This window comes from Myxocyprinus asiaticus, chromosome 23 (genome assembly GCF_019703515.2).
Source record: "Myxocyprinus asiaticus isolate MX2 ecotype Aquarium Trade chromosome 23, UBuf_Myxa_2, whole genome shotgun sequence".
Classification (NCBI taxonomy): domain Eukaryota; kingdom Metazoa; phylum Chordata; class Actinopteri; order Cypriniformes; family Catostomidae; genus Myxocyprinus; species Myxocyprinus asiaticus.
This window is the reverse complement of record NC_059366.1, coordinates 28,968,398-29,112,576: the sequence shown is the minus strand read 5'-3', so window position 1 is coordinate 29,112,576 and position 144,179 is coordinate 28,968,398. Positions and strand designations below refer to the sequence as shown.

At 39.1% G+C, this 144,179-nt stretch overlaps 2 protein-coding genes across 10 annotated transcripts; both read right to left on the bottom strand.

Annotated features, from left to right (window-relative positions):
- Positions 1–58,192: 58,192 nt before the first annotated feature.
- On the bottom strand, positions 58,193–63,972 carry LOC127414109 (prostate stem cell antigen-like). The gene is made up of 3 exons (XM_051651864.1): positions 63,787–63,972; positions 59,839–59,955; positions 58,193–59,518 (listed from the first exon to the last, which is right to left on the bottom strand). Exons 1-3 carry the CDS (start codon positions 63,845–63,847, stop codon positions 59,322–59,324), a joined length of 375 nt encoding a protein of 124 aa, XP_051507824.1. The 5' UTR covers positions 63,848–63,972; the 3' UTR covers positions 58,193–59,321.
- A 1,871-nt stretch (positions 63,973–65,843) lies between these two features.
- LOC127414107 (transforming acidic coiled-coil-containing protein 2-like) lies at positions 65,844–143,042 on the bottom strand. 9 transcript variants are annotated; one of them, XM_051651853.1, is made up of 21 exons: positions 142,893–143,042; positions 128,785–129,017; positions 113,964–114,095; positions 108,140–108,412; positions 85,664–85,791; positions 83,280–84,726; positions 81,324–81,384; positions 80,925–81,183; positions 80,217–80,266; positions 79,997–80,106; positions 79,021–79,159; positions 78,476–78,658; positions 75,665–75,727; positions 74,736–74,801; positions 72,661–72,795; positions 71,977–72,053; positions 70,209–70,252; positions 68,612–68,772; positions 67,848–67,954; positions 67,241–67,361; positions 65,844–66,800 (listed from the first exon to the last, which is right to left on the bottom strand). In XM_051651853.1, the coding sequence occupies exons 1-21, from the start codon at positions 143,001–143,003 to the stop codon at positions 66,735–66,737; spliced, it is 3,966 nt and encodes a 1,321-aa protein (XP_051507813.1). In that variant the 5' UTR covers positions 143,004–143,042; the 3' UTR covers positions 65,844–66,734. The 9 variants fall into 9 exon arrangements, with proteins under 9 accessions (XP_051507813.1, XP_051507814.1, XP_051507815.1 ...); XM_051651854.1 differs by lacking the exon at positions 75,665–75,727 and adding an exon at positions 76,852–76,944 and having other exon boundaries at positions 78,476–78,610; XM_051651855.1 differs by lacking the exons at positions 74,736–74,801; positions 75,665–75,727 and adding an exon at positions 76,852–76,944.
- Between the last annotated feature and the right edge of the window lie 1,137 nt (positions 143,043–144,179).

The following is a 144,179-nucleotide window of genomic DNA, read 5'->3' as shown; positions in this document are numbered from 1 at the left end:
TGTGTGTGTGTGTGTGTGTGTGGGTGTGTGTGGGTGGGTGTGTGGTTAGTACGAGAGAGAGAGGGAGAAAGAGAGATGATTAAGTGACAGCCCTAAAGCCGATTTCGCGATAGTGGGAGAGAAAGCAGCTGTGTCCATCACTCAGAAACACGGTGGATGGCTCGTAAAAGTCCCGCGTTATTTGACTCTTTAATGGATGAACTCATTTGCTGTCTCACCCGCGATGGCGAAATTGCACAACAATCCAATTTGGTTGGACCACAATACAGCAAAACAAATTTGTGATAATTAATACCCTGAGTATTAATAATGAGCGGACATAGCGGTCCGTAAACTTTACAAGGAAAAAATCCTTGAAACACAAGAATAACACACTATAATATTCTATCTCTGCCCAGACGTAAACCTCTTACTTGAATCGCATGAGGACAGAATGTGTGTTCATCCGTCCTTTAACTCTGACCCAGTTCCTTGAGGCTCGGGTGATGACGGGAGGCCGTTTCCTCGCTCTGTTAGCGGGCGGTACAGCTGTTGATTCTTGGCGGGCTGGCGGAGAACTCAGAAATGTCGACTTGATTGAAGATGGAAGAGAAATCTTTAATCTCTTCACTTCTGTAGGCAAACGGATGAAGATGCGAATTGCTCGGCGGTCTCCTTTGGATCCGTTAGAGTGTTCGGTTGAACACAGAGTAATCTCAACTTGTCCAGCGAGATGGAGATTGTATGGCCACAGTTTCAAGTCGGACGTTACTTCCTTGTGCCACGAGGTTGCACATGAGAGCAGCATTGAACTGCGTCCACACACTGGAAGCAAAGTCGCTGGAAGCAAATCCCGGAAGCATTTCAGTGGTATTTCAACTACTGATGATGTCATATTTGAGGGACGTTCTGTTGTGTGCCTCATCCAATAGGAGTTGAGAGTTCGATCCTTTAGTGAGCAAGGCTTCATGGGTTTGTAGTCTGTTTTGGACTCCCTTTGTTTGATTTTGGCACGATTTTATCAGTAAGATTTACGACTTGGAAGGTGGGGGCTTGAGTTAGGTTTTTACGACTGTATTAGGCCTGCCTTTGTCTTCTATCTGAATACATGAGGCCCAACAGTTATAATGATTGAACCTACTGTCCCATGGGAAGTGGGACTGGAGGCAGCCTATGAGAGGAAGAAGCTCAAATATGCTGATCTGGCTGCCGAGTGCAGGGAAAATGGTTGGAGGGCTGCCACTTACCCTGTGGAGGTCGGATATCGAGGGTTTATTGGAAAATCAATGCAGCGCCTGTTGAAAAACATTGGTATCTTTGGATCAGCATTGAAGAATCTCTGAAGGAAATGGCAGAAGAAGCAGAAAAAGGGAGCTTCTGGCTATGGATAAGAAGGAAGGATGAAAAGTTGGATGTGCAGAAGTGAGAAAGTAGGAATAGGGAACAGTTGTGATATGTGGTGAGGTAGCATGAAGAAGAGGAAAGGGGTGGGGAGAAATTATTTCCACTGACCCACTCGGTACTTATCCTGAGGTTTCTGAAGAGGGATTGAGTGGTGGAGCAAAACCAGGCCAAGCTAAGCATTGGAAAGGCGGATGATGCAGTCTCACGGCTCGCCTTTCACATCACTCTCCTACGTAATCTGTTGGAGGATTGGTTTAAGGATAGGCACTGGACGGGTGGTTGGCTGAGAATGATATGTGTTTTTTGTATATGTGCAGTGTTTTTTAACAGAGAAGAGGCCTTGGATGTAGGGTAGGGTGGGGGGGTGGTGTACTGTTTGTATTGTTTGTCTCAATGAGAAAGGAGGAATGCCTTGATGGGAAAGCAGGAATGAAAAGCAATCAAAAGGATCTGGTGTCCAGCTGTGGGGGGTGGCAAGGAGACGTCCCTGACCGCCGCCCCACCACCAGGAGATGTTCCGGGATTAATGGGGCGAAACATCTGTGATAGGTGGATCCTGGCTGATGACGCCATAGTTTGACAATTTAAGGCACCGACGGAGGTGCAGCAGGCAGTAATGCCCAGCAGGCTGAGACATCTTCCTGTGCATCTGAGTAAAACAAAAATTAGCAGTAAATTGTACTGTAAGTTATACGTTGGAGAGAAACAACTCTCTAGCATATCAAACAGCACAATCACTCTGTCAATGTACCTGACGCAGCAACCGCTCCACATTAAACTGTATGCTTTGTAGGGTCCACCTACTGGTCCGGTGCTGGATTACAATAGAATGGCCGAAGGCTTTTGCATGTTCGTCTTTCCAGCACGCATGTGGTTTTGGTGTCTTAAACTGTTTGGTTAGTTTAGACGATATGTTTATATCTGACTCCAATTATAGTAGACCACAAATTTGGGTTATGGTTTTAATCCATTTCTGATCTTCATATTAGATATAATGATAATTTGATGTCTTTGATTATTCGGTTCTCATTATCGGTTCATTCTGGTGGCAATAATATGGAATAGTAGTAATATGGAATCTTACGGACACGAGGGTGAACAGTTCATTCTAAATCCAGAGGTTGCAAGGATTTACTAATATCATTAGATTAGGTTTCCTCGCTGAATCAAATGATAGTTTTGCTTAGTCACATACCTACAACTTAATTTAGATGAGCGATTAGTCAGTGACTGACAGTACTAGAGTGTTTACTCGCACTCATGGCCCGCAGTAATAATCAAATCCTGATCAAGTGCACTCACGGTAATGTCCTATGCCCAAAAATTACTAGTCATAATGAGTCCAGACGGAATCCTGAATAAATCATAGTTTAATAATTTATTTGTCAGGTAAATATGTATCAAGCCAATTATTTAATTAATCAATTCAGAAATAATCAATACAAAACATCTAATGCGCAGATGCAAAGTATGTATTGTAAGCACCATGGGGGATTCTGGCTACAGAAAATTCCAATGAACAATGTGTTACATTTCCTTAAATACCCAAACCAGAGAAAACATAAACAGAAGGAATTTGGGAGTGGTTAGGTTTGGAAGTCCTGGGGTCATACTTCATCTGCACACAGTAGGTAATTTAGATGAAAGACCAAGGAGGAAAGTGCACCCCCAAGCAGTGGTCAGAATTTCTCTACATTCTTAAAACTGTGTTACTAGATATTCTACTGTTGTTGGGATGAGACCATAGTACCAGTCGCACTGAGACCTTTTAAATGATACTTAGTTACATTATTTGTATACATCTGATATTATATTTTGTTACATACAGATCTTAGGTGAGTTTGAGGTGATTCTGAGCTAAAGGGGAACAAAGGAGGATGAGGAGGGGGAGGGAATGGGACAGATGTGGAAGAGCAACAATGAGGAATGAATTTGCAATCTTCGCTCAGTGGGGTGTGATGCCTCAGGAAGAGATGCTAATTTTGAAAAAGTTAATATGTTGATTTTTTCAAAAGTCCTTTGTTGTCTCAGTCAGCAGTGCTCACTGAATCCAGACAACTTGGCACTGCCTTACACTTATTATGATCTTATTTGAAGTGTTCATAAAGTGCTCTCATGCGCTGGACAAATTGGGTCGTGTTTTTTCTGCTTCAAAAAGTTGTTTTCAAATGAGTTTCATAATGCAACACATTTTTCACTGGGATGAAAAGTGACATCACTGATGGGGCTTCTCTGTGCTTACCGCAAATAACCAACTAATCGATAATTAAATTCATTGTCAATGATTTCCATTATCGATAATTATCGATTTTATCAATTAGTTTTTGCAGCCCTATTAAACACACTCCAGAGGAAATATTTCTGCAATGGTCTTTGTGTCAAGGTTTGCAGTCATGGTCACACCAGCACATAAGCACATTGCTCATGCTCAAGTTTGGTCCCTTATTGTCTATAAGAAAATATCCCTGCTGGCACAGTTTCTAATGACTCTTGTTCTAAATTGCTCCTTTCCCCGTAGCCTCTTGCTCTGTCTCTTCTCCCACTCTCTTTCTCAATCCTCTTGTTCCCCATTACCTTTCTAGGATGACAAGACTGCACAGGGCCTACATGCTCTTTTCATAAGAAGTACATTTTCATTGACATTCATGTTTAGCTTTTGTGTCGTTCTGTGGCTCTGTGATCAGGCTATTACATGCACAGTGTCATCCATAAGTCCTTTAAGGACATTGTCATGTCTGCTGCTTTGCATTAGTTAAATTCAATTGTTTTGCAAAAGGCATTTATCTCAGACTAAATTTGGCCAAAATATACATGTACAATCTACAGTATGTGCCAAAATCTAAAGAGCTGCATTGCTGTCCTCTATCTACCTAGCTACTTTCTAAGGCAGCAGCCAAACTGAAATGGAACAAAATAAGGGACTGATTTGGAATGCTCTTCAAGCTAACAACACAATAATAGGCATAAAGAATACACAGCACACACACGTTCATGAGCACAATGAGAGAAGCTTGTCCATAGAGGCTTGTGTTCATGCGAGAAATAGCTTTGTTTAGCATGCCACAGTGAACAAGACTTCATCAAAACATATTTTATACCCTCAAAAGGCGTAGAATATGATGCAAAATCACATGGACAAGTTTTTTCATTTTTTTATTTTTTATTTTTTTTAAGCTTATGGACACTTTTTTAAGCTTTAAAGTGAGACACTATCTACCAGGGACACCTGCAAGATTTCATCTCGGGGTATGCACAGAAACCTGACCAAGTATTGTCTGGAGACATGGTCCCCTGTGGGAATTTTTGGCAAAAACATCAAAGTGTTCAATTCTGGTGACATTGAGAGATTTGTTTGTTTGTATGTGTAGCATTCATGTAACTATTGGCTAAAGCATTTCGAAAAGACTCTACTGTGAACAACCACTTATTCACATGACACAGCACTGTTGAAGTTTCTCAAAGTTACCTCTTAAAAACGTAGCCTTTTGTTTCAATTGATTGTAGGTATCTACTTTACCCAATGCTCCAAATGAGCAGTCTGAATGAATCAAACTGAATCGCAAATCTATTCAGACCGTTTCTCTAACCCAGAGATGCTCAAACCATGGCTCACCGACCAAAGTTGGCCCGTGATGACCTTTGATTTGGCCCGCCTTGCCATATTTGACAAGAGGAAAATCTATTTAAAAAAAATATGCCATTGATGCAGCTCTTCATTGCATTAGTTAAGCAGATTGCAGAGTAATGTTTTATATATACAGTATATACAGTGCATCCGGAAAGTATTCACAGCGCTTCACTTTTTCCACATTTTGTTATGTTACAGCCTTATTCCAAAATGGATTAAATTCATTATTTTCCTCAAAATTCTACAAACAATACCCCATAATGACAACATGAAAGAAGTTTGTTTGAAATCTTTGCAAATTTATTAAAAATAAAAAACGAAAAAAAAAACAACGTACATAAGTATTCACAGCCTTTGCTCAATACTTGGTTGAAGCACCTTTGGCACCAATTACAGCCTCAAGTCTTTTTGAGTATGATGCTACAAGCTTGGCACACCTATTTTTGGGCAGTTTCTCCCATTTTTCTTTGCAGGACCTCTCAAGCTCCATCAGGTTGGATGGGGAGCGTCGGTGCGCAGCCATTTTCAGATCTCTCCCGAGATGTTCAATCGGGTTCAAGTCTGGGCTCTGGCTGGGCCACTCAAGGACATTCACAGAGTTGTCCTGTAGCCACTCCTTTGTTATCTTGGCTGTGTGCTTAGGGTCGTTGTCCTGTTGGAAGATGAACCTTCACCCCAGTCTGAGGTCCAGAGCGTTCTGGAGCAGGTTTTCATCAAGGATGTCTCTGTACATTACTGCATTCATCTTTCCCTCGATCCTGACAAGTCTCCCAGTTCCTGCAGCTGAAAAACATCCCCACAGCATGATGCTGCCACCACCATGCTTCACTGTAGGGATGGTATTGGCCAGGTGATGAGCGGTACCTGGTTTTCTCCAGACATGACGCTTGCCATTCAGGCCAAAGAGTTCAATCTTTGTTTCTCATGGTCTGAGAGTCCTTCAGGTGCCTTTTGGCAAACTCCAGGCAGGCTGTCATGTGCCTTTTACTGAGGAGTGGCTTCCGTCTGGCCACTCTACCATATAGGCCTGATTGGTGGAGTGCTGCAGAGATGGTTGTTCTTCTGGAAGGTTCTCCTCTCTCCACAGAGAAATGCTGGAGCTCTGTCAGAGTGACCATCAGGTTATTGGTCACCTCGCTGACTAAGGCCCTTCTCCCTCGATCACTCAGTTTGGCCGGGCGGCCAGCTCTAGGAAGAGTACTGGTGGTTCCAAACTTCTTCCATTTACGGATGGAGGCCACTGTGCTCATTGGGACCTTCAATGCTGCAGAAATTTTTCTGTACACTTCCCCAGATCTGTGCCTCGATACAATCCTGTCTCAGAGGTCTACAGACAATTCCTTGGACTTCATGGCTTGGTTTGTGCTCTGACATGCACTGTTAACTGTGGGACCTTATATAGACAGGTGTGTGCCTTTCCAAATCATGTCCAATCAACTGAATTTACCACAGGTGGACTCCAATCAAGTTGTAGAAACATCTCAAGGATGATCAGTGGAAACAGAATGCACCTGAGCTCAATTTTGAGTGTCATGGCAAAGGCTGTGAATATTTATGTACATGTGATTTTTTTCTTTTCGTTTTTTTTATTTTAATAAATTTGCAAAGATTTCAAACAAACTTCTTTCACGTTGTCATTATGGGGTATTGTTTGTAGAATTTTGAGGAAAATAATGAATTTAATCCATTTTGGAATAAGGCTGTATCATAACAAAATGTGGAAAAAGTGAAGCGCTGTGAATACTTTCCGGATGCACTGTATTATGAACTCATAAAGAAGAGAACCAGGGCAACTTCTATATTTTAATATAATACAGTTTGATGCAACGTTTAGTTCCGGCCCACGGCCCTCAATCAAGTTTTATTTTTGGCACTTCATAGGAAAAAGTTTGGGCACCTATTCTCTAACCTATCCAGCAAATTCACAGAAAAGAACCGACTCAAAACTATGACTCATTCATGAATTGGGTATTGCTAGTTCTGATTCTACAAAACCAACAGAAATATGGTACACACATTATGATTGGTGAAATTTTGTCATATTGTCAGTGAAAATGTTTTTCAGTTCAATTGGAGTGCTCATGGGATGCACAGTGCACAGAGTTGTACAGCTGCATATGTAGCCGGTCCTGCTCGACCCGCTCTGAACGGGACTCCAGCCGGCTTTGCCGACATGGGAGGCGGGTGTGCTAATGAGGAGGCTAAAGGCTATAGCCACTAGCATCAGTCACTAGTGCACCTCTTGAGGCCAGGGGAGTGAGGTTTACACACACTGCACAGCACGTACCAGCTAACCACTTTACACTCACCCCCTGAAACCTCACACCCATCTGGATCATGGCACCACTGTAGCTGGTCCTGCTTGACCCGCTCCAAACGGGTCTCGAACCTGTGTCGCCGGCATGGGAGGCTACAGCCTCTAGTGTCAGTCACTCTTGGGCCTCTTGAGGCCAGGGGAGTGAGGTTTACACACACTGCACAGCACGTACCAGCTGGCCACCGTTATACAGGTGCCACTTGTATCTACTGCCATTTTATTGAAAAGATAGACTGAGATATTTATTAAAACATCCCTATTTGTGTTCTGCAAAAAAAAGAAAAAAGAAAAAAAGAAAGCCATATGGGTTGGTTCAACATGAGGGTGAGCAAATTTTGACAGAATTAAATATTTGGGTGAACTTTTTTATTTTACCTGCCTACCTTTTGGAACAGCCTTCATGTCAGGAATGTGCCTATATGATGCCTTAAAATTATGTGTATGTAGGATGCTCACTAGGTTTAAGAACAATTTGTGCTTAATTGTTCTTAAATTTTTAGATACAAAGTAGGCCTATTATTTTTCATACAAAATAACTGTGTTGGAGCCTTTGATTGGGTGGTAAATTACTTGGAAACTGATCTCTGAATCTTTACCTGACAGTGCTGGTTGTTTTGTTAGTTTGAGCATTTTTGACAATAATATGATAACACTTTTTTTAAAACAAACTTAGTGAGAGCTCTAAATTGTCAGTTTGATAGGGGACATCACACGAACATTTGTCTCACCACAATTTCACATCATAACTTTTTTATTATTCCAAAATATGCAGGTTTCATGAGTTTAGAGAATTATTCATGTCTCTTCGGGGCTCCTGTTTTATCAAACAAAGAAAAACTATCTTTAGCTTGTGTGGAAGATACACAAATTAGCTTAAAAAATACACACACAGCTTGATTTATTTAAGAAGATTCAAGGACTATTTATACAGTATGTCTAGTAGAATGGACTTAACTGTATTTCTTTTTCTTTTTTCTTTTTTTAAACTAAAAAATAATTATTGAAAACTGTGAATGTATCATTGAAACCAATTGCTCTGGTAAAGACAGCACTGGCACAATAGAACTAAAGGTGACTGGAGAAAGAATACAAACATCACATAATTCACACAAATGGAGCTTTTGGCAAAGCATGTTTCATTCAATCTTTTAATTCAACTTTATTTATGTTGCTTCTGCTACATTTGCTCAAAATAAATGTCTTAAACCTGAGTTCACATGAAAAACAGTATAAAGAGCCTCTCAGCTATGACCAGTAATGGAATCAGCTTTGTGATTGTTTTATTCCATTTTCTGACATTTGTAGTTATACTCCGTCAGTTTCCGCACAAACCATAAAACCAATGGTAAGAATTTGCACAGACATCAAAGGAAACTTCCTTGCTCAGTGTTGTGCAATGTAAGCATAATTTTCAATAGACCTTAGTCTTTCAAGCTCTCAGGTTAACAATCCTAGTTTTTGACCAGTTATGTGCAGTTTGTTTGTCCCTCACAAAAAGCTACCAAATGGCTTTTGAAGACTTGGAAAATATGGACTACTTTTATACTACTTTTATGTCCTTTTTGGAGCCGGAGATGCCAGATCGAGAGAGAAAGACGCATGCAGCCGACGAACATGTGCATTTTGCATTGGGCTGGGAAGGCCAACAGTGTGAGTGACACACGGAGCTCTGTGTGTGGGTGCCGGTGAGTGTGTGCTGAAAAGCAGTTTTATATTCTGTCCAAGTGAAAATGTGTCTAATTAAAGTCTTCCATGAACTAGTCACCCGGCTTCCGCTTCCTCCTCCTTAGGGAAGGCAGAGATCTACCACAGTAGATATTTCCCTTTAAATAAAATAATGTTCCATTTCCACATACAGAATTGTGACATAGCCATTAGCAGAGGTTGGACCATTGTTTTACAAGTCACAAGTAAGTCTCCAGTCTTTGTATTCAAGTCTCAAGTCAAGTCCTAAGTCAAGATAGGCAAATCCAAGTCAAGTCACAAGTCCTCAACTTTAAGCTTCAAGTCTTAAACAAGTCATTAGTGCTCTTTACACAAATTAGTGTCCAAGTGTTAATTACTACAGTAAATTCACAGCCTATGATAGTGATTACGGGTTGTGGTGGTAATGACGACACCTACAATTCCAGCAATCCAATTCTGCCTCTATTCTGAGAAATACCCATGTATTATTTGAGTTGTAAAGTTGTTTAAATCATCTTTTTTTATAGTAATTTAGGGTTTGTTGACATTGCAACATCACGGCAAAGTTGTAAAATTGGCTATAACTATGCATAGAAAAGGTTAGTAAGTGATTGTATCACACTAAAATCATGTGTACATGCATATTGTTTATATCTTGTGGCTATACTTTTGAAAAAGTGAGTATTTTAACATTCAGTAATTGGCCCCCATTCACTTCCATTATAAGTTCCTCACTGTAAACCAGATTATGGTAAGTCTTGTCAAGTCAGAGTGCTCGAGTCCTAGTCAAGTCGCAAGTCATTGTTGTCTAAGTCGAGTCGCAAGTCTTCTACGATTATATCGATTCGAGTCACCAAATTTGTGACTCGTTCCAAGTCAAGTCCAAGTAATGCGACTCAAGTCCACAACTCTGGTCATTAATGATTTCCAAGTTCAGAAATCTTGTTAGCCATGAGAATAGTAAATGTAACTCATAGTATAGATTGGCAAACATGTTTGTTTGTGCCTCATCAGTTTGTTCAAATGTTTCATCAGGTTTCCTGTATTATACTAAAGATCAATTATCCCAATATAGAACTCATCAGGTACTGTATGTCTTGTGCCTCATTAATTTACACCTGTCTGAGGTGTGTGAGAGATTTTAGAACTGAACCTCTAGGCCCAAGTTCATGGTTTGACGAAGTCAAACAAACTAACTGCAATCTGCTGTCACCCAAGTGTAGGTGGAAATTATATTTTCATAAGGAACAGTTAATGAGCAGCACTAAGATAACACAAAGGTTGCATGGCTGATTAGCATGTTAATTACACTAGTTATTAGACCAGTTCCACACCCAGAGTACCTCTGTGTTGATTAAGAGTAAAAACTTATGAAATCAATGATGAAAAAACAACTGGACTGTGTTTAAAGTAGTATTATGCAAATCATAATTATGATATTCAGAGAAGTAGATGAGTGAAAATGTTAAAAAAAAAAATTCCCATCAGAGACTTAGAGCATAAAAAGGCTAAAAAATGTCACCTTTTTAGGATGAATCATTCAAATGCAATTCATATTGTAAATTAACCTTTTAAAAATCACATATTTTATCATCAAGATGGCACCGCGGATGGCCGCCTCGGTGTGTAGCTCTTCAGTTCTTTTGTTGTTTTTGTTTGTTTGTCCTGTCTTTAGTAATATTTTTCCAGTCAGTTTTACCAGGGACGAACTGCTGAACATTCGGCAGCATATACCAGACAACCTTTTCCCGGTTTTTGAATATTTGGACGTTTTGCTGGACATTTTAGTCGGAGGCCCAGCTGTGTTGTTTAAACGTGCTATGAGATGCAGGCATGCTGGTCAGGCTCCATCGGCGCGGCTTTCGAACAACGTTGCCGAGCATTCATCTAGCGAATCTCCGCTCTCTTCCTAACAAAACGGACGGACTACATCTCCTCACCCGTACAAACAAGGACTTTTCAAACTCTGCTGCCTTGTGCTTCACAGAAACCTGGCTGAGTGAAGCCATTCTGGACAGCGCGTTACATCTGTCGGGCTTTCAGCTGTTCAGAGCGGATCGCATCGCATCGCGGAGTTAACGGGGAAAATGAGAGGTGGTGGAACATGCTTTTACATCAATGAAAGTTGGTGTACAGATGTAACAATGTTAAAGAGGATATCCTGTCCTAATTTGGAAGTGCTCTTTATTAACTGTAAGCCGTACACTCGCCGCGGGACATTTCCTTGTTTATTCTGCTGAGTGTGTATATCGTGCCAAACGTGTGTGTGAACACAGCGCTGCAACAGCTGACTGATCAAATCACAGACACAGAACAACAATGCCTGGACTCAGTTATTATTATTCTTGGGGATTTTAACAAAGCAAATCTCACACATGAACTGCCCAAATACAAACAGCACATTACATGCCCCACTAGAGACAGGAACATACTGGATCATTGTTACACAACAATAAAGGATGCATATCGCTCTGTCCCTAGAGCAGCTTTGGGACTCTCTGATCACTGTCTGGTTCATCTTCTTCCAACCTACAGGCAGAAATTAAAATCAACCAAGCCAGTAGTAAGGACTGTAAAGAGATGGACCAGTGAAGCAGAGCGGGAACTACAAGCCTGCTTCGATTGCATGGATTGGAGTGTTTTTGAGGCTGCAGCCACATACCTGGATGAGCTCACAGATACTGTTACATCATATATCAGTTTCTGTGAGGATATGTGCATTCCTACTAGGACTTATGTAAAGTTCAACAACGACAAAACATGGTTTACAGCAGAGCTCGGGCAGCTTTGTCAGGCCAAAGAGGATGCTCACAGGGGCGGGGATAAAGTCTTGTATAGTCAGGCCAGGAACACACTGAACAAGGAAATCAGAGTGGCTAAAAGAAGATACTCTGAGAAGCTGAAAAACAAGTTTTCAGCTAACGACCCTGCATCAGTGTGGAGTTGCATGAAACAACTCACAAATTACAGGACTCCTACCCCCAGCCCTGTGGTGGACCAACAACTGGCTGACGACCTGAATGTGTTCTACTGCAGATTTGAAAGGCCCAATCTCACACCCCACACCCACTCTGACCTTCACTTCACACAAACACCAACACCTCCTGCAACCCCCCTCCTGCTACTCAAACTGCACTTAAGATCTGTGAAGATGATGTAGCCAGTCTTTCGGAAACAAAAGACGAGGAAAGCTTCAGGCCCAGATGGCGTCTCACTAGCGTGTCTTTGATCCTGTGCTAACCAGCTGGCCCCCATCTTCACACAGATCTTCAGTAGATCACTGGAGCAGTGTGAAATCCCATGCTGCTTCAAATGCTTAATCATTATTCCTGTCCCAAAGAAACCAAAAATCACAGGACTTAATGACTACAGACCTGTCGCCCTGACGTCTGTGGTCATGAAATCATTTGAGAGACTGGTGTTGGCCCACCTCAAGAACATCACTGGAACCTTCTAGATCCCCTTCAATTTGCTTATCGAGCAAACAGGTCTGTGGATGATGCAGTCAACATGGGATTGCATCATATCCTGCAACATCTGGACAGACCAGGGACATATGCAAGGATCCTTTTTGTGGACTTCAGTTCGGCTTTAAACACCATCATCCCAGCTATACTCCAGAATAAATTACACCAACTCTCTGTTCCCATGTCTATCTGTCAGTGGATTACCAGCTTTCTGACGGACAGGCAGCAGCTTGTGAGACAGGGGAAACTCACTTCCAGCACCTATACAATCAGCACTGGTGCCCCCCAGGGATGTGTGCTCTCCCCACTTCTCTTCTCCCTCTACACCAATGACTGCATCACTAAGGACCCCTCTGTCAAGCTCCTGAAGTTTGCAGACGACACCACTGTCATTGGCCTCATCCGAGATGACGATGAGTCTGCATACAGAAGGGAGGTTAAACAGCTGGCTGTCTGGTGTAGTCAAAACAAGCTTGAGCTGAACACACTCAAAACAGTGGGGATGATTGTGGACTTTAGGAGGAACACCCCAACACTGACCCCCCTCACCATTCTAAACAGCACTGTGACAGCAGTGGAGTCATTCAGGTTCCTGGGCACTACCATCTCACAGGACCTGAAGTGGGAGACACACATTGACTCCATTGTGAAAAAGGCCCAGCAGAGGTTGAACTTCCTTTGCCAGCTGAGGAAGTTCAACCTGCCACAGGCGCTGCTGATACAGTTCTACTCAGCAGTCATTGAGTTTGTCCTCTGCACTTCAATAACTGTCTGGTTTGGTTCAGCTACGAAATCAGACATCAGAAGACTACAAAGGACAGTTCGGACTGCTGAGAGGATTACTGGTTGTGTGTCTGTGTGTGTATGTACGTATGTGTATAATTATTTTTCATTTTATATTATTATCTATGTCTTGCTGCTGTTTTTGTATTGTTTTTGTATTGTTGTACACTGGAAGCTCCTGTCACCAAGACATATTCCTTGTATGTGTAAGCATACTTGGCAATAAAGCTGATTCTGATTTCCATATTTCCCAGATGTTTTTCCCCTTATTTTTAGCTATGGGCATCCAAACCAGTGCCATACCTTCATGGTTAATAGAAACACATGACAAAATGTGCTGACTTCAAATAACTTTCTTGAGAGCAGTTTTATGAAAATCTGAATTATCATGCCAAAGAAACCTATATTTACAAAATTCAAACTATAATTAACTATAACTGTTATATTCTTGAAAATATATACAATACATAAATAAATACAAATAAAAATGGCAAACAACACTTTACTGAATAAAATAGCTTGACAGTCTTTCCTAAGTGAATTGCTCATTAATAATTTGTGATCATTCATTCAGACTAAAAGGCCTGATAAAGAATTCCCTCTCATTTGGTCTCTGGAAGATGACCTGAAAGATTTATTAAAATATGCTATAAAAAGCATGTGAGTAAAAATACCTGACACTGATATCAGTATTTCTCACTCAACCTGACTGCGGACCACCTCAGAGATCTACGATGTTGCTGATAAAGAGGGAGTGGGGTGGGGTGGGGTTGGTAGTATTCATGTGTAAAATTGGGGTTGGCATTATCAGGATTAATTTTATATGTATTTATTATGAAATTTAAATAATACCCACACTGTAATAAAAATGTTATTTAATATAAATTATTTATATTTTTCCAAAACTTATAATGTTTCCCAGTAAATAATATATTGCCTTAAAGCCATTCAGATAATATAAACAGAGTGTGCTGAATAAACTTTGAAATTTCAAAATAATTTGGAAAAATACCAAACACAAACTAATAACACCATTTAATTCCAAAAAAATAAATAAAATAATAAAGGTTAATAAATGATTGTGGCAGGAGAGGGGCCAGATTATTGTGTATTAGTAAATCAAATGAAGCAGCATTATGGGAAATATTTAAATCAACACCAAGGAATGATATAAGAACAATTTGCTTATGCTTTGATAATATTATTATTACCATGGCAACACCATGAAGTCTGGGCCTAAATGTATTTGCAATTTTTTGCACTATGATATATATATATATATATATATATATATATATATATATATATATATATATATATATATATATATATATATCAGAATATATTATTAAAAGATGATTCTCAGAAATAGCATTTTACATTAAATTAGGACTATGACAAAAGTTTTCAAGCAATTTAAATCTGTTTAAAAAAAATTCTCCTATCCCAATTTAATATGCAGAGACCACTACAAGTCAGCCATTTATAGGTTGATTTACTACAGTAAACACTGTGCCCCTGTGGCACTAACATTGCTCTGTGTGCGTGAGCATACCGACCATCCCGACACAGCAACACTGGCTCAACCAATGGTGTGAGTTTGATGGGGTGTGTTCGGGGAACCAGTTTAAAAATAGTCATTATTTTTTGCATAAAAAATCATATACTTTTAAGAACTTAAAAATCCAAGCCTGGATAACAAATAAACAAGCTACTTGTAATAATTAACCCTTTAAAAATGTTTCACCTAAAGGCCACCGACCCTTAAAAGTGTGGAATAAGGGTATAGGAAAGGCAGACTTTTCTTTATATAATGTAGAAGGGGCAGCTGCTGTGTATGTGCGCGCATGCAAGAACAGCACCTGTGACTCATGATTGCAGCTGTGTGTGTGTGAACGGTCAAAATGCCTGTCTTGGTAAGATATTGGAAAATGTGTTGAGCTCTTCCATCCAGATGCAGTAAGTTAAAAAATGTAGATATATAACCCTGAAAATAAAGAGTAATATACAGATGTGCTCAAGGAATTTGCAAACTTTTAGTCACGAGCCAGGACGTTTGCGTTTTTGCAAAACTTCTTTATTAAGAGACAATACCATGAACCTAGCAAACTTTGGCAAAACTAGCAACTATTTTTTCCTCATAAGCACCTATTTTAGCCTATTTACAGTACAGCCTGCTGTCTGCTAAACTAACTTAAAGCACCTGACGAATCAATAATTAAAGTTAATTGTAAACAATGTGTGTTGAACTATGGAAATCGCGTTTTAAAGTACATAGTTTTAAAAGCAAGCAAATTCTGAGTTTTAGCATATCTAAGGCTGAGACAAAAGTTAGTGGGACCAGTAATATTTAAATATTTACTATATAAATGACACCTCACAGATGTATCATTTAACCTTTTATTATAAAGTGTATTATATTCAGGTATTTCATCAAAGTAGGGATGTTCCGATACCATTTCTTTTCTTTTTTTTAGAACGAGTACCGATACTTTTTTTTAGTACTTGCCGATACCGTGTCCAATACCTGTGTTGTTGTTTTTTTTTTGTTGTTGTTGTTGTTGTTGTTTTTTCTGAACTCAATATCAGCAGTTTATCTCAATTTTATCCTCAAAATTGTTTTTAAATAAATAAATGAATTACAACTTTAATCAAATGAAAGTATAACAATTCATTTTCAACATAAAATTGTATTATTTTTATCAAATGAAGTGATTTTATACAGAACCTCACAGCACAATCCTAAATACAACACAGGAGTTATATTTTGTCAAATAAAGTGCTGCATAATAGAGCATCACAGATGTGAGATTTTGCTTAAATATAATACAGTTACTATTGATTTATTATTATTATTACTACTAGTAGTAGTAGTAGTAGTAGTAGTATAACAGTGAATATTACATAACTATGCAGTAGTGATTTATTTCTGTTATATTTTTTCATTTAAATTGAGCTTTTATTTTGGCGGAGCTTTTATTTTAAAGTGTTTCTGTGTTGTTAGACCAAGGAGCTCTGACGTAATCACAGCATATTCACAATCTGGAAAAGCCGGTCGCTATGTGAATCACAATAATTATTAATAATTAATAATTATTAAACTGCAAAAGGCTGCTATTTAAATAAATATGTAGTCCGTATATGACTCGTGCTAAAAAGTGAATTAGCGCTCTGCCTGCTGTCATCTGCTACAAACAGAACATGCGATGCTCATAATAGTGTTTTTTGTGTATGAGCCAAGGATCTCTAAAGGTATGAGCAGTTTGTGTCTCTATGCCTGCACAACACCGGCTCCACACATTCACAAGCACTCACATTTAAAATGCTGCACGTGCAAACTATCTACTTATCTCATTAAATCTCGGCTTTTGCTGTTAAATAATCTCACTAGGACATGACGTGATTTTAATCTGTGCGCTGAATGTTTACGTAATGACATTCGTACGTCAGATGGTATCGGTTTTTGGTATCGGAGCATTTTTACGAGTACGAGTACAAGTACATGAGTGCAGTGTCGGACCCGATTTCGATACCAATATTGGTGCAACCCTACATCAAAGGATGGTCCCATTCATATCCACAAAGGCTGTGAGCCCTGAATATTCACTCACCCCTATAGGGCTTTGGGGTATTTTTCATATTAATAATTAAAACATTTATAGAAAAAGCAGGTAGTCTAATAATAATCCATGTTGATGCCAGTTCCACTATTAAGAGAGAAAGATAAAAAAATTAAATAAAAAAATTGGCAACACTTTACAATAAGGTTCCATTTGTTAACATTAGTTAACAACATTACTTACCATTAACTAACTATAAACAATACTTGTTGTAGCTTTTGTGCAAAGTGCTACTGTTTATTTTTATTTTTTTTTTCATAAGTCATTGTGATTGCTTGGCTCACAAAAGTCCTCAGATAGTTCGAAAAAATTAAATGAGTCCCATCATAGATCAAGAAGTTCCCGTCGAGATGTTGTAGTAATACTGAGAACACAGAAGGTCATGGTGTACAAACTGATGATGGTAAGACTTGTCATAATGGTAATATGAGTTGAGAAAGGGAGACACCTCGACTAATTTGTTCAAAACCATGGGGATTTCAAGCTCGCTTTGCAAGCTAATGATTTGAAAAAGGCTCAATTAGTGAAACCTGACAGGCAGGAGACTTTTTGAGGTTAGATATTTCAAAAGTTATTTTGAAAATGTCATTTGATGTCCAGACAAGGGTGTAATTTTATCTCCCATACTAATCAACTTTTTTTTTTTTTTTTACTATATTTATAGTCTATACATTTGCATTTTCATAGAAATTATTTGTATTAGACATAGAGAAGATAGAGTGTCATTGGCGAAAAAGTAACCCATCAATTTGACTTATTTTAGCAAATTTAACACGAGTGTGCTTTGCATGTCAAAAGAGAATATGACACATTAGTAGACAAAGTTTCTCTGTCTGGGCCTTTCCTTAAAGCATTCAGTGAATGTGTCAGTCAGTGTCATTGAGTGACACAGTGATATACTGGGCACAGTAAACACACTAAAGCCTCACAAAAGTCTAACTCAGTATCTTACTCATACTTAGTAAGTTTTGCATTACCATCGATATTTCATAACAATTAATCATCTAAAATCCAATGCAGTGCATGAAATGAAAAGTATGACACTGGAGTGATGTGGCATTTAGTTTAGAAAAATCCATGAGCCATCATTGTTGTGATGCAAGGCATGTACATTAGTCCTTCAGATGGATCGTTCCACTATTTAAGGGATAGTTCATCAAAACTGAAAATTTGGTCATCATTTACTCACCCTCATATCATTCCAAACCTGTATCACTTTCTTCCATGAAACACAAAAGAATGTTTAATATGAAGGTCTGACAGCATTAGTCAGTGTTAACTACCATTGCTAATTTATAGGGCTGTGAATCTAATAATTTTTTCTTTAACTAATTAAATCACAATTTTCTGTTAAAATGTGTTTACTCTTTATATTAACACACAGTATATATTAAAAACGACAAACAGAATGAAGATTTAATGTATTCATATATTATTATATAAGAATAACAAGTAAGGCCTAAGTATTTTAAAAGTACATATGTGATGTCGTTTCTGTGACAGCCCCAGAGCTCCGACACTCGGTGAATATGTCAGTGTCCGAATTCACTCACTCATTTCGTTCAATCACTGCTGAGATATAGTGCACTAACTGCCATTCACTGTATAGGAAATAGTGATTAAGTGAACGATTTCAGACACAGCCACTCTCTTCGCCATATGACCGCCTCACGCCCCTTGCTGTGCATGCGCAAAAATGCTGTCTGTTCGCGCTCCAGGTGTCATCACACAAATGGCAGAGCAAAAGGCATTTACACTTAATTTGGATGTTTACATGGATTTATACAGTTAATCCGCCCGAAGTAGCTGCAATAGTTTCCAGTAAATGTGTAAATACTGCTCATGACATGCATGACGTGAGACAAAGCACACTGATATATTGCTGCAGATTTTAAAATGTACACTTAAAAACTGATGTCATTAGAGCCCAGTTACTTTATCACCCTGAAACATTACATTACACAGAAAAGCTCACGTTAGCTTTAGAGCCAAAACTTACCTCAACATGCTGCCTCAAGTTATTTTAATCTTGAAATATCAGCTTGTCTTGGTGTTAAATGAAGGCATTGCATGACGAAACTATTCTTTTCTTCACTGTGCGGAGCGAAGAAAGTGTTACACATTGAAGAGTTTGATGCTGCAGAAGTTACGACTTGAGTGACAGTCTGTGACAGCACGCAGCTGTGAACTTCCACTCTTGTAAAAGTCCCATTCAATAATCTCTCAATAAATTACACATTAAAATTAAACCCAGTAATGTAACGAGAAACGCCGCCCATTGTAAAGAAGTAAATTTCATTAGAAATGTACTTGAATGAGAGTAAAAAGTACCCAATATTTAACCTACTCTAAAAGTAAAAAATATTTTCAAAATGTTACTCAAGTAAATGTAACGGAGCAAATGTAGCGCATTACTACCCACCTCTGTAGGGCAATTTACCATTGTTAGAGTGCATTGTGGGTAAGAATGTGTGAACTAAAGTAGGGAATGAGTGGCTCACTCAGAATTCAGTCTTACACTCCTACAAAATGGCGGACACTCAAAATAGTGCACTATATAGTGGATGGGGCGGTTTCAGACACAGCGAGTGTTCCATGACCGGGGTTGGTGCGCTACGCACTAGGCTGCGTACTCTGCATTTAGAGAGCGATGGTACTGCTGAACAGAACTAATGATCTAAATTCTTTCGACACTGAAAACTGTAACTACACTGAAATAAGAATCCACGCAGGACTTTAAAAGCTATGAAATAGCAAAAGTAGGCATTAATAAAGCATGATCTTGCTTTGGTTTATATTTCAGCATTATATATAATGTCCTTGAAGGATTTTTTCACATTTTCACTGTAATAATTACTAGAAATGTTTCCAAACCTCTCTTCTTATTTACAAATTCATCCAGATCTAACAAGAGCCCTTAAAGGGATAGTTCACCCAAAAATTTAAATTCTCATTATTTACTCACCCTCATGCCACCCCAGATGTGTATGACTTTCTTTCATCTGCTGAAGATTTTTAGAAGAACTTCTCAGCTCTGTAGGTCCATACAATGCAAGTGAATGGGTGGCAATATTTTAAAGCTAAACAAAATCATATAAGTCAGCATAAAAGTAATCCATAAGACTCCAGTGGTTATATCAGTATCTTCAGAAGTGATGCGATAGGTGTGGATGAGAAACAGTGAAATAGATCACCTTCACATTCTTCTTCTTGTGTTTTTGGTGATTCACATTCTTCAAAAAATGACAAATATTGATCAGTTTCTCACCCACACCTATCATATCACTTCTGAAGATATAGATTTAACTACTGGTGTCTTATGGATTTCTTTCATTCTGCCTTTATGTGCTTTTTGGAGCATCAAAATTTTGGCCTACAGAGCTAAAATATTCTTCTAAAAATCTTAATTTGTGCAGAAGAAAGGAAGTCATACACATCTGGGATGGCATGAGGGTGAGTAAATGATGAGAGAATTTTCATTTTTGGGTGAACTATCCCTTTAAAGTGATAGCTCAGCCATAATTTAATATTCTGTCATCATTTCCCTACCCTGGGTTTGTTCCTGGCAGGCAGTAGATCCACCTGAATCGGAGCCTGTAAGGCTGAGTAGCCTGCCAGGAACAATTCAGGATACCTTTCTTGTATCGCATGCAGTAAAAAAAAAAAAAAAAAAAAAAAAAAAAAAAAACAGGATTCTGCATGAATTGCATTTTTGTATTTTTTTTTTTTTTACACGTTAAACAAAAAATATTAATCGCAGAAATGAATGCGTTAAATTTCACAGCCCTACTAATTTTTAACGAGGCTAACCTTCTGCCTAACATCTCCTTTTGTGTTTCATGGAAGAAAGAAGGTCATGAGGGTTTAAAATGACATGAGTGTTAGTAAATTATGACAGAATCCCCCATCTATTTAAGTGCTCAGTGAATTCTGGTAACACTTTACATTAAAGTTCCCTCTGTAAAGGGTTTGTAAAGGGGTTTATTATTGACTAATAACTCATTATAACTCAGTTATAACAACATGAATAAAAAGGGTGAAGTTCATGCAATACCTGCCAAATAGTGAGCCAGTTTTTAATAAATGCTTAATAAAGATACTGTACCTATTCATACTTATTTTAATCAAAATCTTGAAATGTCATAATTCATTATTTATGTCATGATACAGCAAAAATAGACTATAATAGGCAGAAAAAAGGTGTTGTTAATACAGTATATGCATTACTCTAATGTCTTGACTCATGTCACTTTGCTTGTCAAGTTGGTGACAAAAGAATGCCGCTACTCAGAGTGGTAATCTGCGTATCAAAGTTGAAATGTCTCAGCCAAGCACCTTTCAGGGCTTCATGCTCATCCACAGCAATACCTGTAACATTCACTCATTTATCAAAACTATATCTATATTATTAACTTCTCTTCATTTTAGGGGTAATTTATTAATTAACAATATATACACTTTCTGGTAAAAGTCTTAATTTAAGGTGGATTACAAGTTATTTAGCAACCTCAAAAAAGGTATGCAAGCTGAATGACCATGGCTAATTTATTGAGTTATCCATGAACCATTCACTGTATTAATGACTTACCAACATTTGTAAGCTAGGGAAAGTGTACCTTAATGTAAAGTGAACACCTGTGAACCATTTACCAATGACTTACCAACATTATTAAGCTATAAACGTGTGCCTTAATGTAAAGTGAACACCTGTGAACCATTCATTAATGACTTACTAACATTAATAAGCTATGAAGTGTACCTTAATGTAAAGTGGACAACAGTGAACCATTTTGCAATGAGCTACCAATATTAGCAACCTATAAAGTGTTTCCAACTTAGAGTTTCTGAACACATTTCAATAAAGGCATAATTTATCTAAAATATAATTAACAAACACAATTTTATTTTATAGGATAGATTATACGTAAATAAATAAATAAAACACCCCAAGTTGTTTCTGTGAATTACCTGCTCTTTCCCCAAAGAGCAAGTTGCCCTATCTATACTTTAGCATTAGCATTGCTCTTTCCAGTGCAGCAGATCCGTTTGCACACATCATTGTGTTTTCGATCTTTTCACAAACTGAGCACTGCCATTGCAGAATGTTTATTTTAATAAATATTTAATTTCACCAAGTTTCACCATGCATACGTGTCTTTCCTGACATTTTTCATGCTTCACACTCCAGTTCCAGACTCCTGCATGTCCCTTACCTGTGTCCTGCCTCCTTGCCAATCAAAGCTTTGAAAAGTCACATGATTCTCCAGTAACCAGCCGTGTTTCCTGTACAATTTTTGCAAGCATGTTTGGTAGTAGCCAATGTAGCCAATGAGCTCCCAGCAGTTTGATTTAAACAATCTAAACATATATATAAGCATTTTTTTAAATACTATTTTGATAAAATTTATATTATGTTATGATTTAAATAATTGATTGTGACATTTTATTTTGTTTAAGTTGTGCATCATTTAAAACGTGGAGCTGATTGGTTAGACTTTCCAACTTAGAGTTTCCAACTTCTGCAGTTCATTTATTAAAAATTTAGTAGCTTACTAACGTTCATAACTCATTAATAAATGGTTCACAGGTGTTCACTTTATATTAATGTACACTTTTATAGCTTACTAACATTCATAACTCATTAATAAATGGTTCACATGTGTTCGCTTTACATTAAGGTACACTTTCATAGCTTACTAACATTTGTAACTCATTAATAATTTGTTCACAGGTATTCACTTTACATTAAGGTACATATTTTGAGCTTAATAACATTCATAACTCATTAATAAATGTTTCACAGGTGTTCACATTACATTAAGGTACACTTTCATAGCTTATTAATGTTGGGAACTCAATATTTGGTTCACAGGGGTCCACTTTAAGGTAAATGTTCATAGACTGATAATGTGGATAATAAATGGTTCATGGTTAACTTATGATTACACAACATGGGTGTCCATTTTGCATTAAGGTATACATTTTTAGGTTACGAAGGTTGATAAATTCATCTTAAAGCTTTATGATGTACGAATAAAGTTTAAATATCCTATAAAATGAAAGTTTTGTTAACAACCTTTTGATAAACAATATAGAAATAAGAACTTTTAAACAATTTACTGTGTGAGCATGAAGACCCACAGAGGAATGGGTAAGACATCCCTCGGAGTAGCACCATTTTTGTTACATTAAAATTACCAGGAAAGTGACATAAGTCAAGCATTACAGTAATGAATATAGACACAACACCTTTTAAGCTCTATACTAGTCAGTTTTTGCTGGATCATGACATAAATCATGAATTTTGACATTTCATGATTTTGATTAAAATACATATGAATAAGTGCCTTTATTAAGCATTTATAACATATGAGTTATAATGTGGCTCACTATTTGGCAGGCATTGCATGAAATTCACCCTTTTTATTAATGTTGTTATAACTTCACATAAATTATTAATAATGCACTTGTAGATGTGTTATTAGTCATTAATAAATTCCTTTATAAACCCTTTACAAAAGGAACCTTAATATAAGTGTTACCTTAATTCCTTTGTATAAAAGTTTCACCTGAATAACTACTTACTTCTGTTATATCCTGTTTGCATGTTCTTCCAGATCTTTCAGTTTAGGTTAAACAGGGACTGCTCAAACAGCTGCTGTAGCCAGGGAGGTCAAAGAACCTAAAGCATGGGGTTTTGGTCTGTGTGTCAGTGTTAACACAAACAGCATTTGTGATAGCTCAGATTAAGTTGGAGCAAAGGATTTTCAAACAGAGGATGATAATGAAAGTAACCTCCAGACTGCTGTCTCTGTTAACCCCTAAATTGGCCACTATCTCGGCTTGCCAAGCAAGCTTACATGCTCAGTACTACTTCAGGGGATGCCTGCTTCTCTGGCACTGCAAAGTGAAGTGGATACAAGTTTGAGGAAATAGGATGACTCTGTATTTCCTAAGATAGAAAGAAAATAACATTTCAGAAAGTTGGGAGAAATGAATTTGTTTATTGGGTAAAGGACCTGCTGCTAGTGCCATACAAGGTTACCAGAACCAGTAGCCAGATTTGCACAACCAAACAGAACACAGCAGTGATGCAGCAGACCTCAAAATGATATGAATCCAGAGAGACAAAGGAATAGAGAAACATCCAGTCATTTTTCAGATGGCTCATTATGATGGCAGCTAACACTAGGGAGAGAGCAGGGTCAGAGCATTGTGGAGAGAGAGCCAGACCCTTCCCAAGGTCAGTCTTGCTCAATACATCACACCAACTCACCCTGTGGCCTCCACAAGCCGACACACCATGGCCATGTACACGCATTAAAAAACACTTCTTGCCAAAACAAATCACTCGGGGGCACCCCAACCAGATCATTTCTTTCAGCTCAAGCTCTTCATTTGATCATCTCTCAGCTATGCAAACAACTGTTCTCAAGTTCTAAAGAGTTGGAAAGGTGACTTGCAAATATCACATTGATGGATACTGAACTTGATGGATGGTGAATAAACAGAGGGATCTATAGACCTTCAGCCGATGATAATGGACTTCAAGGGAGGAGCTACAATGACCAACATACCTTTTCGATGGAAGTTGCTCCATGACTGCATTCTTTCTCAGACCAGTCTGTCCCTATTTCTAAAATAAACTTTTGCATGATTTAATAAAATTGCTCATTAGAGTTGACCTACTAATCCTAAAAGAAGATATTCTGTTTGTCTAACTCCACAATTTTTTTTTAACACAAATAAAATATAAAAAATGGTGGCAGTGATCATCTGTAATCATGATAATAGACATTATTCACGCTAGAGCCATTTTTGATTTTTAATGGGAATGACAATGAGGCTGTGAGGAATACACTTACAGTCTCTTTAGTGGGCTGTCCTACAGTTTAAAGTGTTTTGGGTCATTTCACATTCAAAACATTGATAAAATATTTGTCTAAGAACATACAGTATACAAAGAACTCCAGACAACATGAGTTGTGGAAAATCAGATGTGATCTGGAGCTTTATAAAGCTTTATACTTTCGTGCCAATGAAGAGATGGTAAGTCTATCCCTCATAGCCTCGTTGTCATTGCCATTAAAAATCAAAGATGGCGCTAGCGTGAATAAGGTCTATAATGCCACAGTCACCACAAAAACACATTCAGTGCCACGCAGGTGTTCTGTAGAGGTGATTAATGTTCACTATAAGGTCACATCAAAAGATAGTTTTAGCGGTGGCACCTTTTTCCAGGAAAATCTGTTTTATTTCAGTAGTCCAAGCTTCCCGGCATCCACCTCAGCAGTTTACAAGCGTCCACTCTTCAGATTTCGAGTAGAAACCCAATGTGGAGTCAGTTTCCTTAGAGACGTCTAACAGCTTTTTGCATTAGGACAGAGGGGTGACCACAAATGCCACATACTGTCACTGACACCATTATGAAACTCAGTCCCTAATACATGATGTAATACACACATATAGGCCATCAAGCACACAAGCACACTTCTTTCAGTCCCACACAAACATATCTGACACACGACCTTCCCAAACCCAAGCCATTTATTATTAATACAAGAAATCATTAAAGCATCGTAATTGGTGATGCTCTCGCAGAGTCTCCGAGGTGTGTGGGGGGCTGTCAGAGTTGATCTCCAGTCTTCCAGTCGTTTGATAAGATAGCAGGACATCATGCTTTCATCTACTCCTCCTGTTGACTGCAAAAAATGCAGTTTAAATATTCCTTTCCTTCTCCTCCCCATTCCAGGCTGATTAGCACAGCCAGCTCCCAGACTGGCAGATGCTAATTCTGGAGCCCTTGTCTGGGGAGCTCTGCCATTAGCGGCAGGTAACGTGCTGATGCAAGATATGAAAACCTCCAGACGACACAACCCAGTTGTCAATCACAGAAATTATGTCAGTAGTTCAGCATGGCTATTGATCCCTCACCAAAGCGAGGGAGAGAAGACAGGGGCAGAGGGAGACCAGGAGATAAAACTACAGGAAAAGGGAAGAAAAAGTAGAAAGAGTGGAAAAATTATAGAGCAGTTCAACATGTGTGTGAAGACGTGATCGGACAAGCACTTATATCAGGGTGACCAGTATTACTTTGGTCTGTGGCTTAGTCTGTTTAGTCTCTACTGCTTTCTGGACACTTATTGACAGTCTGTGCCCAGAGCAAGAGACCAGGGTGCTGTAAGACAACTTTTACTGTCTAATTTTGCTCTCATTTTTGTTAGAATCTCAAGAATGTCCTTGCCAATCCAAACTGACCTCAACTAATGGTTTTATATATATATATATATATATATATATATACACACACACTACCATTCAAAAGTTTGGGGTCACTTGCCTGAAATGTTTCTCATGATCTTAAAAACCTTTTGATCTGAAGGCGTATGCTTAAATGTTTGAAATGAGTATTGTAGACAAAAATATAATTGTGCCAACAAATAAATTTATTTAATTACAAAACTAAAATTTTATTAAAAATAAAAAAGTTTTTGAAATGGATGACTTGGACCAAATAATTAAGAAAACCAGCCACTAAGTGCCCAGCATATAGATGGGAACTCCTTCTATACTGTTTAAAAATCATCCCAGGGTGATACCTCAAGAAGTTGGTTGAGAAAATGCCAAGAGTACATTTCTGCAAAATCTAGGCAAAGTGTGGCCACTTTGAAGATGCTAAAATATAACATAGTTTTGATATATTTTGGATTTTTTTAATCACAACATAATTACCATATTTCCATTTCTATTATTCCATAGTTGTGATGACTTTACTATTATTCTAAAATGTGAAAAAAATAAAAAATAAAGAATAAGTGACCATAAACTTTTGAACAGTAGTGTGTGTATACACACACACACACACACACATATATATATATATATATATATATATATATATATATATATATATATATATAAATATATATTACGTCTTTCCAGCCTAAAGGGTCAAGATTTGGCTGAATAGCATGGTTCAGTTAGTCCCTGCCGGTAGATGCCATACCTACACCATCTGGATGCAAAAAGCATATTTTTCATTAATTGCCATTCAAAAGTGCCCATGTTTTCTGACAAAAAAAAAATCAATATCATTATAGTATAGGAGAACTTTTGCCAGTGACTGTTTTTTTTTTTTTTTTTTTTGAGTGCTCTTAAAGGGATAGTTCACCCAAAAAATTCTGTTGTGTACTCTCTCACCTCACAAAACTTCATGTCACAAACCACAAAATGAATTTCATGGGCCGTCTTTTCAATACAATATCAGTGGATAATGGCTCACTTTAAAGCTTAAAAAAGGACCCAAAAGTATCATAAAAGTAGTCCATGCAACTCCTGCGTCACATTTCAAATCTTCTGAAGGCATCCTATAGGAATTGGTGAAAAAACAACTCGCAAATTGGCTAATATTGCAGTGAAAAACATCTGTTGCACATTCATGGCCGCTATGAGAGAAGCTTGTTCATAGTAACTCATGTGTTTACGAGCTTGCATTGTTTTTAGCTCTAAACAAGTTTTTGCGTGTACAAGCGAGGCACTGTGAACAAGTAAATTATGACAGAATTGACATTTCTGGGTGAACTGTTCATTTAAAACCATGAAATTGGCATATATTTATCCCTGTCTGCTGCCTTTCACATCACAACTTAGCTTTTACTGTGAGTACCCAGATGATGAATTACTTATAAAGGAGTATTGAATATTAGACACTTCACGCACTCAACGGCCGCACTTACCCTACGTAGCGGAAGTGGTGGGGTTACCTGGTCACAATGCTGGCTTGACAAAACAATTGTAAAAAATGGTAAATGTGGCAACTAGCAAAACTTCTGTGTAGACAGCAAACTTAAATGCTTTACCGTTCATAAAAACACACACACACCACAGCAAAATTTTGTAAGGTGCTGAGTCAAAAAGTACTATCAAAAAACAGAGAAAAACTTTCACACTTGAATGTGACTTTAATAAATAACCATTCTGTTAACGTTTCAACCCATGTAAGAGACTCTTACATGGGTCGAAACATTAACAGTATGGAGCAGTAAGTGCAAGTTTTTCTCTGTTTTAAATGCTATACCATCACACCACGCTGTGTGAATATCTGCAGTATTTGAAGTGTTGAACTGAGTTTAGCTATATGCACTAAAGGTGGCAACACATCATGTGCAGTTGAAATGTCATTTCCATCGGCTAGAAAGTGGCGAATGCTTCTGTGTTGTAAGATTTTGTGTTCCTCTTGGGATGATACCCCTTACAAAAAAATCAAGAGTTCTGGCAAACTTGCCGCAAATTCACTACTCATTATTTTCATGTGCAAATGAGCTTGCTATTCACTGCAAATGTTTGCCAGAAGACTGCAGTTCTTCACCAGTAGTGGTGAACCTGCAGCAAACATTAACAACAAAGAGTTTACTACAAAGCTTATTTGCATGTGAATATTTGCAAATTTGCAGCAAGTCTGCAGCAAGTTTGTGGTAACTTTAGATTTTTTGTAAGGGCCTTTCAAAAAATGCATAAACTACATGGCTGAATGCATAGTGTATAGTGTGTGTAGTGTATACTGTCATTTCAATGAAAGACTTGGGGCAGTGCATTCTTGTGTTGCCATCAGAGTTGTCATGACATCACTGTCCTGTAGTTTTAGAGTGATTAGTCACATGGCATTTGTGGCTCAGGTGACTGGTTTAAAGAAAATATGGGGGCAGACCTTATTTCAAATCACAACAGATAGCTTTCTCCAGGTATTACAGACTTTCTTGGTCCCACCAGCCCCCAACCACCTGTAAATACAGGCTAACAAATACATTTGACTGTACAAAATCATCAGTGATCATATTGTCAACCTGTCAGACAACACAGGCACAGTGAGATTTGAATGAGCTTTTCATTATCCAGGAATCTTAGCAATGTCTGGTTTGACAAAAGCAATCATGGTGACAGCCCATAACACAGTCTGACAGTGCTCTCCACAAACCCAAAGTGTGACTGAACCAGTCGGACACTGATTATGCAGGCTTAGCACTGCTGTCAGCACCTGTCAAACCAACTGTCTGCTGTCTAAAGGTAAATAAGAGCCTCTGGACATTTAACCCACTATTACGATTAAATAAGGCTGCACTCCCAGCTATTCACATTCAGCCATTTTACTGCTGGATGACCTGCTTGCAACTGCACCAATTCAAAGCCAGTTCAATACATCGGAGACTCATCATCATCTTCTGCCGCTGCTTCTTGCTGCTCTCCCATAGGTAAAAGCTATTTAAATGAGTCCCATTGGTAACTTGTTAAAAATGGGGTTCCTGAGGCCCAGTTGTACATGACTGATGGCAAACAGAAGTAGCGTAGCTGGTGTGTATGTATGTGCGTATCAGCGTATAATAGGAGTTTGTCCATCTCCAAAGTCTCTTTAAGGCAAGTCAGATCACTCTGCCACCTTGGCCCTTGGCAGCTTTTTTTCTATATAGGCAATAAGCATACAATGACCATAAGTCATCTCTTTCTCTGATATTTCCTCTTTTTCTGACCTATATGTTGGGATTTTAGAATTGCCCAGAATGTCCAGGATTTGTCTTTGTCTTCATATTTATGTGCTCTCTGCAGTTAGTAACGTGTCCTTACATGATTTTTCTGTTGCTATTCACATCCTATTCATAATAAATATATTGTGACAAGCACAAAACGTCAGCCAAAAGAGAGTTTTTTTTTTTTTTGTGATCTTCAGGGAAGTACACATGGGCACAGCAGGAGGACTGAAAAAGAGTGAAGCAGTAACGAAACACTTTTTCTAATGGCAACTGATCATTTATGTTGTTATTTTATGTTATTATATGTGCATTCTAGAGTTAACAAATTCTATACAAAAAAAAAAAAAATAGGCAATAGGCTCTTTAAACTGAAAGGAAGGACTTTCATTCCTATTGTTGTCATATTGGGTGTTAAAATTTCTCTCACTCCTATACTGTCTTTGCCATCTCGCACATGGCTCTCGAATCAACTAATTTCCCCTTAAAATATGTACCAATCAGGTGCATCACAATAGCACACACCTTGCCTGCACAGCTTCCCAGGAGACCTCTCTGAGTTGTATCCTATTTTCACCTAGAGTGTCAGCATAGCACCCTGTCTGACAGTTCCATTTCTCCCTCTGGTCCGGCTCTCAGTGCAGCAGGGCACAGAGGCATCTGAAGTGGGCGCGAGCCTCCAGATTGCCTGGAGTAAGGTTTGTAATTAGCCACTTGCTCTGTGGGGGTGATAGAGGAGAGAAGGGAGGGCTTGCACACATGAGTGTGTGTTAGAGCGTGTATTTAATGCTAGGCATGTGTGACAGAGGGTGACAGCCTGGTTTTTAGGAGACAAGAGGAGAGATTGAGTGTGCTTGTGATCGTGCCTGGTTTGTCACAGCTCTGTTGGTGAGAACGGCGCCCCGGGCTTGCTGGTGATTGCTTTGATGTGAAATTATTTCACTGTACCCGCCGGTGGAGTCCACAAACCACGGGCACATTTCTATGCCAACATACCCCTGTATAAATGGGCTTGCTGATGTTAACCCACCAACCTTATGCACACATCCATAAACTGGGCTAGATGAAAACACAGGTGCCGGTGTGATCATCAAGTAATGTCCTTTAGAAGAGATCAGGCCCCCAGCTTGAGAGGTGCAAATGAAACATAGGAAGAGAGACAAAGTGTGATGGCCATGGACAGTATGCTAAACACGCACAGGCTATAAGCTCAATGACACCCTTTTCTAAAAAGATATTAACCAACATATGCACAGTCCCTCTAGTTTAATGACATCACCGGAGCATAAGGTAGGTGTTGAGATGTGATCTGCTTTAACACACACAAAAATATATGCTTTTGTGTACTTCATTTGAGCAGCACACAATGCAACACTGAACAAATAATAAACTAAAAAAAGTGATCATACAAAGCTACCTGATTCATGGTTGGCTATCGATACTGATGAAGCCCATACCCACTGTAACTTTCAATGTAATTACATGGTCAAATCACCCAGGTGTGTTTTTGTGTTTGAGTCTTAAGGGACCTCTGTCAGCATGAGCTGATGTGGCACAGAAGAATATTTCTTGCCTTATATGAATATTTCAACCAAAAATGATAATTATTAAATAATAAATAAATCATTATTTACTCACTCATAAATCCCTCATAAAAATGATGTCACTGTGGCAACATGTTGCAACTACTGTGGCAGCTAAATGCGAGCTATCCCAGGTTCTCCCAAACAGATGAGGTTCTTGAGGTAAATGCTCTATGAAGTTTTAAATGAACAAAACCTACCTACCTCCCTACCCTAAACCTTGAACCTAAACCTAACCAGCAGTGTCATAAACAGTAAATGTAAGAAAAAAAGAAAAAAAAACGGATGAGGTTTTTGAGGTAAATGCTCAATCGAGTTTTAAATAAACCAAACCAACGTCCCAACCCTAAACTTTACACATACACATTACCGATAGTGTCATAAAAGCTAATGCAAGGTGATCAAAAATGATGTCCCAACTAGGGATGTGCCCGAAGCCGAATACCTTATTCAGAAAGGCACGAATAATGACTTCAAAACAAATAATGAATTCATCCGAATAACATAAAAAATATTTGTATGACTGATTATCCAAAAAGCACAAGGATAAAGCGACATTTTAAATATCTAAAATGACAACGAATTTATGAATCTGTGCAGCCAATATTTCTAAAGTGTAATCCTTATGAATGAAAATGTGCACAGTGTGATTTCAGATCAGATGGCCGTGGAGCGGAGCTTGTCAAGTGTAATGTTAATTATGATACGACATCATACACACATTCCACTTCTTGAAATGTCTATGTTAATGTATCACGATTCACACGTAATGATTCCCATGCATTTATTTATAGCCTAAACCTGAGTGTGATTTTAAATTCCTGATCTGAAGTGATTTCACGTCGCAGCTCGTCTATCCGTCTCTTAAAGTTGACCACATTTATATCCATATCCAAGATTAAGGTTATTAACTGGTTAAGACTTTATTCCGAAAAAAAGTTAAAATGCTCCATAAAGGTTTAAATGCTCCATAGAGTATTCATCTATTAGGAATATTCTTCTTTATGTAAAATGAAGAAGCTGAAATTTTTTTTCTTCTTCTTCTTTAAACTGTGATAAATTAGAAAATGTTAAGTGTTCTTGAACTCTGGTAAGGTGCTATATAAATGTAACTACTATTATTATTATTTATCTAATGGTGTCCTATCGTAAAAATACCTGATAGACTTACAGGAATTTCACCTGTTCATAGGCTATATTGATTTTATCTTAATGTTTGAATTTGTATTTATTATTCACTGCAAAATGTGTGCTTGACATTTCACATTTTGTTTGACACCTCCTGCCTGCACAATAATGTTGTTATCCATACACAGACAAACGAAAATTCTGTTTCATGCAGATATTAATATCTGAAATACCAGGAGAAACCACAACATATTCCACAGTTAATGTAGCCTACAATTTCAGCTTCATCTGGTAAGAAAAAAAAAATTATAATATATTTAAATAATAATTATATAATAATAATAATAATAATAATAATTATTATTATTAGGCTATTATTATGAAGAGGCATATATAAGGCATATTTTATTAATAGAAACTATAAATGTAAGAGTAACACTTAAAAATGGGCATTTCATTTAGTTTTGACACTCTTCCGGTTTAAGCCCTGCCCGCACCCGGTTCTATCTTAATACAGAGACAGATACAGATACAAATACAGATAATGGCTTCGCTGCACACCCCTAGTCCCTACCCTAAACCATAAATAACGCTAACAGATAGTATAATATAAGCGGGCCTACAGGCGGGGGGGGCCTGTAGTTGTGTCATAGAGATGTGTTGAGAGAAGAAGATATCATGGCATCTGTGCTTCTAAAGCAAAGCCAAGTTATAGGCCTTTACAGTGTTTGGGAGTAGCTAAATACAAGTAGCGACGCTACAAACATAACTACATTTTTCACTATCTTGACAGTAGCTCAGCTGCTTTTAAAACAGTGTGGCTTTTCCAGTAGCAAACTATTTTTTCCAGCAAATAGCAGTGTAGCACGACCAACTGCAACATCATCACATTTCTTTACTGCATAGAAACCAAACTTCTACCGGCAAAATGTCTGACGAATTTGCAGCGTATTCTGGCTGCTGCTCTGAATAGACACTTTTCTGAGACTTATGATGACACGTTTCCGCCTTATTTAACAGCGTAAATGTAGCAAACTTTTTTATATTTGCATCTTTTTTATTATTTAGTTTAAATTGATAACACTGTAATTTGTATTATATTAACCTGTAATACGTTTTAAATAATGAGTTTAGCTCAACTGCGATGAGGCTTCTAAAACAGCTGCTGAGAGAGTGACAGTAAATTTGGCCTGTTGCTCTCTTTTTATTGCAGTTATCCAGAGCTCTCTATTTTTGTCTTGTTTTGAAAATCGTTGATTTTTTTCTTTTGCTGTTAAAGCAAATGGTTAAGCAAAAATTATATTTTCTGTGGTCTCCCATTCACCGCCACTGAAGTTTACCCAGCTTTACTTCCGCTCTTCAAACCCTGAGAAGTGAAAATGGTCCATCAGGCAGCGTCTTTCTTCTTCTTCTTTTGTAACAGCAGATCACAAACTAAAATAGTGCAATAGTCATTTACTGTTAAATCACTTATAGGCATAGGCAAACTAGGCGGTCGCCTAGGTTGCCACCTGCTGGGAGGCCACCAAAGAGGAAGCCTCTGCCATACCCCCAACCCAATGGGGGCACCAATAGGGATCTCGCCTAGGGCGCCAAAATTGTCTGAAAAGGCTTAGGAACAAAACAGCATATTAACCTTTACTTTTTTAAATAAAGTTATTTGACAAGTTATTATTGCCTTTTGAGGAATTTAATTTCTGTTCTGAATATGTTTCTCATCTGTTTATTATCTGGAGCAGCAAGAGAAATAATTCCTATCTTGCATAACTATTTCATAACATATTTTCTCCATTTCTAAGCATTTAATTAACTATTATTTTCATGGTAAATAAAATTATTGTTAAAAGAAATATATTATGGCATGTATTACTATGCTACTATCCTCAAAGAAAAGTCATGATCGGAAATATCGATATTTCAAGTTCAACACACTCATCCTTATTATTCACGATGCAGCAAGAGTTGGCGGCAGAATTGGAAGATGTAGAAACCAATTACACATGGACTAATTTGTCCAAATTCATGTCTCTTAAAGAATCAAACAGTAAAAGTTACACCTTTGTATGTAATCTATGTAAACCAAAAATGAACTTTTTTATATTTGCAATTTTTTAATTATTTAATGTAAATTTATAACATTGTAATTTGTATTATATTACCCTGGAATACGTTTTAAATAACGAGTTACCACAGCTGCGATGAGGCTTCTAACACAGCCGCTGAGAGAGTAACGGTAAATTTTGCCTATTTCTCCCTACTTATTGCAGTTATCCAGTGCTCTCTATTTTTGTCTTGTTTTGAAAAGCAGTGAAAGCATAATCTTTGATTTTTTTTTTTTTATTTTGCTGTTGAAGCAAACGGGTAAGAAAAAATTAAATCTGATGTGGCCTCCCATTCACCACCATTGAAGTTTACCCAGCTTTGCATTTACTTCCACTCTTCAAACCCTGATAAGTGAAAATGGTCCATCAGGCAGCGTCTTTCTTCTTCTTTTGTAACGGCAGATCACAAACTAAATAGTGCATTATCATAATCTACTGTTAAATCAGGCAGCTTATTAAAGCTCACTTGAATAAGAAGAGACTGTCTTATGGTTATGTAAAGCGACCAACCACAGTTTGTTTACTTTTACAAGATGTGTAGTGTAAATCTGAAAATGATAATAAAACAATAAAAGAACACCATTCTATTCTATGAAACAACTAATGTTCCAGACACTTGTCACCTCTAGATGTGTTTTTGTTCATGTTTTGTGTTAATGTCTTTTATTTTGAAAAGTAGTTCCATGTCATGTTATTTCCTGTTTCCCTGCCATGTCATGTGATTCCCCGTTTCCATGTCAAGTCATGTGATCATCCTGTTTCCCTCATGTTCATTGTGTCTGTTTCCCATTGGTTCATAGTCTTGTTATTGGGTCTATCATGTCACTGGTTTATGCTCATTGTCTTGTTATCTTGTTTAGAGTTCTGTTTGTTCATTGGTTTATGTTTCCCTTGTCCATGTATTTAAGTCTCATGTTTCCATTGTATCAGGGTCAGGTATTGTTTTTATGTTTGTTTGTGTGGTCAAGTCAAGTCAAGTCCATGCTTGTGCTCGTGTTTAGTGTCAAGTCAAGTTTGTTTGGTTTCATGTTTCTGGATTTACCACATATATAAGTAATAAACTGCACTTGGGTTCTTACTCATCATCGTCTGTTCATGCGTTTCATGTCTAAGCTACGTTTCAGCACAGACCCACTTTACAGAGACTATGTTACAACACTTTGTTGTTAACAGACAACAAAACAGCATATTAACCTTTACTTTTTTTAAATAAAATAATTTTAAAATAAAAGTTATTATTGCCTTTTGAGGTATTTATTTTCTGTTCTGAATATGTTTCTCATTATCTGTGCATTATCTGGAGCAGTGAGAGAAATAATTCCTATCATGCATAACTATTTGATAAAACTTTTCTCAATTTCTTAGCATTTAATTAACTATTATTTTTGTGTTAAATCAAATTATTGGTAAAAGAAATGTATTATGGCATGTACTGTATTATTATGCTACTATCCTCAAAGAAGTGTCATGATCGGAAGTATAGGTATTTCAAGTTCGACACAAATTCTTATTATTCATGATGGAGCAAGAGATGGAAGATGTAGAAACCAATTACCCAAGGCCTAATTTGCCCAAGTTCATGTCTCTTAAAGAATCAAACAGTAAAGGTTACACCTTTGTATGCAATCTATGCAAACCAAAGATTAAAACGTTGTTCATGTTGAAGACTTCAAGGACACATTTAAGGACACACACATACAGGCGAGTAATGTTTGTCATAATTTTAAATGTATTAACTAACCTGCTATATTGCATACTATAGCATATGGTCTATTTCTGTTTTAATTATAATGGTGATGATGTTATTATTATTATTGGTTTGATAGTAACATTGTAAAAATATATTGCCTCATTAAGTAGCTTCAATGTAGCTACCTACTTTTGATATAACTTGTAGTGTAGCTAACTACTTTTTTAAAAGGGTAGCTTGAGTGTAGCTTAAATACTTTAAATTATAAGTAGCTTGTCAAATTACAGTTTCAAAGTAGCTTCCCCAACACTGGGCCTTTATCACAGTCCATGTGTTGTCACATCCAGCTCTGAATAGTAGCGTAATCTAACTTCCGTCCATAGATCTGTCTAAGGAAGATCACCAGTTTTTAAAATTAAATTAAATTAAATTAACAGCTGTAAACATCAACCGTTTAAATTGGCCTTACACAGCAATTCACCGTGTGTGTTATCTTCCACTTTCAATGTATAATAGTGTCTGAGGGATTGATTATCAGGTCAATGTTTTCCCGGATCATGAGGAGCTGTGCGCTGTTCATTGTTACTCCCAAAGGATTAATGTGCTCAACTCAAGTCCAAAGCAAAGTGTCTTTTAATGTCATTGTTTTCACTACTGCAGCATGTTAATCTCCCATTTGTATTTTAAACATAATACAGTTTTAGACATTGTGACATTTTCATCTAAATGTTTTTTATTTATTTTTTTTCACATTGCATTCTGTCGCCAATGAACGCTTCCCCAATCATCGCAGTCAAACCGTGAGGATGTAACTCCACGTTTACCCTGAATGAACCAGTTAATTTCTGTAATCGGATGATGGGATGTAAATGTTTCTTTATTTTAACATTTTTAAATGGAACTTATACCTGGAGATTACATTAAAAAGTACCAGTACATGAAAGCAATGTGATCATTATCATTGCTCATACTCTGTACAATCTTTAGTCTGAATGTATGTTTCTTTTGTGACATACTGTATACCCATCTTGTTCTAATGCTCTTTAATGTGCATATGTACTCTGTTTGTACTATATTCTTGAATTCCTATAATAAAAAATAAACTTATAATTTGTGAAGTGCTGCCTACTCGCATACATACTCTCCTTTAAAATCATACAAAATGACACGGTTTTTCTTTGTTTCATCAGCGATGAGTTATGATTGGAAGGTGAGGTAGGTCTGTTTAGATGTAGTATTTAAAATTAATTGTACATTAAATAGACCACAATAATTCCATGCTATGAGCACTGCCACTGGATCAGACTGCAGTGGAAGTTGTTTTACGCTACAAAGCAAAGCTTCCGTTGTGCGAACGTGAGAGTGTGATAAAGGCCTATACTGTATTACAAGGCAATACTTGTAATATTCTGATTATTATTGAATTCTACTGTATTTGCATTCGGTTCTTGTTGGAGTCATGCAAACCAAAGGACTAGGATCTGATTTTATGGGGGAAAGGTATGAGGAACCTCAGTCCAGTATTTGTGTATGAGTGTGAAATCTCTGAACACAGACAGAGCACATTTTTTAAAAAGCCAACTTTCACCACTCAGAAAAATGAGTAATAATGTGAAATGATAAAAATGTGATAGCTTTTATGTAGACTAAGAGTTTATATATGTGTATTAGCTTAATGCCGTCAATATTGATTTCTATGTAAGCTCTGTGTCATGTGTGTTATTTTTAATGTGCATTTTAATTTACAAGCAATCGGATACTAATTTTTTTGGTGGGTTAGAGTACTCAACTGCAAAATAACTAGAAAATGCCCATCCCTATGTAAAACGAGGCACGTAAAACTCATTTGGCAAAAATGTAGTTATAGTTACTTGATTCTATGAGACTAGGTACCATATATATTTAGGTATATATTTAGGTTTTATTTTATGATTTCACTGGAAAACATTCAGAAGAGAGATTGGGGCAGCACTCCATGCCAAACAGCTGCCCTACATCACCTTTGACAAGGTCTGATAATGACAAGAGGGAAGGATAATATTAACTGTATAATAAATTTAATGACCTTACTGTTTTTTCATATTTGATAAGGGGAGAATTCAGGGTGAAATTATCTCAGATAGCTTACTGCAGCTGCTGTTTTCAGCAAATGTTAAGAGAGATCACAGTTTTTTAAGGGTGGTGATAGAGTTAATCGCTCCAGAAGCCACCCAAAATAGGGTCTAGCAATGCCTTAGGTGTGCATAATGCACATATGTTCTGGTGTGTGTGTTTGTGTATGTGCTGTTCTGCTGAAGGACCTTGACTATGGTGGAGGTCTCCAACAGACGGCCAGCATCTGCTGCAGTTCAGCCACGCTCTGCCCAGACACAATGAGCGAAGGTGCTAGCATGGCTATCAATTAGATTTGAACAAATGACTTTCTAAGTGCATCACTGCATTACCTAGCGGATGTTAAATCGGTCAACCCCTCCCTTTCCTCACCTCGGAGGGGACAGCGGAGGAAAAAGGGAGATAAGGGCAGAACTTTTTTCTTCTTTTCCACAGTGTTTTGTTCCACATCATGGCCAGCTGCTTGTAAAGTCAGCTATGGCCAGGGGCGCTTATCACTGGATCAAGGTGGGGGGCGGGGGTTAGGGACACAGAGACGTGTACTAGAGACCATGTCCCCCTCAGGCGAAGGCCACCCGCTTTCTACCTTCCCCCTTCTCGATCTTCGTTTAATATTTTTCGCCACAAACTTCATCTCTCCCAGCTACTCGCAGTCAAATGTTCTCTACTTTGCTATCTGTCTTTAACACAACCTCACTTTTTGAAGCTCTCTTTCCATCCCTCAGAGGAGGTCACGCCTTATTCTTTCTCTCTCAATCCAGTTACAGTGTCATATATAATTCACAAACTTCTCTCATCTTTCACAGTAGTACATTTGTGGGGTATCTCCATTTCTCTTACAGTGGAAAACTGTAAGAGAACAAGTTTGCTGGCATTCACTTCATCACAAGCTTCTGAGTCACACTTTTCATTCATGGCATAATATAGCAAGGGTTATTCAGCACAAAAATGACATGTTGCAATAAGTTTGCAACACTCACAGAGCTTACTGGTGATAACTGCTGCTGTTAAGGGCACATTTTAGTCTTATCGTCTTTGAATGATTTCACCAAAGTGTTTTTGTGCCACTTATGGCACTGTAGGAAGCACTTAAAAGCTTGACAGTGTAAAAATCTGTGACATTCAGAACTGAACTCCAGCCACTGAAAGCTCCAGCCTTCAAATGGTGCTCTTTATTTGTATTTATTTACTTTAGAAAAGCAGTCTATGACTCTGAGTATCACTGAGATCTATCCATCCATCCATCCATCCATCTATCATCTGAGAGAGATGAGGGACCACACACACTTTTTAACCTTGCATGTTACTAACCTTTTCACTACATACAAGGCCATACTATTTTAGTGTTATAAAGGCTATTCACATGTAGACGTGTCATTGAGGAATTATGGTGCAATCCCCAGGTATACTGCACTGACAAATTGTCCTTTACTTACCCTCTGCATCATTCCCATGAATAACTTAAAAAACACCTGTCACATACAAATCACAGATTCACTAAATAATAAACATCTCAAGCATTATGTAGCATTCCATGTAGAGAGGCACTTATTCTGTCAACAAGTTCACAGATCCTTTATGTGCTGGCTAGACTTGCACACCCCAGCTTTTGTGTATTGAAAGAATTAGCATGGAAATGAATATCCACTGCACAGACAGTGTGGTCTCACCTTTGAAGCTGTCTTGCTGTTTGGAAAGTGATAAAGCAGAATGTAATTAAATCATTTATAATGCATTTTTTTACAATTACAAGCCCTTCATTTTGGTTTCTTTAACTGATAAACTTTTTCATTATAATTTTAATGCATATGCCTCAGGTGTCAAAAACAGCAAGATTGGTGGTTAAATAATTAGAAGGTGGCCCACATTACATACACTTCATTTTTAGGACATGCTTCATGCTGTCCAATTAGCCAAAAATGTGGCACCTAACAGCACCCTACTCCTCCACACTCACCTGTCTTCATGTTGGTGAATCATCCCTCCCGTCCTAACTAAATATATACACGAGAACAGTTTTTTTTTTTTTTTGTTTGTTTTTTTTAACCATTTAGCACTGAATGGCAAATCAAGTCTCAAATAGTCTGCCTAAACTGCTAGAAAAGTACAAACACACTTTGAAAACAAATTCCTGCTGCTTATAGTGATGTGCATAGGGTGTATGTGTGTGTGTGTGTTGGAATGAAAGTTTTGACAGGTTTTTTCTTAACTCTTAGTAATGGCTGACTTGGTGCCCTCAGCCAGCGTGATAATTAATGACCAAAAAATACACTGTTTAAAAACTTTTACACTTTTTTATGTTAGAGTAAAAAGTGATAGTCCATTGGTACAAATTTTGTGTATTGTGTAAGGGGACCCTGGTTCCTATATACACTGGCGGCCAAAAGTTTGGAATAATGTACAGATTTTGCTCTTATGGAAAGAAATTGGTACTTTTATTCACCAAAGTGGCATTCAACTGATCACAATGTATAGTCAGGACATTAATAACGTGAAAAATTACTATTACAAAGAGTCCTCATCAAAAAATCCTGCACGTGCAGCAATGACAGCTTTGCAGATCCTTGGCATTCTAGCTGTCAGTTTGTCCAGATACTCAGGTGACATTTCACCCCACACTACCTGTAGCACTTGCCATAGATGTGGCTGTCTTGTCGGGCACTTCTCACACACCTTGCAGTCTAGCTGATCCCACAAAAGCTCAATGGGGTTAAGATCCATAACACTCTTTTCCAATCTGTTGTCCAATGTTTGTGTTTCTTTGCCCACTCTAACCTTTTCTTTTTGTTTTTCTGTTGTTTTATCTGGGCCTTCCACATCTCTTTCTGTCCTTGTTAGAGCCAGTTGTCCTTTATCTTTGAAGACTGTTGTGTACACCTTTGTATGAAATCTTCAGTTTTTTGGCAATTTCAAGCATTGTATAGCCTTCATTCCTCAAAACAATGATTGACTGACGAGTTTCTACAGAAAGCTGTTTCTTTTTTTCCATTTTTGGCCTAATATTGGCCAGTCTATTGCATTCTGTGGCAACTCAAAAACAAACAATGACAATGTTAAGCTTCATTTGACGAACCAAATAGCTTTCAATTGTGTTTGATATAATGGCAAGTAAATTAGCAATTTATCATGATTACTCAAGGATGAGGTGTTGGAGTGATGGCTGCTGGAAATGGGGTCTGTATAGATTTGATCAAAAATTATTTTTTTCAAATAGTGATGGTGTTGTTTTTTTACATCAGTAATGTCCTGACTGTACTATGTGATCAGTTAAATGACACTTTGGTAAATTAAAGTACCAATTTCCTTCCAAAACAGCAAAATCTGTACAATATTCCAAACTTTTGGCCACCAGTATATACACCGATCAGCCACAACATTAAAACCACCTGCCTAATATTGTGTAGGTGCCCCTCGTGCCGCCAAAACAGCACCAACCCTCATCTCAGAATCACTTTCTGAGATGCTATTCTTCTCACCACAACTAGACTTTGTCAGTTCAAACCAGTCTGGCCATTCTCTGTTGACCTCTCTCATCAACAAGGCATTTCCATCCATAGAACTACCACTCACTAGATGTTTTTTGGTTTTTGGCACCATTTGGAGTAAATTCTAGAGACTATTGTGTGTGAAAATCCCAGGACATCAGCAGTTACAGAAATACTCAAACCAGCCCGTCTGGCACCAACAATCATCCATGCAATTATCTAATCAGCCAACCGTGTGGCAGCAGTGCATAAAATCATGCAGATATGGGTCAGGAGTTTCAGTTAATGTTCACATCAACCATCATAATGGGGAAAAAATGTGATCTCATTGATTTGGACGGTGGCATGATTGTTGGTGCCAGACGGGCTGGTTTGAGTATTTCTTTAACTGCTGATCTCCTGGGACTCTAGAGTTTACTCAGAATGGTGCCAAAAACATCCAGAGAGCGGCAATTCCGTGGACAGAAATGCCCTGTTGATGAGAAAGGTCAACAGAGAATGGCCAGATTGGCTCGAACTGACAAAGTCTATGGTAACTCAGATAACCACTCTGTACAATTGTGGTGAGAAGAATAGCATCTCAGAATGCTATTCTGAAATGTGGGTTGGCACTGTTTTGGTGGTACGAGGGGGACCTACACAATATTAGGCAGGTGGTTTTAATGTTGTGGCTGATTGATGTTCAATTCATTTACATACATACTGTATATACATATCTAAGATACAAATAATTTGTAAAATTGCTTTCGAAATCCAGCTGTATCGAAAATCTGAGGGAACACGTGTACCCTAAGTTTTATCTTCTTCAAGAATCTCACTGTCCAACCCTTTTATGCTTCGCTAAAATACAGGACAATAGGCATCCTGGATTTGGTGTGAGTGGTGGTGGCGTAGTGGACTACAGCACTGAACTGGTAAGTCAAAGGTTGTTGGTTCAATCCCCACAGCCACCACCATTGTGTCCTTGAGCAAGGCACTTAACTCCGTGTTGCTCCAGGGGGATTGTCCCTGTAAGAAGGGCACTGTAAGTCGCTTTGGATAAAAGCGTCTGCCAAATGCGTAAATGTAAATGTAAAACGTCCCATATGGGATGTCATAATTTCAGCCAAACTACGGGACAGTTGTAAACCCAAATTTGGATACTGCCCTCATATAAAACATAAACAATGGCAGAACATCCATTGCTAAACACTCTAAACAGTTTGTATCATTACTGTGAACTAATATGGATGTGCTAGCATAAGCGACTCCAGTCAAAGCAGATCCCCCATACTGTGTAACTTGCAGTATGAACAGTAAACATAAAAAATTGGATTTAGGAAAAAAAAAAAAAGCCGTGAAAAAAATCACTAAGCCGTGATTAAAAGAAAAATCCATTGTTCCTACAATGCCTCACAGGCTCCATATTAGGGTAGGGGTGGGGTTAGGGCATTTGCTGCCTGACAGGAACAAACTGTGGCCCCTATGTACAATGGGCAAACAAAGCCTATAAAATTTAACAAATGTTGAGAGGTGGGGTCCTGGGTTGCTCAGCGAGTAAAGATGCTGACAATCACCTCAGGAGTTGTGAGTTCAAATCCAGGGCATGCTGAGTGACTCCAGCCAGGTCTCCTAAACAACAAAATTGGCCCAGTTGCTAGGGAGGGTAGAGTCATGTTGGGGTAACCTCCTCGTGGTCACTATAATGTGGTTCTCGCTATCGGTGAGGCGCGTGGTGAGTTGTGTGTCGATGCTGCAGAGAATAGCATGAAGCCTCCACACACGCTATGTCTCCGCGGTAACGCGCTCAACAAGCCATGTGATAAGATGCGCGGATTGACATCTCAGACACAGAAGCAACTGAGATTAGTCTTCCGCCACCCCGATTGAGGCGAGTCAATACACCACCACGGGGACTTAGAGTGCATTGGGAATTGGGCATTCCAAAATGGGGAGAAAAAGGAAGAAAATAATAAAAAAAAAAATGCTGAGAGGTTTTCTCTAACCATGACTTTCCCTATCTGTCACTCACTCGACGTGTCGATGTAGTGACACTAGGGGTCCCTATGTGGCGGGCAGACCACTGTGTGCCTCGTAGCCAGCACACCAGGTCGACACGTATCCTCCCCCAACATAGTTATGAGTGTCGAACGGCCCTTTGGGGACAAGTCGACTACCCAAAAGATAGAGACAGGCTAACCCAGTCGTGGCCTCTTTTCCCCTTCTCCTTTTCCACTCCCTAAAAAAAGAAGGGGGATTATCCGACTGGACCGCCAGGTCTAGTCAGGGGGTGTCCCTCCCAAGGAGAGGACTCCGCGGAGACCACAACTCGCCCAAAGAGAGGGGGGGATATTTAAGTGGAAAAATACATCACAAGGTCTTTCCGACCATGTGGAGAGTCTTCAAGGTAGATCCTACCCAACGGGGGAGGAGTTACTACAAACATGGAGACTGGGGCAGAGGGGCTCTGCCAAAGGAAGACGCAGTTTGCCAACAGGGAAACGAATTAGTGGAAGAAATATATCGCATGGGGTTAGCCTTACAGAGAACCACCACATGCGGAGCACCTACCCCAGAACAGGACTCTTAGTTAGCACGTGTACTGGGCCGGCAGCGAGTCTCTCTGAAAACTCAACTGCCACAGGGCTCGGAGGAAGTCAACCAGGGAACAAAGTTTGTGAACACTACTGGGAATTAATGGCGCACATCTTCAGCTCAAAAGGAGGTGGAAGGCGCTATGTGCAAGCAATACACCTGGCCAGCTATCCCGGGCTTATCCGCTTGTATTGCATGCCACTACCTGGGATGAAACTGGTTCCACATGGAGGTTGTGGAACCTTGCAAAGGTGTTGGGTGTTGCCCAGCCTGCTGCTCTGCAAATGTCTGTTAGAGAGGTAACCCTGGCCAGGGCCCAGGAGGCCACTACACCCCTGGTAGAATGGGCTCGTAGCCCTACCTGGGGTGGCATGTCCTGGGCATGATATGCCATTGTTATGGCATCAATGAGCCAGTGGGCGATCCTCTGCTTGGAGGCAGCGCTTCCTTTCCGCTGTGCACCAAAGCAGACAAAGAGCTGCTCAGAGATCCTAAACCTCTGCGTGCGATCCAAACAGATGCGTAAAGCATGCACCGGACACAGCAACGACAGGGCTGGGTCTGCCTCCTCCTGGGGCAGCACTTGCAGGTTCATCACCTGGTCCCTAAAAGGGGTCATGGGAACCTTGGGCACATAGCCCGGTTGGGGTCTCAGGATCACGTGAGAGTAGCCCGGACCGAACTCCAGGCACGTTTCGCTGACAGAGAACGCTTGCAGGTCTCCTATCCTCTTGATGGAAGTGAGCGCAGTCAGGAGGGCAGTCTTCAAGGAGCCTTAAGCTCGGCTGACTGCAAAGGCTCAAAGGGGGCTCTCTGTAGACCCTGAAGAGCTACAGAGAGATCCCATGAGGGAACGAGGCGCGGTCTGGAGGGATTCAGCCTCCTGGCGCCTCTTAGGAACCTGATGATCAGGTCGTGCTTCCCTAAGGACTTACTGTCGACTGCGTCATGGTGTGCTGCTATGGTGGCAATGTACACCTTCAAGGTGGAAGGGGACAGCCTCCCATCCAACCTCTCCTGCAGGAAGGAAAGCACTGATCCGACTGCGCATCTCCGGGGGTCTTCCCATCGGGAAGAACACCACTTAGCGAACAGACACCACTTAAAGGCATACAGGCGCCTCGTAGAGGGGGCCCTAGCCTGAATGATCGTGTCTACCACCGCAGGTCCCGTCCAGGGGCCAGACATGGAGATTCCAGAGGTCTGGTCACAGGTGCCAGATGATGCCCCGTCCCTGAGAAAGAAGGTCCTTCCTCAGGGGAATTCGCGAGGAGTGTGAGGTCCGAGAACCACGTCTGGCTGGGCCAGTAGGGTGCTACCAGGACGACCTGCTCCTCATCCTCCCTGACCTTGCACAGGGTCTGTGCAAATAGGCTCACTGGCAGAAACGCATATTTGCGCAGGCCAGGGGGTCAGCTGTGTGCCGGCGCATCTATGCCAAGGGGGGCCTCGGTTAGGGCGTACCAGAGCAGGCAGTGGGAGGATTCTTGGGAGGCGAACAGGTCCACCTGTGCCCATCCGAATCGACTCCAAATCAGCTGGACCACCTGAGGGTGGAGTCTCCACTCTCCCCTGAGGGTAACCTGCCGTGACAGCGCATACGCTGTAGTGTTGAGGTTTCCCAGGATGTGAGTGGCTCGCAGCGACTTGAAGTGCTGCTGACTCCAGAGAAGGAGACGACGGGCGAGTTGTGACATACAACGAGAGTGCAGACCACCTTGGCGGTTGACATATGCTACCGTTGACATGTTGTCTGTCCGAACTAACACGTGCTTGCCCTGGATCAACAGCCAAAACCTCCACAGGGCGAGCAGAATTGCCAACAACTCGAGGCAGTTGATGTGCCAATGCAGTCGCGGGCAAACAGCACCCCAGCCCTTTTTGGAGGCGTCCGTCATGACCACGACACTCCTGGAGACCAGTTCTAGGGAACACCTGCCCGTAGAAATGAGAGGTCAGTCCAAGGGCTGAAAAGATGGTGACATACCGGCGTGATGTCCACGCGATGTGTCCCGTGGCACCATGTCCATCTCGGGACTCGAGTCTGAAGCCAGTGCTGAAGCAGTCTCATATGCATCAACCCGAGTGGGGTGGCTACCGCTGAGGATGCCATATGCCCCAGGAGCCTCTGAAAAAGTTTCAGTGGAACCACTGTTTTCTGTTTGAACGCCTTCAAACAGGCCAGCACCAACTGAGGTGTGAGAGCACCAAGTCCCTGTGTGCGCACAACATGTCCTGAGAGTGAGCTAGGATTAGACAGTCGTCGAGATAGTTGAGAATGCGAATACCCACCTCCCTTAACGGGGCAATGGCTGCCTCTGCGACCTTCGTGAAGACGTGAGGAGACAGGGACAGGCCGAAAGGGAGGACCTTGTACTGATACGCCTGACCCTCGAATGCAAACTGCAGGAAGGGTCTGTGTCGAGGTAGGATCGAGACATGGAAGTACGCATCCTTCAGGTCTACCGCCACGAACCAATCTTGATGCCAGACGCTCGCCAGAATGCGTTTTTGCATCAGCATCTTGAAAGGGAGTCTGTGTAAGGCCCGGTTCAGTACTCGCAGGTCCAAGATTGGCCGCAGCCCACCGCCTTTTTGGGTACGATTAAATAGGGGCTGTAAAACCCCTACTTCATCTTGGCCGGAGGGACAGGTTCTATCGCACCCTTCCATAGGAGGGTAGCAATCTCCACGCTTAAGGTAGCAGCGTTTTCGTCCTTGACCAAGGTGAAGTGGATACCGCTGAACCTGGACAGGCGCCTGGCGAACTGAATCGCGCAGTCGAGCCACGACGGATTGGAAAGCGCAAGCCACGCATCCAAGTTCCGCGCAAGGGGGACCAAGGGGACAACGTCGTCGGACGTACTGGCAGGTGGGGCCTCGTGGCGGGGCGGATCTCGAGGTGCCACACCACGTTGTGGCCGTGCTGAGTCTAGGGACATCGAAGCACTTACCTGGCTCCTTGTGACCACCCCCAGAACAGCCTGGGACAAGGGAGAAAGAGGCCTGTCCTCGTAACCCGTAGAGACTGCCACATCGGGGGTGGGAAAACCACCGCTGTAGCGCCAATCCTGCAAGGAAAAACCCATGGACTGTAGTCGTGATGACGACCGTGCACACCGGGTATGTGACCCAGGGAGGAAGGAAACCGCTCTTTTGCTGAACTGTTGGGTACCGCAGCCACTTGGGCATGCGGCGAAATCAAACAAAAAGGCAACAAAAGATTTTCCACCCGGCCCTCCACCAGGAGATGGAGTGGTCTTCTTACCAGCTACGGGTGAGTGGGTTTTGTCGTCCCTAGGTCACCCATCTCATGGGCGCTTTGACGACCTCCATGGGTTCTTAGCAGCCGACTGTGAGACGGGTGGCGTCTGCTTCCTGAGGTGGGCTCCACGCCGGGGCCGGGCCGAAGGGGCGGGCTGCGGCGGAGCCAGTGCAGTCACCGCAGGGGGACGCCATTGGCGATGAGCAGACGGGGTGTGGGATCTTGAGCCGCGCTGGGGCAGGATATGCCGGATAGCCTCCGTCTGCTGCTTCACCGCCGAGAACTGCTGAGCAAAGTCCTCGACGGTGTCGCCGAATATGCCAGCCTGGGAAATGGGGGCAACAAGGAACCGTGTCTTGTCGGCCTCACCAATCTCGACCAGGTTGAGCCAAAAGTGGCGCTCCTGGACCACTAATGTGGCCAACGTCCACCCGAGAGACCACGCCATGACCTTCGGCGCTCGAAGAGCGAGGTCGGTCGCCGAGCGCAGTTCCTGCATCAAATCTGGGGCGGAACTACCCTTGTGTAGTTCTTTCAACGCCTTGGCTTGGTGGACCTGCAGGAGAGCCATGGCGTGCAGGGCAGAGGCGGCTTGTCCAGCAGCACTGTAGGCTTTAGCCGTCAGGGACGACATGAACCTACAGGGCTTGGATGGGAGCTTAGGGCGTCCGCGCCAGGTGGCGGCGCTCTGCGGGCATAGATGCACCGCAAGCGCCTTATCCACCGGGGGAATCACCGTATAGCCCCTGGCCGCCTTGCCATCAAGGGTAGTGAGGGCAGGGGAACTGCGGAATCGGGGCCGGGCAGTAAAAGGTGCCTCCCACAATTTCATCAGCTCCTCGTGCACTTCCGGAAAGAAAGGCATTGGAGCGGGGCGTGGCTGTTTTGAGCGGCGCCGCGAGCCCAGGAACCAATCATCGAGCCACAAGGGTTCAGGGGAGAGCAGAGGGTTCCACTCTAACCCAACGCTCACGGCCGCCCGGGAAAGCATGTCTGCCATTTCTGCATCAGCCTGTGACTGGGCAATCGTCCAACTGGACAAGCCCGCTCTCTGATGCTGCGCTCGAGAGCTCATCTTCGCGGGCTCCGAACAAGAGGCCAGACTCGCCATGAGACGAGCCGGCGGACTCATCCGGAAACCCGACTGGGGCAGACAAGCGTGCTGGAGAATGGGAGGTCTGCGGGGGGATACCCGGCAGAGGCGATCCCATTGGTGTCCCCAAATCACCCCCAGTGCTAGCCACGCTGGCCTCATACCTGTAGGTAGAAGGATCAAGGCGGGACCGCAACGTTGCCATGGTCATGTTCTCGCAGTGAGAACATGAACCATCCACAAACGCTGCCTCCCAGACACGGAAGACAGCGATCATGACCATCCGAAGTTGAGAGATAACGACCGCAATCAGGAATAACACACAATCGGAAAGGCATCTTTAAAAAGACGTTCTGTGTGTGCCGCTCTTTTAGAGAAATACACTCTTTTAGAGAAGTAAACTCTTTCAGAAAATATACTCTCTTTTTTCTGCCGAAGTGCCCAGGGGCGTTCTCTGCAGTGCACCAGTGCAGAGGAGGGAGAAGCCACTGAAATGCGCCATCAGATCCAGCAGAGGTGAATGAACAGTAGAAATTCAGCGCAGTGAGCATGACCGTTCGGCTCCGAAGAGAAAATCTGAATGAGTGGTTGCATACCAGCTCCTTTTATACCTGTATGTCCAGGGGAGTGGCATGCAAATACCACTCGCCAATTTTCATTGGCCTTTTATCAAAGACCAGAGGTGTCTCAGGCTCCCAAGAGTGACCCCTAGTGTCACTACATCAACACAACATCGAGTGAGTGACAGATAGGGAATGTTAGGTTCAGTCAATTAATTTAGATTATATGAAAAAGATGCAATGAAAGTGAATGGTGACTGAGGCTGTAATTCTATCTAAAATCTTTTGTTCCATAGAAGAAAGTAAGTCAAAGGGAATTTTCATTTTTGGGAGAACCATCCCTTTAAAAGTATAGTCTGGTCATTATATTCGCCTTTTCATTATACTGATTGTGATCAAAACACATCTTTCCATTATTGAGTTTAACAGTGGATGATTTCATCAAAAAAGAGCATATGACTCAGGAGTATTTTCCTGTTCGATACAGTTGTTGTGTGAACATGGCATACACTTTATTGCGTTTGTTTATGTGACTTTCCAGAGCTGTTGTCAACACCAAGACTGTTTTAAAATCACAAGCTTAATGAACGCACCATCACCTAGGTTACACACATCAGCCAGACAAAGGGGGGAGTGAGAGGATTAAAATTGAGCAGATTAAAAAAGACTTATAAAAAAGTCTTGATGAAACGAAACCACTGTAATTACAACGCAACCTGAGAAAACAAACAGGATCACACAGAATTTTCGCAAGTTGGCATGTGGCTTAGTTCACAAACACTGAACCGTATGGGGTGTTAATTGAATTAAAATTACAAATGTGCAATTTCTTGAATGAGTCATGCAGTTCATAATGCGGAAGCGTGTAGAAGCACAAAGGCAGATGGTCAAAACATGGGATGAGTACTGAGACTCCAAATGTGTGTCACCGCTGCCCCTAGTGGCACTCTCTGGAATAACATACAGGACTTGACAACAGGTCCAACAGAGAGAATACTCCCTGAATGCTTTCCCTTGACTCCTTTGACCCCCCTTCACCCAGTCTACATGCCTTCCTCCCCTCTCTTCTCACCACCCTTGTGACAGCTTTGTACTTTAAACGCTACCTTTTTTTCTGAGATAATATATATATATATATATATATATATATATATATATATATATATATATATATATATATATTATACACACAGTATATATACAGTTGAATTCAGAAGTTTACACACACTTAGGTTGAAGTCATTAAAACTCATTTTTTAACCACTCCACAGATTTAATATTAGCAAACTATAGTTTTGGCAAGTCGTTTAGGACATCTACTTTGTGCATGACACGAGTAATTTTTCCGACAATTGTTTACAGACAGATTGTTTCACTTTTAATTGACTATATCACAATTCCAGTGGGTCAGAAGTTGGCATACACTGTTAGCTGTGCCTTTAAGCAGCTTGGAAAATTCCAGATGCCAGAATGTACCATTCATCTGTACAAACAATAGTACGCAAGTATAACACCATGGGACCTCGCAGCCATCATACCGCTCAGGAAGGAGATGCATTCTGTCTCCTAGAGTTGAATGTAGTTTGGTGCGAAAAGTGCAAATCAATCCCAGAACAACAGCAAAGGACCTTGTGAAGATGCTGGAGGAAGCAGGTAGATAAGTATCTATATTCACAGTAAAACAAGTCCTATATTGAAAACCTGAAAGGCTGCTCAGCAAGGAAGAAGACACTGCTCCAAAACCACCATAAAAAAAGCCACTCTACAGTTTGCAAGTGCACATGGGGACAAAGATCTTACTTTTTGGAGAAATTTCCTCTAGTCTGATAAAACAAAAATTGAACTTTTTGGCCATAATGACCATCATTATGTTTGGAGGGAAAAGGGTGTGGCTTGCAAGCCAAAGACCACCATCCCAACCGTGAAGCATGGGGGTGGCAGCATCATGTTGTGGGAGTGCTTTGCTGCTGGAGGGACTGGTGCACTTCACAAAATAGATGGCATCATGAGGAAGGGAAATTCTGTGTATATATTGAAGCAACATCTCATGACATCAGCCAGGAAGTTAAAGCTCGGTCACAAATGGGTCTTCCAAATGAACAATGACCTCAAGCATACCTCCAAAGTTGTGGCAAAATAGCTTAAGGACAACAAAGTCAAAGTATTGGAGTGGCCATCACAAAGCCCTGACTTCAGTCTGATAGAAAATGTGTGGGCAGAACTGAAAAAGCATGTGTGAGCAAGGAGGCCTACAAACCTGATTCAGTTACACCAGATCTGTCTGGAGGAATGGGCCAGAATTCCAGCAACTTATTGTGAGAAGCTTGTGGAAGGCTACTCAAACTGTTTGACCCAAGATAAACAATTTAAAGGCAATGGTACCAAATACTAACAAACTGTATGTAAACTTCGGACCCACTGGGAATGTGATGAAAGTAATAATAGCTGAAATGAATCATTCTCTCTACTATTATTCTGACATTTCACATTCTTAAAATAAAGTAGTGATCCTAACCGACCTAAGACAGGGAATGTTTTCTACAATTAAATGTCAGGAATTGTGAAAAACTGAGTTTAAATGTATTTGGCTAAGGTGTATGTAAACTTCTGACTTCAACTGTATACTATACTGTAGTAGTATATACTGTATATAGTATCAGAATAATTTTGTCCATTTTATTAATTATATAATTATTTTTTATTTTGCAATATAAATCATGCACACAAATCAGCATATAATAAAATACATATGTAATATTTAATAAAATATGTACTGAACATATAATACAAAAAGTCTTATTCCAGTGTATCAAAAGAAAACTTCCTGGTTACTTTCGTAACCTCCATTCCCTGATGGAGGTAACGAGACGTTGTGTTGATGTAGTGACACTAGGGGTCGCATTTGGAGCCCCAAACACCTCTGATCTTTGAGAAAAGGCCAATGGGAATTGGCGAGTGGAATTTGCATGCCACTCCCCCGGACATATGAGTATAAAAGGAGCTGGCTCGCAACCACTCATTCAGGTTTTGTGCTGAGGAGCCGAGACCAGTTCCCAGCCATTTCAGCGGGTAGTTCAGAGTTGTAGCAGGAGGGACACAACGTCTCATTCCCTCCATCAGGGAATGGAGGTTACGAAAGTAACCAGGACATTCCCTATCTGTCACTTACTCGACGTTGTGTCAATGTAGTGACACTAGGGGTCCCTATACAAAACGCCACAACTAGCTGAACTGTTACGTGGACTGCGAGATGGGCAAACCATTACGTGCCTCGTAGCCAGCACACCTGGCCATCACGTAACCTCCCCCAACGCTCCTACGAGCGTTGTGTGGCCCCCCGCACCTCAGGGACAAGTCAACTGCCCAAAATGGGGACAGGCCACCCCAGCCGTGGCCTCCTTTTTTTTTCTCCCCAAAAAAAGAATAGAAATTGTTCAGCTGGGGGCCATAAATGTCCGCGTCGGGGGGGGAAACACCGCGGAGACCACATCCTGCCCGAAGGGGAGACAATTGTGTGGAAATATGTCACATGGTCTTACCGAGTCTTGTTGGCAGTGTCGCATGTGGAGAAGTCCCTGTGGTAGGTCATACCCATAGGGGACAGAGCTCTACAAACATGGTGACCGGTGGCAGAGGGAAACTCTGCCCAAGGAAGATGTGGGTTTGTCAACAGGGAAACCATCTCGTGGAAAATACATCACACAGGGTTACATACAGGCAACCAGCGCATGTGGAGCACCTATCCCAGTACAGGGCCTAATAGCACACATACTTGGCCGGCATCAAGTTTCTCCATGAACTTGCCTGCCACAGGGCTAAGGAAGAAGGACATCCAGGGTCCACGACCACGTGAACATGGCTGGGGGTAAAAAGCGCATGTCTCCCCCTCCAGGAGGGGAAAGGCGCTCTATGCAAGCAGTACACCCGGCCAGTTGTCCCGCCAACTTACCTGTTTGTACCTGACATCACACGGGACAAACCGGCTCAACCTGGAGATTGAGGAACCTTGCGAAGGTATTGGGTGTTGCCCAGCCCGCTGTTCTACCAATTGCAACATGGGGAATCGCCGAGTACCCCCTGGCAGCCCCACCATGGAGGGTAGTGAGAGCGGAGGAGCTCAGAGACCGGGTCCGGGCAGTGAAAGGTGCCCACCACAACCTAGTGAGCTCCTCATACACCTCCGGGAAGAAATGGACCGGGGCGAGGTGCGGCCGTGAGCGGCGCTCCGAGCCCAGGAACCAATCGTCAAGCCGCAAGGGTTCAGGGGGGAGTGGAGAGTTCCACTCCAGCCCGACGCTCGCAGCCGCCCGGGCAAGCATGGCCGCCAGCTCCACGTCGGCCTGCGACTGGGGGAGCATACCCGAAGGTGGGAACCCAGTCGAGTCCTCAGCATCAGACTGGACCAGCCCACTCTCTGATGCTGCGATCGAGAGCTCATCCACTTCGCGAGCGCCAAATGAGATTGCGAACTCGCCCTAAAACGAGTCGGCAGTCTCATCCCAGAACTCGACCGGGGCGAACAAGCGTACTGGGGAATGGGAGGTCCGTGGGGGGTTACCCGGCAGAGTGGCTCCTATTGGGGTCCCCAAATCGCCCCTAGTGCTAACCGATGCGGCCTCAAACCCGTAGGTAGAAGGACTGAGGCGGGGAGACGCTGGGGTGGCTTTCCCTCTAACGAAGGAAAGCCGCGACCGCAATGTTGCCATGGTCATGTTCTCGCAGTGAGAACATGACCCATCCATGAACGCTGTCTCCACGTGGGCAGCACCCAAGCATGGAAGACAGCAATCGTGGCCATTGGAAGCGGAGAGGTAAGGACTGCAACCAGGAAATAAACACAGACGGAATGGCATCTTTAAAAAGCCGCTCTCTGTCAGTGCCACTCTTTTAGTAGGGAAAATATACTCTTTTATTGCAAGAATACATACTCTTTTAGACTGTCGAAGCACCCAGGGGCGTTCTCTGCACTCCACCGGTGCACGAGGGGGAGAAGCCACTGTAATGCACAGTAAACTCCAACAGTTATTTAGAGGTGAATGGAACGGCAGAGGATTCAGCTCACTGAACACAACCGCTTGGCTCTGAAGAAAAAATCTGAATGAGTGGTTGCGAGCCAGCTCCTTTTATATCCGTATGTCCGGGGGAGTGGCATGCAAATTCCACTCGCCAATTCCCATTGGCCTTTTCTCAAAGATAAGAGGTGTTTGGGACTCCCAAGGGCGACCCCTAGTGTCACTATATCGACACAATATCGAGTGAGTAACAGATAGGGAACTTCAGATAGGTTCTAGATAGAAATTCAGTTGATCATTTGTAGTCTAGGACTACAAAATGATCCCCTTTTATACACCTTTTTAGGCCTATAAAAAGCTGTATAAAAAGGTACATAAATATGCTGTAACTCTTTGAGCCATGCTGTTCATGTGGGCAATGTGAATTCAAGTCTGGTCTGCATCATCTGCCAATCCCATTCTCACTTATTCTATCTAAAAAGGCAACAAAAAAAGTGGTGTTTTGGTAATAAAAAAAAAGGACAGTATGGCCTAAATTCTATACCAAAAGTTCTATGCCAATGTTTAAATTACAGAACTAGTTCTTCTTGTAACAGAGGATAAGACCCATCCAAACTGCAAAAGTACCATCTGAGTAACAGCTGCACCATATCAGGGTTATGTGAGAAAAGTCCTCGTAAAATGGCAGTTTCTTATTAAGTGTATTGTAATGACTTAATGTTGTGTGCATCCAGTTTTTGCTGCTTCTATTGAAGCACCAGATGCAAATAAGATGTTTTCCAGCATTAGAAAAAATAGAAATACATATATCTGCCCCTTTCAGCCTCCAGTGTCTCTTCTCCATTTAGCCGATAGGAAGGGAAACTTATTGCCAGCACTTCATATAAGCTTACTTAAAATAGCCTAAGTATGAATCAGCTTGCTAACAATGGATTTGGATGCGAGTGCTTTCATGCAAAATACTTTTATGAAAGCCCTATAAATATTTCTCAGAGCCTTATGCTCCACTCGCAGCAGTAGTCAGCCACTCGGGACTGATTCAGGCAAAGCTCTGACTGTACAATAAATACCAGCAGTCTAATGCTCCCTTATGTCCTGTAGTTATCATTCCCCTGCGCTAATCCAGTGTTTGTTCTTAAATGCACTCTTTTTCCAGAGGCATTGCATTTTAAAACATGAAAATAACAAAAAATATATTGGTATGAAGAAGATGAATAGTCAAGTACATAATTTGACAGGTTAAAGCAGGAGACTACACTGCTGAAAATACTAGCATAGTTGATCACTAGCACTATGCTGTGTTGTGGATGCTGGCGTCCCTACAAGGCTTCTTAACTAAAGTGTATCCGGAAAGTATTCACAGCGCTTCACTTTTTCCACATTTTGTTATGTTACAGCCTTATTCCAAAATTGATTAAATTCATTATTTTCCTCAAAATTCTACAAACAATACCCCATAATGACAACGTGAAAGAAGTTTGTTTGAAATCTTCACAAATTTATTATGAAAAAAATAAAAAAATAAAAAATATAGCACTTTTTTTTTTAAGCAAAACATTTTATAAAAAAAAAAAGTTTGTTAGGTTTTAAATGATAAAAACAATAGATATATTGTTAAAAATTAAGGATAAAAAAATATAGTTGGACATTGTCTGGTTGAAATGACCCCTAAATCAAGTTATTTGTCATCTTTTAAGAAGCTGGTATGATGAAAGAAGACAATAAGCAGGACCAAATTCCACTTAACTTATGATTGGAACAAAATATATACTTTTAATACCTTCTAGGCCTCTAAGGGATCAAAACAACCACTGTCTGGTCTCCTGCATCCACCAATAAAGGGCATTTGGCTTAAGGCTCTTCATAGGGTGGATGGGATTTACAGTAATAGTGTCCCTAGGTAGACAAGGATTAGACAGGGGCAGATCAAATGAGCAATTTCTTCCTAGATGGTCACCACAGCGATGACCTTTACACAAGCCACTGATGGCAACTAGTAGCATATTTTAGAAATGTTAAGGAAAATTATTTTGGGGGGGGGGGGGGGGCGTATCAGTCTTTCTATAAGCTCCTAGGCAACTCTCTGGTTCACTACGATCAAATTTCATTGCAAGCGCAAACAACTCAGAGAATATAACAACATCAGAACTCAGAACAAACTTCAAACTTCACGGGAAAAGAAAAAGACATCTTATCATGAAGGTTACCAGAAGTCCTAAAAATACAATAATTCACTAATTATAAGAACCTTTGCTTTTTGAAGGTAGTAGACCTTTTTCTTTCTCCAGAAACCCAGCAACATTGTGATCCCAGCCATCCCTAACGGAAAAAAAAAAAAAAGCAGCAGCAGCTTAAACCTGCCAAAATGGCTGATTTTTGTTGGTCTCTCAGCATAGTCAGTCTGTTTTGGTTGGTTAGTGGTTTTGGGCACTTCTCAGCTGGTCATGCTGGAAAACCAGACCATCTTAAATCACCTAAGACTGGCAAACCAGCTTAGGCTGGTTTAAGATGTGTTTTTTGTTTTTTTCCAGCACTATTCCTAGGCCTTGATGAAAGTGAGAAGGAAAGCTCAAAATAAAGCTGATGAGAACTGATGAGGAGTGACACATGCAAAGCAGAGCACCCAGTGGAATGGCCCAGGAGCTTCACAGTTTGGGGTCATTCTCTATCCCCCTCTGGGGCAGCTCGTTCACACCATCACACCTGTCTGTCAAATGAAAGTCTTACAAGCCTCAGTGGAGGGGAAGAGGGAAGAGAGAAGGTTGATGGAGCGCAAAAGAGGTGAGAGAAATGAAAGAAAACTGCTGTCACAGCGGAAATGATGGGAGACAGAAAGGCGAGATTTAAATGTAGACATTATAGCATTTAAAAAAACCTAAGTATTTTAAAGTTCTAAACTCCAAAGGAACCAAAGTAGTTTTCAAAGTATGATTCTTGAGCCCTCTCTATATAAAAATGGAAAAATCCCAGGAAAGCTCCTCTCTTTCAGTGTAAATTTTTCACAGGATTGGACTTTCCAAAAATTACCATACTTACTACAGTTACTAAGACTACAATAAACCTGGTAACGTGCTATTAGCCTGCACTGTAATCCAAAAATAAATTAATTAACATGACAGAAAGAGAGAGTGTCTTTCATTTTTAAGGGGATCCCATTTAAAATGGTTAGTTTAGTAACAGTAGTATGCCATTTTGATGGAAACTATGGTTAGTTACCATGGTACGTTTCATGGTACCAAGAGAACTTTCAAACTTTTTGTTTATTTTATGCATGTTAAGATGAAAATGTTTGAAAATCAGCAGGGTCAGTATTATTTGATGAATCAACAAGTAGTTCAACATTAACAATCCACACCAGTCCACTCTAAAATACTAAACATTTCGAGTTTCGACCAACATGTAACATACAATCAACGTGTCACGACGACAACCTACATTATCAACACTGCCACAGCTATGACAGTCTATATTAGCTGTGATCTTTTATCTTTAGACAGCAATCACAAGTTTTGGTAATTCTCAAAACCGGGTGAAATTTTCAACGAGTTGAACAACGTCTGAGATTAACGTACCTGTAGCAGAGGACGTTCTCACTGGCTTCAGCGTCTCAACAGCGTCCCTGTTGTGTGACAGCGTGATCATTGTTTATGTTTGAGTTTATACTGACCCCTAGTGTTAAGTGATATAAAGCACGTAAGGATATGAAGTATTTGGGTTTTGAAAAAACATAAAAAAAAAAAAAAAATTAAAATATATATATATATATATATATATATATATATATATATATATATATATATATATATATATATATATATTATAAAAAATTTAATCACTCAGTAAAACAACGAGAACAAAATAAATGCTATATATATATATATATATATATATATATATATATATATATATATATATATATATATAGATAAAATTCTGTATGATTGTCAAAAGTCCTTTAAAATTTAAAACTTCAGAGTACAGATTAGATGTTCACCTTATACAATATAAATGGGTTGGGGAATTGGTAATGTGTAAAGCACTCTGTGTTACATTCTGTTTGTATGAAAAGTGCTATTCAAATAAAGTTTGATTGATTGATTGATTGATTGATTGATTGATTGATTGATTAGATCGGAGACACATCAGTTACATTTTAATTTATCTACCTCAATGAAAACCCAGTCCAACCCAGTATATTTTCAAATTCCATGTTTTTGAATTTCCCCTGTAAATATGCAACATATTAACATAATTGATCTACAGGTGTCAAATTATCAGAATGGCTGAATCCAAACCCCATTCAAAACATACATTACACACCATAAGGTAAGAAGCAGTTTATATACAGGCAAGCACAAAAGCAAACAGAGCCAGAGAGTATGTTCTTGCATGTCAATTTCATGTTCATTTCAATGCATGGAGTGAAATGAAATGAAAATTAAATTACACATTTACAGCATGTTGAGATTCATCTCTCTCTCTCTCTCTCTCTCTCTCTCTCTCTCTCTCTCTCTCTCTCTCTCTCTCTCTCTCTCTCTCTCTCTCTCTCTCTTCATATTACCCAAACTGTTCATTTAGATTTTGTTTTTTTGTTTTTTATTTAATCAAATGCTTTAGGCTTTTTTGAGTTCCTAGAAAGTCTGAAACAATAACAAACATTTATTTAATGCAGATAAATATGACAGAATATCTGTGTACAGTTTTTTGTGTTTATTACGCAGCTTTCTTAAATACTTAATTTTGATAGGCCCAAGCATTTGCAGCATTCTGTGGTCAGCTATTTTGTATATTGACTGCTAAATTTGTCCCATGGCAAATAATTTCCTACATTGCTAGTTTCAAGTCTCTCGTATTACTCTAAGGTCTCTTTCTTCTCATATAATAAAATAATTTCAACTAAAATCAGTGTTTCCTTTTATTATTTTAAAATGTCCATTTATATATTTGTAAATTAGCCATGTAATAAGAGGGATAATGTACAGACAATCGGTCACCATTCCAAAATAAACCTCATAGGGTTATACAAGACCAAGTTCTGATCACCCTGTTGTGGTTTAGTATGCTATAATGACCAGCTGACTGTACTTTATCCATTAGCCTACGTGTGTTTGCATGACCATACTTATCCTTGCATTTATTTGTGAGTGTTTGCTGTATGCACAATCCCATGGCAGTGCACTTGCTGACATTTGCAGTATGGTACAATTCATTTTATCAGTACGTATGGCATCAATCACATAGTATACAGAGTTCTGTCATGTTGCACAGTGGTAATGGAGTTTAATAACCGGCTCAGTTTGTCGAGGGCAACATTAGTTTGACAGCAAATGCCAGACGCATAAGAGAAGCCCCAGAAGGAAGCTGAAGCCTGTGCTTATTCTAATGGCATGTCCAGCCACATTGCAGTCATCAAAGTAGCAGCAATGAACTTTCACCCCTGGAGCTCTGTAGCCTTGGCTGTTGGCCTGGCTGCAGAAGGATTTGTAAGAGCACGACTTCATTACACCATCTAAGAAGACAAGAACAGTATGACAGCGTGATTATACATTAATGTGCTTTCATCCTCACAAGGAAGCTGTAAACCTCCTGCTGTTTCTAAGCTGAGGCCAGACAGAGCAGTCTGTCTTTCTATACACCAACCTTATACAGTGCTTCCCTTTAACACACATACATGTACACACACACTAGAGTCGTTAATGATTTTTCTGAAGATTTTTTCCTTAGTGACTCATCTCCCAGATCTATAGAAAAAAAAAATGTTCTCGCCCAATTATTCTCATCCATCCATGCAAGAAGATTAACTATTTACTCTGTAACTATTAAACTTACTGCCATGTCCTCGGACAATAGCACATGCATCTGAGTAGCTCGGACAGGTCTTGGAGCCCTGGTGATTGCAGTCTTCATCTGTAGAGCCCATGCAGGTATAACACTGCAGTGCCTCACCTAAACAAGGACAAAAGATGCAGAATACCAAAGAATGAATTTAATACTACAATTCTTCAAGAAAAGGCCTGAAGTTATAGGCTGGATTTTCCAGCAATTGTTATTTATTTATTATATCTTCAACAGACATACATATACAGTATATACTGTGTGTGTGTGTATATATATATATATATATATATATATATATATATATATATATATATATATATATATATATATATTGTATGTGTAGTAGCATAAAAATAGCCACATCAGCTACCTCCACACCCACTGACTAATACAGTATCTCTTTTTTAAACCATTTTTTTTCTTTTCTTTTCTTTTTTTTTTTTTTTTTTTTTGCCACTTTTATATATACAGGTAGTGGAGGGTAGACAGAGGGAAAAGGGGGGAAAAGGAAATGTTGCAAGCCGGACTTAAACTTGCATTGCCTGCATGAGCACCATGTCAATGTCTCAATAACATTTTTTTTTTTTTTTTTTTTTTTTTTTTACAACTGCACAGTATTTTATTTATTTTTTGTTGCTCCTTTAGTATGGACAATTGAGGTGAATTTCACTATACTGAATCTCTCCAGTGCCAGATTCTAATAGTAATAAAAAATACAAAAAAGTCATAATTCATATTAACAATATATTCAGATATACAGACTATGATGCGTGTCCGGTAATATTCACTCTAGTTCAGTCTTCATGATGAGGCAGCTTTAAGACAGCAGCCAGCAAATATATCGCTACATGAGATCATTTTGATGCAGCCCCCGTGAAAATCATTCCATAGCTTATTCTACTAGTTCTCCTTATTCTACTAGTTTCTTCTACCCTTTTATTCACTTGTCTGTGAACCCAATAAAAAGAACATTGAAGTTTCATCCCAAAACACATCTTTTCTCGCAATCATTCACCAGAGACAAGGGATCAACAGAAGTCACGGCAGAGAAACATGTCAACCATCTTGTAAATGCCCTGCAGAATATGTTGTTGTTAAGCCTATTTGATGTGCCTCTTTGGCATCATCTCCCAAATGTGTGTTTTTAAAGAAACATCCTTTGAAGTTCAAGCCAACAAGATCAGACACATACAATCCATACACCTTCAAAAACAGAAATTCTTTTACAGAGTAAGCCGTTTCTGTTTTGTGTGTCTTAAAACTGTTTGCTCGCCACATAGACATCTTTCCACTTTCCATTTGAGTCACTCTCTTTTATAGCAAAGACCTTAAGTTCACAGGATGGTAATGCAGAAAATCTAACCTTATTCACTGGCATTTCTTCATGCTGTTTGAAATGGTATATATATCAATAAGTAAAGTTTTAAAACACAGTGCTAGCCCTAAGGTCATCTTTTTCAAAGCATTCACTCAAAATTACATTATTTCACTCCCAAACTGTACCAAACACTGTACAATAGACATGAGCAAACTGTGGCTGCTGTCTAGAGGCCACTATGACTTTTTATCTGTGGAGCTGTTTTCAGTCTGGAGTTGTTTTTTTTTTTTTTTCTTCTTTTTTATAAGGTGAATAAACTGAGGCCTTCTGTACACACGCAGGTGGAATATTTCAGGCACCTTTTGTCAAATTTATCCAGGCAGTTTTGGTAAAGTAAAATCATGTTTGCAAAAATGTTGGGTGATGCATGGATCTGCTGGATCTCACTGCATCATTGGGAAAGTAACTTTAATATTAGAAAGAGAAAGCAAATCTCTAATTATATCTGACTGCAGCAGTAATTTGTCAAATATATCCAGGCAGTTTTGGACTTTAATAAAATTATTTTTGCAGCACAGTATATTGGGAGAAGGGTCAGAAATGTACATTTCCATGCCACGGAAAGTGACACATTTTTTTAATTGTTCGGACAAATATTTCCCCATGGTAAATTGCTCTGTTATCTAATTTGTTATCTAAAATTTGTTACATTTGATATTCTATTCTAGGCCCAGCTATAGTTATGGGTTAAGTGGTTTAGTGCCTTGGCAGACACCTTCATGACCTGTAGCTGAAGATACCTGTATTCATTGTCTAAGAGGCTTGTGTCATTGAATGTGGAGCTAGGAGGGTCATTATCAAAATATGGTGACAAGCATGTCCCTTGACTTTATTTAGTCATTAAAAAGTCAAGAAACCCCATTTAAAAGGCATTATTTTATGACCTAGCATTTTATTAAATAATATAAAATGGTTTGACTCTATATTGTTTTAAAAACTTTGTAGAAAATGTATATTTGAATTAGTCAAAACCCTTGTCCCCCTCATCTGGTACACCACTTATATGACATTTACAGTTATTTATGTGTTTAGTTTTTACTAATTTCGTTTTCTCAGGTCAAGCATTTGTGCAAGGCCAATCAAGTGTGCTAAAAATCAAAACAAAATAAGTAATTAATAAATACATTTTTTATTTGTCCCTTGATTTCATGTCATTGCCTTTATCAATGTTAAAAAACTTGTATTTTGAAAATAAAAAAAGGATGGAAAAGAAATTCCAAGGTCAAAGTTCAGAGGAAGAAGACACTGCTCCAATGCGCATGATTTTCCCATCATGTTGAAAAAAGTCATTGATTTACATTTTAACTGTATTTTTTCCCCCATAGTAATTTAAATATGCCATTGGTGTTTCATTGTTTAATGTTCATGTGAATTAATATTTAATGGTATGATTTATTGATTTTATGATCTATTGACACCATCTTAAAAAAATGTATAATCTTTTAAGAGAATTTGTCACTGTTGTTACAATTCTTGTTTTATTTTTAAAACAATTAAAAAATTAAATAATGAACAACAGTCAAGTTGTCCTTTATGAATGTCAGGATGTTTAAAATTTTTTGACCCTTCAGCTTTTACAGGCAAACACTGAAATGAATTTAAAATTTAAATATTTGTTGGAAAGTCAAAAACATTTTGAGAATGGCTCAGGAAGTGTTTTTGAGGGAAAAAAACAGCTATAAAAATAATGAAGATGAAGGGAAAAAAATCCCAACCATCTCTAAAATTTTAAACCATGTTGGTAGGCAGTCATAATTGTTAAGAATAATGATTTATTCCACTAAATTGATACAACTGAAATAATTCTCAATAATTACTTATGCATTAGTTCTGCACTTTTATGTTTTTAGACAACAGTATGCCTTCTGAAAGGAGCTTTGGAAAGAATTTGTGGTACAGGGAGAGATTATATCCTTTTTGGTCCAGTAGTCCCATAACAATGATTTCTGACACCAGCCAGGCAGCAAGCTTTTTGTAACCCCTGAATCTGTTTAAGGGACTGGTTTTACAGATTTCTTACAGTTAGTCCTTGAACCCCTTACTCAAGACAGAGAAGATATTCTGAGGCAAAAGGACACCTCAGAGGCACAAACCACTGAGCAAATGATAGTTTCACTCTTAGAAATAAAGGGTTCTTTATCAGCATGTTTGGTACCATGAAGAACCTTTAACATCCATGGAAACTTCCCATTGCACAAAAGGTTCTTTGTAGTAGAAAAGGGTTCTTTAGATTATAAAAAAGGTTCTTCAAAAATGTTTCTTTTATGATCATTTCACAGAAAGATTCTTTGGGAAACCAACATTTTTTCTTCTCCCGCTTCGCTGCGAAACCCTCTTTTTGGAACCTTTATTTTTAAGAGTGTTGAAGAGACTAATTGAAATAAATAATAAGGAAGTGAACTGGAGAATGCATACAAAACACGAAACAGAGACAAGACAACAAGACTGAGAAGTCTAGACTGAAAAGTTAATCAGGATTTGACACTCAGTGTGTCACACGTCAACTGGCCGAAAACTCTTAAACATAAAAAAAGAGAACAATATAAGAGAGTGATACTCACTGTGAGCAGCGAGGAGGGTGAGGGACAGGCCCATCAGCAGGAAGACATGGGCACCTCTCATGTCGCCGGTGGTCTGTGACTGTCAGGTTAACACAATGAAAAGCTGATTGTTTGCTTCTAAAATCCCTGAGCTTAAGCCCTGCTGGAGAGCTAATACCCAAGAGGAGTGAGGAGACACAGATTACCAGCCTGTCCACTAAGGCCCATTGTTCAGTCTTAAGATCTGAATGACCATCTAATCAGAGATGTTACTGCGCTCCACCCCTTGTGCTGCATGTTAGCCAGGTGTCCCATATTCCCTCCAAATTTCATTCTAGAAATCAGGAACTAATGCATCCTCTATGTGCAGTACTAGTTTACCAGCATGTCACTTTGTGACACAGCAGAAAGTGGACTTAACCAATAAAACAGTTGTTGCAAAAATCGATTTAAATGTGTGTCAAATCAAAGTTTACGCCATCAAATTAACGAATGGATAAAAATCAATCTGGAACAATTATGTTTTGTTTTTATCCTCATTAATGGTGGGATCAGATGTGATCTCCATATTCTACTTTGACTGCAGAGATCACAGAAAGATATATTAATGCACAATAGCTATAGAGTGAACCATATGTCTGAAATATTTGATTCTAAGTGTGGTTTTTGTGCTGGAAATATGCTATGAAAAAAAACAATTTAGACTACACTTCTTTTATCTTTTATTTTGCCATGCTTATTACAATGAAATTACTTTTACTGCAAAACTTTTATTTCATTTTTTTATTTTGTCAATCACCCATACATATTTTTTTCATTTTCTTTGTTTTATCAATAACTTGTTGTATGCAGTGTTGGGTATAATCTGATTACAAAGTTATCTAATTACATTTTAGTTGAAAAGTGGTGACACATTACAATTTAAAATTCATGTAATCAGATTACAGTTACTGAATTTCAATTAAGTTAATTACTTTTAAATACATTACACATTTCTAAAATAATATTATTTATAAAGAAAACATATAAAACATGAATTTTGTTCAAATGCATGTCTGTTTCTGACAGCTAAAGTCACTAATAAATCATTGTAAGTGAGCTGTGTGTGACTTGCGTGTGACAATGAAAAAGGACATATACTGTAGACATTATTTTGAATGTGTTAAGTAGAAAAACAAACTTCTGTAAAAAAAAAAAAAAAAAAAATAGAAAATAAAAGTAATTACTAATGTGACATTTTCCATGAAGTAAAGAATTGTGTAATCCGATTTCAACTTTAGAGAAGTAATAATTAGTAATTTGTTGTGGATTACTTTTTTGTATAATTTACCCAACACTGAGTGCATGTAATTTATTTGTCTTTTCATGTTTTTATATATATATATATATATTGCCTTCTTGGTTTCTTTTCACTCTAATTTATAAAAAAAGAAAAAAAAATCTTATAGTGAGTGAGATTCATTTTAAATAGATTTATTTTTTTATTTATTTTTTTATTCTGAACAAATCGGCTGAAAATGCATTGGGTTCTGTGTAATTTTTTGAGGATGCTTCTTAGTTTCTGCTTTTCTGCCATTGTGATAAAATTAAAAAGGCCCATGATAGTTTCCCGCATAATCACATGGATGGTGAGGATTTGATTATCATGGGTCAGAAAATGAGCAAATCAGATCTGGGCCTGATTCACAGTGTGTTTACATTTTTAATCTAACGGCAAACTATGTTCTATCTACCAGTTGTTTGAGAAGTCAGTTAAAAGGTTAAATTCCTTCTTCATCTAACTTGCTTACTCACAGACAGTTTGGTTCTGTGCCAGGCCAGCATGTCACAGGCACTAATATAGTCTGTCTGGCATGATCTTAATGCCCATCTGCCAACTAACTAATACAAATCTTTTCAGGCACAGGATCATGTCAGCAAGATTCATTCTTTGTTCATTAACATCTCCAAAAAGCTTTTTTTATTTATTTTATTCCCTAGTAATATGGGAGTGGATCACATTATTATTACGTCATTTCAGTCTTTACATGTTGTACATTGACTTTGTGTTTGTGAAATATAGAACAGAAGACAAAAAGTGTTGTATTGCCATCTTTTATTGCACTCTGTAAGTATGTCCTGTGTAAATGGCAGATCTTGCAGCTGTGTGAAACATCAGCCATAGCAGGAATGACACAAATCCATTCAGATTAAATCAACTCAAGTCTGAACCACTGACAGTGGCAAGTGGGTTCATTTATATATCAAAATAAAATCCAAAAATAAAAATCGCACATCAGTTTTCCAGGAGACAATAAAACAAACAAACAAACAAACAAAAAAGTATCTACAAAGATACACAAGGAAGCAGATCAATCTAACAGTATCAAAATCTGCTAAAATCTTTGTTCCTTTACTATATTCAAGTCATTTTCATTATTTACAAAACCGTCAAGGCCTAAAACATACCACTTTGTGACAACTGAATGATTACTTAGTCTGTTTTATATTCTATATTGATATATTCTCTCTATTTCTGTTTTCAAGTTGAGTGTACCACAGGAATTAGTTTAACAGTCGGCTCCATCAGTAGTTGTCATGGCGATGGCACTCATAACCACACACTCACTAAAACACATACTGTCTCTCTCTCACTATGTAAACTATTCAGGCTGTCAAAAAACTCTCTAATGATGGGGACTGCTTTCACAAGACCCTCAATATAGATAGCTGCAGTACATTAATAAATCAAAAGAGAGGAAGTAATTACAGCGGGAATCAATTGTATTCTCCTATTCCTGGATAGTCCTGTTTTCTGAAGACATCAGTAGTGTGAGATCCACAAAGCTCATTTGGTATGTTCATTGTTCTGTCCACCAGAAAGACACCAAACCCCACAATCTTTCTCCTCAATCTTTACTCTAATTCCTTTTTCCATGCTATCTGTGTTTGTCCCATTGTGGTATGGATAGAACCATGTCTCTGGATGGCTAGCTCTTCCCCATCTTGGCAATCAATTCATCACATATTTTGGTCAGTTCCTCAATCTCTTTGTTCTGTGAAACCAATTGAAAACAGCATGTAAATATCTGCAGTTCAATGTGAATTGAAAGATTAGTGCATTTCACATGAGTTTTTATATCAAACACAATTATTATTTACATTTTTCAGGACATTAGGTGTCTTTAACTACTATTTCTTTAGCATTTGATACAATGTACTTAATATGTACATACGTGTTGTTGCATTGTACATACATTTTAAGTATGTGCATTTGATAACATCTGTAGTTACACTGTTAACCTTACCCCTAACCCTAAACCTACCCATACCTCAACCTCAGTAGCAGAAAATATGAATCTTGTGAGTTTTTTGTAGAACAACATGTACAGTAGTTACATAATAAATATATTGTATTGTATGTATTTTAATGATAGTACAAAGTGCTTATTTATGTAGCAGATGACCAGTTTGTGATTTGTGAATTTGGTCAAACCTTCTGTTCCAGTGTGCGCTCCAGTGAGTCCACCTTCATCTGTTCTTTCCTCAGACTGGCTTGATATGCTGCCTGCTCCTGCTTGGCTTTGGCTCTCACCTGAGCAATATCAGCATTTGCCCTGCAGGTGCCACATGGTCAAAGACATGCCATTATTTCATATTTTAATAGACTCAAGAGTAATGAGTGCTTATACGTGCAATACAAAACGGTGATTAATATAAAAATCCGCTAATTCAAAAAGAATTGACAACGCACATCACATTAGATTCAAAATCATGGGTTTTTCACTGGTTTTGACATAAAAACATAAACAGGCATACACACAACACATGCACATATTGAAAAAGCCACCAGAAAATCTAATAAAGGTGCTTACATGCACAGCAAAATTGGGGTAATGGTTTAAGGTGTTTACATGACGTTACACATTGTCAGTTTATTAAGCATAATTGGTGTAAGATCATTCATTCAAATGCACTCACTAAGTGCACAGTAAGTCAACCCCTAATTGGCTGAGCAGTCACCTTTGTTGTTCCAGGCAATATAAATCCTACCAGGTAAAGCAGATTAAAAAACATATGCTTTGTGAGAGATCTGTACTTACTTATCCAGTTTCTCCTCAGCGTGGATCTTCAGGGCCTGGTAGCGCTGCTCCTCCTTACGGACACGAGACAAGTACTCCTGAGCGCATTTCTTCAACACTTCCTCATTCTGGAAGAATGATGAGGTATACAATGTGATTTACCAATATCATAACCTACTGTATAGCAATGGAAATATCCTTAGTGGAAGAAAAATATCAGTGCCAAGAATTCAAGAATCTAAATGTGAATGTTTTAATGTATTTTCACATTAAAACACACATAAAGTGGGGTAAAATGTAGTAATTATTACTGGACCTAAATTACCAGTTCATTCTTACTGTTATTTTCACATTTTACAATTATAGTACATTTATCAAAACAATACACTAACAAAAATGGAAGTATGGGAATTAGTAAATGTTCATTAAAACTGTTCAACAAATCAAAACTATCATATATTTTTACTTTCTCAAAGTAGCACCCTTTGACTAGACTACTGCTCTGCACACACCAGGCATTCTCTCAACTTCAAACTTTATGAGGTATCCACCTGGGATGCTTTTTAAACAGTACTGAATGAGTTTCCATGTATGCTGGCTACTTGATGAAAAAAAAAAAAAAATCATTTTATTATTTATATTTGTCTACAAAATTAATTTCAAGCATTTGAGCATATGCCTTTAGATCAAAAGGTTTTGAAGACCATGAGAAACATACATTCAGTCAAGTGTTTCCAGACATTTGACTGGTGATGTAAATGTAAACGTGTGCATGTGTGACTTACCTTGCGGAAGCCTTCCAAGACATCTTTCATCTTCTCGTAGCGGCGGAACAAATCAGCAAGAGATTTCTCCACAGAGTTGAGGTCAGCCAAAGCCTGATCCTTCTCCAGAATTAACTGCTGGATAGTGTGATCTGACAGAGTCTTCTGCCTGTGTTCACCCTCTGAGACATACACAAAAATAAACAAAAGCATTATAAGGTCATATTCCAGTAACACACACACACAAACAGATATTCAAATCTGCTCTAAGGAGCAGAATTTGGTGTCAGGGAATGTTAGTTTTATGGTACTCTGTGTACTTCAGAAAAATGTACTCTACATTATTACTTCATCTACATTATCGATGATGACATACAGTATGAAATTGCAGGCCCTCATTTCATCCCTGGATCTCTGTGATGCATGCAGACAACACGCATACTAAATGATGGGAAAACCACTTGAAACACAGGATGTTAGATGAGAAGACCTTTTTTTAAGACTACTCTGCAGCCTGCTTATCTATAAGTCCCATTTTTTAGACTTAGAAACATAAATGTAGAATGAGGCTATAGGTGATTTTTACATGAAATTGTTTTTTCTTAATACAGAATTCGGTTGGTCTTTATTGGTTTATATGGTCTCTTCAAAATGGTTATATTATGAGACTGAGATTTTCTGAGAACAGGTTTACAAAAAGGCCTGAAGAGCAAAAACATATGATGCAAAAATGGCAGACAGACAATATCAGACAATTAAAAGAGAGGACACCTCTCCTGTCTGTCACTATCAGATATTTTTATGCAACACAAAGAAAATGAAGAGTTGCTGTTACTTACCAGGCATGCCTGAGTGATTTATCAAATATTTATGGGGGAAGGAGGGAGCAAAACAGAAAGAAGGGACTGCATTAAGTCAAGCCAGCAGGGAGGAACATATGTGAGAAGCGTGTCACAAATATGGGTGAATGTCTTAAATGAATGAGGTGTCGCAAGTAAGGAACTCAAATTAAAAAAAGTTGGTGAAAGCCTTACAATTGGCCGAGAAAATGAATTAAATAAACTGAACCAAGGAAATAAAATGAGTAAAGTGTGGATAAATAATAAAATAAAGTGAATGACATAGCTGGGAAGTGGAATAACAAGGATGGTATTTTTTTTTTTAATCATAAAGAATTTAAGACATAAAAAAGGAGAATGTCCAGGAAAGAGAGAAAAGCATTTCAACAAGGTTAAAGCAAACACAGAAGATCAAGACCTGAACACAACCTACAGTATTTACATGATAGTAAATACTTAAAGGTAAAGAAATGAAGTAAACTTGTCAGCGGGTGAGGCCTAGTAAGGAGTTTTCTGAGATTAGTGCTTATAACTGACCAGTGCTTGGGTCAAGAGGCACGAAAGATTTGTCTGCAAATTAAATGAGAAATAAAAAAATAAAAAACATATTGCATATGTATGTAGATGTAGCGTGACTAGAGAAGGGTTGTGCATGTTCATTTATTGCGTTGTAGCAGAAGACAACATACAGACAATGTTTACAAAACAAAACAAAAAATCAACTAAAAAAAATCGGCAACAAAAGATTAATAAAATAAAGATTAGAAATCAAGACTCACCAATCATTTCAGCAATGGTCTTTTCAAATTCCATAACTATCCTTCTGCAAAAGAAAAAAAGAGACCAAAATCAAGTTAGAATTCGATTTCTGTGATGTTCAGTGCTCCAAAATTGAGCTGCCTTTGAAGACAGGCTTCATAAGATGCACTCCCAATATGAAGGCTGTTCCAAAATGTAGGTAAATCAATTATGCTGTTTTATAATGAAACCTAGTTTTATACAAATTCTGAGGCAGCGTTGTATGTACCCTTGGGGGAGAAGGCAATTGGACAATGCATTGTGAAGAGATCAAATAAAAAATAAATATGAAGGTGGACAAAGTGAAAAAAAATACTGATTATAAAAAAATCATATACAGTATTTCATTAAAAACTGAAAGTATAAAAAAAAAATAGTAGTGCAATTAAAAACATATTTTACTCAATATTTCTGTACTATGTTTCTATATATATATATATATATATATATATATATATATATATATATATATATATATATATATATTGCTTAGAGCATTGCGTCTCTTTTAAATAATTTTAAAGTCAAGCTTTCTCGCACTACAGTATTTGTGTCACTGCCATTAAAGTTGCTGGCAATTTATTGCTGATTTCATTCACTTAAGAGGTTCCTTTTCAGTTAGGATGCTCCCTTGTAAGGCAGCAGCCTATGTAGGCAGTAGACAGTGAGGCAGCTCACTAGGTTTTGGAACAGAGCTCTAATAGCACTGATGCTGATGCATGCTAATGTGAAAATGACTTAAAACACTAATAAGGGAGATTACATTAAAGATCGGGGAACTTGTTTTGTCATGTCATGTGGGAGGGTCTGGAGTTGGACACTAATGTCTGGCAGTGGAAGAGGCTGGTAGAAGCACTTGCTTTGAGAAAAGCAGGTTGCCAGCACAGTAAGCGGATGGATTAGCTATGCCTTCCCTTAGCCTCTTAGGCCTTACTTATCCTAAGCCCAATCAGGCTAATGAACTAAGCTCCATTCTTATCCACACTAACAAGGCACAGTCCAGCTGGCCGTAATCCCCAACCCTCCCCGACTGCATTTCTCACTCTGTCCCTGGTCAAGGAACTTGAAATTTAAACGTGTCCTGTTTCCATCAACTGTATTTTCAATTACACAGCTCTGCATCTTTTATTAATGGTGAAGTGCGCTGACAAAAACAGTTTAAACCATGCAACAATGCTGAAAATGACCAGTGCCGGAAAGCCTACTTGCTTTGACAGCAGATTGTGAAGCAAAAACTAATATATTCCACTATAAATTTGCAGTTCGGTGTGTGACAGGCAAGTTACATGCTATTCTGTGTTTTCCTAATTGTTGCCAACAAAACTACAGTTTTGTATTTCATCTATTCTCTCCCTCCTCCTGCCCCCACCTCTGGCACATCTAACGCTTTAAGGCCCTCTTTAATTGGCTTTCTGCTTGGGCTGGACTTTTAAAAAACAGTAGGAAAGAGATAAACAGATTGAGATGGTGGACTCAGGTTGATGTGTAAGCTGTTCCATGAACTGTGCATGGTTTGTTGCATCTGAGGAGTGTGGCATATAAGCAAAGGAACATTAACTATGTCAGAAATATGAAGTGAGCCACTTTTTTATCTTATTTTTGGCCATTTTAAAACTTTTATTGATGGGAACAGTACAAAGAGGACGGGACAGGATGGGGAGAATGGGATCGGGAAATGACACAAGCTTGACTTGAACTTGAATCTACCGCATGAGCACCACCACTCAATGCATCATAAAGCACACACACCTCATTTCCTCCACTTCCCGTCGGCTGTCCTCGTACTGTCTCTTCCATTCCAGGGCTTCTTTCTCTTTGACAACAATCTGTCGATGAGACCAGCATCATGTCACGTGCTGTTGCATCAGTTGAGACCTACACTTTTCTTTTCACTCATTATTCATTGTGTATAATGTATTTTACTCTACTTATTGTTACATATATATATATATATATATATATATATATATATATATATATATATATATACTTCTTATTGTAACCTCTCTTTTTAAACATTTTGTACATCAAAACTTTACAGTATATTTTCAGGCCCAGATGGGATCTTCTCTATTGCTCCATTTTTTTATTGTAATTAATTTTTTTTATTTTTACAATTTGTACTTATTTACTACTTTTCTTAAATGATTAAGTCTATCTAAACCATATTCTTCATTGGTGAGCTCATAATGGAACAAATACTACTGCTTTGATTTACCTTAATGAGAAAATGTGGGGCAGAGCATTATGAAAGATGTGTAACAAAATGTAGGAAATAATATGCAATAAATAAGATTCTTCTGGCACATTTAATAAATAATTCATTTGTTTAATATAATGTGAAATGAAATGACTAGGATTTTACCATGACTATGCAGTGTATTCACTGTAATATGGCATCATGTAATGTTGAAAATGTGGTTAAGCATATACCTCTTCTCGGGCAATGCCCAGCGAGTGGTCCATGTCACAAGGCAGATGAGGGCTTTCCCCTTCACTGTATCCTGTTCGAGAATAGAGAGAGCTCTTCAAAACTTCACTGTCTCCTGGTGAGGCCATTTCTCTCTGCTGCCAAGGAGAGTGTTGTGGAGAAACCATTAAAAATGTGTGAGTTTAATTCTGTAAATTCATTCATTCCACACGAGGGAGGCAGCCCATCAGGTTCTACTCAGCAAAGCCATAATGTCATGGAGAGCAGGCTCTTAGTTTGGATTCAAAAGCTTCAAGCCATTGAGAGATGAGATTTCAGTATGCACTGTTATGATTGACAATCCTCAATGTAAGATGGTTGTGATAAGCTGTTTGTCATGAAAGGTTTACGGCTGTTACTGGATCTGAGTCAGGGAGGAAAGCTGTTAGATGAGGACTGCAGGAGTACAGGTTGCTCCTTGTGTTACAGTAGTTATTGGAGATCTAATAATGAGCAAAGTTGATGATCTAATAATGCATTTCAAAAGCTGATGATACTTTTTGCCTCAACAATGTTTTTTTCTGAAATACAAATGAACACATTCAAAAGCCTAATGAATCTGACTGGGTAGTTAATGCAACAAGACACTCAAAACAACAAACACTATAGCACAATTTCAGAAAATCTCTATATGCATATACTGTAACAGAAAGAAAAGACAAGATTTGTGAATATCTGCTTTCTTTGCCAGCAGTACAACAAATGCATAGGTCTCAGTCAATGTTATTTAATATATGATACTGATTTCTGACTATTAAACCTGAACAATTTTAGTAAAAAAAAAAAAAACGTAAAATGGTTTTAAATGCATTTTCAGATGGCAATCATATCCAGACGAACTCTTTACATCCAGTGATGTGTTGTTGTTACTCAATAATCATCATGTTTAGACCTTAAACCCACTTGCTGATGAGATCTGATTAATTCTTTCTAACAGAGGTGGATTAGGAGATTAATTGAGTTTGGCTCTTTTTCGAGGTAGGGGGCCTTGTGTTGGGGTACCAATACAAAATACCCATCATAATGTTTGGTCTGAAAGAAGCATTACAGCTAATGCCATTTATTACATCTTTGGGCACCACTGCGGTCATAGTAGTACACATAGTCATACAGAAACTGACCCTACTGAAATGATAGCAATCCATTAGTTGTAGTCTTGCTCATGCACTTGGTCTGGATCTGAGTATCGGCTTATGGTCTCAGATAAGTTCACAGTCTATTTCCAACCTACTAAAAGTGTTAATTACCTCAACCACAGGTCAGTGTGGTATCTTTGCCATTACAAACCATTTTAATTCAGTCTGAACTAATAAACTAAGTAGCTCTTAACAGCTACTGTACTTAGGCACTGTGTAAAGTTTGAAATGAATGCTGCAAAAAATTCTGCCTTTGCTCAGTTTCAGTTCTTTGAAATGGACAGTCTGGCTCTTGAACTTACAGTCTCGATCTGATCTTATAGGGCACTGGCCTTGACTCTAACTCTGGTCTCTGAATGTGTGATCCAGTCCAAAAGAACAGCATGTGCAGTACATCATCACCACCAATCATAGATACATAAATATTCAGTATTCAGCAGAGGATGAAGAATACTGCAGAGGAACTACTCTCAAAAGCAAATGGGGGGAAATACTTTAAAAATGAATATGATGATCTGAAAGACTTCCTGTGATGTAATCAGATAATGTTATACAACTACAGTGTTTGCATGAATGATGGTTTATGACTAATGAAAATAGTAGGTAAAGAATGCATCATGGAGAATGTGATGAGGAAGCATCTGAAATGTGTCTGCGAGACTAATTTGGGTGAGATTTAACAAGTAGTGTTTTAGAATATTTTAAATTTTAAAAAAATCATCAATTCATGATGATCCATAATACAGCCATATAATACAATGTCACACTTTTTCTATATAAAAAAATTCTAAAATTCCAAAATGTATCTGTATGCCAAAAAAAACTTTTGAGACATTAAGGCTATAGCTCAAATTTATTTTGGAAATGTAGCCCCAAATGTTATTCAGGGGCAGAAACTTTACCTGTGGTATATGGGACGTCCTGCGACAGAGTTTGAAATCTGTCTGTGCAGACTTGCCTGCAGTCTTCTACAAAAGATAATCACACTATTTTTAAGAAAAGGAGACAAAATCTAACTACTATATGGATAAACGATCTTGTCATAAATGCAAAAAAAAGTTTTGTTATTTGTATTAAATTTAATAAAAGTATAAAAAAAATTATAAAGGTTAAGTAGATAGTCCTATTAAATGTGTCTGGAACATGAGACTTGATGTGTTGTTAGGGTGTAAGATGTGACTGTCTTTGAAACCCACAGAGTTTTGAGTCTATTTTGTTGCTCCTAGTAAATTTAGCAATTCAGAATGCGCAGGGGAAGCACACTCGTGACATTTTTGTTTACGATTAAAGAAATACTCTAATATGTAAGTTTCTTAAACAGTATTTTTGTCATGATTTGTAAGGAAAAAGTCTGTAAACATCTTTAAAACAAAATACATTCATTCATTTTTTTTTCTTTAAGAATAAATCTAACAAAGTGAGTGAGGTTAATACTTACAACAAGAAAAAAAAAACTATTTGCCAATGGGATAAGGAAAATGTAAAACAAATAAGATATATTCTCTGAAAATAAGTATTATCTCACACAAATTTGCTTTGCAAGTAAATTAATCTTATTTAAAGGATGTTTAAGCACTTTTTACTGAAAAACAAGAAAAAAATACTGATTATGAAAAAGTAAACCTAACATCTTTTAAAACTTCATGTAAAATATTTACAGTAAACAAAGAGGATTGGAGAAGGATGTTATGTTCTTGTTTCTAGGCCTATTTTGGCAGTGGGGATGCGGTTTATGGTGGTTTAGACTAATGGTGGTACAGGGACAGTGTAGTTAGCATATATGAACTAGTTCTAGTTAAACTACAGCAGAATTTCTTTCTGTCCATCTTACTTTAGCCATTGAGATAGAACCGTTGAGATTCCAGCGGCGTGGGCTGGGCTTCATGAAGCAAGACTGTGAAGCGTGCAGGACAACATCATGAGAATGGAGTGGGAAGAAAATATGAGGTGTGTTAGAGGGGTTGTGTGCATGTTTGAGTATACGAGATAAGGCGATTTGTCTGTTCATTCCATTTCCTGTACAAATGCTGAAACTGAAGTGGTTGAGTCATCTAAAATGACAATTCCAAAGGTCAGACTGAAAGCAGATCTGATCAGAGCTAAGCATAACATTAAGACACACCAGTGGCCTCCAAAAAGGCATTCAAATGGTATGCATGTCCACAGTTTTCCAATGAGTTAGTGTACATTAGCAACAATCGAAATCAGGAACCAACAGAAATGTGACATGGAAATATGCCAAAAATTACAGCTTTCACTTTCAACTTAATGCTTAGGAAAAGCAATATTTTCCTGAACAATATATTTACAGATCTGTATTAACATATCTACAGAACAAAATGTAAATTCTGTCATCCTCAAATGTTCCAAACTCATATGACTTTCTTTTTCCATGGAACGAAAGAGATGTTGGACAGAATGTTACACACAGTTACCATTCAATTTCATTGCATTTTTTTTAAATGTATTGTGTACATAAATATTTGTATGGTGACTGAGGCTAACATTCTGCATAACATCTCCTTTTGTGTTCCAGGGGAAAAAAAGAAAGTTATTTGTGCTTCGAGCAACCTGAGGTTGAGTAAATGATTAAAGATTTTTCATTTTTGGGTGAACTAAACATTTAATTTTTTTTATTAAAGTAGGGTTCCAAGTCACATTAATCTTTGTCTCTAGGCATCTTCTGTCCAGGCAAACATGCAGGATTGTCACAAAGCCCTGGGAGAAGACACACCACTCTTGCTCAAGAGGGTGCTGGATTGGGATAGAGTAGCACCAATCAGGGGGCAGGAGCCAAGTTAGAGATGTCACATGGGGAGAATCAAGGGGTGAGATGTCATGTCCACAGTATGGTGAGATAGTTTACAGGTAGGTATTCACACTCATACCAAAGGTGCAGTCAGGGGGCTCAGATCAGGGGGATATCAAACACACATGCTTACACACGCACACAAACACACGCTCACACACACACACACACGCACACACACACAGGTGCGGGCTGGCTCAGCGCAGTACCTGAGGGGACACAGTGGACAAAGAGGGGCTCTGAGAGATGTTTTTGGCTACCTGTAGAGCCTCTATCCTCAGGGCTGCGAGCACCAGCTCCTCCTGGGCCACAGGGGTGGGGGGTGGGGGTGGGGGGGCAGTGACCCATGGAGTGAGGGTAGGGGGCAAGGAGGAAAAGAGGGTTTAGAGTTGTACTGGCTCCACTCAAAAACTAAGCCTGAGAGGAAAAAAACGTGCATATACACGACACAGACACTCATAAACATTTTACTGTGAAAGTTATGAATGAGGACAGATCCATCCATCCTTCTCAAGATTTGTATTACTAGTTTTTCTCAGTTATATACTTAGATTTTTCTGCATGCCATCCTGTCTTGCCCACAGTTCAGCATTAAACCTTTCAAAGTATACTCTTTTAAGGGCAAGTCCATACTGATGCGCTCAGCACATGCATACTATGACTGCTATGTGATACTATTTTAGCACAGTTAACGGGATAGCGCATGCGGCAATAATACGTAAAGACGCAAAGTATCTGTATGTTCAGAAAAACTAGGCTTCACGCAGACTGTCCGTGCGTACTGTGCAGATGACAAAATTTGTATCATGAGAACTGTGCAAATAAAGGTATGCGGAAAAAAAAGTTTTGACTATCAGCATAAAATCTGGTCCACATAGCAGCTTATTCTGGCCAAGAACTGCCCACTTAGCTACGAAGAGATGTCACATGGGGAGAATCTTTGCAGCTGCAAGTTTCATATTTCCCGATCTTTCAGACTGAGAGGAAGACAGTGGTTTACATATTAAACAGACCCCATGTATGAATGTTATGTGCCCTATGTGATAAACCCATCAAATTACCTTTCTTAAGTTGTTTCTTCTAAAACAACAATCATTTTTAACCCATAGTATTAGTCGAACAAATTGTTAATGCCAGTTAATCAGATTACAATCTACATCCTTAAAATTTTGTTGTTATGTGTAATTTCGAGCAGGGGTTGTCTGAAATAGATAACACCATAATAATAGACTGATGTAGAAAAAAAAAATTATGCAAATAAGGGGGCAGCAGTCTATTGGCAGAATTTCTCTCTGTCCAAAAGTACTTTGTACTGTATAAGTACTGATTATTTCACAGACAAAACTCAGAAAACAAAGTGGAATATAATGTTCTGTTCATGGATATCTAGATTACTTGCTACTAAGTAGCAGGCACATTTTGTGATTAGTTTTTCCTCAAAAGTGATCATTGTATCAACCTGACTAGACTAGAGCTTCATAAATCAAGAAAGTGCTTTCCAGTTCTGTGTGCAATACACATTAGACAGCGGTTTATGGGCATGTTGTTTGAGACTGTGAGTACATTTCTTCTGACCCCAGCATAAGACAAAACAACTTTGAACAAAGAAAATGAAAGACAAAACAAACATGGCAAACAAGGTACATCAAACACAGAACTGGAGGACAAACAAACACAGTAAAACACAGCTGGGTAAAGACACGCACACACTCACAGGCACACTCACACACACACATACACACACATACACACACACACACACACACACACACATACACAGTAAATGTCCAGGGGAGAAGAAATAGTTTGGCAGGTAAACTTCTTTCTACACACCTGCAGTTTTTGAGCGAAGGCAGTGGGGTTGGTCTCTGCCAGGTCAGGCTCCAGGTAGCTGAGAGGGGCAGTTGAATCAGACAGCCTGTCTAAGAGGGGCAGATCAGAGGGGTCCATGGGGCCCTGGACAAGGGACTGTGATGGGACCGAGAGCAGGAGAGGGACACGAGGAATGGGGGATGTCTGGTTGTCAGTGAGGCAAAGCAAGGTCTTTTTTATCCTAGTGCATGATAAAACTTCTACAATGGCTTTTTGAGGCCTTGAATTAAAATTATGCAATGATGATTCTGGTCAGGACATATTGTGTCATGTAATATAAGCTGTACGCAAAGCATAAGAATCATTATCTAAAATAAAAATTGTGTTTGACTGTAAACGCATTGCAATGTAAATAAAAAAAAATAATAATGCAACATTTAATCTTCACAAATGCGTTACACCTGTCCTAGACTGTATGAACTCTACATTATCTGAGGTAATGAAATAAATGCACTCTTTACAATGGTGTTGATCTATGTTTCATTGTTTGATTGGTTTGCACTTACCACTCCATCTCTCTCATTGCTCTGCGCTCGACTCTCCCTCTTTCTGCTTTTCTCTGAGGCCAAGGGCTCACGAGTGCCATGTGATGGCAGAACAGATGATTTTCCTTGTGAGAGCTGAGCCTCCATCTCCTCAAAGCTCCTGTGAAGTAGTAGACAAACAATAAATCATGTTTGTAAATTAGACAAACATGAAATACACTACCAATTAAAATACATGGTTTTAAAGACCCCATGTATGTAAAATTGATTTTCTTAAGCTTTCAATCCATTTCTGCTAGTTTTAAGGGCATTTATATTGTAGTGTATTCATAAAAGTTGACAAAATAACTTTTAGCAGAAATATATTTTTTAAATGTACAGTCTTTATTGGGAAAATTAAAAATATTGATGACACATCCAGCACTCAGGGTGTCAACAAAAATGTCTACAATACAATGGTCTGTTGAATAAGAATGTCCCCTCCCCCTAAATACTACCTGCCATTGAGCTATCCAGGCAGCAGTCAAGGACAAATAGAAATCCATACTCTAAAATATCTACTCTAATATGATAAAATATTTAAGATTTACATGTTGCTTGTCAAAAAATGTATTTCCTTATAAAACATGGCTACTTTTGAATGGCAGTCAATGGAGCAAAATACTTTTCGGCAGTATAATGATGAGATTATTGCATCAATCAGCAGTGGCTGAAGCTAACTGCCGAAGCATACCAACCAAACCCTGGCCTCTTAATTGCAATCTGACTAGCAATAGCATAAGCAAATCATGATTAATGACTGTATTGAAAACTTAAGCCTACTGGACCTTGGATTGGACTGGACAAAAAAAAAAAAGGGACAATCCATTCCTGCCCTCTCCTTAAGTTTCAATGGAAATATGACAACACAGCAGGACTGAAAATTATACTTGTCAAGTGATTTCATAGGGACTAAGTAATATATGTTTTTGTATGTATGTGTGTGTGTGTAGTTTACCCAGTGCAAGGGGAGTTAGGCTCTGAATCATGCATGCTAGTGATCTTCTTTGGACTGTCATTCACAGAGTCCAGCTTTAGGTAAAGTGAGGGCTTCTTCATTGAAAGAGGCTGCAAACAAACACATATGCACTCACACAAACACAAAGGACTGTAATCTAGTATTAGTTCAGTGTCTGTCACATACATTATGTCTGTCTATGGGTCAGGTAGATACTTACAGGTGCAGAGGAGCCAATCTTTTCCATGTACTCAATCTCATAGTCTGTAACTGCAGAGTAGACAATTAACTATATGTAAACTTTAAAATATGTAATATTTTTTAATGGTTTAAATTAAGGCTTGGAAATAACATATGGCTGACGAAGACAAGAGCATACTTTGTACACTGATCATCAGTTTACAGACTGACAAGACCAACATGAGAGTGGCACTACAATTCATCTGCTCCTCTACCAGTGACCCAGTTAGTTTCAAACAGATGCTGCTCCAGGGTCCAATTGGTTCCCTATAGGTCAATTTGGGGTTGCAGCCAAAGAAGGATCATTAACACAGTTGAATGATCACATATTGTTTTGAAATCTTTTGAGAAAAAACAAAAAAAAACAAAGCCTATTCCTATTCATCCAAGAGCTCTACATAAATTCTAAAATCAGGAGGTAATTTAGCACCAGAGACATCAGGCCCTTTTGTGTGTGTGTGTGTGTGTGTGTGTGCATTTTTTGCACTGATTTGGGGGGCAAAATTAGCCAAATTGTCTAATACAGGAACACTCCAAGGGTGGTGAATGTATAGAACTTTGTGAATGATGAGTATAACAATTTTGCAGAACTTCCTGCAGAGTTTTGTGGGCGCAAATTCTGTGTGAATCTGCTCATGATTAGTGATGACGGAGTGATATGATGACTTGAATTATGATTAATTCTTACCATCATTTTGTGAGGGTAAACTGTTCTTGTTGACAAAAGCTGTAAAGTCAGATGGCTGGGGAAAATCTTGAGGATCAGAGTTCAGCTCCACCTCCACGTCATGTCGAGTTGCCCATTTCTGATTGGTGGAGGAGGCCAGTTTCTCCTCGTCAGTGGCGTGATCCTGTGAAGGGTCAGGACTGGCGTCGGGTGTGTGTTCCTGCAGGTGATGATGTGTGTGTGAGGTGGAGGGCGAGAGTGGAGAACACACAGGACAACACTGTTATGATATGAGATGACAGCGAAGGGGAGACACAGACCATCCTCACAATGAATGTCTGCATTAGTGACTGTGCCATAGTGAGTGTGATTGCATGTGTATATTTGCATGTGTGCTTTTGTGCTTGCGTTTGAACATACTTGTGCAGACTGCTCAGTAATCGGAGACCTCTTTGGCGACTTCTTCACTCTAAAAGTGTTACTGTTTAAGAAAACAAGACAAGTTATGTTAAGTGCTGTGCTAAGAGAATCAACTTGGAATAATAGAAAAAACATATCTCTTATTGGGACATTGGAGTGTGTCCTCCTACTTTCTGTTTTTCTGCTAATACCTTTATAAATCTATTAGTCTCCACCAACCACCCTATTCATGGTACACACTATTTCTCTGAAAGATACAGTTAGTTTTCTCTTTTAACTGAGTATTACATAACTGCTGTGTTGTTCTGATAAATGTCTAAGAAAACATTTATTTGACAAGTAATTCTACCACGAAATGTGGTGCTTACTATTAAGGATTAAATCGTATGAGTGAGTTAATATTTTAATAGTGCAGAATAAAATGGAATACTCAAATATTACATCATGATGAGTGCTATTATTTTAATATTTGAATGTTACATTGTGCCATTTGTGTTTTTTATGAAAACGCATTCTAACATTTTATTTTACATAATTTAAGGAAAACTTCATGCTATACTTTATAGAATCACATAGTGATCTTTACCCAGCTGAAATTAAAAGAGCAACAGATATTAGAGATTAATTGGAACTTATGATGATTATCCAGTAAATATTTGTGGTTTTGAAGTAGGACATGGAAATAAAAAGGTCCTGTTCTCAATACTCCACAGTCTCAGCCCTGACCTAATGACAGTTAATATTAATCACTTAAACCCCCGTCAAATTGTTCATATTAATCACTTAAACCCCTGTCAAATTGCACACTGACCAAACAAAGTATGTATTTATAACAGTGCTTTGCTGTTGCCTTTGTTGACCTTTGGCTCATTTCTTAAGTGTAATGTAAACAATCTCATTTCAATAATATCCTTCCTTCACTCCACCTGTCAAAAGGTTATGAACATTGGTTTTTGACCGGGGGGCACTGGTGTGGAACAAGATAAAGGAACATCCTTGCATTGTGAGAAATCTGGAGAGGAAAGTATGCAGCTGAGCAAATTATATTAGATGGATTCATCTGAAAGTATGCAACATATTCAGACAACTGAACTGCGATAGAACCTGCCATGTTCATTTTAACAACTAGCCTTGGTTTCCACAACCCCAAGTAGCAAAAACAATGATAACAAACTCTCTAATATATGCCTGACTGCCCTACTGAAAAGACAAGCTTAGATGAGCATGAATTTCCATGTTCGTCCAGGCTGGTTTATATTGGTTTGGAGCTGGTTACTTTGTTTGACCAGCATTGTCTGTCTGATGAAGCTGCTTGACCAAAGTAGTCTTGCTGGTTAGGCTTGTTAAGCAACCTGGTGGGAACAAACAAACACACCAGCATCCCCTTGCTGCGGACCAACATCCAAAACACAACAAAAGTTGGGGACCAGTTACTGTATGCTGGTCATTTCAGCAGGGTCAGTAAAGGTGCCTGGATTCAGTGGGAAACAATCAAACGGTAATACTTATTTGAGAATATCAACTGAAGAGGAGCAAAGTACGTTTAATGACTGATTAAGAATGATATGAAATCAGTGGAGTTTATATTAAATGGGTGATATATTAAATGAAGAACAATGCAGTCTAAGCTGAACAAATGAACTCTTAAAAAAATCTTAAATAAGTTATGTTATTACTGATGCTGACATATTTTCTCTCTCTACTTACAAGAAACAATACAGAGAGGAGAAATTGCTGGACTTCCTGTTATATATGAGATCAACAGAAAGATAGATGACAGAGAGGCTGACACATACTGTACTAATCAACACAATCACCCACACACATCCAGAAAGATACAAGGAAACATGAGAACATTTGCATGACAAGCACTGAACACAAGAGTACAAAAAGAGTACAAAAAATGAACAGCACACATTATGCCACCATTTAAAAAGAAAATGGCAGCAGACTTACGATTTAAGAGGCTTCTTCTTAATTTTGGCAGGTTTGTTCTTGTTGTGGTCCTCCAAATCAACAATGTTATCATTGTCATTGTCATTGGTGGACAGGTCAAAAGAGCCAGACTTTGGAGGTGAGTTCCCCATCTTTTTGGATGGTTTGAAGGGATCGACAGAGTCATCAAAAGAGTTTGGATCAAAGCTATAAGTTCCTCTAGACAGGCGAGGAGATTTGGGGATGCCGCAGTTCGAAGAAAATGGATTGAAATTTGGGTCATCCCACTTGCTTGGGTCAAAGTTATACGATGCTTTGGGGATAGGGATATCATCATTGTCATTTGAAAGCTGTTTGACAGGTGCATTGTCTAGCTGCTCTGTTTGAGGTGGAGGGGCCTTCTTAATCCCCAGTTTTGGCTTTCTAATGGGCATCTTGGCTCCTGGCTTCTTGCCCAGTTTTTTGGGTGGAGGGGTGTTGCGTGGCACCTCTCCACTGTCCTCTGAATAGTCAAACTCCAGTCTGACTGGTTGTCGCTTTACGATTGACTGTTCCTCGATGCTGAGGGGTTGCTCTGTAGGGGAAGGGGCACAGGGCTCCTCTACAGCAACAGAGGTGCTTTGAAGGGAGTCTGAAAGTGATGTAAATTCAGCTTTCCTGTCCAAGAATGGCGAGTTAGCAACTTTACTGCCTCCCGTATGGAACGGATCAATGTTCTCAAAGTTGTCTGGATTCCATTTGTAGGAGGCACTGGGAGGGATAGGAGATTCCTCGTCAGGGACAACTGGGGTCTCAGGTACTGAATCAGGAACCTCTGCTTGGAGCTGAGCTGATATTGAGGCAAGAGTAGGTGTGATCTCCTCAGCCAAAGGTGGAGGACTCTCCACTCGAGATTTTAACCTGTTCCTCTTTAAGGTACCAGCAGGGCTAGGACTAGGGCTGGGTGAAGCACCGTCCCTCTCTTGAGTTTTCAAGGGGCTTTCAGCATGGGGTTTCCCCCTCTTTTTCTCTTCCGGTGTGCTGCTTGAAGAAGCAGGTTTGCATGAGGAGCTCTCTGGATTTGAGTTCTGCCTTGAAAGAGGCTCCTTCTTTAAAGAAGCTGGATGGGGCTTCTTTGCTTTGCAGAGGGTTCCTGGAGCACTTTCGGTTCCTATGCTGAAGGACTCTGTTCGTGGGTGAAAGGGTTTGTCAGACGTATCTCCTGAGGATTTGTCTCCTGGGCTCTCTAAGTCACCAGACTGTAGGCTTAGTGAGCGGGTAAGAGGAGCACGACCCTCTCGGCTAGGCGGCCCAGACCCTAAATTTGATTCTGGGAAGGGGTCGGTAGCAATTAAGTAGTCAAGGTTGTAGGTGCCGCTGGCAGCTATTGGTTGGTCCTCATCAAAGACAGCAGATTGAGATCGACTAGGAGGTTGAACAAGTAATGGGTCTTTAGCTTCACTGGCAGTGGGGTCAACGGTGGAAGAAACTGTAAAGACGGAGTAAAAATGACACTATTGTTAAACATTTGGACAAACAGAATTTGCTTTGAAGTTCACAGTTCACAAAATGGTACCCGCATTACCATGTCTCACAGACATATTGATATTATTTATTTATATCAAAATTACAGAAATTCAAATGACAGAAAATTACAGAAGAAGAGAGTACAGAAGCAGTTTTTTTGCCAGATTGTATGGCTCTGCAGCTGGAGACTATTTTGGCTATTTTTTGAGAAACATTCAATGCTTATACAGCACATCTTCACTAGAGGGAGTATGCATTAAGTGTTCCATACGAAAGATCTGCAAGCAGGTAGTACTCCTGTCAATGGAAATTAAAAAGGCAGTCTTTTCCTGCTTTTTCTTGGAATTATTGTTTTATACAGAGCTTCATGGTTGTAATTAAACAAAATAAGCAAGAAAACTTAAAATAAAAAGCCATGAAAAGATACATGTATGGTAGGATAAAGAAGCATCCAAGCAAACAAAGATTTGCATCAAAATATTTTACAGTAGCTCATAAGATTTCTTGATCTGACAACCTAATATTTGTGTTTTTTTATTATTACATTTCCTGGGTTCCAGAGATAAAGGGATATTTTACCCTAAAATTTAAATTTTGTCATTTACTCACCCTCTTGTTATTCCAAACCCCAATTATTTTCTTTCTTCCATGGAACACAAAGGGAGATGTTAGGCAAAATGTTAGGGACTGACAGCCTCAGTCATTATAAGAATGGCATCATTATTCTTAAAAATTTCTAATGCGTTTCACGGATGAAAGAAAGTCATACGGGTATGGAAAGACATGGAAAGTGGGAAAAAATGACAGAATTTTCATATTTGGATGAATTCACACTTTAAAATCAGTTGTGTTGTGGGTTGCAATAGTACGGAGGTCCAACCTTAGCCCCTCTCTCTCACCTGTTTGTCCTAAAGACAACGACTCTAAGCTGGTGCCAGGAGGCTCTAATGCGGGCACTGGTGGGGAAGCAGACTTCACAGGGGTAGTAGACTCAGGGGTTTCGAACGCTCCGTCTGAGTCTGAGCTCCTACAAAAGAGAAATTAAAGAGAAAGAAGAGTTGATTTAATACTATCAAACATAGGATCTGGTTTGTGTCTCCATACAAAACTGTACATCCAATCAAGCACTACCATGTGAAAAATCAAGCAATATCATTTTATTAGGCAGTATATTACTGCACATCACAGCTCACATTTACACTATAGGATCAAATAAATTCTGCCACACCTATATTAAACAATAATTAATGGTTTCCCAAACCTTATAAAAAAAGGTCTGCATCAGCATCTGCTCCTTTCTATCAGTCCCTGGTGGAGTATTATAGATTGAAATTAAAGCACTGAACCTGCAGCTAAGAGACCAATAGCAGAAGCTCAAACACGTATTCTCAGCTCAGCCACGGTTTGCCTTTCCACTCTTTTCTCTCTCATTCACTATATTAACTCGTCATTTTATTTTTACCTACAATTTATCAAAGAGAAGGAACTTTTTTTCATATAAAACAGATTTTAATGAAATTTCAGCCCATATTGATAATACCCATGTAGCTTTTTTATCCTTGATGTAACAAAATGTGGGGTTTTGTGAAAAAATAAAGGTATTTTAATCAGGTAGCTAATGTAACAGGTCCTGTTCGACCCGCTCCGAATGGGATTCAAATCGGCATCTCCGGCATGGGAGGCGGGTGCACGCTAACGAGGAGGCTAAAGGCTACAGCCTCTAGCATCAGTCGCTAGTGCGCCTCTTGAGGCAAGGGGAGTGAGGTTTTACATACTGCACAGCTATCTACCAGCTGGCTCCCGTTACACTAACATGTTGGCTGAATTTGTACACATTCAGCAGCAGTCGAAATACAGCAGCAAAGGCATAGCCACAGACAAATGTGCAGACCCCCCACTCAGTGTCACCGCATTACCCTGTCTATGAGCGCCTCTCCCTGCAGTTACCCCATGCTCACCTCTGCCTGCCTTGGATCATGTAGTCATTTCTGGAGCCCCAGCTGAGGTGCCTGAGGAGCCTTAGGGCTGGGTCTGCCCCATCCTCTCCTGGTGTCCCACCCAGCAGAGTGTCCCAGCCCCAGCGAGCCCACTGCAGCGGAGACAGAGCCTGCCATGCACTCACTGCCATGTTTGCGGGCAATCACAGATTTCCTAATGCTGATTACGCCTGTATCTGTATCAGTTTTATCGCTTTGTGTACTATGTGTCTTTCTCGCTTCTCTCCATCCATCCCCAATTAATATCCTGTGTTCTCTCCACTCTCGCTATCTCTCATTGACGCTGTGCTTCATCCAAATGGATTTGGTTGCAGATCCTTGCCTCTTGCAGACTCACTGCCCCCCCCCCCCCCCTCTCCCTCTCTCCCACTCCCACTCTCTCTCCAGTCTCAGACACATTTTCCCTCCCCCACAGTGAGCAGAGAAGCAGACTTTCCACTCTGGTTGCTGTAGTATAAGGATACATACTCAAAGATAGCAAAAGCAGGTTTTCTGTCTATATTGTAAACATTTTATTTTCTCCTTTTGCCCATCTTTGTCTCTCTATCTCTCAGGCAATGTCCACACTAACCTGTTTTTGTTTGAAATGTGTGTTTTCCATTTCTCAAGGTCATCGCTTTCCAAAGTATGCAGTACTAGAGAGCGTTTTCAAACGTCTCGATGTTCGTTGGAGGGAAACACTGTTTAAGTGTGGATGAGAGTCAAACATGTAGCAAAATCAATGCGTTTTCAAAAGAACGTGCTAGAGTCATACATCCGGTATTGCTACATCAAACTCTGATTAATGTATTTATGCCTTGACTTACAGTGCAACCGGAAAGTATTCACAACACTTCACTTTTTCCACATTTTGTTATGATACAGCCTTATTCCAAAATGGATTAAATTCATTATTTTCCTCAAAATTCTACAAACAATACCCCATAATGACAACGTGAAAGAAGTTTGTTTGAAATCTTTGCAAATGTATTAAAATAAAAAAATGAAAAAAAAAAAAAAAATAACGTACATAAATATTCACAGCCTTTGCCATGACACTCAAAATTGAGCTCAGGTGCATTCTGTTTCCACTGATCTTCCTTGAGATGTTTTAACAACTTGATTGGAGTCCACCTGTGGTAAATTCAGTTGATTGGACATGATTTGGAAAGGCACACACCTGTCTATATAAGGTCCCACAGTTAACAGTGCATGTCAGAGCACAAACCAAGCCATGAAGTCCAAGGAATTGTCTGTAGACCTCTGAGACAGGATTGTATCGAGGCACAGATCTGGGGAAGGGTACAGAAAAATTTCTGCAGCATTGAAGGTCCCAATGAGCACAGTGGCCTCCATCCGTAAATGGAAGAAGTTTGGAACCACCAGGACTCTTCCTAGAGCTGGCCGCCCGGCCAAACTGAGCGATCGGGGGAGAAGGGCCTTAGTCAGCGAGGTGACCAATAACCTGATGGTCACTCTGACAGAGCTCCAGCATTTCTCTTTGGAGAGAGGAGAACCTTCCAGAAGAACAACCATCTCTGCAGCACTCCACCAATCAGGCCTGTATGGTAGAGTGGCCAGACGGAAGCCACTCCTCAGTAAAAGGCACATGACAGCCCGCCTGGAGTTTGCCAAAAGGCACCTGAAGGACTCTCAGACCATGAGAAACAAAGATTGAACTCTCTGGCCTGAATGGCAAGCGTCATGTCTGGAGGAAACCAGGTACCGCTCATCACCTGGCCAATACCGTCCCTACAGTGAAGCAGCATCATGCTGTGGGGATGTTTTTCAGCTGCAGGAACTGGGAGACTTGTCAGGATTGAGGGAAAGATGAATGCAGTAATGTACAGAGAAATCCTTGATGAAAACCTGCTCCAGAGCGCTCTGGACCTCAGACTGGGGTGAAGGTTCATCTTCCAACAACGACCCCAAGCACACAGCCAAGGTAACAAGGAGTGGCTATGGGACAACTCTGTGAATGTCCTTGAGTGGCCCAGCCAGAGCCCAGACTTGAACCCGATTTAACATCTCGGGAGAGATCTGAAAATGGCTGTGCACTGACGTTCCCCATCCAACCTGATGGAGCTTGAGAGGTCCTGCAAAGAGAATGGGAGAAACTGCCCAAAAATAGGTGTGCCAAGCTTGTAGCATCATACTCAAAAAGACTTGAGGCTGTAATTGGCGCCAAAGGTGCTTCAACAAAGTATTGAGTAAAGGCTGTGAATACTTATGTACTTTTTTTTTTTCGTTTTTTATTTTTAATAAATTTGCAAAGATTTCAAACAAATTTTTCACGTTGTCATTATGGGGTATTGTTTGTAGAATTGAGGAAAATAATGAATTTAATCCATTTTGGAATAAGGCTGTAACGTAACAAAATCTGGAAAAAGTGAAGCGCTGTGAATACTTTCCGGATGCACTGTAAGTGCAATGAACACACATAGTCCCTCCTGTTTAGACAGAATATCTTGTGTTTTGGATGCTGGTTTCCATGCTGGTGTACTATTCCCTTCATGCTTTTAACTAGCTTAACCATCAAGTCTTTTATGGTTGACCAGCTTCACCAGCTAAGTTGTGCTGGCTATGAAAAATCCCAACCAGCTAGACCAGCTGGTTGTCAGAACATAGAGTATATTAGCAAAATAGATGATTTATTCTTCACTGAACACATAAAATTAGCAGAATGACTGGGAGGAAGTACTCATTAACTTTCTTGACCTGATCAGCCCACACAATGCTCTCACCCACAATAGGAGAGGATAAACAATGCATGTTGATCATAACATGATGTCATCCCAAATGCTCAAACATACACTCAATACACTCTGCACTACATGTGAGAACTACCCAATAAATATTTAGTAACATTTGTATCCAATAATCTCAAATGTCCAGGAAGGGGAGTCCTGATCATAAGAGGTATAAATCAATGGACAAAACAGTGGTTATAAGAATCTCAGGGATTAATACTCATCCCGAGTAGTTCAATGCCAATATCAATGGTATTTAATGCCCTTATTTGAAATAGACAGTAAAATAGAGCAAAATATATACTTTATTTTAAGTGTGGTAGGAAGATTACAATATCTAATTATGCTGATTATTATTCTAATTGCAAAGAACACATTTAAAATTAGAAGCAGTGTCATTTTTAGACATCAGGTGTAATTTGACAGCTTTAAGTGTTAATGGCATAATGAATTTGATGAAATGAGATCATTAGCAGTTGAGCATTTCAACCCTGTGTGAGGACATTTTCACATATCTGGCAAACACACCGTTGCCATGGTGACATATGCTCCCATGTGCTAGACAGCGCACATACTAGCAGCTTGCATAAAATCTTGGCCGGAGCCTCAAATTTCCTTCTTTTTCGCACAAAGCATATTAGGCCAAAAAAAAAAAGCCATTCCATTTATTTCTCGGTATGGGGTGGATTTAATTCTAAAAGGTCTGCTGAGGAAATTAGGTGGAACGTTGTATCATCAAGCTAATTCTCCCATCGAGGGTTTTTAAAAACGAAGAATGATTCTTCCACATTAGACTTTTATTTCTGAAAATCGCTTATGGAATACATCTCCGTTTACTTTGAAAATCTAACTGAACATATTTTATTAAATGCAACTGAGACAGGATTCTTTGCTAATTGTAAATGCAGGACTGGTGCTTTGGCACAAAAGGGAGTAACCAGAGTATCTGCATATGCTGCAGGATCAATGCATATTTCTGCTTTTAGTAAACATCTGCGATACATATAAGTTCAGATTTAATGTGAAAGGCAGAGAGGAAATGAATGAGGTGGTTGGTTTTTGGGTGAGTCTGTCTGCCTGGAGACAGCCGAGGGTTCCAGCTACAAACTCTGCTGTGAGTGTGACAAATGAGAATCCTGCTTAAACAAAGCGAACCTGAACTGAATAGAAAGCCATTACTCTGACAGAGAATAAAATTTAGCAAAAAGAGAGTACAAAGGTGTTATCAGTCATTAGCTATTACAATTAACTGCACTATGTACACATCTGCGAATTATATATACATATATTAATTAAATTCATTACAAAGCATAATAATACTTATAGTGGCACCAAAAATATTATCATGATCAATTTTGATTAAGTAAAAACATAAATAAATGGTGTGATTTGCCCATTTTGTGCCAGCTGACACGAAGTTCGTTTCCCCTATATTGTGGTAATGGCACAGAATGACCAGGAGAGGGAGACAAAAGAAAACAGTAAACGAGGGAGAGCGAAACTGGCAGTGCTCGAAATGGACACAGCCGTGTTACCTTCAATCTTACTGTTTTTTCATGCCATGATTCTCACCTTTAGAAGTCCCGAAAGATTTTTATCAAGTGTTAGCAGTGTATCCTTTAATATAGGTGCTGGTCATAACGGTTTTAATGAGTGGATAACTTCTTTCTTTGGTGGTTTAACAACCAGAATTTAATCAAGACGTTCAGAGTAAAAGCAAGTTATCTCTAAACTGATTAAACAGTTAAATCACAAAGGGTTAAAAAAAAGTGTATGTAATCAATGGTATGTATGGTATGCTATCCAAGCTGCAGTTACTGTATATCAGTGTGGAATGGATAAAATCCTTACCATTTTGATTATTTTTGATTAAGTTTAGGATGCTAACAATGAACACAACAGCTATATTAGATATTTAAGGTTGTGTGTATGTTCGGCGCCACTAGAGTCACCAAATGGAATTGACAAAATAATGGGTATAAACTGGCATTGACTTTGATTACTTGAACATTCTGCTATTGGTCAACAAACAAATATTCTGGCCCCAAACTCATACAAGCCATTGGTTGAGCCAATGTTGCCATCTTGGGCTGGTCAGTATTCTCAAACAAAAAGACCAATGATAAGATCATTGCACAGTGTTTACACTTTTTGGTTGTAATCAACCAACAAATGGATTAGTTGCCTCTGCATATTAAGCCGGGATAGGAGAAAGCATTTTAATATTGAAAAATGTTAACATCACTTAATTATCATATGGACCCCTATTTCATATCTGAAATGCTGGAGTTCAATAGCAAAAAACAATCGTTCATAAAGCAGTCATTTAAACAGGACCAAGCGGTTCTTCAGCAAAGAACTGTTTCCTCTCTCCCTCTCTGAAAGGATGCAATAATGCACCAGCTTTCACAACCAGAACTTTCAAATAATTCAGGCATTCTCTCAATATTTTATGTGTACTGCTGCAGCGCTGAGCTTACTTCAGGGTCTTCAGAGGCTTTAAGGAGTGTTGAGAGAGACAGGCAGAGAGTACCAGACTCAGTCATATGCATGCATCATCAAAGCCATCTGGGAAATCTCAAAACTGACACACCCAATGTTGCTCATTTTGAAACAGGGTTGTCAGAAGACAGGGTAAAGATCTAATGGACTATTTGATATGTACCCATGGTGTAACAGTGACACAGAGAGGACACAAAACCAGCCCCAATGACATGGTTTGAATGACAAAATTAAAGTTTTCATGAGGTTTTTGTTTCATGAGTTTCTTAAGTTTTATAACGGCACATCCCAGATATCCAGGAAGTCACAGAAGTGGTGGTTGGCCAATAGTACCTTCCTAAATATGTATATATATATATATATATATATATATATATATATATATATATATATATATATGCAAATTAATAGCAATTAGTGGCAAACGCAAAGAGATGTTGAAAAGCAGGTGTGTGAATTCAAGTGCAAGTCACATCAAATCAAATCAAATCAAATCACTTTATTGTCACACAGCCATATACACAAGTGCAATGGTGTGTGAAATTCTTGGGTGCAGTTCCGATCAACATAGCAGTCGTGACAGTGATGAGACAGTACCAATTTACAATAACATCAAATTAACACAGCACAATTTAAACATCTGATATACACATAATTACACTCAAAAATATACAAATAATAACATACACTGTACAGTATACAATACGCACTATATAGATACACATTATTCAATAAAAATAAAAAATACAAATATATAAAAAAGTATATATAGTATATATAGAATGTACAGTATTGTACTGTATTGACATTCAGGCTGTCGGTTGATAGTCAGTTGTTAAGAGAGAATATAATATAATAATAATATAATTTATGACAGTCTGGTGTTAGATATAAGAGTAAGGGTAATAAAGTGCAGTGCTGATGTATTTGATCTTGGGAGATCAAGATTTCAGAAGTCTGATTGCTTGGGGAAAGAAGCTATCATGGAGTCGGCTGGTGCGGGTCCTGATGCTGCGATACCGCCTACCTGATGGTAGCAGTGAGAACAGCCCATGGCTCGGGTGGCTGGAGTCTCTGATGATCCTCCGAGCTTTTTTCACACACCGCCTTGTATATATTTCCTGGAGGGAGGGAAGCTCACCTCCGATGATGTGTCTGGCAGTTCGCACCACCCTTTGCAGTGCTTTGCGGTTGTGGGTGGTGCTATTGCCGTACCAGGCGGAGATGCAGCCAGTCAGGATGCTCTCTACAGTGCAGGTGTAGAACCGTGTGAGGATGTGGCGGTTCATTCCAAACTTCCTCAGCCGTCTCAGGAAGAAGAGGCGCTGATGAGCCTTCTTCACAACGACTTCAGTGTGGATGGACCATGTGAGTTCCTCAGTGATGTGGACACCCAGGAACTTGAAGCTGCTGACTCTCTCCACTGGTGCTCCATTGATGGTGATGGGACTGTGTTCTCTGTCTTTTCTTCTGAAGTCCACCACAAGCTCCTTTGTCTTACTGATGTTGAGGGAGAGGTTGTGCTCCTGACACCAGTGTGTCAGAGTGTGCACCTCCTCTCTGTAGGCTGTTTCATCATTGTCAGTGATCAGACCTACCACCGTCGTGTCATCAGCAAACTTAATGATGGCATTGGAGCTATGTGTTGCCACACAGTCAAGTGTGTACAGGGAATACAGGAGTGGGCTGAGAACACAGCCCTGTGGGGCTCCAGTGTTGAGGGTCAGTGATGAGGAGATGTTGCTGCCTATTCTAACCACCTGGCGTCTGCTTGACAGGAAGTCCAGGATCCAGCTGCACAGCGAGCTGTTTAAGTCCAGAGCCCGGAGTTTTTCATCTAGTTTGGAGGGCACTATGGTGTTGAATGCTGAGCTGTAGTCTACAAACAGCATTCTCACATAAGTGATATTTATAACGTCCATGTCCATTTTTGCATAAAGACAAATACTGTAATGAATTAATTTATTAACTTAACATAGTACAATAGCAGCTAAGGTTGAGTATCGCTGTTTTAGTGGAGAGAGGCTGGATAAGAGCATTGTAAATATACCACTGATGAGAAGTTAAAGTTAACCCAGTCCCTGACTATTAAATAAAGCTGAGAATTGCACTAAAGATGTCTACTAAAATCTAATAACTAATTAAAGGATTTAAGTAGACCCAGACAGCCTGATGTAAGATCTAGAGACAAAGAGAAAATCATGATCCCAAACCATCTAATCAAGTCTAACTGAAAACCAACTAAATACATTATAACAAGGATTAGCTTCGGTTTGAAGATTGATAGATTTTATGTCAATGTGCACAGTGTCACTTGAGCACATGCTTCAAGTTTAAGTGAAGCTGATATTCAGTAAAACTGATAACCAAGCACGAAGCACATAAGGGATTGGAGATTAAGAAGCTCCATTTCTCTCTGTTCAATATACAGTTTTTTGCTTATGTACATGTGATCAAATAGAAGGTGCATTACAAGTGCATGACAATGTTTATGTTGCAGAAATGCCACAAAAATATTGCAAGCATAAAATGCATCATATATTAAAGAAAAAATCCAAGATTTATAACTTCCAAGCTCATGTTTGAGAGTTCCACCAACAGAGTGCATTGTAGTAGACATGAAAACTGGTAGCTGAACCACATTACAAAGCACCTGATATAAAGGTTTAAGAGTTGAAGGTCAAACTCACATGTAAACTATGCAGGTGTAGGGCAGTTATGTAAGAATTATCAAAAGGGATTGCATAAACCAAACTTTAGAAATGCTAAAACCAGTGTTAGTCATGGTTGAATGAGCAGCACTGTATGGTGGATGTACATTTCAGAGCTTATGCAGGTTTGAACTTTTCCATCATCCCCAGCTGTGTTGCCAAGAGCAACAAATTATAGTCTTTTTTGCACAAAGGTAATTTACTATAATAAAATGGCCATAGTGACTGAGGTGATAAGGATAAAATACTGTACAGCAGAATGCCTTATACATTACAATATGCATTTGATACAAAGTTATATACAGTGCATTTGGTTGGACAAGTGCCATCCCCCATCAGACATATTTTCATCAATTCAGTTGTGTTTACCTTTTCCTGTGGTGCTACTAAAATCATGCAGCCTCAGAGACAGAGGTTCTGGTCACGTGGAAACCAAGAAGTAGCTCATCAATTATGAGTATAATTCAGAGGTTCTATTTTCCTTCTAAGATTACATTTTGACTCTATTGATGGTTAGGTTTAGGGTTGGGGTTTGGATTAGTGATATGGTTAATAAAATACACATTCCTCTATTACTCGCTTTTGGTGCCACTCTGTGGGCATTTCCCCCTGAAGCTGGAGCTCAAATGCGCCCATGCCTGTATGTTTAACAACAATTCAGACTTTGGCGACTGGGGCAGTGGTTTGATTTTTGGTAAGCACAGACTGATTATAGCTGAATAAATTTCAACCTGCTGTCGCCTAATTAACAGTGAGATTGTTTCATGTGTTTATATTAAAACATTCTTCCACCTATACTTACACAAAATTGTGCATTTTAGGAGTCATTCTAAATCTACCTCTTCTGAGTGTCTAGAGCATAAATAACTTTCTAACTCTTCCCCATCCCCCCTTTCCTCCAATGCATATCAGTGTTCTATTTCAGCACCATCTCTCTCTCTCTCTTTCTCCCTCTCTCACTGCTGCAGCATTACCCTCCATCCCCCACAAAAACACACACATCTCTCCCTTATTAAATACAGTTATTACTGCCCAATCCAGACTGCAAAACCTCCAGACTGGAATGCACACACATCCGCAGACTATACAGAATTTTAAAAATACACATACACCAGAGAATTTCTACTGCCAACACATGGCAAACGTAAATAAACATCATGCATGATCATGACATTACAAAGAACAAACAATAACACTCCCCCTTCCTTTGTGATTGGTGATTCTCTATCTCTTTCAAATATTTGTAAGGATTTTAATGATTATATGAATGGTTTGAGTGGTTACGCAGGCATCGCTGAGAGGATACTCACATGCATTTGATCAGAGGTATTCAACAGAGACTCAAACCAGATGAGCCGTACATTTGTTACTAGACACATCCACCAAAACAACAACACCAGCGATGACAATGAGTTCATCAAGAGCCTCCCCCTTTCCTCTGTTCTTACTCACATGCTCTCTGGGCGCTCCTGAGAGGGACAGGGGGGCTGTCCATTCTCAACGGACTCCACTGCTCCCATCCTCTGCTATATGATCTCCACTGGCATCCGTTGTCCTCTTCCTACCCCCTCCTGCACCTCCTGTTCCTCCACGTCTTTTCGTCCTGAGAGCCCTTGGGCTGGAGTCAGGGCAGAGGAATAAAGGTTGGCTGGCTGACACAAGCTGCTTTGTTGCAGTAGAGCTGGACCAGATGGCATCAAGGGCATAAGGCTATCCAAAGTCAGCCCTAAGCATCTCTGCTCGCTCTCAATCTTTCTTTTGCTCTGTCGCACGCTTTCTACCTCTCTATCGCTTGCTTGTACTCTACATTGCAAAAGGGGGAGGCTGAATCTCTCTCTGTGTCCATGACAACAAAGCAGCTAAGCCTTGCAGGTAGAGATGTGGAACGTTGTGAAGACAAGTGAAAGAAGAGGGCAGCATAAGGGAGGGAGGGAATAAATGATGCTGCTGCTCTCTAGCAAGTCCGTCTTCTCATTGGATTGCTGTGCCATTTAGCAAGTGGCTGGCTGCTGGTCATCTCTCTAACCCCTCCCTCCCTAAAACTTTCTCTCTCTCCCAAGCTCTGTCTCTCTGCCTTTGTACCTCCCCAGGGACCAGACTGCTTTAAAATATGAGCATTTTTTCCCTGTCGATCTGAGCTCTCTTGTGGCCGATCAGCACAACAAACACAAAACAATAGCAGACATCAAGCTGAAAGGCATACAGTAGGCCTCTCTTTCACACACAGAGACACAGAAATGGAGACACGAAATCACTCTTGCCTTTTTATATAACACCTTTAATAGGCTCTGTGTGTCTCTCATGTTTTATTTATTTTACCAAAATCCAACCAATAATTAAAATATGGTTAACAAAGGAGACTAACAAAGTGAGTGTGCAATGAGAGATTCCCTCTTTCTCTTCCTCCTCCTCTTCTTCTTTCCTCCAGTGGCTGGCTCAAACAGGCTTACCTAGTCTTTTTACAAGGCAGTACAAATTGCATGCAGCATAATGGCAAGTACACAGTGCCTCAGTAGGGGTTAAATTAGTCCAGTGCCTTGAAGTCAAACCAGATAATCTATTAATATTTAGATACAGTTGGTCTATAAGTAGTTCAATACTGATGTCTGTCATTTTAATTCTGTTCTGTGTGCATTTGTTTAGTTTCCAGGCAAAGTAATAAAACTTTAGGCTACGTGGGAGCCCCTTATGATTCACATTGCATGCATTCACGTTACATGCATTTAATGGATCACTTTCATTAATCTCTATGCTTGAGCATCAGTCGAGCATCTGAATCTCCATCTTACTAAAGCCACCATTATTTCTTTATTTAAATTGTGTAATAGTTAATACATTTCGGTGCCTCGACAAGGTTACAAACAACTTCCATGTTATTTAGAATTGCCACATTATTTTCATGTTGAGAAGACAAATTCCTGGACATACTGGCCAAAGTGATCAGCACAAATTTGGACTGGACAGCTCCCGTAACAAAGTTCAAATTTATAACGAGCAATCTATGTGCTGTTTTGAGAAACAGGCGTTACTCCATCATAAAATAACGAGAGACGTTAGTTAAGATGATCGTACAAGCTTAAGTTGCAAAGTTATCGGGAAACCCAGCCATGGCTCACTTTTCTTAAAGTCTTAATTGCCTGTGATAAAATCAACCGGGTATATGAAAAATCAATGTGTCTTTTAGCAACTTTATCACAGCAGACAACATCCAATTAAATCAACTAACAGAGCATAAATGATTTCTCAAAATGTCTGTCTTATTTACTACTGCTAGCATCTTATAGATCTTAAATTCTTCTATTTACTCAAGTCAACACCAAGTTACCATGATATTCCTCATTTGTAAGTAGCCCTGGATAAAAGCGCCTGCTAAATGACTAAATGTAAATGTATGATCGCTCAACCCCCACTGTAATCAGAAAGGGTGAAAGCTGAAGAGTGCAATTTCTGTATCACTAGCACCACTTAACAGAATTTTCAAAAATAAACTTTTTTCATACAGCCTTTCAAATTCAAGGTTCTCAGATGACAGATCTCAGATCTAATTACAAACACACCATTGAGCTCGGAATATCAAAAAAATAAAATGATTACATTGTGCAAGAGTGTGTGATCTGGAAAAATAGAGTGAGAGACAACTTGTGTGAGATAGAAAAGAGTTCTCATTCAGCATCCAATTGCACCAAGTCTGGCTTGACAGACAGGACAATGCCTCTGTAAGGTCCCGCCCTTACCTGAGGGCATAAAAGGACCTGTACGAGCTACTTTCCTCAGTAGACATTCGCTTCTCGTGACATCTAAGCGGAATACTCACAGCTCGACTGGTTTTCACATTTGGCTCTCACGCAACAGTCTGTAGAACGACACATCCTTGGATCAGCTTCGCCAGCCGTGACTGCCATAGGAGTTCTAGTTAGTTTGCTGTTTTATTCAGCCTGCAAGCCACCCACGCTCGTTGGCCTTCATGTTTCTTTACGACTGTCCGCCTTTCCTTGTTGCTATTTTCCTTGCATCTCGGGCTAACCACCTGTTATTTGGTGGATTATTACTCAAGAGATTTTCTGTAACATGGCTCATCCCAAACCCTCTTCACCTGCTTGCGCTGGTAAACAGCAGTCGCGAGCATGCCCTGCCACCTGTGGAGCGCTTATTGCAGTATAAGCAATCTTTCTGCATTGTGTGCATGGGATTCAAACACGTGGAGGAGGCTCTCTCCTTCCCTGAAAATTGTAGCCATTGTACGTCCTTGCCAAGGAAACTCCTGCACCGTAGCCTCAAAGTAGCTGCTTCCCAAGGCAGTGAACTCGAGCATGACGATTTGGATGGAGGAAATGGCGATGACGTTGCAACTCTGGGGGTCCCCCAGACTTTGCCTTCTCTCAGTTGGATCGACCAAACTGAGGCTTTTTTACTCTAAGAATCTTCCCACTTCTTTGTTTGAGCACGAGCCTTCCGGCTCTGGGGATGACGATGCTGTGCTGGAGTGCTCGTAGGACGAGGAGGCCATCCGATTGGCTCAGGCTCAGCCAGTCAGCGGTTCGGCGGTGTTACCGCATGCCATCCTCCTCGAGGTGTGTGAGCGAGCGGCCGCTCGGCTCAACAACAAATGGCGGCCCTTCAAAATGCTGCCGATCAGGAGAGGATTGTTTATGACGGAAAACTGTTGGGGCCACCGGCCGGCCCGAGAAAACAGCTCCTGCCCATCCTTCCTGCATGCGCTAAGCATATGAAGCACTACTGGAGAGACCCGCCTGACCTTAAGCACGGTCTCATGGGTTTGGAGGTGAAGGATATGGCCGCGCTCTGTATGGGAGACCCCCACCCACTCACCATCAAACCATCAATAGCCAGACACCTTAAGCCCTCGCAAGGAGGTTTGCTTGTCCCCCCAAGCCCAACCTCTCTAATAAGATGGACCGCTTTGCTGCCTCCGCTGTTCGAGCTCTGAATGTTTCCTCCCTTCTTTCAGCCTACCAGGCTGAACTCATGGAAGATTTGGGTGAACATTTAGAGAAGGGCTCTCCTTCGCCCACGTTATGGAAGGAAATCGTCATGGTCAATCATCGTAATGCCCATCAGGCTGTCCAAGCCTCCGGCCATGCTATGGCTCTATCTGTCATGGGTGAACGCACACTGTGGCTGAATCTCTCTGGTCTGCCTGACAGTGAGAAGTGGCGCATTGTGGGAGCCCCAGTGGAAACTTGACAAGCTCTATTTGGTCTGGCTGTTGTCCTCTTGCAGCAGCGCTGCGACGACAAAAAGGAGGAGGACAAAGCTTTTAAATTGTGCCTTCCTAGAAAGTCCGCGCTCCACCAGGCTCCCACTGTACGGCCTGCCCAGGCCCCGACTTCCGGGCATTTTTACCAAAATATTTCTTTAAAGTTGCTGTCTTATAAAACAGCTTTACTCCTGGCGCTGGCATCAGCCAGGTGTGTCAGTGATCTGCATGCCCTATCTGTTCATTCTTCTTGTACAAGATTTTCCCCGGGCATGGATAAGGTTTCTCTAAGACCCAATCCAGCCTTTATGCATAAGTGCTTCCCTAAATTCACAGGGGAGGTGTTAGAGCTAAGTTCTTTCCACCCACCTCCTTTCACCTTTCTGGAACATGAGAGGCTGAATGCTTTGTGTCCTGTGCGTGCGCTCCACATGTATTTGCGCAGGACTGAGAATATCAAAAAGAGTGACCAGTTCTTTGTCTCATGGGCTTCCCCCACATGGGTAAACCTATATCAAAACAATGCCTTTCCCATTGGCTTGTGGAAGCAATATCTATGGCATATAGCTCTAAGGGGCTCCAGCCCCCCTTAGGCCTTAGGGACCACTCCAAGGAGGCATGGCTGCTTAATGGGCCCTGTTTCAGGGAGTCTCTCTGATAGACATTTGTTCAGCTGCATGTTGGGCTTCCCCCCACACTTTTGTCAGGTACTACCGACTTGATGTCGCCAGAACCCCAATAGCACATGCGGTTTTTAGGAGTGGGTTCTTCATAATGGATTCACCCATAACCCTTTCCCCCTCTCACTGTGTACATGTCACCCCATAGGTTTCACATCAAGCACTTTGCATGGCCTCTTCTCCCTTCTTTGTAATGTGTATGGGTTATAGAGCCTGCTAATATTATATAAGATGTGTCAGGCACTGCCTTTAATTAGGAGACCATCCATTTTGGCTGACAGCATCTCCCTGTGAGTGTATAGGGCAATCGGGGAGTTGTCCATATCTTCCCATAGGTGGATCTCGAACACGAGATGATGAAAGAGAATGATAGGTTACCTATTCTGTAACCCCAGTTCTCTGAATCATCAAGTGGAGAGATCCACCTATGGGAAGATATGGACAAGCTTATCCCGCTTGCTTCATGAGAAGCGAATATGCTCACTGAGGAAAGTAGCGCATACAGGTCCTTTTATGCTCTCAGGTAATGGTGGGGTCTTACAGCGGCATTGGACATGTGCTCTTGTCTGTCAAGCCAGACTTGGTGCAACTGGATGCTTCTGCAGAGGACAGGTGCATATGCCCTTCCCTTAGGTGGATCTCTCCACTCAATATTTCAGAGAACTGGGGTTACAGAATAGGTAACCTATCATTTTTCTGCCTAAAGGGCAGTGGCAGTGATTCACAGAGGTCTGGTTAACCCATACTGATTTACAGTGTGACGCATCATCAGTTGTGGAGATTTGGGAGATTGACGGGGGGCTCTGAAACATGAGGACTATAAATCTATTGTTCACTTATGAGAAAGCTGAACAAAGAGCTTTCCACACATATCAGCCTATCCACTTATTGAGCCCAAGGTCTGGTAAAAGAGCTAAGGTCTTCATACCACTGCTTATCTGAAAAGATGTTGTGTTCCTGTGTTGGTGTGCAACATGGAAACTAATTCATAAGATCTCTTCTTAAAGGGATAATTCACCCAAAAATGTACATTTTGTTATTATTTACTCACACTCATGCTGTTCCAAATCCGACGCTCTTTCATGCATGGAACACAAAAGGAGTTGTTTGAGCTGCTCTTTTCCTTACAATGAAAGTGAATTGTGACCACGATTGTATGGAAAGGGTAGCTTGGGCGTTCTACTAAATGAGAGTGAGAAAATGATAACAGAATGTTTGGGTGAACTTTCCCTTCAAGTTTCAGAGATAAACCTGATTGTGTACAAATTAAATCTTCAAAAAAGAAATCCATAAAAAAAAACAAAAAAAATTAAAGCATACTATGAGCACAGCATAGAACCACTAATGCATAAAGAGTGTTCAGAACTGGATTTAATGGCAGGTTCAAGGCCAATCAAGGTCACTGATCCACCAGCCAACCATCCAAATGCTGGAGACTAGGGGTGGGTGATATACAGGTGGACAAGATAAACTGGTAGAAATTTGACAAATTAGAATTTTTGTCTCTCGGTTACTCAAAATCGCTACTGTGTGGCAAGAAATGCGCACCTCATTCTATTACGTACATGTATGCAGTACAGATTCTGTCTGAGAAATGGAGGAGGAAGGCAGTGCGGCTTAACATGAGACTGAAAGAATAAAAAAAACAAGGTTTTTCAAGCACTGACAATTTTTCGGTGGCAGCCCAAGCGAAATTCCGGCCCAAGCAAATTCAGTGACGTTCATCTCACGTTCTAAATATGCTTCTCATCAGACATGTGCAGCACAACTGTTTTTTCACATGTTTTTCACACGCGCTATCTCCAGAGACAGAGTGCACTTGCACTACTAAATCCGGTTTCTCTCTATCATGACATAAACCACAAAACATATGTGACCCATATGAGTTCAACTTAGGTTTTTGCCTTTATATACTAAAAAAACATTCTCTATCTAGATGACTTAAATCATTAAGAGCCTAATGAAGTGTTTATATACTGCGTATACTATATACTGTATACTGTATGTATATATATATATATATATATATATATATATACATACAGTATATCAGTCCCCTTTCACAGCTCAGCAGTTTAAGGACATAAGCTTTATTACTTCTGGAAAATGCAATGGTGTTGTCACCTGACCAGCAGAAGAAGAACACAAAGTTCTATTGTATCTATAAGCAGCACTTCTGCATTCATAGCACATCTCTAAGATATTTCTGAATGACAAAAAACAAACTTTTATTGCACTCTTTTTCTTAAGAGCAAGAGCAATGAGAGACAATATATAAATTACAGTAAAAGAGGAAGGATTTGGCATGTCACCAGTTTTATGACTATATGTATCAGACAGTTGGAAAACATTTGAGAGTGACATCAAATAACAGGACATTTACAATAATGCTCTCACACACAGATGGGAGTGTGTGTGTGTGTGCGCGCGTGTGTGTGTGTGTGTGTGTACTGACAACTTCAGTCTATGCTTCGAAACAGGAAATTGAAAATAAAAATTTTAAGCGGTGCAGGTTTTTTTTTTTTTTTAAGTTTAATAATATGGGTTTTTAGTATCTAAGTTGAAGTGCCAAACATAGCACAGGAGTAACGAGGCAATATTCAGATGTTTCTTCTCAATCTGGGAAACATATTCATATTTACTCTGGATTATAAATTAATAATTTGTTTTTTATTTCACATGCCATACAAATCTTTTTATTCTTCTTCGCTGATTGAATACACACACATTACTGTTAAAGGACTGTATCCCCTTGAATCTGGCACCAGTACCAATATGTACTAACCTGAATTGTTGTATAATACTGTTGTCCAATACTACAGCAAATATGGTAAAGAGTATTGCACACTATAGCAGCATCTTTCTCTATACCTATAAATTACCCTCTCCAATTATCAAGAAAGAGAGAGTGTGTGTGTGTGTGTGTGTGTGTGTGTGAGAGAGAGAGAGAGAGAGAGAGAGAGAGAGAGAGAGAGAGAAAGACAGTGAGAGACAGTATAAGAGGCAATGCCCTTGGTAGTAGTTTGCAGAGGGGACAGACTTCATTCCCCTAATGGAAGTTTTATCTCAAGATGCATAAAGATGGAACCCCAGAGCATCTATTTTAATTTGGCTGGATGGTGCTGGACAAATCCCATTAAGCATATGTTTCGACAAATGGCTTTTTGCACTGCCTACTATTTAAGATTTTGGCCTCAGAGTATACTGTATGTATGTATATTTGCATGTATATGTATACACACACAAACACACACACACACATTAATTAAACATACTATGTCAATCAATGCCTGTTAATCAAGTCTCACATCATAAAGGTTTGTTTGTGGACTAGGGCTGAAATGATTAGTTGACGTTTATTGTCAACAACGTCGACAATAAAAATTTGTTGACAAAAATTTTCTTTGTCGAATAGACATTTGATCTCATTTAATGTATCATGAGATCACATTAAACTAGGGATGGGCAAAACCACTTATTTTCTTTTCGATCCGATACCAATAATTTAAAGTCCAATATCGTTGATACCGATACCAATACTGATACTTCTATTAAATTGATTTGTATTTTTTTTTTTTTTTTTTTTTTTTGGCAACTTCTTGGGATTTCATGGGTAATTTAAAATATTATTTTTAGTCATAATTCGTCATTATTTAATTTTTTACATTTGTGAGCCTAAACAGAAAATTATTAGACTTCTGTTTTGTTTACCCTAACAAAAAGTAACCATGGTTTCACTATAGTAACTATAGTTTAACCATGGTATTTAGTTAAACCATAGTTAACACACATAGTTATTATTAAGAACATGACATATCTAAAGGTGACATTATAAGAAATGTCACCTTTAGATATGTTGTTATTTTAGTGTGAATTTACTGCAGAAGCTGTTTCTCTGATTTTCTATCATTACCTCTACAAGGTACTGATCCCTCTTGTTTGAATAATCCATGTGGCGGTGCAATGCATGTTAAGATGTGTGGAAGAAGAAATAGTTCCCACCCTGCACAAGTTTTGCTAATATGGCCTTATCCTTTTTATTTCACTTTCAAGCTTATGATTATGTTCATGTTCATGGTAACCAAATGATAATATCCCAAGTTAAAGAATTTTGATACAACACCAGTATCGGAAGTATCGATATTTTAAGATCGGTCCGCCCATCCCTACATTAAACTCTAATGATGACGCACGAGAGCAGCACTGCTGTTCCTGCCTGACTGAGGAGAGGAAGAATTACACAGCTCACAGTCCAGACGCAATCCAAACCTTCCAAACAGCTTCAGGTGATGTAGATCGCAAAGTGTGAGGGAATTATAATGCAAAAATACGAAATAAGTAAATACAGAAGCACTCTCGTTGTGGAATAATTGGATCTAGAGCTGCAGTTCTGCTGAAGTAAAACTTGCGTGTGGAGCATCTTTTAAAGGAAACACCCAGGCATTACATCATTAATGCAGTTATATTTAATGCGTTATAGCTTTAATAAAGTTCAAATAATAAGGAAGCAGGTTGTGTAAATAACTACAAACTCCAAAACTGGCATTTCTCTGTGTGGTCAGCACCTCTTATATTAGAGAGATTGAAATTGTACCCGGCTGATGCACACACTGTCGCGTGGACACTCGTCCCTTGAGCGCGCATGCTTAATGCAGCTAGATTATAACGTGATGGCTCGCGTTAGCTTATTGAATCATAATATATGACACTGTGCATTTCTTATCATGAAGAAAATTGGCAATACGCAGCTTTATTAATAAGAGAGAGGGTTTTTTGTGAGTTAAAGATGGATTGAAGTGAACAGAAAGGTGAGAGAGGGTAGTCTTCGCCCCATTATACACTGAAACAAAATACACTACCGGTCAAAAGTTTTGAAACACTTACTCATTCTTTATTATAATTTGTTCCCCACATTTTAGAATAATAGTAAAGTCATCAAAACTATGGAATAACATAAATGGAACTATGGGAATTATGTTGTGAATAAACAAAATCCAAAATAAATCAAAACTGTGTTATATTTTAGCATCTTCAAAGTAGTCACCCTTTGCCTAGAATTTGCAGACATGTACTCTTGACATTTTCTCAACCAACTTCTTGAGGTATCACCCTGGGATGATTTTTAAACAGTATTGAAGGAGTTCCCATCTATGTTGGGCACTTATTGGCTGCTTTTCCTTATTATTTGGTCCAAGTCATCAATTTAAAAAACTTTTTTTATTTATTTTTTTATTAAATTTTAGTTTTATAACGAAATAAACTAATATGGTGGCATAATTATATTTTTGTCTGCAAAACTAATTTCAAACATTTAAACATACACCTTCAGATCAAAAGATTTTTAAGATCATGAGAAACATTTCAGTCAAGTGTTTCAAAACTTTTGCCCGGTAGTGTATGTTTTTTATTTGTTTTTGTTTTGGCTTGTTTTCCAATATAAATATCTAAAACTCCTTTAAAACAATGTACATTTTCTTTAGCAGCTATACTGCAGAAGAAAAAATTATTAACTGACAATGTTGAATATAATATTAAAAATACAAATATTTTAAAATATCTAAAAATCCTTTTAAAAAAGATGCATTCACCTGAGAAGCAGCAAATAAGATATTTATACTTGCCTTTAGAGAATAGATCTTGAATATAAGTATATTTTGTCTTTACTGCACTCGCAGCAGTATAACCAAGTGAAAAAATACACTTATATACAAAATACACTTACATTTAAGATACATTCTCTTAAAGCAAGTCTAAATATCTTATATGTTGCTTCTCAAGTAAATGTATCTTGTTTTAAGGATTTTTAGATTATTTTAAATGGAAAACAAGACAAAAACACTTGATAACAATAGGATTTTTTGCAGTGAATTTCTTTACTGAATTAAACTTAATAAAAAGTATTTTTTCCCTTTAATTCAGTGAATGTCATTGAGGTATTTTTTAAAAGATGACTTTGTCCTCTTTATTGTTAGTAAACACGTTTAATACAACCTTTTAAGTCAGGGCACAAGCTGAATAATCGGTTAAGAGCTAATGATTAATCTTTACAAAAATCGCTGAATAGTCGAATAATCATTCTAATCATCGGTAGATTAATCGATTATCAAAATAATAGTTAGTTGTAGCCCTATTGTGGGCAGGTAATTTGGTTGAACTGTAATACAGTTTTTTGTCTCTATAAATCTGCATTTAATTCTCCATACAGAGTGAAAATTTGGTAAAAACATGTGTATACCTAAAAAAGACAATGATTAGGAAGACATTATCCAAACCTACAGGCTTTATTTGTGCCATAATAAACACAGTCAGTCCTTGTAAATTGAAGGATGTATGTCAAGTCTAATGTGCATTTACACGCTATATGCTGCAGAAGGCAGCAAAGTTCACATTCAGGCAGACAGGAGTGCTGAAAGACTCCCTCTGCTGTCTGAATTTTTGTGTCCACTGTTTTATGCACTGCTTTGTGTGATCTTTTTGGAAAATACATTTCTGGGTACCTTTACTTAAGAAAATCATTATAGGTATAGAGGTACTCAGACTGCAGTACAGTACATTCTGTGTATGGTACAAATTCCTCAGCATCACCACTGCTATTATTATCATTGTAGATGTGCAAAGTGAAATGAACAAGAACAGATTGCAGTATGTCAGTATGTCAATTTTAATTAGCTCCCCTCACCACAGTGATAATTACGAACAGACTAGATGTAGATGGATGAAGAACATCTGAAAGCAACCTCATGTGAATTATAATTTCCAAGAAGGGAATGCACATAACCAATGTCTTGGCTTCACATTTTCAAACCATTAGGGTTCTTTCTAACAGTGGTGTTTGAATGATTTTGCTTCAGGACCCAAATTTACACTAGACATCAAGTGGCAACCCAACATAGTACCAAAATTGTTCATCGAACAAAAGCAAACAAAATGTCCTTAAAACCATATTAACTTTGAAATGTTTCATTATAATTTTGAAATTACCATTAACTGGAATGGTCTTACAATATGCAAACTGATTAACTTGAAATAGGCTGAATAGCAAAATTGACCATTTTGTACGAGCATAAATAGTTTTAGAAGTGTGATCACCAGTGTCGGCACTCTGCAATTCGTCTCATAAATCTGTCACGAATTTTGTGTGAATAGGCTTTAACAAGTGAACCTGTATTTAACGCAGTCTGGGTTGTATTTTCTTTTACCTCGCATATTTTAGTTCATTGTTTTTGAGGATGAGGGCATGTCATGCAACCTGTCCATGTTGACATCTGCCTAATTTGGCTAGCTTCTTCAAAGTGAAGAATAAGACTTTTTGCTATCTTATCAATGCAAATTGTATGGTTAGCTACATTTTGCATTGTTTTTTTCCCCTGCTGTCCACAACCCTATCAGAACAGACCTGTGACCCATTTCTGGGTCATGACCCAGCATGGGGCAGTTCGTCCCACAATATCCTCACAATCTTCACAATCCTCACATCCTCACAATCTTACACACTCTGAAATTCACAGTGACCAAGTACACTGGGTAAATTATTATACCTGGCTGGAGGTTCACAATGCTGGAGCTCTTGAATTGGATGAGGTAGAGGAGCAGCAGGAGGAGTCTCAGGAAAATCAGAAGGAGAAGGAGCCGAAGGAAGTGTTTGAGGTTCAGAAGGAGCCCTCTCTGGAGGAGTAGGGGGCGGGGTGGTGAACTCAACTGTGTCCTGGAGTAGGTGGGCAAGGAGGGCAGGAGTGATAGCTTGCTGTGGTCGGGGTGATGGGGAAGAGGGTACAGACACACTCCTCTCAGCAACTTCTGTCTGGGGGGACCTGCACAACACAAATACAAACATTAACACCACACACAGACATGCACACACACAAAGGGCAAGGTGAGGAGAGAACTGCTGCCACCTATGAGAAGGTTCATGTCAGAACCAATATCATAGTAGTTCACAGGGATCCAAAGTCCTTTTTAACTTGGCACAACATCTAAAAAATGTGGGGCTTCAGCAAGAGATGCAGCACAACATTCAAAGATCTCCATCTAGCACATGTTTGAAAATCAATTGATAAACAGAGTGGACAGATGCAAAAACATGTTCAGTGTAAACAGCCCCTAAGAAGCTGTAAATAAAGGCTAAATATATTTTAGGTTCAGCTATTTGGCTTTGACAGTATCCTCAATGTCCTTTTATCGTCCATCTCTGGTATCACTTGTGGTTCTCAATGAACAGAAGGGAGGTACAAAGAGTGTTGAAACACATACTAGACTAAAAGGAATATTCCAGGTTCAATAAGTTAAGCTCAATCAGCAGCATTTGTGGCATAACATTGATTACCACAAAAATGTATTTTGACTTGCCCCTCTGTTTCTTAAAAAAAAAAAAAGAAGCAAAAATCTGGGTTACAGTGAGACACTTACAATTAGTAAGTGAATGGGGCACATTTTAAGTTAAAATACTCACTTTTTTAAGTATAGCCACAAGACTAAAACAACATGAGTGTAAACATGATTTTAGTGTGATACAGTCACTTACTAACCTTTTTTGTATAAAGTTAAAGCCAATTTTACAACTTCGTTGATGTAAACAAACCCTAAAATGACTGTAAAAATGACCATGTAAACAAATTTACAGCTCATATTATACATGAGTTTTAACAGAATTAATGTAAGTGCCTTTATAAAATTATAAGCTTCAAATTTCTGCCTTTAAACCCTCCAAAAACTGGCCACATTCACTTCCATTGTAAGTGCCTCACTCTAACCTCGATTTTTACTTTTTTAAAGCAAAGGAGGGACGAGTCTAAATGAATTTTTGTGGTAATCAACATTATGTCATAAATGCTGTTGATTGAGCTTAACTTGTATTGAACCTGGAATATTCCTATAACCTAAAGAAATGGCACTAATACAATATGCATCAACTGCACTGTAAGACATTTTCTATAATTTTAATGAAATAAATTACATCTTTTGGAACTGCTATTCAAATCATTATCTTGTCACCAATTTGGGTGGAAACCTCCAATGAAAAATTCACAGGGATAACTTCAGCCCCTTGCCGTCCCAGTTCGAGACAAAGGAATAGTTCACCCAAAAATGAAAATGCTGTCATAATTTACTCAGTCTGATGTTGTTTCAAACCCATTTGACTTTCTTTCTTTCTTTCAAACACAAAGAAGAATTTTAAACAAATAAGGCTCATAAACATGGAACGGACATCAGAATTTTTACCGAAAATGGACTTAAATTTTAGGTTGATGAATTATGACATAATGTTTTATTTTTGAACTATTCCTTTACAAAAAAAATCTAAAAATCTTGTCACCCTATTAAAATGACATAAAATAAATCTCATATATATATATACACACACAATATATTTGTCAGAAGTGATGCTCTGCAAAGCCAATGTCAATAACTTTAGGTTCAGCACACATTCTATAATAAACAACAGAACAACTTCCAAAGCACCCTGCTTCACTAGCACAGACCAGAAGAAGCTGGCATACACCCAGCTGAGCAACATCAGAGGCTAAATGTAATCCAACAGGCAGAGCTGCAGACAGGCCTTCAGCTGCTCCAGTCAAGGGTTGTGCCTCATGTCACATACTAAAAATACAGCTTGCTCCACCACAGAGTCTAAACAACTGCACATAGCACTGTGCTATCCTATTAGGAACACTTGTGGACAGTTAGCAAAATTATCCTCTAATCAGGCCTATGCACGCATAGACAATTCAGGTTTCTCTGCTTCTTAAGCTTTAGTCATATATGGAGAGATTGCATTTAGACATAAAAACAAACCACAACTAACTTTGTACACAACAAGGTTCCTAATGTAGGCTACCAGAGCTATGGAAAGAGCACATAAATGCACAGTCACACACATTAAGTCACAAAAACACAATCGAATCTCCCAGGACCAGCTGTGTTCAGAGGAGTCCAGACAGGGTTTTTAATAGCAAACAGACTGTAATAAATAAAGACAGCAAGGGGGAGCTGGTGTTTTAGCAGCCATAAAACTAACAGCGTCACTAATGTTAGCATAGTCGCCATATCACAGTCTTTTCACACTCCTAACCAGAATGTTATTGTATGGTTCAAATTTGGTTATTTTAATGGGAACCAACTCCTAATTTGCTTGGAACATTCTTTATATATTGAGTCAAACTAACATTGAGATATATGGTGTTATTGGACAATTACAGTGTGGTAGGTTTTTTACAATAACAATAAGGCGTATGGTATTGTCTTTTAATGTAAAATTGTTACGTTTTGATTAAAAGCCCTCTCATTGCTTCCTCTAAAAATAATTTTGTCCTATTAACCTATTATAAATAATTGCGGTGGCTAACACATGTTGCCATAGTAACTGTTGCTCTGCTCTTGTGGTTTCTCTCATCACATGGTTTCCAAGCCAACCCCTTCCCCTCTCTCGTTTTGTATCTCCTGGGAGTTATAGCATCCACATTCATTAATTTCATTAGTTTCATTAGTTCACTTCAAACATAGTAATAAAGTAATTTAAATTACATGGAATAATTTGGAAATACATTCAGCAGGCCTATTTCAGCATCAAATGTCTGAAATTAAGAAACAGAGAAGCCTGTTTCATGTGACCTATTCTGTAATTTTGTGGTAGGTTCCATCAAAATCAGCATTAGCTCTAGTCGACATGAACTTTAACTCAAATCTAATTCAAAACAAATATAGTCAGCTAGAATCAATTTGAATAACTTTTAATAACATGTAATGTTATTAAGCTGTTTTCATGCAGCTGTTGTGGGTAATGGTGGTAGTAGCATCAAGAAATTGTAAGTTAAATATGCAGTTTTTATAATAGCGATACAAATAAACAATTTCTCTGGTATCCACTGTATTAATGTAGTGTAATCTAAGAACTATTATAAGATGGTACAGTAGCAGCTCAGTCCTTCAAAATAAAATCGGCACAGTTGTCCTAAGAAGATAATATTAGCTCACAGATGTGAAAAATTGGTAGCCAGCCTAAAACATCCAACTATAACTTTTAGGCTATATATTTTGGCAGTAAGCTACTGTAATTCACTTAAACTCTTAAAGCCACATTGTTCAAATATCATGCATCTCTGTCCATGCCAGAAAATGTCATTAAATTAAATGGCACAAACGATATGCATTTAACAGGTTTTGGGTAAACGGTGGTTTAGTACAGTCACACAAGGTGTTGACAGATGTTTATCATACATTACTCAGAACAAAGTCATCTTAGCTTCACCCAAACAGACAGTCCTGTATTGTCTACTTCATACTTTCAAAAACGGAATTTAACCTTCCATCAACACAGAGCAAATCATTATCATCAGGTGTCTGACAGTGTAAAAAAAAAAAAACAGTGGGTGAGCAAGCAAGTAAATTTGAACGACAAAGAGTGAGTGAGACTCTACAACACATTTAATCATGCTTCCTTATTCCCTCCCTGTCTTCCTACTGTCCCTCCCACTATCTATCCATCACCCCAAACAATCTGTAATTAACATCTCTCTTCAAACCCATGAAACTGTATTCTCCAGCAACTTCAGTCAAAGAAAAAGAACACTTTAAACAGCAAAGAACTCACCCAAGATTAGTACCCAGTCCTAAGCCAGAGAAAGTTACTGACGAGCGACTAAGTGTGCAACTATTCTTTCAGGCACGCCACTCAAAATTCCTGCAGCAGCCACTTCACACTCCCTCTCTCTTTTATTTCTCCCTACCTCTCTCTCACTGTATCTCTCTCTCTCTCTCTCTCTCTCTCTCTCTCTCTCTCTCTCTCTCTCTCTCTCTCTCTCTCTCTCTCTATCTAATCACACAGAGGAATATTGTCAACTGGAGCAGCTCTGAACTATGGCTTGGTATGACCTCATGTGAGGCTGTTGGCCAAATAGCAAACACATATGCATCCTTAAGTAGACCTGTGTGCACACACACACATAATGACAGATACTGATTAAATTCCTTTGTCCTCATCTGTGGTAATCAACAAAGGGTCAGCCATTTAGTGATTCTGAGGCAAGAAGAATGAGTCAAATGCACATAGTCAAAGTTTCTATCCCTCTCTCTTCCTGTCATTCTCACTCCCTGTCACTTTCTCTCTCACTTTCTCTTTATCTCTGGCATGTCTTTCTAAATGAGGAGCTAGGCTAAAAGCTTTGACTGACAAGCAGCAAGTGCTCCTCTTTCATCCGTTGTGGCTGCTACAGTTGAGCAGATATAGACAGAAGAGTGGGAGTTGGGGAATAATGACAAAATGAGAATGAGGGAGAACAAGAAAGACTGTTCTTGACCCTGTAGGCTACACTGCAAAGCAAAAACTGCAAGCAAAATGGCGTAAGATATTTTGTATTTTTTTCAGAGAAATCGAACTTAATTTAGTGAGGAACGTAATACAAGAAAAAACTATTTGCCAGTGTGGTAAGAAAAATAAACTTATTTCAAAGGTTTTCAGATTTCTCTGAAAACAAGGCTTAATTTATTATGCCCTTTTGCTTGTCAAGTAATACTTTTACAGGAAAACAAGACAAAAATACTAATTAAGAAAATTATTTTTTGCAGTGATGTCTTGCATACCCACTTAAATAGGAATAAACCCACTTAATTACTACTTAAACAGGAGTATTCTTTACTGACATGTGAAGGGCCTTTCTTGCAGGTAATAATGCAGCACAATGAACATCTAGGGCATGTATACATAGAAAAACTATTAAGAAACAGCACAGATGGATGCAAAAACACGTTTAATGTGAACAGCCCCTAAAACGACCAACCACAGTTTGAAAGACAAAAGTCTGGCTAAGCAAAACTAACGCGAAGGCATTTCAGGTGTAGTTGAAAGTGAACTGATGCTCCATATTGATGCTAATTAATTTCACATGTGTTTCTAAACAGCCATGTGGTAATATTGTAAATATTCCAAATCTGTAGCATGTTATCTAAACATCTAATTATTTAATCCAGACAATCATTTAACATTGATATTTTAAAAAGAGATGCCCCCAACTGCACTGCATGACCCTCTACTTCAATTAATGATGTCATTCTCTGGATCTAAAGAGAAATATTATTGCATGCTGTAGTCCAAATGCCTTTCATCAACCACATGTTAATCTGAGGTTGTAGGTACCTCAGGTGACCTGCTCAATTCAGGCCATACCAAATACATCTTAATAATTGGTGCTTATCTTCACTAATAGTCAGACATAATGAGAAAGTAACTCTGAAAAGAGACTGCATTTACCCCTTGAGGACTTACGAAGATCAAGAAAAGTGGTTGGTAGTAGCAGCACTCGATAGCAAATCAAGATTTATAAGAAATTATTTCAAGTAAATACAGTACAGGTTTTTTGTAGGTCTCACCTGCAGCCTGGTGGCTCTTCTGGCTGCTCTGTAGCAGGTGGAAAACTCTCCTCAGTCACAGGGGGAAAAATCTCCTCAGTGGGGGTTTGGAATTCTAGTTCAACTTGAGGAGAACTGAGTGTCTCAAAAAGTCTAAAGAGGAAAATAAACAATGAGAGTAGATTAATAAATTTTTATCACTGTTTGTTTCAAAGCAAATAATTCATCAGCGACTTACAGCCTTCACATATGAAACTGTATGTATTCCCAAATATGAGAAGCCCAGTGTGTATTCGTACGTGGGTATGAAAGGATTCTTTCTTGCACCAATGGGCATGAGTTGATGTCACTGTTGAGGTCACTCTCAGGAGATAATAGGCTGTAGTACTTTCACTTGGCTCCATTTTCACTCAAAATGTCACGTGACCATAAGGTACGATTACAATAACATGCTCTGTTTACAGTCCTGTCAATATTAGGGTCAACATTCTACAGTATGATCAGTTGATTCTTTAAGGGATAGTTTACTCAATTTTGTTATAATTTACTCACCCTCATGTTGTTCCAAATCAGAATGACTTACTGTCTTCCGTGGAACACAAAAGGTGATGTTGGGCAGAATGTTAGGGACTGACAGCCTTACCATTCACTTTCACTGCATATTTTTTCTCCATACAATGAAAGTGAATGGTGACTGAGGGTGTCATTCTGCCTAAAATCTCCTTTTGTGCTCCACGGTACAAAAGAAAGTCTTACGTGTGTGGAACAACACGAGAGTGAGTAAATCATGATATAATTTTCGCTTTAATAAAACAAATGATCCATGTACCAATATGCATTGATAATACTCATTACATGTTATATAAAAAGTTATTTCACTTCTTAGGAATGAGTTGTGTATGCTCTTCATAATGACAACTGAACAATTGAACAAATGAAAATCCAACAATTATATATATATATATATATTTTTTTTTTTTTTCTTTAAAGGGATAGTTCACCTAAAAGTGAAATTTTCCCATCATTTACTCACCCACATGCTATATGTGTATGAAGAAATGAAGATTTTTGAAGAATATCTCAACTCTGTAGGTCCATTCAGTGGAAGTGAATGGTGACCAAAACTCAGATGGTCCAAAAAGGACATAAAAGTAATCTATATGACTCCAGTGGTTAAATCTATGTATTCAGAAGTGATATGATTGGTGAGGGTGAGAAACAGATCAATATTTAAGTCAATAAATCTCCACTTTTGAGCAGCCTCGGACAGTAGGTAGATGAATTTGAAAGTCTAAGTAACTTACACACCAGAATATGCAAGTGAAAGTGAAGATTTACAATAAAAAAATTACTTAAATATTGATCTGTTTTTCACCCACACATATCATTTCAATTTAGAAGATATGATTTAACCACTGGAGTCATATGAATTACTTTTATGCTGCCTTTATTTCCTTTTTGGACCATCTAAGTTCTGGTCACCATTCATTCTTGTTGTTTGGGCCTACAGAGCTGAGATATTTCTCTAAATGTCTTCATTTGTGTTCTGCAGAAGAAAGAAAGTCATACACATCTGGGATGGCATAATTTTGGGTTTAACCTCTTTTTTTTAATTTCATCACTTTAAAAAAAATAAAAAAATACAACATTTAAAAAAAAAAAAAAAAAAAAAAGCTGCAGTACCTCTTTTCTGCAGATCCATAGGGTATATAATTTCTCTGCTCTCGAATGACCTGAGACATGGAGGCTGTCTCTTTTAGAGCTCTAAGCCAATCAGAACCAGAATTGCCATCTGACTTCTCAGGTACAGAGATTACACTTGGGCCTTGGTTGTCTGATCTGTCCTTAATTTGTGATACCAGTGCTGTTCCAGAGCCTGAACCCAGCAACTCATCTTCACTTTCTGAAACCTTGCTAGCTTTCTCTTTGGCTTCACTGCCATCTTTCTGTGTTACTTTTTCTATTAGAACAGATCTTAAATGTTCAATGAAACTATCTGCTGTGTCACTATTTTGCTCACCACCCCTTTTTACTGTTTCTTTAGTGGTTCCAAGTAGAGGTTGGATAAAAGACCTAGTGGCCTGCTGACTATACTGTTGATTGATCATAAGAGAGGGCTGAAGGGAAACTTTGGATTTTGTCACTGGTGTAATGGCAGCAGCCTGTTTCAGTTCTGTCAGTGTCCCATCAGTAACTTCTTCTGCTGGTTGGTCTATGTTACTGACTGATGCTCCATCAGGGAGAGATGAAGAGTGCTCCTCCAAGAGAACCGCCAATTTGCTCTGATTTTCTTTATCTTTGGATCTGCTCTCTTGAACAACAAACTCCAAAGATTTAGACTCAACACCTTCAGTCATTTCTATGTGACTATTTTCACTGGACTTATTCTCTTGTTCACTTATCTTGTCTTTAATTCCCTCCACCATTTGTCTCTCATTTGATACAATGTCTTGTTTCATAGTACCAATTTTGTTTTTGGTGCTCAAACAAGTGCTTATATGTTGTAACTGCGAGAGAAGCTGTTCAGAACACTGTGTATCCTGCTCCTCTGTGTTTTGGGTACCATCTGGGAATTGCTCTGACAAATGCTTATTAGGCTGCTCCATCCTCAAGGCTGCTGTCTCAGATTGGGGAGCAGAATTAGGAGATGTGATGCGCTCCACTGGGCTGCACAAACCTAAGCTTTCTACATCATAAGCCTGCTGCACACTTCTCTCTAGTTCAACTTTAATATTTTCCTGGAGCATAGGGGGAAAAGAAGAGGTTGTGGTGGTGGTGGAGGGCTGCCCATCAGAGAGCTGAGAAGTAGACACTTTTTCTTGCTCAAACTGAGAAGTTCCTGGAATAGACATCTGCGCAACATCATTCAATGAATATGGTCTGATCTCAGTGTTTCTGATGTCTCCATTGGTAATAAAGTCGAAAGATTGCTCCTCTGTGTTTCGTCCGGATTCATGGTGTGAGATGCTAGGACATACATAGAACCCACTTGAGTGATTTACAGGAAGCTCTGAGGGTTTCTTGGTTCCAGGGATTTCGTTCCACAAATTCCCATGCTTATCCGCACTGACCTGTGATTTGGTACATTCAGAACGTTTACTCTCACATTCCTGTGATTCTGAGATTGTGGGCTCTTTTGTTTCTAAAGCCTCTGTAACCAGGTTGACCGATGTATTTTTAGAAACAGCCAATGCAGTGACTGACACCTCATTGTCCTTTTTTACCACCTGCTCTATTTGGTTTGAGTTTTCTCTTGAAGTACTTTCACCGCAAACAGGAAATGGACTATTATGAGCATTTAGATCTATTGTTTGTACACTCTGCTCTTCATTCTGTGGACATATATTGTCAACAATAACACCTCTGTTATTACCTCCCAGCAGTGTGGGACTCTCTGATGTGCTGTTTAAGGAACTTTTAGGCTTTGCACTACAGCACACAGTCACTGACTCTTGCTTTTCACTTGCCTCAGCATATGCATAATTATTGGCCTCAGCATTTTCTAAACCATTGCTTTTATCCTTAGTTACATCCACACTTAATACTGCTTCTGGGGCACTTGTGAACTCCTGTTGGCACTGAAGTTCATGGGGCTGTGAAAACACCAGATCTGATTGGCTCAAGGCCCTTTGATCTTGTGTGTGTTCTCTCTCAGATAAAGTATTCACGGCCGCAGACAGGTTCCGATACATGGTAAGAGTTCTTTTAGGTGCCCCTTTACAACCCAGAGCCTCTTCATTTAATCCTTTGGAGGTTAAACTAGGATCAGACACAGGAGTTGATTCTAAATTTTCTGTTAGGTTGGTTTCATTTAATTCTTTTTCCTCTCCAAAATCATTTTTTTCTCCTGATAGCTTGCAGAAATCGAAATTCATTGACTTCTGATTCTGTCCTTCCGTTTTATCAGTGTTTTGTTTCGCAGCAGTCTCATCGTGCTCTTGAGAGGTATTTACCCCTTTTCTGCAGTCTTTCTGTTCTTTCCATGTATTTTCAACTTGTTCCTTTCTTTCTTCCATCTTACCATTTGTTTGCTTATTCCATTCTACCTCTAAAGCATTAGGTTCATTTTCGGCACTGGATTTAGCTTTTTGTTCCTCAGTCTCCTTCGCAAACTCCTCACCATGCTCTCCTCTCTTTACCTGCTCCAAATTTTCATGTGTGTCTTGATTCCTTTCCTCATTGTCTACAGACACATTATGAACTGGCTCCTCAGTCTGAAGCATCCTACACTGTGTGATGAGATTGTCCTCCAAGTGCATCAGGAGCGAGTCACAGTTGATGACATCATTGGGACTTTGTTGTGGTGTCAAAGTGGAGTAACAGTCAAGTGACTCATCAGCACAGGTTGTTTCAAAGGAGCCTGGCTTTACTGAAGAACTTTGAATGTTTTTAACAGACTGTAACTCTCTGTTTAATGGTGTTGAACAGATATGCCCAGAAAGAGAATTTGATGGTAGTATTGCATGCAGCTTAGGCTCAGTTTTTTTGGATTTAAAAGCAGAGGGATTTTTATCACCATAGAGATGAGCAGAGAGAAATAGAGACTGGTCTTCTTGCTCATGGACTTGTCCTGAGGTGTTGACCTCTGTTACAACCTTTGTAGGTGCACTGCTTAAATCTTTTTCATTTTCAGAATTTAAATGTCCCCCTCTCTTCCCTTTTATAACAATGGCCAATTCTCTAGCGCCCTTAGATGTCTCACGCTCTTTTCCCTTTGCATTTTCATCTGGATTCTCTGATTCTGTGAGAGAACCACCTGTCTGTTCTGATCTGTCACTTGTAAACAGACCCTCTGGAAAGGATCCAGATGATGTTTCCTGTGCAGAGATACCAACAGAGTGGGTCGAATCATTTGCATCTGTCTGCAAATAAATGTTTTCCTCTCCAATTGTCTTTACAATCTCTGTTTCAGAATCACATACACTCTTAATACTGCATTGCTCCCCAGTTGCTGCTACAGCAATATCACAGTCATTAATGGACTCACAGTGATTCAGCATTGGGCCAGGATCCTTTAGTATAATGACAGACACATCCTTGGCATTACTGTTAGTGCTTTGTGCACTGGTGAAGGAAGTATCCCTTTGTGCTGGAACTGAAGTCTCTTTAGCAAGAAGACAGGGGACAGTTATGCCCCCAGCATCCACTGCATCACTTTTCATCACTTCATCACCGAGTTGTGAAACAGACGGATAGGGTGGCTTGCTTGTGGACTTATCTGCTTTTGACAGAACTTGCATGTCTGAGGTTGAAGTAAGCTGCTCAGTGTTTGATTTTTGGTCTGGTTGAGATAAACACGTAGTGCTAATAGTGCACATGCTGTTTGGGTTTGAAGCTACTGCTAGAGAGATGGAGATGGTTTTTAACTGTGACTTATCTTCACATCCATATTTTTCTGGCTTTGACTCATTCTCTTGATTTTCTGAATTACCTGAACACGTGTTTTCTATATCCCTTGTTTCAGCCAACACACATTCCACTGACTTATCGGTCTCTTCATCCAGTTTTTCTATTGTGGTAAGTGCCACTTCTGTATGTATCTGTTCATCCCCTTTAGACATACTGATATCAGACCCCTCACAAACCACAGAGGGACTTTCATCCTCTTGTGGAGAAACATTTTGCAGTATAACACTATTCTTCCCAGTGGATGCAGACTTATTTGTTTCAATTATATGGATCTGAGAAACATTCAAAGATTCTTTATTTTCTTGCCTCACTTTGCTAGTTTCTTCAGTCTCATGCAGATTTTCATTACCCACAAATTTTGTTGTTGTAATGCTGGCACTCTCACCTGCAGCTGACTGTGATTTAAATGTAACTGGATTGCTTGTGTTCATGTCAGAAGTTTCATCTGTCACTTTTCCACTTTCTTCCAAACCAGCCACATTTACATACACATTTTTCACATTATTCTCATCTTGCCCTTGAGAAGTATTTATCTGTTCTCTGCTGTCCTTCTGCTCTTTAAATTCCATTTCTGCTTGTTCCTTTTTATCTTCTTCATTCCCCATTTTTACCTTGTTTCCTTCTTCCTCAGAGGCAAAAAATTCATTTTTGGGTTCGGACTCCCCCCCCTCCATTCCTTGCAGGTCACTGGCTCTCTGGCCTGTGGTTGGGTCTGTCTGAGCAGGAGGTGCTGTTTTGCTGATGCTTAAAAAACCCTCAAAGTTGAAGCTGGTCTCTTTTACTGGGTGACGCAGACTCTCAAACACCAACAGTGGGGGAAGAGAGGCACATTCAGTCATCATGCATTTTAACGTTGAGCTTCCCATGTCTTTTGTTGATGTAAGCCCTTCAACTTTGATACAACTTTCAGCGATATCCCTCATGTTCAGTTCTGGCTTAAATGACTGAGATAGGTTTTCACTTGCAAGATTTGTTTGTTGGTTTTGCGGTTGTGTCTCTATTTTGATGGATGTGTCACTGTTTGTGATTCCAGATTTTGAATAGCTTACTACCTGTTGATTTCTGGATTGCGCTGCAAGATTTTCAATTTCCGAAGAGGCGGCTGGTGGAGGTGATCTATCACTGCCTGGCAAGTCCTCTCCTAATGCACTTTGAATCTGATTGTCTCTATGTGCTGCTGCTGTTTCCATAGAATTTAAGTGGGAATGAGGAGGGGGTGGGCTGATGGAGTCGCAGTCGCTTATTCTGTTGACGGACAGAGGAAACGGGGCTGTGTCAGCTGTGTCTGCTATGACAGAAAGGATGAGGTCACTCTCGTCTTGTCTTGCCACTGGTGATGCTGTGATGTGGTGGGATGGACACATCTCAGTCTCTGTCAGTGACACCCTGCCAGCATCGGCTGCCTTCTGTGCTTCTTCTCTGCCTTTTTCTTTCCAATCCTCCTCACGGTCTTCTTTTCCTCCCTCTAATGATTGGAAACTGTCCACTTTCCAATCACAAGTTCCCAGAACACCCAGAGATGAAGTGGTGACCAGAGCGTTGTCCTCCATGCTGACTGAGCCTGTATCCTTGTCTCCAGCTGGGGAGAGCATGACCGGGAGACCCCCTCCCTTCCCTTCACTCTCTGTCGAATTATGTGGCATTTTGATGCTATGGCTCTCTGCAATCATTTCCTCTTTCTCGTCCACTCTCTGAACAGGTGAGTTTATTATCTCTGGGAAAATTATCACGGTGCTTTTTTGTCTCTGTGCTGCATTAATTTCACTCTCTGCCCCTCTAATGCAGGGAAATTCATCTGTTTCTTGCAGGTCCGTAACTATCACTGACGATTCTCTCTCTGCTGCTTGTGCTGTTATTACGGCACTTCGGTATGCATTTCCTCTCCTCTTCTCTCCTTCGCATTCTATCGTTTCTGTCATTGTGGGTGTTGTTTGTGAAAAGGTGGTTGCAGTGGACTCTGCTGAAGCTTGTTCAAGGGCACTCTCTTCCTCCGCCTTCTCTCTTGCACTATGTGTATTCTCCGACACTGGTGTGTGTGTGCCAGCTCCACTGCCTGAAGGAAGTCTATTTCCTTGCTCCAGTGGACATGTCTCTAAATCAAGTCTCCGTTTGGGCTCATGTCCATGAGCAGCTTTAGCTTGGCCAAAATCAATCACAACAGCAGATGCACTGGACACATTTTTCTCATGTTTGACTTCCACTATCGAATAGTGGTTGTGGTGTATGATTTCAATCTCTGATATTGATTTGTAGGGTCCTTCTGTTCTATACTGGTCATTGTGTTGCTCAAACCCCTGTGGAGTGTGCTGTATTAGGGCGGGTAGAGCCCCAGACAGGGAAAGATGAGCTTGGTGAGTCTCGGGTTCTGGATTTGGGGAGCAGAAGGGCTGTTTACCCTGATGAATCAGCTGTTCTGGGAGTCCTAAATCCTGTCTTTGATGTTCAGGGCATGATCCAACTTTTGTGTTTGTTTCTATCTGTCCACTATTCTGCCTCTGTGTCCCTGACTCCACCTGTGTCTGTATGTTTCGTTGAGGTCTTATTTTTGATTCTAAGTGCAACAACGTTTCATCAGCATGTTTATTAGTATGTGTTGATGGGAGTGAATCACTAATTAACTGACCATATGTCTCTATTTTCATGAATACATTTGAGTTCTGAATAATCTGTGTATCTTTTGCAGAACTAATTTGTTCTTCATTCACAGGATTTGCCTCTTGAATTACTCCAGTTTCTTTCAAGGTTGTGTGTGCCGCAACATAAATTCTGTCTGTGTCTTTGAATTCTTGTGTGCTCTCTAGGGTGTATATCACAGGACATTTAACTGGTATTGACTGGCTGTGGATAAATGTGTCTTTTGCTGCATCAGTCTCTGTTGTTGTTTGTGCACCTGTACTATGTATCATTTGTTGGTCTGGTATATTATCAGCTGTGTCAATTTTTGTCTCTAACTCTGACTTTGTTTGCTGTTCTTCCTCTGACAGTTGGCTAGCATCCTCACTTTGGTTTTCTGTAATATCATACTTAATATCCTCAGCTCTGACTGCAACTGTATTACTTTGCTTTTTTCCCAGTATATAATCTCTGAAGCTAAACACCTCCTCTTCACTTGCTGATGAGTCATTTGTGAGCAAACCATCATTTCCATGGCAACCTCCATGAGAATCTTCAAGTTTATGAAAAGGTGAACCGGCTTCAGCCTTCTTGTTTTGTTCACTTTCCTCATCACTTTCAGGCAGGGCAACTGAGAGACATATGTCCAGATCACCTGCACTCCAGGTGTCTGCATGGGAGGACAAGCCAAGTACAGCAATTTGGTCCTCACATTCCTTCAAAGCTTCCTGGTGCTCATAATCCATCAATTCAACCAAAGGCGTGAGGGATGGAACATTTTGCTGGGTGCTAGAAAACTGGGCCTGGGGTTCACTTGAGCTTCCAGAAGAAACGGGGTCACCATCATAGCTATTCAGGGTCACCAAAAGAGAGTGTTGGAGACATTAGGGTGAATCTGCTCTGAGCAGCATTCAGTTGTGCATTCCACACTGCAAGCCAAACACTTCATTCCACCTCATGCCAGAGACAGTATGAGAGGTCATGCATGAGTACAACTAAATCCTTTATAAAAATGTTATTTATTACCCTTCATTACTTCTAAAACCAAAGCAACACAAATTCTCTTTCATTGGGCAAACCACTTCCTCACCCCATTTTAATTTTGTCTACTCTCCAGTTGTATAAATCTCTTGCGATCATGTGTCATTACTCAGATAAATTATAATCAAGATTCTGGAAACTGCTCAAAACAAAAGTGTTTTAAGTGTCTTAAGTAAGAACCTTCATAGTATTCATACAGACTTAGCAGAAAAATCTCATGCTGTTTTGGAGCAAGATTAATGCATCAGTGCTTTTAACATCCCTTAAGGGCCTAGTGTAACAGACTATCTACTTTTGATAAAAGTGCACCAACCTAACACCTACAAAATACTCAGAAAAAACTAAATCAAGCTTTTTACAGCACATTTTACAGAGCGTAATGAATCACTGTGTCTCTGTAGTTCACGTGCCACATATTGAAAGTTACATCCCAATTAAAGCAACAGGGAGGCATTAAGAGAGGACAGCCAGCTTACCCCTTGAGAGGGAAAATTCTCAGGGGTCTTATCTCTTATTGGACCACAGCGGTCATGTGATCTGCTAGCTTGATGATATACAGTAGATGACAACAGGCCCAAGCATCCAGCCTATGTCTTTTTTCAGTAAATGATTATGACTGGAACATGCCACTCCCATTGTAACGAGGCCAGAAAAACTTTTAATTACACTCTCTGGTATAACTAGAAAGTGAGACAGCTGTAGGGTATTGCAGTGCAAGTTACTGCAATTATGTGTGTGCGCATGTGCTAAAACCTGAGGCCTTTTGGCATGTCTGCATGAATTACTGCAGCCACTCCCTACTGCACTGTCAAGCACTGTTTCCTTAATCACAGTCCTCTGCCTGTAAATAAAGTTCTGCACCATTTCTAGGTCTCTATAATCAAAATAAGCAAATTGACTAACTCCGTTGTCTGAAAGGTCAGATTTCTTTTGAATTTTAATGCTAATTATATAATTTGTAATGAAAAAAAAAAAAACGGTATTAAATTAGTGTACTCAGACTTTTAAACCCCACTGTAAATAAAAATTAATAAACAATATGAAGAGCATAAATATGCAGTTTACTCTACCATGATAAGGCATACACAGTTTATGTCAGCTATGCAATTATAAACAGATGACTGTGTTGATGACTCTCTCACCAGGAAAAACTGACTCATTCTGAACACACAACAACCACAAATGCACACCACACTTAAACAAAGTTTCCTGATAAGAAGGACATGTCTTTTTAACGCTGTACATCTGTCTGGTGTGGTAAGCCATTCACTTTCACATCATGCAAGTGTGTTAAAAAAGCCATTTCAGCTACCCAGTCACAAATCAACCAGAAACACCACTAGTTTAGTTCACAGCAAACCAACTTAGCCAACTTTAATCCATAGATGTTCAACAGACCAAGCAACTCCATTTATACACTGGAAAAATATATATATCTTAATCTTAAAGCTAGTATTTTTGTCTTGTTTTCCAGTAAAACATCGAAACATGTTGAACAAAAGAAAAACTTACTTGAGAAGCAAAACTGCATAAAATATTAAGACTTGGTTTCAGAGAATATATCTTCAATTACGTTTATTTTTCTTACTTCTTTGGCAAATAATTTTAACTTCTTATAAGTATAACCTCACTAAATTGTGTTAGATTTATTCTTAAAATAAGAAACTATACACAAATCGGTTAAGAAAAAAATATGGCAGAGGCTATTTACACTAAGTGTAAAAAACAACAAAAAGCATCTTCTTTGCACTAAGTGCAAATAGCGTTAGATGCCTTGTTTAAATTCTAACATACAGTATAGTGGCATCACTGCAGCATTTTTATTGTGTTTATTTGGAGTCCCACAGATACCCTACACCAACCCCTACCCCTAAACCTACCTTACAAAAATTAACCATGGTTTTACTATAGTAACAATAGTATCACCATGGTATTTTTCTAGTAAAATCATAGTAACCACAAAATTAAACATGGTTACTATTAACTACTATTAACAGCATATCACTGTAGTAACACCATGGTTAGTACATCAGAACTATATAGTTTCCACCAAAACACATGGTTACTACAATATTACTACAGTGAAACCATGGTTAATTTTGTCCAGATCAAATCCTTCTCTCAACTCCCCGACCTTCACTGTGAAACAAATCACTGCAAGGAATCTGTTTTATTTATTACTATAAGTAGTATTATAGGAAATATTAAGAGTAGAGACATGGGAAAAAGTATGTCAAGGGGTGGGATTAGAACTCAGATCTCCAGCAAGACAACACATACATATACTGTCATTATACCCAGAGCTACTACAGTTACGCATTGGGTTGTAGTTTGTCGTAAAATCATGTGTTTCCACCAGACTATTGGAGCGCAAATTGTCACTTAGTTATCCAATTTCTTAATCCACTAAATGTCTAACCCGTTAACCAGTTTAATGTCTCTGCCCCAGTGCGAACAATTCCATTATGCCCTCCTTCTTTTGATCAGCAGTTAACTCAAATAAATCTGTCATGGCTGTCTTGAGTTTGGTCTGAGCAGTGGTGGGCGAAGTTAGTGTAAAAAGCCTCTGCCAACAAGATGGGCTATTTGCACTTAGTGTAAATAGACACTCCGAAAAAGGCTATATTTCAAGATTCTCTGAAAACAATTTTGAATATCATATGCAATTTAGCGTCTAGAAGAAAATGTATCTTGTTTTAAGGACGTTTAAATATTTTTTACTGGAAAACAGGACTAAAATACTGATTAAGGAAATTATTTTGGCAGTGTAACAGCACATTTTAATAGTCAAACCCAGGACACAAAATGGAGGAAAAGAGATTTCACCAAAATCAATTAAATTGAAAATCTATTAAAACTTAAAAAAAAAAAAATTTAACATTGTCTTTGTATTTTGATGAGCCATAAGAGACTGGTGCCGTGTGCAAGGCCCAGAATCTCTCCGTCTCCATTTTCATTATTTCTATATTACCTCCTCATGAGGCCCACTACTGGTGGACTGGCCTCCATGTAGTACTGTAAGCCTGTCAGCAGAGGGTTGGCAGTGCCACCCAGTGCCACAGCCTCATTCTTCATCTCACTGCTATACAAATAAACAAATAAATACCATGAGTAGAATATGGGCCACATTATACAGTTTCATTAATCCAGGGGGCTGTTTATTAGGAAACATTTACATGACTAATAGAGGACTAATTGAGCTTGAAATGGAATTTGAGATGCAAGATTTCATCAAAGTACAAATATTTAAGTCCACTTATTTTTACAACTAACAGGCTGTAGTGATGCATTGTTAGAATCAGAGATTTGAAGCTAAAAGCAGACCAGGACATATGTTGGCCAATCACAACCCACAGCATATAATCCTCCACTAAAAAATATAAAATATGCATATAATACAAACTATTGCCTGCTTTAACATAAATTATATACAATTGGACGTGTTTGTATATTTTTAAAGCCATTCATTCAAGTTATAGGATGGCGGATATTGATTTCTACAAGAATCTTGCTGTTTACGGATATATAATTGTTGTAAAATAATCCCTAAACATTGCATTTACATTAATGCAAATGTATAATATATAATGTCAAGGTCTGTGAACAAACCTTTTATTGTCATTTGTATTTCCTCTTTATAAACTCATGTTAAACTAGATTAAAAACATTTGTGGAAAAACTTTAGGTCGGCTTGAAAAAGCTTGGTTTGAAAGTTTAAAAACGATAGATAGATAGATAGATAGATAGATAGATGGATGGATAGATGGATAGATAGAAGATAAATTAGATAGAGCAGCTAAAGGCATTTTAGAGGCCTTCTGTGGGTCTGTTTACTTTTGAATTTTTGACAGTTGGAGTTTGAATAGTCTTGGCTCATCTAAACATTCTGTCAATGTAAAAGAATGGGATTTTTCAGATATTTGATCGTCCGCTGTAGTAAAACCATAAGTCCGATCAGTTAGAAAAGATATTGCACACTATTTGAGATGAGTCTGAAGGTCTGTACAAAGTTTGGTGCATGTTGCTTGAAAGCTCTAGGAGGAGTTAGTCAGAAATGTTTGTCTCAGAAGAAGAAGTCAAAAGAATAAAAATAAGTTTAAATAGTAGATCAGTAGGTTGGCTTTTTCAAGCCAACCTAATTAAAGTCAGTGGAGTGTGCCTGGACTGAACTGCCATAATAACCGGCAAGGTTTGTGTCTCTTGTTTACCAGCCTGCAGTACCCATTTTAAACACTTGATGTCAATGTTACATATTGCTCCTTTAAAATTTGGCCAAAGGAGGGCAGCATAATCATGATCATAATCTTAAAAGGAATATTTCACCCAAAAATGAATATTCTCTCATTATTCACTTAACCTGATGCCATCCCAGATTAGATTAAAGATTTGCTTCAGAAGACATTCATTGATTGACTGGAGTCGCATGGATTACTGTTATGCTGCCTAAATATGACTTTTGAACCATCAAAGTGCTGGCACCTATTTACTTGCATTATAAGGACCTGACAGAGCTCTATCTTCTTCAAAAATCTTCATTTGTGTTCTGCTGAAGAAAGACAGTCATACACTTCTGGGATGGTAACAGGGTAAGTGAATAATGAGAGAATTTACATTTTTGGGTGAACTATTCCTTAAAATATGATCATAATCATAATTTTTAAAAGCTTTTAAAGGGTTTACCCAAAAATGAAAATTATCTCATCATTTACTCATCCTCATGCTATCCCAGATGTGTATGACTTTCTTCTGCTGAACACAATCAGAGATTTTTAGAAGAATTTCTCAGCTCTTTAGGTCCATACAATGCAAGTGAATGAAGAATTTTGAAGCTCCAAAATCCACAGAAGGGCAAAATAAAAGTACTCCAGACGACTAGTTAAATCCATATATTCTGAAGCGATTTGATAGGTGTGGGTGAGAAACAGATCAATATTTAAGGATTTTTTTTTTTACTATAAATTCTCCTCCCTGCTCAGTCAATTTTCACTTTATTTTCACTTTCTCCTTCTTCTGTTTTTGGTGATTCACATCCTTCTTGCATATCACCCCTAATGGGCAGGGAGGAGAATTTATGACAAAACAATGACTTAAATATTGATCTGTTTCTCACCCACACCTACCATATTGTGTCTGAACACATGGATTTAACCACTGGAGTCATATCGATTACTTTTAAGCTCCTTGGAATTACTTGGAGTTTCAAAATGTTGGCACCCATTCACTTGCATTGTGAAGACCTACAGAGCTGAAATATTCTTCTAAATATCTTAATTTGTGTTCTGCGGAAGAAAGAAACTCATACACATCTGGAATGGCATGAGGGTGAGTAAATCATGAAATAATTTTCATTTTTGGGTGAACTATCCCTTTAAGTCAAGAGTGTGCTGATGATGTCTTTAACTGCTGCCTATCTAGGTATCTCACTAGACATTGGAATAGAGCTATTATCACTTCTTTAATCTGTCTAGATTTCTGTGGAACAGTCTCTAGAATGCAACACTCTAAAAAGCAGAGTTTCTTTGTTTACTGGAAATATGCATGCAAAACATAACTGAGGGGTGGAAAACTTTGCATCAGACGTGAACAACTTTTCAAACGATCACCGACCTGTTGAAACTTGTTCTTTACTAACTATCTGATGACAGACAATCCTTTGCACATACTCCTTTGCACAGTTTTTCCAAGGAAATATCCTGTGCATTTTGCTCTATGTGCATAAGCATAAGCAACAGAGTAAGAGAGAGAGAGAGAGAGAGAGAGAAGAAAGAAGATTGCCTACCCAAGTGAGGTTCCCCAGGTCAGATTGAGCTCAGTGCTGAGGTCTATGCTGGGCAGCAGGTCATGAGGAAATTCTAGCTCCTCTTTGTCCTCCTCTTCTTTTCTTCGCTCCTTATCTTCTTCGTCAGCAGACACCTGTAGTTCAGCTGTGGCTGAATCTGTGTGGACCAATCCGTTCTCTGCACCACTAGATTTCTCGTTCACTGAGCTCACCTTGTCAGTGTGTACTGCAGCCTGAGAAACACAATGAAGGTGGTGGTGAGACTGCAGACCGGAGTGCCTGGGCTCTGTTTTTAATCTGTGTTTATCTCCACATGTTACTGAGATCACTCAATCACTCAGCCCAGCTGCACATATTTAAAATAATTACTTACCACTTATTGTACAAGTTAGCTGTTCAAACCGAGATTACGTTCCTTTCCACACACAGTCTTTGACATTTAACACAAAGAAAACACACCCACTATGTCAACAAAATACTGAGTTGAGCCATTTCAAACTACACACCCTGATCATTTGTTATTATGCCATCAGAGGTTTTAGACAGATCTTGAAGAAAAAAAAAAGTACAATCAGACCCCCATACCAGCTGTGACTTAAAGATGAGTTCAAACATGCTTATTTGCCCTTTGTCCTAACCTATGAATACATGTTACATACACAAATGAAAAAAAATACATGGATATATATGGCCATAAACAAAAAGGTGATTCTAAATTCATGATAAATTTCCACAGAATTCATTTTTGTTTAATGAAGTGGTTGTACAGACTTAACTGGTATTACTGCTACTCTCTCAAAATTACATAATATAGCCTCACTCAGCTAAATGGTTACACTCAAAACAGACATTTTCAGTATATATAATCACAGATTAGCAATCTGAAGCAGTTTGTAAATGGCCACACCATTCTAAAAATCACTGTTTAAATTTCTCATCTGCCTGATCTCAAATATAACTAGGTATTTCTACATGATTATTCAAGCAGTGACCGGAAGATCCTGCTTCTTTTCAATTATATTATTACACATGGAGTTGTATGACTTCATATTAATTGAGAAATTATAAGGACTATTTTGACATATTTGTACCTCTTTAAAAAATATTTAAGTGAATTGCAATACGGTGAATAAAAATTGTGAAAGTTAATCAAAATGGTGACCAGCTACAGCACCTAAAATATGTAATACATTCATGTACATTTAAAAAAAAAATAATTTGTCAATGAAATGTTTTATGAATTGGACTTTACAAACAGAAATGACATCACAATAGTACTCCATTCAGATATATTTGTTTATTTTCCTACTCTCATTTGCAGGAATACTCTGATAAAAGTAATAAAAACTCTTATGACACTAAAACACAAACACACCTCATTTCACTCATAAACACACACATTGATAGGCAGTATGATTCATAGGCAAGTCTTTAAACAGTTAAAGAGGATCATGTTGCAGGTGCTAGAGATGCTAGAGATAGCACACAGGTCACATTAGAGAAGCATTACACAGAAGCCCCACATCCATTATCCATTGTTTATATCATCTTTGACTCAATACACACATATGCATTTTCACCTCGGCTTAAGGTTTTGTGTTCATAGCCCACACACTAAATTTACACTCTCACAGGGAGTTTAAGACATTAGTGTATTCATGCATTGATATACACTACACTCCCAGGCTTTTCAGAGCACAAACACCACTCAATTTGAATCAGGCCAGAGTATCGAATGAATCACCCTCATCCAAATCCAAACAATCCCAAGGGTTCAGATTCCATTTATTTATTTAGTTTTAATTTTCTCACCAAACCTGAAATAAATAAATGGACTTCAAACAGCAGTAACATTTTGTAGCGACAGATGACTGGACTGGATATAAAATATTTTTCCAATATTGCCATTTTTCATCAAAAAAAAGCAAAACTCCTGAAGAATAGGTGCACTTTACACACCAGTGAACAATCCATGTACTGTTTTACTGTATCCCTAACTCTCTCTCCCTAGGCACCTGGGACGCTTTCAAACAAATCCTTAGACCCAGTGTCTTCTGGCCAATTCTTGTATTAACACCATCAAACTGAGGATGTTTACACAGCCCCAGACCTCAGAATAAGGCCTTTTTGTGTGATATTTAATGTCTAAATCAAGCTATCAATTTAAAATATATAGTGTGTTCCAAAAGTCTGAGATCATTTTGAAACTTAGTAATTCAAAAATATAATTTAAACCTGGAAATCAACAGAAATCTGTAAGATTTTGGAAAATTTAAATCAAAGAAATGTTATGACGTGTAGAAAAAAAAAAGGAATAAGAAATAATGGTAACACGACAATAAGGATCCATTTGTTAACATTAGTTAACAACATTAGTTAACATAAACTAAGAACGAACACTACGTTACCAGCATTCAAGGTCATTAATCCAATTTTTTACATTGACCATGTTAATTCTTTAGTACAAACGGTCAGATGTCTTTTCTTCCACTGAAGCACACAAGATGTTCTTTGGGACATTCTCAAATCATGCAGGATAACATGGATCATCAGGTTTTGCACAAACTTGAGGAGACTAGCCAGCTCAAGTGCATGTTGTCATTAAGGCAAAAGGTAGAAATACTAAATACTAAGAAATTCTCAAATTCAGTTTAATTTTTCAATTTAACTTTGTACTAAACTTGTTACTAAACCTTTATAACACACTTGATTGTGCTATAATACTTCAGATATTATTATAAATTCCAAACAATGAGCAGAAGTCAAATACTTCGTCTTATAAAATCATATAAAGTACCCCTTTCTTTCATAATCATTTGAAAGAGGTATGTAGGCCACATTTTGTTCATGCTACAAGACCACATTTATTCACACCGATACTTAGCTCATGAATTATCTGCTTATGGTCTTTTTTCTCACAGTCGGTTTCACAGTTCCACAGCTTCCTGTTTTTTGTTCTGAACTTATATCTAGCCCTAAAAACTTAAGCACACCACACATGCTTTAAAATAAATCACATTTACTTGACTACATTTGTCTGTATGTTTAGGACTTAAGCAGATATAAGCTGGGAGCTTCCATTACCCAGTTCTGTTGATCCAGATGTACGCACACAGAGGCCTTGGAGAATGGAAAAGGTAACCTCAAATCACTGTTGTCATTTTTTTTAAAGGGTCACTGTCTGCCTTTGTCCTTTGACCTGCAGGATAAGTGGTCCTGAAAAGCAGACCCCATATGGTCTTTTTGGCCTGCCCCTTTTAACAGACCACACTGTCCTCTACTACAGTAAATCCCTGCTGTTAAATACCATGGTTGCCATGGCAATCTTATAAACACAACACACATGTTAAACTGACCTCCAAATAGTTGGAATACACACATCTCCCATAAATTACATGAAATGGGGTCAAGTCTTGCATAACCATATAAAGGTAATATGTCTTGCATAACTTGATAGAATACATATAATAAATGTACAAAAGCAATAAAACTACTAAAACTTTGTCACATTTGCAACATTTTGTGAGAAACCACTAAATAAATCACAAACTCACCTTCTCTATGTAACCACATTCACATATGCAAGAGAACGCTGAGGCTTCTCTCTGCAGCACTACTAGTGAGCGTGTTTTGGTTCAGCCAGGCAAAGACATAGACATGCTGCAACACATGCTGCCGGCCCTGCCTATGTTCCAGTCTCCTCCCCAGGCTACTGACTCAGCTCCCCTCCTCTCCTGCTATGCATCCATGCCCTCCTGATAGCAATCAGAAGAGAACTCTGCTAGTCCCTGGAAGTGTGTATCTGTACAGAACACTCCTCTAAAGAGTCAGTACTACAAAGGCTTAGGAAGTAGCACTATGTGAGACACACTATAGGACACAGTTGGGCAACTTGAGTAGTGATCCCTCCTTCTCAGGTTAAATCATTCAGGGTGACGCTTCTGTCCTCTGATCCCTCCCGAAGTTCCCTTTTGGCCCCTCCCTCTATAGCTACCACCTGCCTCTTGTGTCTGCTGCTGTTCAGTCACTTCCTGCTGAGCGACTGAGGGCTATACTCTAATGTGCACACACTGCAGGTGAATACTTTGAAATGGACCAAAGGTCACTCTCAAAGTAGTCCACAGGGGAGATCATGTTATACACACACTTTTGTAGCTTTTGCGATCTAGAAATGTATCCACACACAAATGTATGCTTCCACATAGAATGCAGACTAAAAGATTTGTTCAATTTCTCCCCTAGCCCCTAATTACTGGGGGCCCCTTAATAATCTACCACCCCAATTTTAAACCTTAAGGCTTACAATTAGCTGACTCTAAGCATTGTATTACCCAAAGATATTTGTTACCACAAAGTGCAAACTCAACATTTAGCAGCAAACTATTAAACTAAATGCTCTCAAAATCCATGGCAATCGCTCACACTAATTATTCAGCTAACTATCATGTCCATTTCTGAACAAGAAGTTACTGAAGAGAAATCACACACACACACACAGAGTAAAATTGCACACACACATGCTGCAGCTCTCCAGTACCTCATACACTATAGTGTCAGACTGTGTTTCTTCTGGAGGGAACAGCACAACATTGTCCGGGGCGCCCTCCTATGGCAGAAATAAACAGGTGCAACAAAAAAGGGGAGATGCCCAAAAACTGTGGTGAAAGCAATAGTCATTGGAGAAATGCATGGTTGATTTGAGTCACATCATGCCACAGACAGTCTACGGCACTGTTTTTGTTGGAAGAATACCAAGAACACTTAAAGTTCACTCTGAGAACCTACCAAGCTGGCTGGAGTCAACCATGAAAAAGCACATAGCCCAATTGATTGATCTTATTAAGATCATCCATGAATTCCATAAAGTTGGGTTGCTTTTTCAATATAGGCTATTTTATGTAATGTATATTTTTGCCCAGCTTGTTCCTTTCAGAATCCATTAAAGACTTTTGTGGCTTGAGGCTTTTAGTCCATGTACTATCTTTGATTTGAGGTATTCTATATGCTAGTTTACTCCTAAACGTTGACAAAATTCACATTTAGCAGATATAGCAGATGCTTAAAATGAACACTCTAAGAAAACAGGCCCAGAATATTGATGACTCAGGTTGCACTGCATTTTATTTTTTTTCCGATCATGGCTACGATGTCGCTAAAGGCTATTTGCTATTTATTTATTTTTTTATTTATTTTTTTTTTCTTAAAGGGGGTGATGAGTCCTTCAGTGTGTCCCACCCAGTCTTCCTGTATCAATAGAAAATACATCAACACAGGACAGAAAATTGTGCTCATCAAGCAATTTCATGAGGTCTTTAATGTTGATGTTAAAAAATTTCTCCTATCCCGGCTTAATATGAAGAGACAATTATAAGCAATTCATTTGTAGGTTGATTTCTGCAAAAACTAAACACTCTCTTTGGCGCAATAAAATTGTTTTGAGCAGCCTGTCCGGCGCGACACAGCAACATAGCCTCGATTAATTGCTTGAATTGAGAGTGGGACTATCTCTTTGTTTGATCAACGACAGATAGGGGAATTTTTTTGTAAAGCTGTTATTATTTATTTATTTATTTATTTATTTATTTATTATGTTTTCTTTTTATTTGGTGATGCTAATGGTGCAGAAATTACACACTTCAGCTTTAAAGATCAAACCCCAGTTTTGAGCAAATGTAGGCCTAAATGTAATCTTAATCAAGTCTACAGAAAAAGGTTATACAAATGTTCTTAAATTAGTGCACATTCCATCTGCACTCATTCAAAGCTAAATTCAGTCAGAATGTTTGACAACACAGTGAAAACAATGAAAACAGTGATGCATGGTTTTTACCACATCACTCTCTCTGTCTCTATCTGGGCTGTTATCTCAAGAGCATGTCACAGGCAGTATATCAGTTGGTGTGGGAATGCTAACAGATGTCACCAAAAGTCATAGCACCAAACAGTGACTCTTATTTAAAGGCACACAAGCATAGTAGTTCAAGCATGTAAAGCATTTCAGAAGTGCACTACGATTGAATACTACTGTTCTGAGCCAGGCAGCAGGTCCCTACATAAGCCCTCTTACCGGCAACTCTGGAGTGCCATTTTCATTCCCCATCTCGTAAAGCAGGGCTGGCAGCCAGGTGATCCCTTCACATCAGACCACCAATGGAGTCCAGCACAGACCACCTCCGGCAAACTGAAGGACCAATGTGAAGAAAGCAGAACACCGTCAAGGCTTTAAAAATGCTATTTTCTCGCCAGACATCCAGCGAAACGCTGAGTTTTGAGCGAATAAGCAGTGAAATATGTAAGAATATGTCATGTATTGAGATTAAGAGGCTCTGTTTAAAGCAGAACAAAGTGCAGACATGCTGTCCAGTAGAAGAACAGCTTCGTAATTCACTGACAAAACAAAAACAAAAATCCTACAGTTCCACGGGATTTTGTAGCATTATTATTGCTACAAATAATATTATTATTATTAACTACCATGTAAAGGCCTGAATGGACCTAATAGTATCTTCAAACCTTTCAACCTTTCATAGAAACCCTCATAGAAAAAAACAGCCCCTTGAGGGAAAGAATAGTTTATAAGGGAACCTTAGAGTGGAGTTCAAGTGCAGAGATTTATTTTGTATTTCAAATGAGAAATCCAGATCAGAGACAAGGAAAGACTGGAGATTCCTTTTGTCTTCCACAGAAGAAAGTCATAAAGTATTGGAACAACATTACTCATGATGGTGAATATATGATGACAGAATTTGTATTTTGCAGTGAATTATCCCTTTTACATTCTGAGAAAGTGGAATTGTGTTGCCTCGTTCACAGATATTGTGTAATTGGGACAGCAGAATTATTCATTGCCAAATATTGAAGTATGATTCCAAAAGAAAGCATATTACTAAACTGCGCTGGAGCCTGTGTGATATGCCCAATTTTATGACCTTTTTTTTTGTCTTTCTTTCTTTTTACACTTTTATTTAACAGAATAGCCAGACCCAAACTTCCTGTGCATTGTGAGCATGTGTGTTTCCAGTGCCATGGCTCCAAAGATACACTCACATTTATAAACACAGTTACCTAAAAGAGGACTTGAATTTTATTTAACTTACTCACTAGAAGGGCTGTAACCACTATAGGCATTTAGAGGGATAGGGGTCATCATCCAATATTCATATTAGGTGATTGATGAATTGGGTTTTTCAGTGACAGATTTGTAAAATTAAAAAAAAAAAAAAATTCCCCATAATCTTTAATGTTTGGTTACATTTACATCTCTTAATAGCATGATTACTACATGCAACAACACACAGCACATGCACGCCAAACTTCCACATCTTTTACTCCCATATAAACCCCATTATGGAAATATGTTCTCAAAAGACTGAATGTGGTTGACGCTGAATTAAAGGAGCTAGCGGAAAATCTGCAGGGGGGGAAATAATATTTACATGTGCCACATTAAGGGAGCAAAATTTTCAGGCCCACTGCACATCAGGCTTGAGCTGCTCACTATTTGAAAGTTAGCAAGAGAGTATGGAGGAGTTTGTGTTGTTAGCCTATGATAGAAGGCTACTCTAGATGGGTCTAATAGACCTCTGGCCAGAACCTCCATTAAGAACACCACAAGCACATTATAATCATAAATCAGCATCTTGTGAAATGTGGCACACACTGCTGACCTGCATTCAGCACTCTGCAGAAAGCTTGTGGACACTTCAGTCATACTGCTGCCCCCTAACAAACCGCAGCTACAACATACTCTCATGTGGAGAAACTCAGCACTCAGGATCCCATTTATCTAACCCTTCAGTAAAAAGCCACCTCCCAACCTAGTGCTGTGTGTTTACAGTATGCACATGACAATTCAGTGGGTCAAGAGGACAAGAGCTTAAAGGGATAGCTCACCACAAAATAAAAATTATCTTATCATGTTGTGGCCATTCATTTTAATAACATCTTTTACCATACATTGAAAGCAAATGGTGACTTAAAATTTTGCCTAACATCTTCGTATGTATTCCACAGAAGTCATATGGATTTTAATTATAAGAGGATGAATAAATATATATTTTTGAGTGAACTATCCCTTTAAATTCAGACTGCAGAAATATTACTCCATAAAGTAAATAAAATATTTCGTATTGAACCTAAAAACAGTAATTCGCCAGTTTTCTGTGAATGATAACTAGATGACATCAGATTGGTGTTTGTTTGTTTTTTACCCCTAAGGATTTGCAAACAAATAAGACAGCACTTTAGTGGCACATGCATGGCACTGTGGCACAGTTTTAGCTGAGTGGGAGTCTGTCTGTGACCCATTAGCTGTGTCAGTGGGTTAATCTGGTTAAGTAATCTCATTACTAGACAGATTGTGCTAGTAGAATGAATGTGAATGTTTGTAGATTACTGCCAAAGTCAACTAGTCAGCAACTCTCTGTCTCCCCCTGCTGTGAGCCATCGCATGAGCCATCATTCACACAATTACTCCTTATAACCAAGCATGTGACCAAATGTTTAAGTTTTAAATTGTGGGGAATATGTCATTGAAAAAATCCATATTAATCAAAATCTAATCTGAATATGTTTGTGTAGGATGTCTGTGACCTTGCCTACAACCACCAATAAACATCTAGGCTAAGATATGGAGGTTGGAGGGGGAAGTTAATGACAACTATGGGAATACCATTGTGATGACACTATAATTATGAAGAGATCTATGAGGTGTTTTTTTTTTTTTTTTACTGAAATGTAAATGTTTTTGTCCACAATAAGAACACCATAAATCAAATAGTTAACCATTAAAAAACATAATTATAACATCTAAAATATCTATAATAATAAAATATGCATATATCATGCATGTAATAATAAACAAAACAGCTTTGATTTTAATATGTGCTAGTGAAAGGCTATAATCATTTGCCAGATCAAGTGGCATGACTCAAGTAGACTAGTGTATGTCCACCAACATTCAACTGAAATCTATGTCACTGAATGCACACACACACACACACACACACACACACACACACACACACACACACACAGAAATATGGATTAAATTTTTTTTACAAATACTGAATTTAAAAAGATTTAACATTTAAATTTTAAATGAAAGACTTTATGTAATTTATGTGATTGCTCTTGTAAACTGACATTTATTTAGGATTAGACAACAGTTCCGTTCCTCAAATCTGATTAGATGAGAGCCATTCCAAGAGTACTGATGTCTCAGAACATCAGCACTCTGTCACATATTCCCTGTTTTTGTGTTGACTTTTATTTTGAAATTCTTGTTTAGTTCCTGTTTCCTGTTAGTTTGTAGTCCTTTTGTAATTTCATTTTATGATTGGTTTTCCCCTGATTGTTTTCCCCAGGTGTTCCTCGTTTCCTTGTTTGCCCATGTGTATTTAAGCCCTTGTTTCCCCTGGTTTCTTTGTCAGTCTTTACATGTGTTGTCATGTTCTGTGCCTGGTTTTCTGTGTTTGTTTCATTTAATTCTGAGTTACTTTGTTCATCTTTTGTTTTTCATTAAAGCCGCATTTAGATCCTCATTCCTCGTCTGCCTTGTCACACACTCGGACACTTCACTGTTTGTTTAACTTTGCTTGTGTTCGTGCTGTTCTAAACTAAAGTGTAATAGAGCAGTGCAGATAAGATCAGCTAGTGTATTTTCATTTTTCATTGTGACATTGAAGGTTTTAGCCAAAAGACAATTTTTTGTGTGTTATGAGTCAGTTTAAGTTTGACATTCATTGAGTCAGCGCAGGTCAGTCAAGGAGCGGTTTCGTTGAATTCATGGGCATTGTCTCACGCTGCATGATCGCTCGGATTACTACTACAACATCCAGGCTGGGAAATCAGTTAATCTAACAGTTTCAACATTAAGGCATATCACAACAGAGAGACACAACTGACTGAGTAATTGCACATGTGCTTGCCTGATACAGGAGTGTCCGCGTTGGAAAATGTAAACATTCAAGATGGTGGAGGAGAGTACGCATGGGCTACTGAGAACTACTCAGAAGGGACCCACCACTCGGACATTTATTTTTACACAGAGAAAATAGGACGTATTTGACCAAAATTCAATTTTCCTCAGCAAGCTAACACTACACTATAGCTTTTACACTACACAACTTTACTGTTCATCACTGCTTGGGAGTCTTGACAGACGAAGGTAATTGCACACACACTCTCTGGATGCATCTCAATTAGCTCCCTATGTTGTGGATCAGTATATCGTGAACATGAATTAGGGCACTGCCAAGGGTGTTCATCCTCTGAACATTGGGACACTTATGACTCAGTCACCTGCAACCAATACCGCCGCTCCCTATACACATATTACGCGGTCTGCGTAGGGCACCACTTCCCTAGGGGGGCACCAGAAACTCCACCGGCTGCCCTTACTCGCAATTTATACATTATTCAAGGACGTGGTAGCAGTCGCGGAACACAGACAATCACCCCGCGCTCGAACTTTCACCTCGTGCTCGCACTACGCCTCGCAACTTTTGCACCGCTGTTCTCCAGATGGCCAGTCTGCCTCTGGCTGCCTTTGTCTTTTTTGGACCTTTAGAGTTCTGGTCACCATTCACTTACATTGTATGGACCCACAGAGCTGAGATATTCTTCTAAAAATCTTAATTTGTGTTCTGCAGAAGAAAGTCATACACATCTGGGATATCATGAGGGTGAGTGAATGATGAAAGAATTTTCCTTTTTGGGTGAGCTATTCCTTTAAGTGTTTGTGTGTCTATGTGACTTTGGCTGGGTGATGATCAGTGCCTGCTATACATTTCAGCAGGAAGTACCAACCTGAATATGAAACTGGTTATAAATAGATCCTGTTCCTATCTGTCACTTGTTATTTAAGTCTTCCCAGTTTTCCTAAAAACAAACAGTACTATGTAAAATTTCATGCAAATAATGGCTCAGGAATTTAGTATTGATTGTCTCTTCTCATAGGAAAAACTATTTGACAACGCTGTCTAGAAAAACAACCAGTTAATCAGATAAAAACGAGAGTAGTACTTGCCTGTCAAAAGTAGAGAACACACTCATCCATCTCGGAGGCACAACCAGCACATTTATCCAAGCCCACCCTGCTACATTTAACGTAAAGCCTTAGTTTGTGTACATTACAGATACAACACAGTAAACAAGGTACTTCGTTCTTGAGATGACTGCCACTCCAGGTTTCTATATCTGAGTTCTGAGCAGGATAGGGGCAGGAAGGCAAGAGGTAGGTAGGTAGGTGGGTGGGGTGGGGTGGAGAGGGGGGGTCTGGGGGGGGCAAAGCAGTAGTTTGTCTTTAAGACCATGGGGGGGTGTCAATGATTCTGATGATATAGAGATGACAGAGTCAGCTGGACTGTGCATGGCTCTTGGTAACACTTGTCAACAAACACAATGCCAGAAGCTAAGTAGAAAGGATCTCACCTTTCCCATAAACCCCTCAGCCTGTCAACAGGGCCCCAAAGCAATAGCACAGCACTTTTCTTTGAGCTGCAAAGTCTATTTCATATGAACATTACTTCAAAAATATGAACGCACATGGTATAACAGTTTGGTGCATACAGTAATCATAATTGTTATTGATACAATTCTGTTGGTGTTGGACAGAAGTACACAGACAAAAATGAAAACATGCAGTTGTTAAAGGGTTTAGTTCACCCAAAAATTAAAATGTTCTCATTATTTACTCACCCTCATGATATCCCAGGTGTATATGTTCTTTTTTCACCAGAACACATTTGAAGAAAAAAAAAAAAAATCTTAGCTCAGTAGGTCCTTAAAATGCAAGTGAATGGAGATTTCTCTTTTGAAACTCCAAAAATCACAGACAGTCAGCATAAACATCATAGATATGACTCCAGCGGTTAATGTCTTCTAAAGCAGTATGATCACTTTTGGTGCGAAAACAATCAATATTTAAGTATTTTTTAGCTATAAACCATCGCTTCCATTAGGGTTCACGAGAAGGTGGAGTCCAAGCGGTCTCTCGTGCGACGTATTTGCGTTGCCATGAAACCAAAGTAATCCCAAGTTGTCTTCTCGGTTGAGACATCCAGGATAAGCACACAAACGCACCATTGTGAGTATAAATACAGATACAAATACAGATCTAAACCAAAATCAACTAAGCTTCTGTACAGTGTTCCTCCTTCTCACTTGTAAACACTGCTACTCTTCCAGCTGTGACTCACGTGCGTCAGTTTTCACGTATTTCAAATGCAAATGCGATTACGTCACGCGTGCGCTGCTGACTGGAAGCATGATTTAGAGTTTTAAAAAAGTACTTAAATATTTATCTTTTTCGCACCAAAAGTGATCGTGTCGCTTTAGAAGACATTAATTTAATAGCTGGTGTCGTTATATGACGTTTATGCTGACTGTCTGTGATTTTTGGAGCTTCAAAAAAATGTCATACACATCTGGGATATCATGAGGGTGCATAAATGAGAGGATTTCCATTTTTGGGTGAACTATCTCTTTAACTTAAACGTTTGCTCAGTAATTGTTTTTGTCGTTGTGGACTTACACTGACACCTAGTGGTGTGAATGCAGCATCATTCAAACACAATTGTTTTCAGTTACCGATACATTGCAGAAATTCCAGATTTAGAGTCAGCCATGATTAATTTAATCCATTGGTGAAAGTGTCCAATAACAAAACAGTTACTGATATTAAGCAAGTAGTATTAGGCTGATCATGTGATCCTAACATGGTAGCCCTCATGAGGGGACCCTCTTCATGTAGAATAAAACAGATTTTATAATGTTTCTGATATGACTGTGAGTCTTCATCTCATGTGAGTGGTCATGATTTTATACATGTTTCAAAAATGCGTTTAATTTCTTTCAGAGTAAACACTTTTTTTAATGAGGAAAAAATTCTGAGTGCACCTTTAAAGAGCTTTCTACCTGCTCTGACAATTAAAAGTGCTTTCATTGGTGTTAGTTGATGCAGTCAGGTTGATCCAGTCATACTAAGTAATATAGTTGCCCTTTAACAAAATCAGTTAATTTAGATGTCACCACATGAGACATGTTTTTTTACAGTGTAAATTAGTGCAAAAGGCTAAAAGAGCACAGGAATACAATTTACGAGAACAGTGTTCTTCTGTCTAGGATCCCTTACATTTAATGGCTACATTCAAACTGTTCATCCAGAAAAAAACAAATATTTTAAGTCAATCTTCAACTCAACCACACAGCAGTTTAACACAGAAAATATGGATTAATTATATATTATCAATTGTCTGTTATTATCTGATATTCTTTCACTTAACCAAGTCACATTCTTACAATTCCTCATACCATCTAAACAATTATTCTCTCTTTTGCAAAAACAAACTTCACAAAACACATCCAGCAAACACATGCACAAAGTTATTTATTGGCAACAAATCTCTTCTACTCCCTGATATTATTATACTACACAACAAACAGTATATAATGACTGTAGTGCAGCATCAATATGCTTAATCACATAGACAATGGATGTTGAAGGCAACACTCACTTGTCTATAAACAATCAAGGCTCTTTTTCTTATTCAGGTTAAGGATAATTAAGTTAACATTAATTGGATGTACAGACATTGCTTTCTGTCATGGGATTGGCAACCAGTCCACTCTTTGTCTGCTTTATTTAATTCTCTCATACTGTACATGTGCAGCTCAGCCTAGATGTTAATTGCTTATTGCTGCCCTGCCTAAATGCCAAGTGTCGACTGGTTTCTATTCATCCATATATCCCAACTCTTATTCTCCCTGCATCCTTTTCCTTCTCTCATGCTGTCAGGCATCTCTTTGCACCTCCCCCTCTTCTTTTCCTTCCATTCCCCTGTCCTTTCACTCTCTTCATCTCCTGAGCTCCAACCATTAATGTCCAGTACAAAAAGAGACAGCCAAACATACACGAGTCATCTTTCCTTTTCTTTCATATCCCCCTGATGCCAGCCAAGTCCAACACAAATACTCTCCCTTATTTCCCTCCTCTGACTGCACTGAGAACCTGCAAACAGCCAGCAATATCTTTCCCTTCCACAGAATTTATTCTCGCTTTGCCAGTCTGTCTGCAGTCTCTAAGAGATGCAGTGAGGAGATGTTACCTGGCTGCGTGCGACTCCAATGCAGTTTCCCATCCTGTATTCCATGTCCTCCTGCGGAGAGGTGACAGCAGCACTACAAGGCTTGCAAAAATAGTCTTTCCAGGATTGCATCGTCACTACAGAGACATGGCATTGCTTAGAAATCCAGGGAGGGAGTGAGCAAGTGAGTGCAAGAGTGAAAGGATAACCTCATGTGTATGTGTGTGTGTGTGTGTGTGTGTGTGTGAATAAGCCTCATCTACTGCACTGCCCAAGGTATATCTGTGACATACATGCTCATGTACTGTTACATAAGGCAATTATAAATAGAACAGTTCAAGAAATTAAAAATGGTGTCTACACATTTTCTCTCCATCCCTCAGGTTTGGCAGTGATGGGTAAAAAGCCCCTCTGTTATCGACAGCAAGCATCACACAAGCAGGGAGAGGAGGGAGAAGAGAGAAAATGAGGAAGAGCTGGGACGCAAAAGAGTCAAACAAAAGAACAGGGAATCTGAAGGGAAAAGAGCAGCCACTGCAGGCAGAATGACGCGGTGCTGAACATCAAATGAAATTGCAGAGGAGAAGTGATGCAACCACTCAACCAAAATGGGACAGCAGGGGAAATGAAAAGATTTTACAAAATAAAGAACATGCATACTACTGATATTTTAATCCTTGTGAAGATGCACGGACTTCATCAATATACCACTGAATCGTAAACTGGTGTTAAAAAATGGAGAAAGCCTTCTTGCTGTTGATCTAAGACACTGTCTTTGGCATGGGCTTCCTCTGATTTTCTTTTGCATGCACCTCAAATAAATGATTATATTTAAATCTAGAGAACTATTGAAAATGAGCTTTTAGAAAATATGCACTATTACAAAAAGTGAATGGCCTAGTTTAACTAACAGTTGACAATAGGCAATAGTCTTCATGTCTCATAAGATACAGCCGTTTTAAGTTTATTGCTTTCAAATAATTTTTAGTTTATAATTTGAACCATTTTTCTTTAGGACTTCAATTAATTCTGATTTCTGAACAACAAACTCCCTTTGCTGAAGTGTCAACTTTCAAAAGAGACCACAATTATAATCTGCAACCATTTTAGTTTGATTATGCCATTTTTGGGGGCCAAACCACACACTGCCCAGATTACAAGTGCATGGCTGCATAAGCAGAGAGTGTGGGTGCAAGACTGGCCTGTTTCCAATTGAGAATGTGTGGCGCATTATAATGTGCAAAATACAGCAACGAAGGCCCCATACAATTGTGCAGCTGAAGACCTGCATAGTGAATGAATGAGGGG

Bases quoted from the DNA above. Each gene is read 5' to 3' on its own strand.
- LOC127414109 (XM_051651864.1), bottom strand. From the start codon at position 63,847: ATGAGAGGTGCCCATGTCTTCCTGCTGATGGGCCTGTCCCTCACCCTC. The intron at 59,956-63,786 runs GTGAGTATCACT...GTCCTTGTTTAG, and splicing joins CACCCTCCTCGCTGCTCACA to GTGAGGCACTGCAGTGTTAT. The intron at 59,519-59,838 runs GTAAGTTTAATA...TTGTCTTCTTAG, and splicing joins TATTGTCCGAGGACATGGCA to ATGGTGTAATGAAGTCGTGC.
- LOC127414107 (XM_051651853.1), bottom strand. From the start codon at position 143,003: ATGCAATCCTGGAAAGACTATTTTTGCAAGCCTTGTAGTGCTGCTGTC. The intron at 80,107-80,216 runs GTAAGTATCTAC...GTTTGTTTGCAG, and splicing joins AGATTGGCTCCTCTGCACCT to CCTCTTTCAATGAAGAAGCC. The intron at 79,160-79,996 runs GTAAACTACACA...ACTACTTCACAG, and splicing joins CCTAACTCCCCTTGCACTGG to GAGCTTTGAGGAGATGGAGG.